The sequence below is a fragment of the Delphinus delphis genome, chromosome 11 (assembly GCF_949987515.2).
Source record: "Delphinus delphis chromosome 11, mDelDel1.2, whole genome shotgun sequence".
NCBI classification, from domain to species: Eukaryota; Metazoa; Chordata; class Mammalia; order Artiodactyla; family Delphinidae; genus Delphinus; species Delphinus delphis.
This window is the reverse complement of record NC_082693.1, coordinates 18,253,277-18,366,671: the sequence shown is the minus strand read 5'-3', so window position 1 is coordinate 18,366,671 and position 113,395 is coordinate 18,253,277. Positions and strand designations below refer to the sequence as shown.

Sequence of the window (113,395 nt, the reverse complement as noted above, 5' to 3'; positions counted from 1 at the left end):
ATTCCTATCTTATATTTTATTTTGGTTTCTCAATCTTGAGTACTTTATCGTCAGGTCTTCATTGGTAAACCCCTTCCCTATGACAGTACAATGTGTACTCAATTTTGGAGCATAGAAAATACATGTGCTTGTTTTGGACCTGTAGTTTGGATATATAATTGACAGCTTTGTGCTTTGGTGTTTCAAAAATTTTAAGGCTATAATGAGGAGTCACATTTACAATATATTTACATCAATATATTCTCTACAATGAATATGCTCCCTTAATTAAATCATGATACTGGAAAAACACACACACAAACACACACATACACACAAAGAGGTTTCTACTTTTTGGGGATCCAGCAGCAATATAAGTAAGCTTGGGCTAGACCACTGAATAGTGAGAGACCATGCACTTCAAAAGAAAAGCCTGGCTGCCAGTGCTCCCTGCTAAGGCCCCAGACTTATAAGGGAAGTCGTCCTGGGTATTTCCATCCAGCTTAGCTCTTAGATGCATGAACGACTTCAGCTGGCACTATATGAAACAGAGATAAGCCATTGCCACTGAGCCCTGCTCAAACTGCAGAATCATGAACAAATAAGTGATCGTTTTTAAAAGCCACTAAATTATTGGACTGATTTGTTATGCAACAATAAATAACTAAAACAGGGTGCCTAAGAACATTTTTGGGGATGGTGGAACACATTTAGGGAAACAATGGTTTAATAATTAGGGATTCAAATATGTTGAATTTGAGATCAGAGTGGGATATATAAACAGAAATGTTCTGCTGTCAAATTTATAACACCTTAAAGGAGAATAAAAGAGGATTATGTATTTATAAAATAATTTAAGTACTGATTGATTTAATAACGATTTACTGGTATCTATTATGTTCCAGGCATTCTGCTAGGGGTTGAAAGACAATGTAAATGTTTCAAGATGTCTTAAGTTAACTTAGCCAGTTAGCAATTTTGAGAATATTTTTGTATGTATTTGTAGCTCTCTCTCCATTCCCAACAGCCTTGATATCAGTAGTATCTTACAAGAAAGATAAGCCATAGGCCAAATTCTGACAGATGTACTAAGATTTATTAGAATATCATTTTAATTTATATAAAAATTATGGCCCTTCCATGATGAGAAAGCAGAATTCTATTTAAGAAACGCATATTAAAGTGATGAAGGAAAGCAAAATTACAGTATTAATATTTTCATGGTAGGTTTGAGAATAAGTTGTTTGTCATTGGTATATTTTAATGTTTTGTGTTTTGCTGCTTTGAGGAGTATGGCGTATTTAATATTTTATAGATTATCTTTATGATTCCAATATAAAAATTTCATTGATTTATGTTTGCAGTTTCAAGTTGAAAGGCATAAGACAAAGTTATTAGGCTTTATAAATAGCATTATAACTTTTAAAATAACTTAAGATTCAATATAAATATATACACATATTTAATTTTCTAGATTTAGGAGTTATTTACGTACTTGGGGAGTTTTGCCGATCAGACAATTGAACTATTTAACTAAAACTATAAATGTGACCAAATATTAATCAAAAGCCTCTTAAAAGTAATTGTTAAATTTTTTCAGATTTATAAATTACTAACTTGGTAAGTGAAATTAAAAGCTTAAGAACAAATAAACTGACGGGCTTCCCTGGTGGCGCAGTGGTTGGGAGTCCTCCTGCCGATGCAAGAGACAGGGCTTCGTGCCCCTCCGCGGAGCGGCTAGGCCCGTGAGCCATTGCCGCTGAGCCTGAGCGTCCGGAGCCTGTGCTCCGCAACAGGACAGGCCACAACAGTGAGAGGCCCGCGTACCGCAAAAACAAACAAACAAACAAACAAGAACAAATAAGCTTTTTAACTTATAACTTTAATAAATCAAACATTAATTTTAATTTTAATAACCTCAACTAATCTTTTGGAGTCATTGCCAAGGACACCAAAATATTCTCATTGGCATAATGCAGATCGAGAGTTCATCAATGTTAGGTGCAGTCTTTGTTGAAAAGGAATAAATGCTACCATGTATGTGTGTTCTTTCGCTTTGTTTTTCTATTTGTTTAACGGCTAAAATTTACATTTCTAAAATTTAGTTTGAATGTTTAAGTATTTCAAGTAATAAACTGCTAAGAAAGAGATTTTTCTTTTCTTTTCTTGAGTACTACAACGTGAGGAGCCGAATTGTTTAAAAATGGCCCAGAGAACTCACTGCAGTTTTCCCAGACAAAAAGCAGCTATCTCCCAGGGGGCGGGGCTGCCGTTGACCTCAGGTATCCATCAGCTGGTGGCTTCTTCTACCTAGCAGGAGGGTTACAATTTTCCATGGGTCGAAAGATCTCCAGAAAGGGCTGGATCTAGGATTTGTGGGGCCTGAAGTTTACAGTCTCCTTTTGATAACTTTCATTTTTATTTCCCCAATAAATCTTACTCTTTAACCATATCATGTGACACTGTGGAATTCACTTTGACCCGCTTCTTAAGTTCTGCTGTTTGTGTGCTGACTCAGTGCTATTACTTTACATCTCTTTCACATGCAGCAATGGAAGAAATTAATTTGAAATTTTATCCTGCTCAAATACAAAGGAAGTGTAAGATGCAGCACTGCAGTCACAATTACGTGCAAGTGGAATGTGAGAAAGCTTAGAAAGACACTTAAAATAATTAAATTATAAAGTGTCATTCCTATGAGCAAATTACAACAGATGTGAAAAATGTTTTAGGAATAAAAGAGGATATTGCTGTAAATTATGTGTTTTTGCACTATACAACCCTTTTTCATCTATGCGGTTAACGTACCTTTTTTAGTAAATACAAGATCTTCAAGAGAAAACCTATCTTGAAAGAAAAAAACCTATCTTCAAGAAAAAAACATCTAAGAATATGAGCTTTGGTTTCTACACATGCTCCCGAGTGATAAGTAGTTTTACAAAGAAGACTCTAGAGGTTGGGGTTTTGGTCCTGGCTCTGCTCTGCCTTTTTCCTGCCATGTGACTTCACTTGAGATCCCAGGTAAAGCAGAGATCATACAGCTTACTCTGCCAACCTGACAAAGTTATTTTGTCGTTTAGCCAAGTGGACGTGAAAGGATCTTTAAAGTTCAGAAGAGAGGTGCTATTGTACCCATGGCTTAGTCATTGCTCCATAATCATGAGCACACAGCCTGCCCCGTGCCTGGAATACACTGCGTATTGGAAGGGCACTTCCCCTTTAAGTCCATGTTCAAGAGCTATCACTTCCTAGAGCTTTCTTGTGGGTGTTCAACTTCATCTGAAGTCTTCTTTAGTCTGAAAGCATTTACTGATCATCGGATTATTTAGCTCATACTTTTTGTTATTTCCTTGAATTATTGTATATGTATTTTTTAATTTGGCCACGCTGTGTGGCTTGTGGAATCTTAGTTCCCCCACTAGGGATTGAACTCACACCCTCGGCAGTGAAAGTGCGGAGTCCTAACCACTGGACCGCCAGGGAATTCCCAATTGTATTTTTCTAATGGAGTGTAAGGTCACGTATTGAAGGTAGGAAGCGTATAATATTCAACTTCACAGGCTGAGCGGATGTCTACTTATTTTTTGCTAGGCAATGTGGCGATTCTAAGGTGAACATTCTTCCTCTTTCTAGGAGTATCATAATGTAGTAGTAGAGATGAGACATTTTGCTTATTAAATATTCATATTTATTACCACTGAACACTATAAAATCATTAACATCTAGACGGTATCCGAAGCCCTAGGAATAAAGGAGCTTGATCTGAAAAGATTTTAGAGAGAAGAGAGCCTAGGGGAGAGAGCCTCAGAGATTCAATATCTAAGACATCAGGAGAGGATACTGAGAGTCCAGGGAAGGCTGTGTGCCTAAAACTGCTCTTTCAAAAAGTCTATTTTTAAAAAACGAACACCGAAAAAAAAAATTACTCAGTGTCATAAGTCATGAGGGAAATACAAATTAAAACCACAGTAAGACACCGCTCCCCATCCACTAGAGTGGTTAATTAATTTATTTATTTTTGGCTGCGTTGGGTCTTCGTTGCTGCCCACGGGCTTTCTCTAGTTGCAGTGAGTGGGGGCTACTCTTCGTTGTGGTGCCCGGGCTTCTCACTGCAGTGGCTCCTCTTGTTGCAGAGCACAGGTTCTAGTCTCGCAGGCTTCAGTAGTTGTGGCTTGCAGGCTCTAGAGAGCAGACTCAGTAGTGGTGGAGCACGGGTTTAGCTGCTCTGCGGCATGTGGGATCTTCCAGGACCAGGGATCAAGCCTGTGTCCCTTGCATTGGCAGGCGGATTCTTAACCACTGCGCCACCAGGGGAGTCCCTTTCATGTGGTTTTAATTTGTATTTCCCTAGTGATTAATGATATTGAACTTCTTTTCACGGACTTATTTGACACCTTCAGGTCTTGTGAAGTATGCGTTTGCATACAATTATGAATATTAGTATACAAAACGAATTTTTCCTCCACAGATTTCTTAGTTTGTTAGGATTATTGTTTTTACCGTGATACTGTGATTCATCAGTAGTTTGTATTTGAATAAACTTTGCAAAAATTAAGTTTCAATGCTGATATCTTTAAATGGAATTTACAGTAACCTTCACAATCATGTTAGACGTTTAGATGTTTTACCTTTGACAGAATGACTCTCAAAAACTTAATTTTGATTGCATGAATTGTATTAAAAATTATTGAAATGAACTGATTTTTTAATTTGAAGCATCTGATAACACTGACATAAAAACAGGCACCATTTAACTATTTGCAAAGCTCTTATTCTGCTAATGGAGCCAACGCATTAACAGCTCTTGCTCCACTTTTCATAAGAGCACAAGAAAACGTTCAATAAAAAAATGAGTGAAATTAATGGAAACAGTCGTTTGACCTAATGCATCACAAAGTGATATGTTAATGGGTTTTCTACACCTGCACATGTGAAATTTTTGGTCTTTGGGCATAGTCTTTTTAAAATAAGTACTTACTTTTCAAGTATGCACCAATGCTCCTTCCAATGATTTGTGTCTTCTGGATTTTTAGCAGTCATTTAGTAGTTATTACTGTTGTCCCCATGGTAGATATAAATAGTGGCAAATATATTGTGCAAGTAACACTTCTATCATCAATGTTCTTAAGAAATGGAAACACAGTACTTAATTTTTCATTAAACATGCATGTTATGGGTTGAATTGTATTGTTTTCCTGAAAATTCATATATGTTGACATCCTAATTCCCCACATGACTGTGTTGGAGATAGGGCCTTTATGGAGCTATAAGATCATGAGATCAATGAGATCATAAGGGTGGGGCTCTGATTCAATAGGATTAGTGTCCTCATAAGAAGAAATGCCAGAGAGCATGCTTACTTTCTCTTCAACATGTGAGGACACAATGAGAAGGTAGCTGTCACCAAAGAGCTCTCACCAGAACCCACTTATGTTGGCACCCTGATCTTGGACTTCTAGTCTCCAGAATTGTGAAAAAAATAAATTTCTGTTAAGTTACCCCGTCTATAGTATTTTGTTAAGATTTCCCAAGCTAATACAGATAGGAGGACACTAGAAGGTTTTGAGACAAGGAGTGACGTAATCTGACCTTTTATAGAGACAATTCTGGCTGCTATGTTGAGAAAACCTAGACAACCATAGGTAGCTAAGGGAAGAAACAGGAAGACCAGTTAGAAATGTGGTGGAATAATATACATGAGATATGATGGTGGCTTGAACCACTTGGATAGTAGCTAGCAGATGGTGAGAAATGGTAAGAATCTGGTTTCTGAAGTTACAAAGTGTGCTGACAAATTAAATGTGATGTACAAAAGAAAGAGGGTATCGAGAATGGCTCAAAAATTTTTTGCCTGAGCAAGTGGACATATGATGAGAACAACTAATGAGATAGGGAAGAATGCAAGCAGTAATTTAGGCGAAGACTTACTAGTAAGATCAGGAATTCTATCTGAGAATGTTAAGTTTGAAATACCTATACACATCCAATCTGCAAGAGAATGATTCAGGCTGTAGATATAAATTTAGGAGTTGTGAGCACTTAAATAATTTTTAAAGTCATGATGTAACATAGAAGAACAAATCTGACTCCATATTGAATCTATTGCTTGAGTTCTAACCCTTGTGCTCTGTTACCTGTGCTTATCATGCTGGCTCTGCACCTTTTGTAAAAGAATGTTGCCTATAGCCTGAAATATGCAGGAGAGCCTATCCTTAAGGCTCTGACCTTGAAAAGTTCTGACCTTGAAAAGTATAACAATTTTCCATATAGATACAGAAAGTTGCAGAACAGAGAATAACGTTTGTCTTGTTGGAGTTTTGTAAGAACGTTGTGACCAGACCTATGTGGACAACTGCAAAAACAAAGGATTCTGGCACCAAGAAGTTTGCAACAACCAGCCACGCTTTTTCCTGTTTTAGTATAAAAGAAGCCTGAATTCTAACTCGAGTAAGATGATTCTTTGGGACATTAATCTTTTTGGTTTGCTGGCTTTCTGAAAAAAATCGCTATTCCTTGTCCCAGCAACTAGTCTCTCAATTTATTGGCCTATTGTGTGGCAAGCAGTATGAGCTTAGACTTGGTAACCCTTCAACCAAAACAACATAATTCCAAAGGATTGAGTAAGAAGCAGAAATCAGCATCCAGCTGGCTCCTATTAAGCTAGACAAACTAGACCAGGAATGGGCAAACTTTTTCTATAAAAGTCCAGATAGTTAATATTTTAGGATTTGCAGGCCATATGGTCTCTGTCACAAAAATGCAACTCTTCCATTGTAGCGGGAAAGCTGCCATAAACAGTATGAAAGTGAATGAGCATGGCTATGTTCCAATAAATTTGTATTTACAAAAATAGGCAGTGGGCTGAATTTGGCTTGTAGGACATAGTTTGTGGACTTCTGGACCTCTAAAATGGACAGTAAAGAGATTTTCAAAAGTGTAAAACAATGTCAGTTTTTTCACTAATTTCTTTTGAAGAATACAGTTTTGTTTCATTTTTCTTTCATTAAAAACATGCCCTTGTACACTGCTGATGGGAATGTAAACTGGTGCAGTCACTATGGAAAACAGTATGATGTGATCCAGCAATACCACTTCTGGGTATTTATCTGAAGAAACTGAAAACATTAACTTGAAGGCCATATGTACCACCATGTTCATTGCCACATTATCTATAATAGCCTAGACAAGGAAACAACCTAAGTGTCCATTGACGGATAAATGAATAATGAAGATGTGATACACACACACACACACACACGCACACACACACACACACACACACACACACACACACACAGTGGAATATCATTCAGCCATAAAAAAGGAGAAAATCTTGCCAATATGAATGGCCCTTGAGGGCATTATGTTAAGTGAAATAAGTCAGGTAAAGAAAGACAAATGCTATATAATCTCACATATATGTGGAATCTTAAAAAAAAAATGAGCTCATAGATACAGAGAATAGATTGATGGTTGCCAGAGACAGGGGGTGGAGGTTGGTGAAATGAGTGAAGGGGGAAAGGTACAAACCTCTAGTCATAAAATACATGTCATGGGGATGTAACGTATAGCATGGCAACTGTATTTAATAATACAGTATTGCATATGTCAAAGTTGCTAAGGCAGTAGATTCTTAAAAGTTCTTATCAGGCTTCCCTGGTGGCGCAGTGGTTGAGAGTCCGCCTGCCGATGCAGGGGATGCAGGTTCGTGCCCTGGTCCGGGAAGATCCCATATGCTGTGGAGTGGCTGGGCCCGTGAGCCATGGCCGCTGAGCCTGCATGTCTGGAGCCCGTGCTCCGCGACGAGAGAGACCACAACAGTGAGAGGCCCGCGTACTGCAGAAAAAAAAAAAAAAAAAAAGTTCTTATCACGAGAAAAATTTTTTGTAACTATGTGAGGTTACATACCTAGTAACTAGACTTATTGTGGTGATCGTTTTGCAATATATGCAAATATTAAATGATTATGTTGTACACCTGAAACTAATATATGTCAATTATATCTCAATAAAAAGAAATTTTTTTAAGGGAATTCCTTTATTTTTTATTTATTTATTTTTGGCTGTGTTGGGTCTTCGTTTCTGTGCAAGGGCTTTCTCTAGTTGCGACAAGCGGGGGCCACTCTTCATCGCGGTGCGCGGGCCTCTCACTATCGCGGCCTCTCTTGTTGTGGAGCACAGGCTCCAGACGCGCAGGCTCAGTAGTTGTGGCTCACGGGCCTAGTTGCTCCGCGGCATGTGGGATCTTCCCAGACCAGGGCTCGAACCTGTGTCCCCTGCATTGGCAGGCAGATTCTCAACCACTGCAGCACCAGGGAGACCCAATAAAAGTTTTAGTAAAAATAATTTTTAAGTATTTATGTTAACATGTAATGGGTTTTTAATTATCATTGTAAATGAATTAATAGATTTTCTAAGTCTCAACTTTAATTTTTAAGGGAGTAAATATTAATAGATATAAGCCACATAACCAAAATCTCTTTGAGGTTCTCAATAATTTTGAAGAGTATAAAGGGAGTGCACAATGTTGGATGAAAGTACTGCTTTAGAAGTTGGGGACTTGAGTAGGAACCAGAAAATGGGACCAAAGAGGACCAGCTCATGAGGAAAGAGGAAAACCAGAAATGTGATGTCCTGGAAGCCAAGTGAAGAAATTGTTTTTCGGAGGGGGTGAGGGTAATTGTGCCAAATGATTGTCAAAATTCTAATGATAAGGACACAATAGACAAGAAATTGTGGAGCTTCAAGGGAAAGGAGGGCCAATTATTTGTGGTAGAACACTGAAGAAGAAGAAGGTGATGGCATCCAGAGCACTGGTTGAAGAATTTGCCTTAAATGAGTGAAAAGTCCCCACTTCTACAGAAACAAGAGGTAGTAAATGAAGGATGAGGGCAACTCCTGGCAAATTTGTAGATGCAGGAGCAGGAAACTGAAGGAGTGCCAATCGAAGGGCTTCTATTTTCACCGAGAGGTTAGAAGTGAGACATCTGTTAGGATGAGGGTGTGATGTGTTTGGAGGCTTAGAGAGTGGAAAAAGTGAAAGGTGAGAAGATAGCTGACTAGAGAAATGAGAAGGCTAAGCAGGTAATGTTGAATTTCCATGTGGGGTTAGAGATATGAATGTATCATCTAATTCACCAATTGATGTAATTGATGGATTTTCTCTAGCAAATATTTAACAGCTCAGGTGTTGGGACAGAGAAGACAGACAACAGAATGGCTGGACCAGTGATAGGTAAACTTTTTCTGTAAAGAGCCTGATAGTACATATTTTAGGAGTTTGGGTCATATGGTCTCCATCACAGCTATTCAGCTCTGTCTTTGTATTGTGAAATCTGTCATAGACAATATGTAAATGAATGAGCATTGTTGTGTTCCAATAAAACTATTTACGGACACTAAAATTTGAATTTAATATATATTTTTTGTATTTATTTATTTAAATCAGTATTTTTTTAATTAAGTAATTTTTTCTTTTGGTCACATCATGTGGCATGTGGGATCTTAGTTCTCTGACCAGGGATTGAACCTGCACCCCCTGCAGTGGAAGCACAGAGTCTTAACCACTGGACCACCAGTGAAGTCCCTAAATTAGTTTTTATATATTGCAAACTATTATTCTTCTTTTGATTTTTTTCAACTGCTTTAAACTGTACAAGTAAATATTAGCTTGTGGGCCATACAAAACCAGGCAACGAGTGGATTTGGTCTGTAGGGGCCAGAGTTTGTGAGCCCCTACACTAGACAATGTGACAGATTAGGAAAAGTTGCACCCTTGAAGAAGAACTGTCCCAGAACTTTGAGTAGTGCTAGGATTGGCTTCCATTTGTAGGGTGCACTTGTACAGTACACAAATGCACCTATGTATGTGATGGTGCTCACGGAGTTAGAGTCTATCCAATGACATGACAACAGGAAACAAAGCATAGGAATTAAGGATATCAGCACAACAATGGCTGAAGTGATGTGTCACTGCAGTGTAAGCTGAATAGGAGTGGAAGTGAAGGTGGAAAGGGGCTGATAGACACCCAGGCAAGTGAGTCAAGGGCCCTTAAGTCTTGATAAGCCCAAGGAACTGATGTAGTAGGAATGGTGAAAGGAAGAGTTGGAAGGAAGATGAAAGTCCTAGAGTGGTGTGTTTGAGTTCAAGATTTTAGAGTGAAAGGTTTTCAGATAATAACAAGATGTATGTGGCTCATCCAGGGGTCAAAGTCTGTGATGAGAAAGAAGGAATAAACAAGTTGTCAATAAGTGAATGTACAAACAAAGGTTAGAGTTTGCTACAGCTGATAACATGAACCATAAAGGAATAGTGAGGGTGAAAGTGTAATGATCTGAAATGATTCAGAGCCAGAGAGAAATCCATCAGTTGCTCTATCGTAGGCCTGATAGTCCCTGACCATCTCCCTTCCAAAAATTAGCTCCCAGATTTTTGTTCCAGCATCCCAAGGAATTAAGTCCTTCAAGACCCATTTCTTTCCTCCCCAAGAATCTGTCTGGCAGAAAAACAGCAGTGAAGAAACTTAGAGGCTAAAAGGTGAGGGAGTGGGAAAGCTGGGTAACATGTTTTGCTTCATTATATTCATATATTTCAATTACTAGCGGTGCTCCAGCTGAAAGTATCAGAGGCTTCTTAAACTAAGTATATGCCCAAACAGAATTTAATTTTCTCCTTGACACAGTCTCCCAGCTCCCCCTACCTAAAATTTGCCTCCCTTGAGTATACTCTATTAGTGAAAGACATCACCAACCCTCCCCTGCCACAGCTCCTTTCTTGGTTCTCCTTAATCCCCAACTGTGTTGAGATCCATTGCTGCTCTTCTGCTTTAGGCTCTCATCATCTCTTACCTGGATGATGACAACATCCTTTCAATGATCTCCCTAATAACTCTGCCTTTATTTAAAATTTTCATATATTGTTCATCATGGATTTTTTGCACTGTTTTTGATTTTTGAAAATATTGCATTAAAATATTGATCTTGTTGACTGAGTTTTTGGGGGCCTCCTTAAATGGTGCACACAAAGGAAGGGCTTCACTCACTTCACCCTTGTCCCAGCCCTACTTAATATCTCTGTTCTTGTCTCCCACAATCTGTTTTCCATTTAGCGAGGGCAGCCAACTTAAATACATATGTAATCATGTCACATTTCTACTTAAAGTTCTTCAAGGGATTCCTCTCAGGCTAATTCGACAAGACCTCAATAAGCTCAGTCTTTTTCCAATTCCCACTTACTATTTTAGCCTCTTTTCTAGATTTCCTCCTCCTTTTCTCATCATCACGATGGCTAACATCATGTCTCAGTACAGAATGAACAAGTTGTTCTTAAAGCTTTCCATGTATTATCTCACTCTATATAATGAGGTAGGGTAAATACTTTTACATTATATTATTTATTTATATATTATATTGTACCCAAAGACACTGAGCTATAAACTTCCACACCTCCCTTCCTCTAGGTTTTTTTAAGCCTTTTCCACATGTTTCCACTGCATGGAAGGCTCTCCAATCTCCTTTTATGGTTACTTCCTGTGGTAGACTAAATAACGGCCTCCCAAAGACATCCACAGCCCAACCCCCAGAACCTGTTACTTGACATGGCAAAAGACACTCTGAGGGGCTTCTCTGGTGGTGCAGTGGTTAAGAATCTGCCTGACAATACAGGGGACACGGGTCCAAGCCCTGGTCCGGGAAGATCCCACATGCCGTGGAGCAACTAAGCCCATGTGCCACAACTACTGAGCCTGCGCTCTAGAGTCCACAAGCCACAACTACTGAGCCCACGTGCCACAACTACTGAAGCCCACGCACCCAGAGCCCGTGCTCTGTGACAAGACAAGCCACTGCAATGAGAAGCCCACGCACCACAACAAAGAGTAGGCCCCACTCGCCACAACTAGAGAACGCCTGCACACAGCAAGAGAGCCAATGCAGCCAAAAATAAATAAATAAATAAAAGAAAGAAGAAAAGAAAAGACACTCTGAGGATGTGACTATATTAAGAATTTTGAGGTAGGGAAATTATCCTGGATTATCTTGGTGGCTCCAATGGAATCACAAAGGCCCTTACAAGAAGGAGGCAGGAGGATCAGAGTGGGAGAGAATGTGACATAGAAGTAGAGGTTAAAGTGATGCCATTGCTAGAAGGGGGACATAAGCCAAACAATGCAGGTGGGCTACAGATGTAGGAAAAGACAAGGAACCAATTCTCCCCTAGAGCATCCAGAAGGAATACAGCCCTGCTGACACCTTGACCTTGGACCTCCAATGTCCAGAACTGCAAGATAATAAAATCATGGGTTTTTAAAACTGAGATGTAATTGACATAGAACATTGTATTAGTTTCAGGTGTACAATAAAGAAGATTGGTATATTTATACAATGGACTATTATTCAGCCATTAAAAAGAATGAAATAATGCCATTTGTAAAAACGTGGATGCATCTAGAGATTATCATATTAAGTGAAGCAAGTCAGAAAGAGAAAGACAAATATCATATGATACTACTTGTATGTGGAATCTAAAAAAAGTGATACAAATGAAATTATATACAAAACACAAATAGACCCACAGACATAGAAAACAAACTTATGGTTACCAAAGGGGAAAGTAGGGGAGGGATAAATTAGGAATTTGGGATTAACAAAAACACACTACTATATGTAAAATAGATAACCAACAAGGACCTACTGTAGAGCACAGGGAATTCCACTCAATATTTTGTAATAACCTTTAAAGGAAAAGGATCCGAAAAATAATAGACATATATGTATAACTGAACCATTTTGCTGTACACCAAAAACTAACACAACATTGTAAATCAACTATACTCCAGTAAAAAAAAAAATATATATATATATATATATATATAATGATTCAATATTTGTATATAATGCAAAATGATCACCACAGTAAGTCTAGTTAACATCCATCACCACATGTTACAATCTTTTTTCCTGTGATGAGAACTTTTAAGATTTACTTTCTTAACAATTTCTAAATGTGCAATACAGTATCATTAACTATTGTTGCCATGCTGTACAAATGTGTGTTGTTTTAAGGTACTAAGTTTGTGGCAACTTGTTACAGCAGCAATAGGAAACACTTCCACAGGGAAGCCTTTTTTGATGCCCCCAAACTGAGTTAGATGTTCCTCCTCAATGTTCTCTCCCCTCCCTGGCCTTGCCTTTCTTGTAGTACTTGCCTTGCTGCCTTGCATTTCTGGGCTAGGAGTATAGAGGAGCAAGCCTTGCTATCCACAAATGTCTCTTTGGCATGAAAACAATCAAGGCCCACAAGACTCAGGAAGAAACTTTGACCTTCCCACAACTGCCTAAAAGAATTAGATAGAGAACCTGTTTCAGGAAGGAAGCCAACGTCATAGATAACTATAGTATGAGCTATTTGTGTAGACAGAGAGGAACGTAGCAAAGTCTGTTAAAATTTCTCTCTGGGTCTCATTGTCTCTGCATGATCCAGCAAACATTTGTTTACCAAACATTTGCTTTTCCATCTCTGTGTAAATTGCCTTCCTCCACTTTGAGGTCCCAAACCACTCCCCACAACATCTTCTTTTGTCTTTAGCTGAAGATGACATTTCAGGTGAGGGTTTCAGCTATTTGGGTGGGTTACTCTGTTTTCCTGGGTTTCACCCTCATATACATGTTATTAAACTTTTGTTTGATTTTTCTCCTATTAATCTGTCTCATGTGAATTTAATTCTTGGACCAGCCAGAAGAACCTAGAAGAGTAGAGGAAAATTTTCTTCCTGCCCCACAGGGGACCATCTCTAACTCTAGACTGTAAATTCCTTCAAAAGAGATCATGCCACTCCTTTGTATCCCCAGAGCCTAACTTACATATACACAACTGCAGTTCAAGAGATTTGTTGAGTGAATGAATGAATGTGACTTCTCAATCAAAGAGGGCTGAGATTACGTGTCAACTGAAATAAAAACACACACCACTGGATAAACAACAAGGTTCTACTGTATAGCACAGGGAACTACGTTCAATATCCTGTGATAAAACATAATGGAAAAGGATATGGAATATATGTATGTATATATGTATGTATATGCATATATGTATAACTGAATCACTTTGCTGTACAGCAGAAATTAACACAACATTGTAAATCAACTATACTTCAAGAAAATAAAATAAAATAAAACATAAAAATTGTGAGTTAAGGGCTCCCCTGGTGGCGCAGTGGTTGAGAGTCCGCCTGCCGATGCAGGGGACACGGGTTTGTGCCCTGGTCTGGGAAGATCCCATATGCCGTGGAGCAGCTGGGCCCGTGAGCCATGGCCGCTAAGCCTGCGTGTCCGGAGCCTGTGCTCCGCAACGGGAGAGGCCACAACAGTGAGAGGCCCGCGTACCGCAAAAAAATAAAATAAAATAAAGTATAAAATTGTGAGTTAAGCTTTATTTGGGGAACTTACTGAAGACAATAGCCTGGGAGACAGCCTCTCAGATAGCTAAAGTGAAGCAAAGTGTTCTTTACCCAAAGTGAAGAACCTGATAAGAGCTCAATGAGAGATGAGCAAAAGCTCTATCTATATAGGCTCTTCCTCAGCTCATGTCAGCTGAGTTTCTAGATTTCACAGAGTGGGTAAATTATCTATTCATGCTTTGGAATTTGTGCATTGTTTAGAAGATTAGAAATCCAAAGATTTCCCAAAGTTTCCTTTATATTATGCAGAGAACCAGAATTTTTAAGCAAAACCGTTGTGACTTTTGTGACCACACAATAGAGAACAATATAATAAAAAGTGTAAAGCACCCAAAGAGCAAGGTACCTATTTTCTCCTAGATACTGTTTCTGTGGTTTCAGTTACCATCACCATGTGATGAGCCCAAAAATGTATTCTTCTCTGTGGATAGGCTACACTCTAGGCGAGAAGAGAAGAGAGCTGAAATGAGCCTTTGATTCAGTTAATTATGATTGCTACTGTAAAAAGTATTTAAAAGAACTATTAAGTTTTAGCTTGTTACTTAATGAAACATCTAAACAAAAGCATCATATTCTGACATGACATCTCTAACTTACTTATTTAATTTGACCCCAAGCAAAAATTTTCCAGGCAAGTTCCAGATGCTGTTCACCAGCTATTTTCTCCTCACATCTTCCTTATTAAATCCTCATGCCTCATTACTCCAAGCCTGTAATAATTGAGGTCATTGACGAAGATGTCCTCACTCTGCTAATCCCCACTTATTTTTTCCCAAATTACTAATCTTCAGGGAATATCTCAAACCATGATTTCTATTTCTGAGTCAGAAAAACAAAAAGTGGAGAAAGATGTGGATGACAAAGACTCTTGGAACATTAGACTTTAACATGGGCCATGTGACAATCTCTCCTTTACCTGGAAAGAGATAGATTTGATACACTGTCATTGGAAATTCAAGGTGCCCCAAAGCTAGGATTATTTTATTCTCAATACATAACTTTTAAAAACTAAAACAAGATCTAGGGAAAGAGTATGAAGGATGTTTTTGTCTTTGTATCTTTCTCTTTGTTATGAGAATTTTTGTGTACATGTGTTGAGGAGGGGGAAATTTCCCCCTCTAGCCTTTTTGCATTCTTGTGGCGGGACTAATAATAAAATTGACACAAGACTGATGAATAGGAGAAAAGGAAACAAAATTTAATTCATGCATATGGTGGACCCATAGAAATGGGACCTAAGAAGTGACCAAAGGAGACAGCTTTTATATATTTTAGACAAAGAAACAATAAATTTGTGAGGAATTGACTGGACAAAGAAACTTAGGTTTGGGGTGCCCAATTAGGAATCTAACCAGAATTTGGGCTGGGGGTAGTAAATTAAAGACGTTGCCAGGTTTGTTTATACAGGCTTCTCAGCCCCAATTCCCTGTCTCTGGTGATAAGGGTGTCCTTCTGCCTCCGGATGAAAAGAGGGCACCTTTCACATGAGCCATTTATTACCTGCTTTCAAGGAGACAGAGAGGAGGGTCAGAGTGGCCCTATTGCATTGGCTGTTTCATAAGTAGCTTTAATTCAAAATAATCAATGTGCCATTGAGGTACATTTTGGGGCGGCCTACTCTGAACCCCAACACATGTAATGCTTCAGTTAAAAGAAGCCGACCTTTCAAGGCCCTAAATATAAAAAAATAAAATGTTTTAATTTGGTGTCACTTTAGGCATCAAGGTCACTTTACAAGGAAAGAGGCAACTAGGTCATGACAATGGGTCCTGACCATAGATGGACTTTTCAAACTTTGGAGACAATTAAGGCAAGAAATGTCAGCAGCAGGTAGCTTTTGGCCTACTGGAATTCTGCCTGAGACTACCACGCTAGAGCTAATCTAACCCGCCATAGGATGGCAGGCCATCTCAGGAGACCTGAGACCTGTCGCAAAACTGTCCGTCTTGTAAGGCCGCATTCCCCCCTGGCCAACCTATATGCAGCTACATGAGTGGGCCCAGCAAAACTGACAGAGGAGCCATCCAACCAGCCCCCAGAACTGGCATAAGGAATCCTTGCTTTTAAGTCACCAAGTTTTGGGGTGGTCAAAACAGATTGGAACAGTTGAGGAAGACATCATGAAACTCAGCTAAAAAGGAACAACAGGCCCCAAATGGAGTCATTTATGCGAAGCCCACATCACCAAACCAAGACTTAATACCTAACCTAATTGCTATCTCAACCCCCTCAGAACGTGACCTTTAATGAGTCAACCTGGAATTGCCTGTCAGCACTAATCGAGGTAATTTGCCCAATAGGTACTTTCTTTCCCCTTAGGAAGGTGACCCTGCCTGAAACTGCATTCTTTGTGAATAATTTTCTGTTTCTGTCCCCCTTTTTGCCTTTAATAACCTTTCCTTTTCTGTAACTCAAGGGAGCTCCTATCTATTTGCTAGGTGGGTGCTACCTGATTACGAACTGTTTAATAAAGCCAATTTGAGCCTTAAATTGACTCCATTGAATTTTTGTTGTTTAACAACATGTACAAAACCAAACTCAATTTTCTCGACTTTCAGAGTCCACTTTTTCTAGTAATAGTGCCTTCATTTCTATTCCATTGTGTCTTGAAACAGAGGCATACTTTTTCCTTCGTTTTCTTTATTTCCGTCTCTAATGTAGAGTGTGTAAGTCTCATTAATTCTTCCTTAATAATTTCCTTCTCCGTTTTCCCTTCTTTTAACACTGTTGCCATGTTTATGTTAATTTAATAACTAAAGCATAACAATGATTCTTTGTTTTTGATCTTTAGCAGTTCAGTTTATCCTGAATCCTCATGGAGCTCTCACTGTAATAAAATATTGCTCTAATTATGCTTCTTTCCTCCAAAAAATCCTTAACTGGCTTCCTTTGCTGACACAACACTGTTCTTACTCCTTCGCTTTATTGATTGAACCACCTCCCTCCCAATTCTGGTTGCCATGTGTAGTCCTGAGCATAACCTATCTTTCTTCCAAGCTATCACTTTTCTCCAAAACCCCCAATTTCGGCCCAATAACAGTAGTTATTATTTCTACACTATTCCATAAGCATTCTTTCTTCAATACTTTTGCTCTTCCCTGACCATTCTCAGATTCTTTTTTAACTCCTTTAATATTTTGTCCAAACCGTGCAATTAACACCCACTATATAGGCATTTATTATAGTTACAGTTTTCATATGTAATATATGTTCTAACCACACACCTAAACCACAAACTTCTGGAGATCAAGGTGCATACCTCAGACCTTGTATAAGGATAAAGTGTTGTCAGAATAAAGAGTGATCAGTAAAGAGTAACTGATACTGAAGGAAGCAGTCAGATTTGGGTAGGTGGGCAGAGAAAGGGCATTTGAGAGGAACAAGAGGAGCAAGAGAAAATGCACCGCTTGTTCCAGAGACTGGAAATATGATATCAAATAAAGGGTCAAGTTAATTCCTTAACAACAACAACAAAAGCAGGGCTCAGCTGTTCTTCTTCCCCTTGCTTACTTTTCTCCAAGGCACAAGGGTGGTCATTTTTGCCTCAGGACTTTTACACTTGTTGTGGAAAATATAATCACCAAAATAGAATTTTAAAATTACTTTGTTGTTTGCAAGAGCCGTGTTACAGGAAGGAAAGAGGGGGAGGGTTCACGAACTGTAGGCAAATTACCACCGTACCCCAGTTCCTTAACATACAAAATTACAGGATCTATTTTATCCAACTCCCCCGCCCCCGCCATCCTCCAGGGTTGCCTTGTGGTTAGCAGCGGGGAAATGCCTCCTACACCCAGCAGGGTGGCGGAAGGGAGGGTCCTGTAGTCAAAAGTTCCTGAGAGCTCTTTAAAATGGGCGCTGTTTGCATACATTTGAGGGTATTTTTAGTTTTTAATTTTTAAAAATTTTTAAATTTTTTGGCCATGCTGCGCAGCATGAGGGATCCTAGTTCCCCAACCGGGGATCGAACTCATGCCCCCTGCAGTGGAAGGGCAGAGTCCTAACCGCTGGACCTCCAGGGAAGTCTCTATCTGCATGTATTCGAGAGGGTCACACAGCTGGTCCAGTAAAACACTCAGGAACCACCATTTACACAAGCCCTTAACTTCTCTAACAACTGATACGAAGTGCTGTAACCATTCAACAAACTCATTTATTCGACAAATATTCTCTGAGTACTAGAGAATAGTTGAGATAAACACTGTTCTAGAGGAAACATGCCTCACAATTAACAATATACAAAAATCATGTACACAGAAGTTTTATGAAAGAGTAGGGAAATATATATACCATGAGAATACTGATCAAAAGAAAACTGGTCTAGCAATATTAATATAAATGAAATACACTTTCATACAAGAAAATATTACTAGCAGTTCACTTGTAATGTTGAAATGATCATGAGGAAGACATCACAATTTTGTTTCTGTATCCTCTGAATAACAGCCTCAATACATATAAAGCAAAAAAGTTGACCGAACTGTAATGGAAAATAAATAAATCCACATTCTTAATAGATTATTGTGGAGAAGCTAATTTCTTTACCATCCCTTCTCTCCCTAAATCTTTGCATTGCGTATTCCTCTCCTTTTTTCCTGATATTATCTTCTTAGAGAGCTAGTTTCAAGTTATTCTATTTAAAATAATGCCTCCCTATTATTCTTTTTTTTTCATTAAATTATTCTGTAATTTAGACAGTAAATATGGTCTATTTTTGCTTCTTTCCAATAGAATACATTTGATCACATTTTTTTTAATACGGCAGGTTCTTAATAGTCATGAATTTTATCCACATCAGTATATACATGTCAATCCCAATCGCCCAATTCATCACACCACCACCACCAGCCCCCGCTGCTTTCCCCCTTGGTGTCCATACGTTTGTTCTCTGCATCTTTGCCTCAATTTCTGCCCTGCAAAGCAGTTCATCTGTACCATTTTTCTAGGTTCCACATATATGCATTAATATTTGTTTGGTAATCAGATATTTGCCCCACCATGAAGGTAAATCTTTCAGATAGAAAAGTTACCTCTGGTAATAGCTCTCTTTCTGGGCCAAGCCGCCTATCTAAATTCTTTTAGACAGTTAAGAGAGAGAGAAAAGTTTTTCTTGAATCTGCTGGGTCTTGATTGCCTTCAGCTCAAAATAATCCATATATGCAGAGGGACATATTTTGGGGTGGTGTATTCTGCTTCCCTTCACTCCAAAATACAAAGAGTTAAAATAGCTATGACACTGTTATTATGCCTAATAAACATGATAATATTATCAAATTTCCGGTCAAAGTTAAAATTTTCCTGATTGTTTCAGAAATGTTCTTGCAGTTGATTTGTTAACATAAGGATCCAATTAAGATTCATACACTACATTTGGTAGAATTGCTTCTTAAATCATTTAAAGTATGTAATATTTTGTCACTTTTTTTTTTTTTAAACAGTGTGTTTGTTGGAGAAATTGTTCTATAGACTTGCCCTTAATTTCGGATTTTCCTGATTGCAGCCCCATGATGTTATTTAACATGTTCCTTTGTCCCCTGCATTTTCTGTAAAACTGGTAATTAGGTATAGAGATTTGATCAGATTCAGGTTCAATTTCTTTTGGCAGTAATACTTCATAGGTGTTGTACACATCCTATGGTATCAAATCAGGAGACATATAAGCCTAATTTTCTCTCCTTTTGTGATGTCAGGAGCCATTGATCACCATTGCATAAATCCAAGATTTCATTAGGGTTTGCAGTCTGGTAATATATTTGTTGTTGTTTTTTAACTTTTTAAAATTGAAGTATAGTTGATGTAAAATACTGTATGTTACATGTGTACAATATAATGATTCACAATTTTTAAAGTTATACTCCATTTATAGTTATTATAAAATATTGGCTATATCCCCCATGTTGTGGAATATATCCTTGTAGATTACCTTATACCTAGTAGTGTGTACCTCTTAATCCCCTACCCTTATATCGTTCTTCCTTTCTATCCTCTCCCCACTGGTAACCACCAGTTTGTTCTCTATATCTGTGAGTTTGCTTCTTTTTGGTTATATTCACTAGTTTGTTGTATTTTTTAGATTCCACATATAAGAGATATCATACAGCATTTGTCTTTCTCTGTCTGACTTATTTCACTTAGCGCAATGCCCTCCAAGTCCATCCATGTTGCTGCGAATGACAAAATTTCATTCTTTTTATGGCTGCGTAGTTTTCCATTGTGTATGTGTATACACACACACACACACACACACACACACACACACACACACACATGTCTTCTTTATCCATGCATCTTTTGGACACTTAGATTGCTTCCATATCTTGGCAATTGTAAATATTGTTATGAACATTGGGGTGCATGTATCTTTTCAAATTAGAGTTTTTGTTTTTTTCTGGTATATACCCAAGAGTGGAATTGCTGGGTCATATTGACAGTTCAATTTTTAGTTTTTTGAGAAACCTCTATACTGTTTTCCACAGTGGCTATACCAGTTTATTGATACATTCCCACCAACAGTGTACAAAGCTTCCCTTTCTCCACTACCTCATCTACATTTGTTATTTGTGTTCTATTTGTTCATACACATTCTGACAGGTGTGAGGTTATATCTCATTGTGGTTTTTTTTAAATTGAAATATAGTTGATTTACAATGTTGTATTAGTTTCTGGTGTTCAGCAAAGTGATTCATATATAGTTTATATATATATATAAACTATAATGGAAAAGATATATACATATAAAGAATATATATATATTCTTTTCCATTATAGTTTATTACAAGACATTGAATATAGTTCCCTGTGCTATACAGTGCAGACTGGTAATATTTTAATATTACTATTCCATCTTCAATTATGAACTGGAATACATCTATATAGAGAAACTTTCCCTTATAAACTATTCCCTCAGGTTATCCTGAGGTGCAATTCTTCTAGGAAAGGCAAGATAAATGCTTCATTCATTCTTTGTTTAGTTTCTGTCTTCAGAATAATGTGTTGGTTTCCTAGCATTCTCCAAAGGGAACGAGGCTTTTTATTCTATTGTTGTAAATATCACTATGACTTTTACAAATTTTAAATGTTCCAATAAAAGTATACATACATTGATGTGGTCCAAGAATAAATGTATGTATATTACACACATGTATACAACACCAATATTACTACTAACAATTTGATCACAGAAAACAGATTAAGATTTCTTTGCAGTTATTTTTGTCCTTAGGATACTTCCCAGTGGGGATACACAGATAAATTCCTATGTTGTAAAGACATTTGGAATAATTTTTTTCTATGTGATTAATCTGTCATTTTTCTACATAATTAGGTTTACTTATTTTATTTCAATTATTTTTTAAATTTTACTTTGCTTTAAACTTACATATTTGCAAAGTCTATGCTACAAAACAAGGTACCTTTTTGAAAAGATTAGCTTCTTTCCTATCTCACACACCCTGTCTTCTCTATCCCCTCATGGCTACCCATTTTTATTAGTTTTCATTTATTCTTCATTTAAAAATAATATATGTGAATACATTTCTCTATATTATTATTCCTCCCCTTCCTTAGATAAAAGATACCTGGTGTTTTTTTTTTTCCTAAACACATTTGTTTTCTAAACATGCTTGTTTTTCATGCTTAGCCAGTATATCCTGGTAATTACTCCACAGTAGTATACAGATACTGTCTTTATTCATTTTACAGTTGTGTACTATTTAAATATGCAAAATAACATAGTAGTTTATTCAGCCTGTCTTTTCATGATGGGCATATATGTTGTTCTTAGTCGTTTGCTGTTACAAAGAGTGCTATCATTTATAGTCTTGTGCATTCAACTTTCTGTGTTTTTGTTAGTGTTTCTTTGGTATAGGTTTCTGGAAGTGAGAGTTTTGGGTCAACACAAATGCATTTGTACTTGTCCTGAATATCACCACGTTCTCCTCCATGTCGGTTACGTAATTTTGCATTCCCACCAGCAATGTATGGTAATATCTGTTTCCCCACAGCCTTGCCAACGGAGTATGTTGTCAAGCTTGTGGGTTTTTCTCCATCTGATATGCAAGAAATGGCAACTCATAACGGTATTAATTTGCATCTTTTTTTTAAATTATGAGCAGCTTTCTATATGGTCAAGGATCATGTGATTTTTTTGTGAACCATCTGTTTATATTTCTTAACCATTTTTCAAAAGCTCTTTTAGATGTTCTTTATACATCAGGGGTAGTGCTCCTTTGTGATACAAGTTCCAACTATTATTATGTGAGGAACATGTACGATTTTTCCTTTTCCATACAGCTATTCAGTTATCCCAACATCAGTCATTAAGAAATGGAACATGGCATTGTTTTGCAGCTGAAAGGGGACCAATGTAGTTGGAATAGGTCAGTGGGAGAGTCATGAAAATAAAGCTAATAAAGTCGGTACGGGGTAGATTATATAAAATTTTACAGTACAGATTAGAAATTTTCAATTTTATCTTGGTAGCAGTAGATAGACACTGCTGTGGGGGTGTTTGAGCAAGCTACCCTTGGCTGGGGGTGGTGGCAGTGGATCAATTTCTTTACCCAAGTTGAAGGCAAGACAAGCCACAGAGGTTAAGTAGTAGCAAAGGTCCCGAGGTATGTAGCTGAATTTATACTTGGAATATTTATTCAAATCCCAACATATTTAGTATTAAAAGACATGTAGTTGACTTTTCTTGTTCCAATATGGTTCCCATAGGTATTGCTAAAATTTCAACTGGCCGCATCTGAATTGCAGTAGCTGTCTGCATGGATGGTCCCTGTAATGTGTGAAGCTACTCCCTCCTGTGGGAAGCAACTCAACCTACAGCAGGTCTAGAAATCCCTTATGCAACTGTCTGGAACAGAGTGCATAGGCATCGTATCACAGTGGGCTGTACAGGGATACTAGCCATAGATTCGGCTCACTTCTGTTCTTCCCATCAATTGCAGGAATTACTAACTGCCCCACCTGTTAGCACCCCTCCTCTAAATAGTCCACAGTGAGTTCAGCTTGGAAGCTGAATCTTGCTCAAGACACATTTAGTAAATATATATCTATAGATTTACTTTTTTTTTTTTTTTTGCGGTACGCGGGCCTCTCACTGTTGTGGCCTCTCCCGTTACGGAGCACAGGCTCCGGACGCGCAGGCTCAGCGCCCATGGCTCACGGGCCCAGCCGCTCCGCGGCATGTGGGATCTTCCCGGACCGGCGAACGAACCGGCGTCCCCTGCATCGGCAGGCGGACTCTCAACCACTGCACCACCAGGGAAGCCCTAGCTTTACTTTTTAAGGTACATTGTATACATTATTGGACAGCCCCTCTAACAAAATGAAAATATTGGAAGTTAACAAAGGGGGTGGGAAATTATGTATCAGTGTAATCCAGTCATTGTTACATAGCAGCGGTCCCCAACAATTTGGCACCAGGGACCGGTTTCGTGGAAGACAGCTTTTCCACGGACAGGGGGTGGTGGGGTGGGATGGTTCAGGCTGTAATGTGAGCGATGGGGAGCGATGGGCAGTGGCAGATGAAGCTTCTCTCGCTGGCCTGACGCTCACCTCCCGCTGTGTGGCCGGGTTCCTAACAGACCTCGGACTGGTACCGGTCTGCAGCCCGGGGGTTGCGGACGCCTGGCCTATAGGATCCTAAAAACTCTCTTAGTGCCACCTAACTGGCAAAGGAAAAAATAACGTAAATACAGTGTTGAGTTAAAACTTTTAAGGGTCAGGTTTATAACTTGTAATGAACTGAGGTGAATTGGGATCTATTTCAGTTCGTATATGCTGAAATGAAACAATTCATTTGAAAAACAATCCCCTTGAAATGGAACAGTCTAGCACTAGGTGATAGGGTTAACACAGGTGGAGCATCATGGTTTGACTTGAAACAAACCCAGCAAGGCAAAAATTAAATAAAAAACCCACTTCTGACTGAGGCCCTTCTCTTTAAGTTCTGAACATTCTTACTTTCTTATGAAGAAAAGGGTCTGACAAGAATAAAGGGGCGTCACCTGGTCTTTGGCAAAAAATTCCCCTAAAATAGAGTGATGCAAATATATTCACTATTTAAAAACATCACTTTGGCTGCTTCACGGTGAATGGATTAGAGGAAAGCAAGAGTGGAAGTGGGGATACCAGTCATCCAGGTGATAAACAATGGAGGAAAGTAGATGGATTTGAGAGATGTTTAGGAGTTATAAACCATGGGACTTTGTTTGTCAACGGTAAGGAAGAGGAAGAGTCAAAGGGAATCGTCAACTGTGGCTAGACTTTTCCAGATAGACCTTAAGTACACATAAATGGAAAATCTCTCAGCTTTGCAGTACAGACACTAATAAAGGGAGCTTGTCCTGGTGCTGGCACGATAAGAAAGTCAAGGCCTTTAGCCGCTTTTTACACTTGCGTGACATGGCTCACTGAGTGCATTGTTGGTTACTGACACAAAGCAGTGGGTTCCGCTTTAATAATCTAACGATCTGGAGCACATCTTACTCAATGTGGTGAGGATGCCCACCATCCACTGGGCTTGGCTTTATGAGATTCAAGGAAACCGATGGGAAGATGAGCCTACCTAGCCGCCTATTTGGCTCATTTTTATCCTTCATGCGGCTGATTTGCTGCTTTAGAAATGAATCAATGCAAAAGTAACTGAACCGAGTTCAAGTTGTCATTTGTATCTACCCTCAATCTTAAACCAGTGAGTCTCTGGCTTGAGCACTTGACTAGGCATCTGGTTGCGCTACTGTTTGAGATGGGGGCCACAGTGGAGGAGAACTGGGCCTTTTATTTTGCTGCTGTTGTTGTAACTGCTGTTGCTGCAGCTGTGTGAGAGGTAAAGAAAATAAATTCCGTTTTGGATATGTTGACTTTAAGGTTGCTTTGATATTCCAAATGGAAATAGGAACTAGGCAGTTGTATATATGGGTCCAGATCCCAGAAGAAAGTTGTGGGCTAAAGATAAAAAAGTGAGAACCCTGGGCTTCCCTGGTGGCGCAGTGGTTGAGGGTCCGCTTGCCTATGCAGGGGACACAGGTTCGTGCCCCGGTCGGTCTGGGAGGATCCCACATGCCGCGGAGCGGCTGGGCCCGTGAGCCATGGCTGCAGAGCCTGCGCGTCCGGAGCCTGTGCTCCGCAACGGGAGACACCACAACAGGGAGAGGCCCGCGTACCGCAAAAAAAAAAAAAAAAAAAAAAAAAGTGAGAATCCTTAGCCAAACAGATAGAAATGGAAATTATGAACATGAATGAGATCGCCTAGGGAGAGAATATAGTTAGAAGAGGAGCAAGAACGGGACTCTGAGAGAAACACGTTATTTGTCAAGGACAGAGAGCGGGCTGAGAAGACAGATGTATATAGCAGAATAGGGAAGAGAAGCTTGGGAGACTGTTTCAAGGGGAACGTGATCAACTGTCCAATGCTATTGAGAGTCCTGTAAAATGCAAACTGTCCACTGGATTTAGAGAGCAAAGTTTATTGATGGGCTTAAGCGAAAGCTGTTTTGGTATAGTGGTGGTAGCTAAAGCCAGATAGAAATAGTTTTAGGAATGCCTGGGACGTGAGGAGAGTACACCAAATATAGACAACCCTTGAGAAGCTTAACTTTGAGGGGATGGAGAGAGATTAACAGATTTTAGGAAGCCAGGAAAGAAGAGAGAGCAAAGTAGTAATAGTATATGTGCTAAATGTTACGTAAATTTAATTCCACAAACATTTGTTGATCACATGAGGGGCACTGAGAATTGCAAGATGAGAGAGTAGAAAGCAGTCCTTCCCCTCAAGGTGCTCAAAGTTGAATAGGGGAGAGACAGCTAAATAATTATGTATAAGGACAGTGCAGTAACACATGTGCTAGACACAGTGGTAGCATAGTATGTTTATTACGAAGGAGAACAGGGAAGACATTTGAAGTCACGTTTAAACTGAGTTATGAATTCTTAATTGTTTTCTCGGATGACTATGAGAAAGGTATCCCAGGCAGAGAGAAAAGCATCATTTACCGGAAAACTGCATACAGCCTTTAAAGAATATGGGTTCTTGGAATGGCATTGTCTAGATATAAAACCTGTCTCCAAAATTACCAGCTCTGTGACTTTGGGTAATGACCATACCTTTGCCAAGCCTCAACATCCTCATCTGTAAAATGAAAGCTGATAATTCCTATGTCAGATTTTTCGGGAGGCATAAAAGCTGAGATGCACTGAATTCAGCAGCTGGTACACAGTAGATATTCAATATACATTAGCTCTTGTTATTACTGTAGGATTTAAAATGCAAAAAGTCTGGCAAGGTATGAAGCTAAAGAAGGTAATCAGGAACCAGATCATGATGGATTTGTCAGGAAATTCAGCATTGTTCCCAGCACTAATGAAAAGAAACTGGTGCAATTATTAGAAGACAAACTGAAGTCAGGCTTAATTCTACCAAAAAAAAAAAAAAAATCTTCAGGAAGCATCTTAATTATAATCTCCTGTTGATGAAGCCTAAGGCAACAGCTATGTACAAGTACCTCTCAGGCTACTAATTAGGAGGCTGAACTGCTAACCTCTAACTGTGCAATTTGCAATTTTTTTTTTTTACATTACAACATCTTGTAACACAATGTATTATTTTTCATTAAGATTGTTGCTAAACTTCAGTTTTCTAATTCTTCTCTTTATATTTTTTGGTATCTAAAATGAAAAACTGGTAGTATGGCAACGCTTTGATTTCAGTAAAAAAGCTCTTTCACCTCTACCACCAAAACAAAACAAAAGACACTAGGATTAGCTGATCGTGTACTATAGGTGACCTTGAGAGTATGATAAGGGCATTTTTTTTTTTTTTTTCCTGTGGTACGCGGGCCTCTCACTGTTGCGGCCTCTCCCATTGCGGAGCACAGGCTCCGGATGCGCAGGCTCAGCGGCCATGGCTCACAGGCCCAGCCGCTCCGTGGCATGTGGGATCTTCCCGGACCGGGGCACGAACACGCGTCCCCTGCATCGGCAGGCGGACTCTCAACCACTGCGCCACCAGGGAAGCCCTGGTAAGGGCATTTTTAAGTGTAGGGTTAGACGCCATAAAAAAACTGCAGGTAGATCTAAGGAAATTTGCATTGGAACTGTGGTCTCTATCCTTTTGTCATAGTTTGGATGGATAAAGGTTTCCCTAGTCCAAAAAGTCAGTGGTTTCTCTTTTAGATTTTTATTTTGAGGTAGTTCAACTTCTCACTTACGTAAGCAATATTCCTTCTGTAAAAGAATTTTTTGCTTTGAAAAGATAATTCTGGGTCACCACTGCCTAGAGTACTTAATTTAACCCACTGAGTAATTTTTTTTAATTTTTATTTATTTTTTTATTATTTTTATTTTTCCTTTCTGCAGTACGCGGGCTTCTCACTGTTGCGGCCTCTCCCGTTGCGGAGGACAGGCTCCAGATGCGCAGGCTCAGCGGCCATGGCTCACCGGCCCAGCCGCTCCGCGGCATGTGGGATCTTCCCGGACCGGGGCACGAACACGCGTCCCCTGCATCGGCAGGCGGACTCTCAACCACTGTGCCACCAGGGAAGCCCTATTATTATTATTTTTTAAACAAATCCATTTATTTATTTTTGGCTATGTTGGGTCTTTGTTACTGTGCACGGGCTTTCTCCAGTTGCAGTGAGTGGGGGCTATTCCTCGCTGCGGTGTGTGGGCTTCTCATTGCGGTGGCTTCTCTTGTTATGGGGCACGGGATCTAGGCACATGGGCTCAGTAGTTGTGGCTCGTGGGCTCTAGAGAGCAGGCTCAGTAGTTGTGGCGCATGGGCTTAGTTGCTCCGCAGCATGTGGGATCCTCCCGGACCAGGGCTTGAACCCGTGTCCCCTGCATTGGCAGGCGGATTCTTAACCACTGTGCCACCAGGGAAGCCCTTTTTTTTTTTTTTAATTGAGGTAAGATTGGTATGTAACATTACATTAATTTCAGGTGTACGACATAATGATTTGATATATGTATACACCACAAAGTGATTAACACAGTAATTCTAGTTACCATCCATACAATTGACCACTTTCACCCATTTTGCCCACCCCCAACTGTCTTCTCCTCTGGTAACCACCAATCTTTTCTCTGTATCTATTAGTTTAGTTTCGTTTTGTCTGTTCATTTGTTTTCTTCTTTAGATTCCACATGTAAGTGAAATCATATGGTATTTGTCTTTCTCTGACTTACATCACTTATCATGATACCCTCAAGTTCCATCCATGTTGTCACAAATGCCAAGATTTCCTTGTTTTTTTTATGGCTAAGTAGTATTCCACTGTATATACATACACATCTTCTTTATCCGTTCACCTATCAAGGGACACTTAGGTTGCTTCCATATCTTGGCTATTTTGTAAAATGTTGCAATTCAAATGCATACATCTTTTCAAATTAGTGTTTTTGTGTTCAGCAAATACCAACAAATGGAAGAGCTGGACCATATAGTAGTTCTATTTTTAATTTTTTGAGGAACCTCCATAATGTTTTCCATAGTGGCTGCACCAATTTACATTCCCACCAACGATGTACAAGTGTTCTCTTTTCTCCACATCCTTTCCAACACTTGTTAAATTTTGTCTTTTTGATAGTAGTCATCCTGATGGGTGTGAGTTGCTATCTCATTGCAGTTTCGATTTGCATTTCCATGATAATTAGTGGTGCTGAACACCTTTTCATGTGCCTGTTGGCCATCTGTATGTCTTCCCTAGAAAAATGTCTATTTAGATCCTCAGCTCATTTTAAAATCAGATTGTTTGATTTTTTTTGCTATTTAGTTGTTTGAATTCTTTATACATTTTAGGTATTAGCCCCTTATCAGATATATGATTTGTATTCCCATTCAGTAAGTTGTCTTTTAATTTTGTTGATGGTTTCCTTTGCTATGCAGAAGCTTTTAAGTTTGATGTAGTCCCACTTATTTTTGCTTTGGTTACCTTTGCTTTCGGAGTCAATCCAAAATTTCAATGCCAAGACCTATGTCAAGGATCTTACTGCCTATGTTTTCTTCTAGGAGTTTTATGGTTTCAGGTCTTACATTCAAGTCTTTAATCCATTTTGAGTTAATTTTTGCCTATGGTATAAGATAGTAGTCTAGTTTCATTCTTTTGATGTAGCTGTCCAGTTTCCCACTGTATATTCTTGGCTCTCTTGTTGTTAGTTAATTGACCATATATTTGTGGGTCTATTTCTGGGCTCCCTATTCTGTTCCACTTATCTGTGTGCCTATTTTTATGACAATATCATACTGTTTTGATACTATAGCTTTGCAGTATAGTTTGAAATCATGGACTGTGATACCTCCAGTTTTGTTCTTCTTTCTCAGGATTGCTTTGGCCATTTGTGGTCGTTTGTGGTTTCATACAAATTTTAGTATTGTTTGTTCTAGTCGTCGAAAAATGGCATTGTAATTTTCGATAGGGATTTCATTGAATCGGTAGAATGCTTTGGGTAATATGGACATTTCAACAATATTAATTCTTCCAATCCAGGAGCATGGAATATTTTTCAGTATTTTGTGTCTTATTTCTTTCACCAATGTCTTATAGTTTTCAGTATACAAATCTTTCACCTTGTATTAATTTATTCCTAGGTATTTTATTCTTTTGGATACAATTATAAATGGGATTATTTTCTTAATTTCTCCTTCTGATAGTTGGTTATGAGTTTAAAGAAAGCAACAGGTTTCTATACATTGATTTTGTATCCTGCAACTATAGTGAATTCATTTATTAATTCTAACTATTTTTCCATGGAGTCTTTCTTTATACAGTATTATGTCAGTTACAGTTTTACTTCTTTCCTTCCAATTTGGATGCCTTTATTTTTAAAGTTAAAAATATCATCCTGATATCTTCATTTGGGAATTTTCCACTCCTGATGAATCCAGTGGTATAATCTTTTTACTGGAATGGTTAGTGCTGATTTTAGTATTTGATATGGCACGTATTGTTATTTCTACTTTTGATGCGTGGTATGGAGTGATTTGTGTTACCTCTTGCGTATGTGTGTTTCAACTTCCCTAATTTTTTTCTGATGGTCTGAGCTTATAAATTAGGCCTCATTTTAGCATGTTTATGTATATATACAATTGGGTCGATTCTTCAAGATGTTTAATCAAGCTTATCTGGTCCAATTAGTCGAACACAATTTCCTATGATAGGAGGTCCTGAACTACTGCCAACATTGTACGTCTTACTTTAGGTTTGCAGATGTTTAATAACCACACTGAGATGATCTAAGAGTGCAGGGCAATTTCTTTCAAGCAGTGGCTTTGGATTTCGAAATTTTTTGGGTTTTTTTCCCCCAAAGATCTACGTTAACATCTGTCACCCAGTACACGTGTGTATGACTGAATAAACAGTGTTACTGCAGAATACTTACTCGACTATCCAAGATGTTCCTGAAATTTTTCACTTTGTTTCAGATACAAGAAAAACTGTACCCTTTCCAGGTGGAAACCAGTTAAGCTGATTTCACGAACTACTAGTGGGTTGTAAAAGGCAGACTGAAATCGCTCCTCTAGTAGTCTCCGCTGCTTAACTTCTGTCCCAGCCTTTTGGAAATGCATTGCAGAAGTTACCTAGCCGCAGCTGCGGTTCATTCCCAGAGGGTGGACAGGTTTTCTTCCTGGGAAGCAGCAAGGCGCCAAACTACAGCCCCAGAGTCGGTGGATGATGCGGGGCTCGACCCGTTTCCCTGCCTACCAGCTTCCTCGAAGTCCGTCCCGCCTCCTTTATCTGCTCTCCGCGAATTTAGTGCCTCCCAGGAGAAGTGGGCCGAGCGCCGAGCGATCGATGCCTCCTCCCCGCCCTGGGAGCCGCCATTTTGGGGGGAGGAGAAACACTCGTATGGGCGGCTGCGGGTCAATGGGATGTTGACTGGCTTCTGCTTCTCTTGCCAGCGCTGTGGAGCCGGGGCAGAAGCCTCCACCGGGGTCGCTCCTCCGGCTGCCTCTCCGGAATGAGGCCTCAGTTCCCGCGCAGGACGGCTCCCTTTTTCTTCCGAGAGTAAGTGGCGGCGCGGCGCGCCCCCGCGCGCCCTCCGCTGTCAGTTACCCCGCGCGCCCCCGTCCCTCCCCCGCCCCGCTGGGCGCTCGGCTCAGACTCGCTTGTTTATTTCTGCAGGAGCCCAAGGAGAGGCCGAAGCCGAGACGATGCCTGGGAAGCTGAAGGTGAAAATCGTGGCCGGGCGCCATTTGCCGGTGATGGACCGAGCTAGTGACCTGACTGATGCCTTCGTGGAGGTTGGTGCGAGGTCCTGCCCCTCCAAACACAGGGAGCGCCGAGCCCTGTGAAGGATCTTAGTCACCTCGCCCGCAGCCTCTCAGCCTATTCCCCTGTCGACCGCCCTGCTGGGTGCAGTGCTTGTACAGCCCTCCCTGGAGGGCTGCCTGCCGAGACTGCAGCCCATGTGATAGGAGCACTGCTCGCAGGCGTCCGCGGCGCGCTGTGCCGCGCGGGGAGGCTGTTACTGCTCTGCCTGCAGGTTGACCCTGATGTCAGGACTCATAACAGGCCACCTGCCAGTCAGGACATCCCAAGGTGTGACCACGCGGCCACTGAAACACACACATACACACACACACACACACACACACACACACACACACACACACACACACCCTTCGTTGGCGGGGGGAGGGTAGCTAGCTTTTAATGCTAGAGTGATGGAGATGTTTAAAAAAAAAAATTGTCATGATGAGCCAGAGCATTAGAACGATAATCATTTGGGCTATTAATGTTTGGAGTTGATAGATGCGTGATAATATACAGCCTGATTCAATATCAATATAAAATATTGTTGATGTTCCCTAAAGATTCTCTGACCTAATCAGACATTGCCATGGCAGTACTCAAGCTCAACTTCATTTTTATGTGAGAAACAGTTACTGGGTGTGTTATTGGGCCAGATGATAGGTAATGGGGATACACAGATTGCCAAAGCCTAGTCTTTGCTTTCCGGTATCTCAGAGACTGACCCACACAGTTTAGGTTAATAAATAATAGCTAATACGTATTGAATCTCATTATTGCCAGGTCTGTGCTAAGTTTTTTTCAATTCTTAGTCCTTATAACAGTCCTGCTCTTGTATTATTTTCCCATATTGTAATTGAAGTACCTGAAAGACACAAGTTTTTTGTTTGTTTGTTTGAATATCACATGGACTTTTGTTTCCAAGCAATATATACATGTAATCAATTAAAACATATCTGAAAGGAACCATGAAACCTGAGAACTGCTATGGGGACTTGCTGGTACATAGGAGCCTAGCAAATTCAGGAAACAAGGGAAAATGTTCTGAGATAACATTTGCGTCGTCAATCTCTATTGACTGTTTTTACAATTAAAAATATTTTATAACTTAAAAAAAACTCTAGGAACAGTAAATAATTTGCCCAAGGTGCCTTAACCTTGTAAATCTCCAAAGCCTAGTGGTTTGTTAATACACGGTGCAAACACTGCCTCTCCAGACAAGATGATGAGTGTTTCTGTAGACTGTGGAAACTTAATTCTGTCTCTGAAGGTTTAGGGAGGCTTCCTAAAAAAAGTGACATTTGAACTGGGCCTTGTAGGGTACCCAGGATTTTACCAGGCAGAGGGAACATCAGAGGCACAGAGTGGCATACATGGTGTGTTAGGAAACCATCTTAGTTTGGGATGTGTCTGAAGTCAAAGCGGATGTGTGCGTAGTGGAGGTTGTGAGGGATAAGGCTGGGAATGTAGGTTGGCACCAGCGCCCTTTTCTGTGTTTTTTGTAAATAGAGGGTAAACGGGGGAAGTTCTTCAAGCAGAAATGAAGTAAGATCATGTTTGGATTAGGTTGTTTCTTTGTAGGATGACTTGAATGGTGATGTTATCGATGGACTGGATAGATGAGAGATGAGGCAAGATCAGTTAAGAAGGTGGTAAAATTACCCAGACAATATGTGCACGTTTAGAATGGCAATGGGAATGGATTAAAGGGGAAAGATTTGAGGGACATTTCTTAGGTAAAATTCTCAGGGCTTGGTAACAAATGGCTTTTGCTGGTGAGGGAGGGGTTGGATTAAAGGGTGACTCATTAATTCCTTCTTTCAACAAATAGTTACTGAGTGTCTGCTCTTTGCCAAGCCCCATGCTAGTCACCGATCTAGCTGATGCATGTGTGATGGTGAAGAAAATAGACTTGGTTCCTGTTTTTATGGAGTGTATATTTTGGTGGGAGAGCCAGACATTAAAAAGTAAAGAAAGAGTACATTTATTTATTTATTTATTTATTGGCTGTGTTGGGTATTCGTTGTTGCGCGCGGACTTTTTCTAGTTGTGGCGAGCCGGGGCTACTCTTCATCGTGGTGCATGGTCTTCTCATTGCAGTGGCTTCTCTTGTTGCGGAGCACGGGCTCCACGGAGCGCAGGCTTCACTATCAGTAGTTATGGCTTGTGGGCTCTATAGAGCGCAGGCTCAGCAGTTGTGGCGCACGGGCTTAGTTGCTCCACAACACCTGGGATCTTCCTGGACCAGGGATCGAACGTGTTTCCCCTGCATTGGCAGGCAGATTCTTAATCACTGCGCCACCAGGGAAGTCCCAAGAGTACATTTATAATTACAAGTTGTGATGCGTGCCATGAAAGAAAACGATAGAGAATCTCAGGAACTTTAGGTTGAATTATCAGGGGAGGCCTCCGAGGAAGTGCCAGTTAGGCAGAGACCTGTGGACGAGAAGGAGCTAGCTGCTCAGAGTGTGCTTGTGTGTGTATGTGTGTGTGTGTGTGTGTGTGTGTCTGTCTGTCTGTCTGTCTGTCTGTGTAGGGGAGGGGCCGGGCAAAAGAGGCTGGAGGATAGGAGAGTCTCAGCAGAGGGAAGATCCTGAGGGTTTGCTTTGTTTTAAGAAGTGAAGGAAGATGTGTGTGCTGGCATGTAGTAAGTGAAGGGGAGAGTGCTGTAAGGTAACGTTGGAGAGTTAATCAGGGAGCCAGTTGTGTAGGATCCTAGAGGCCATGACTGAAGGTTGGATTTTATTTTCAGTTCAGAGGGAAGCACTTGTTGAGATGAGCACTGTTGTTGCTGCTTGCAGAATGAACTGCAGAGGGGAAAGAGCTGAAGCAGGCACCTAGTTAGGAGATTCCATTATAGTTCAAAAAAGAGGCAGTGAGGGTCAAGGTGATGGTTTTGCTAGTAGAATGGATGGATTCCAGATACGCTTTGAAGATAGACAGTAGGGGATTTGTTGGTAGACTGGAGTAGGGATCAGGGAAAGGGAGACTGAAAGGTGATTCCTAGCTTTCTGGAGTCACTGGGGCAATTTTCTCACTCTCCATAGAGTTGAGAGAGATTGAGTGGGTTGAGAATCAACTTCCATTTGGGCATGTTAAATTTGAGATGTCTTTGGTTCCTTTAATTGGAGTTGTCAAGGAGAAAGTTGGATTTGTGAGTGTGGTGTTTCGAAGAGAGGTATGAGTTAAAAATAAGTGCACACAGGCCAGTGCTTCTCAGCTTTGTGAGACCCGGTCCTGCCTTTATATGGCAGGTATTTTGAAATCTTCCCTTTACTATCTTGGCATGATATCTATAGCTAATATAACCTATCTATGCCCACAGTTTAAAAATATCAATATAATGCTCTAACTGTAATATGATAGAGAAGTAAAAGTATTTTTTAATGTGTTTCAATATGGAAGTGCTTGTTAATGACCACGAAAGACATGAAGTAATCAGGTTGCGCCCATGATATTTACTGAGCCTCTGTATATATCAGATACTATACTGGCTGTTGTGCAGCATGCTGGGGATAGAGCAGTGAGCAAAATGAAAGTTTCTGTAGTCACGGAACTTAGGTTCTAGTGGAGGAAGGAGTTAATCAAAAAAATAGTTAAGTAAGAGATAAAGTATGCTAGATGGTGAGAAGCTCCCCATGTGGAGAAAATAAAGCAGAATTCAGGATAGGAAGTACCTCCCCTCCCTGTAAAATCACGTGAACATGACTGCTCCTCTCTCAGAGTGAGACAGTTGTGTAGTTTTGGCATCTCGGATGGGCCTTCACTGCCATTGGTTATCTGATTTCCCAAAATACACTATAGTCAGCTCATGGGAAAAAAAGAGAGTTGTCCATTAATTTTCACAGTGGTTGCATTTCTTGACAGTTAATGTGTATTAAAACCCATCATAATATTCTATCTATAAACCTGAGTTAGGGTCTAGGTAGGTTTTTCACCCATGTGGCTATCTGGTGTGGATATTTGAAAGTCATGACATGAGACAAGTCTTCATTGTTGGGGACTGTCTCTTGAATTGCAGGACACCTAGCATCTCTGGTCTTCCTTACTAAATACTATTATTATTCGTCCCAAAAACGAAATTTTTGAAATTTAGAAATTATTCGTCCCTAAATTTGTAAAGTTTCTTTAGAAGTTGGTTCTGTCCCTTTTGCGAACCATTGACTTAGGGGAGAGAAGAGGGAGCGAGAAGACGGATGGATCCTTGAATGAACATGACATTAAGAATTTATTAGAGGTAGAGGACTAGGGGAAGGAAACTGAGATTGTTAGCCAGTGGGTGGGAGAAAAATCCAGAAAGTAATGTCTCAGAAGGCAAGAGAGGAAGTTTCTAGAAAGAGGAAATCCTCAACTGTCAAATGGCACTGAGAGGTCAAGTAAGGGGACAGAGAAATCACTGGATTGGACAACATAAGGATGTTAAGGGTCCTGGCTTGAGGAGTGTCAAGGACGGAAGCCCATACTGTAGTGATTTAGAGGGTTAAAGTACATGGGAGTAAGGAAGTAGGAGAGGCGTGAATAGGCAATTGTTTCAGGAAATATGGCTGTGAAGGGAGAGAAGAAATAGTGTGTTATTTGGGGGGGAGTATGCAGTTTTTAGTACTTAAAAAAAAATAAGGTGGAAGATATTAGAACATATTTGTGTGCTAATAGGAATAATCCAGCAGAAAGGGAAAGATTAATGCATGAAAAAGGGGATAATGAAGGATTACAATATAATAAAGGGATAAATTTTGTGATATGGGATAAAGGGATAAATATGTGATAAATAAAGGGATAAAATAAAAAATAAAGGGATAAAAAATAAAGGGATAAATTATGTGATATGAAAGATTTCTGTCTTTGTGCTGGGCTTGAAAGATGGTGCCATTTCCATAGGCAGAGAGGAAAAGGGGGCATTTTTTGGATGAAGAGGATAAATGATAAAAGCAAAAGGAGGGAATATAGCACATGTAATTGAAGGGAGGGTTCTTGTTAAATAGAAGTGGGAAGTAAAATTTGGCTGGGTAGAGAGGATGCGGATTACTAAGTGGTCTGAAAACGATGGGGAGAAGTCTGTACAGCAGATGCTCTCTTAACCAGTTTCTATTAACTGCCTCATTACAGTGCCCAGTGCTCTGCATTTCTGCCATAAACACATTCTTGAATACCCCATACCGTTAGATTATACTCCAGTGTGCCTGCTTCTCCCATCAGTTGGCTGATATGCTTTACCAAGAGGCAGTTGCGTTTATTCCCTAACCTATTTATGCCAGCACTATTTGTTATTGTTATTTATTTAAATGTTATACAAATCAGTGAAATAAGTGGGATAATGAAGTTGATAATGCTGTGTAAAGCATTATGGATACAGTTGCTAAAAATTGCTCTTGAATTAGATGAAGATTGTAAAAAATCTAGGATTCTCTATCCATAGTTATTTTACCAGTGATTTTAAGTTTTACCACATTTTAAAGAAACCCAGACTGACAAACACAGATGATATGTTATGAGAGACTGGCAAACACAGATGATATGTTTTGGTTTATGCAAAAAAGATGACACAGAACTGTCAACGGTGGACCCTTACTCAAAGAAGAGGCTTCAGTCTTACGATAAAAGATAGAGGAATGAATATTTATTTATATGTTTTATTTGAAAATGTTTACTGTTTGTATCATTTTTAATGATTATCTGATCTAACCAGATTATTTGATTGACTAATCAGATATTGGTCCTGATTGCGTTGGGGTTGAGGGAATTTCTACTATATATGATGTGAGGAGTTTAGGAAGCCAGTGAAGACCAAGTAGTACTTAAGGATGATTATTGTGGGAATCTCCAGGATGAACAGGATGGGATTCTGTACCAGGGGAGTATTAATCAAAATATATCCCAATATTAATGTGCATGTTACAAACTGTTCCGCTAAACTACATTATCATTTTGTGTTTATCCAGGAGCCTTTGAGGGAACAGGGAGAGGAAAGGAAATTAATATTTAATGAGCATTTTCTACCAGACATTTTGCTAAGTCTCTACATACATTATCCTGTTTAATGCTCACAGCAACTCCCCTTTTCAGAGGAGGAAGCAGCTTTAAATAACAGGTTAAATAACTTTCTCAAGGTAATTTAGCTAATGAGTGGGGAAAGAGAAAGCGTTTACCTTACTAGGGAATCTTGTTAAAATCCCTGATGTTCTTTAACTAAATTGTAAGACATTCATTTAATTGCTGAGTAATAAAATCTCCTTCGAATTAAATAAGGCCAAATGAACTCTGATTCTTCTTTAGTAGACGGGGAATCACCACAATGTTGGCAAAACATACACTCTAGCCTTTTTCTTCTTCTAAAATCTTGTCTTTTGCTTGTTTGTTTAGTATAGTGTGGGGACTATCAGATTTTTACTATATCTAGAATGGACAGTTTACCAAAAAAAAAAAAAATCACAGTATAGCACTACATTATAATGGGACAAAACTGAAGAGGGCTCTGAAATCATAGCTTAAGAAATGATATGCTGTTTTTGGCAGTTGAGCCAAACTCCTTAAGTACATTTGGCTTTTGAATGGTTTTGAATGCTTTTATGAATCCTAACGACATTTTACTTCAAATAAAGCAGTTTTTAGGTAAATTAAACAGTAAGTATTTCTTTGATATTTTGAATATTGAAATGTAATGAAAGCTAGATAAGTAAGATTTCTTAAGTATGAGCAGATTTCTTCCCAGGTTTCTTTTTCCTTGTTTCATTTCTTTAACATTTGTGATTTAAAAGTAAAAAAAAAAAAAATTGTGCAGGTAATACATTTGGCCCTTCGTATCCCTGGGTTCCACTTCCTCGGATTCAACCAACTGCAGGTAGGAAATATTTGGAAAAAAATTCCAGAAAGTTCCAAAAAGCAAAACTGGAATTTGTTGTGTGTGATTGCTGTTTACATAGTATTCACATGGTATTTACAACTATTTACATAGCATTTACATTGTGTTAGGTACTAAAGAGATGATTTAAAGTGTATGGGAGGTTGTGCATAGGTTATGTGCAGGTACTGTGCCATTTTATATGAGGGACTTGAGCATCCACAGATTTGGGTATCTGTGGGATGGGGGGATGGGTGGGAGGAGTCCTGGAACCAATACCCGTGGGTACTGAGGGATGACCGTACATGAATAGCTCCTGTTAGAAGAGATTCAAATACTCAAGTAAAACTTGAAAGCCCCTTACTTCTTACTTACAACACTATACTGTGTTGTCTACACCCTTATCAGTCCCTTCAGAGATAATTGCTGTCACTTCTTTGGCATGTATTCATCTACTCCTTCTCCTTGGCTTTAAAAACAAAAACAAAAACTTTTACATATCATATTTTTAAAAACAAATGTAATCATACTTTTTATATTCTACTACTTGGTTTTTTCAGTTATTATGCCATTGACATCATCCCCTGACAGTACATGTAATCAACTCCATTCTTTAGTAGGGAGCATGTGATTTATTTAGTCATTTTCTTGTTGTCACTAGGTTTTTGTATATCTTTTGGGAAGGGGCCATATGTGAAAGTACTTCAGGAGAAATTCCCTGCAGTGAATCCAGAATTTTATAACTGAATCAAAACAGTTTTTGCCATTTGAATTTTATTTTAATTTTTGATGTTTTTGAATTTTAAATAATCCATTTAAAAAATAGGTAATATATGTGCGTGGCTCAAAATCCAAAATGTACAGAATGAGTCAGCCTCTCATGGCCTTTCCTTTAACCGATCTGTCTTGTTTCGTTTAGTGGCCACTGTTAACATTTGTTGTATATCCTTCCAGAAACAATCTGTGCATATATAGGCACATATCATATGCCTTATAACATTTTGCCATTTTTTTTCCTCCACAAAGAATGCCGTACACACTGCTCTGCAGTAGAGGGATGTATCTTGGACATTGTTCCATACTAGTGCACGGAGAACTGCTTCTGTCTTCTGTATAGCACTGCATTGTGTGGCTTTCCCATTCTTAATTTAGCCAGTTCCTGATTGATGGACTTCTAGGTTATTTCCAATCTTTTGCTACTATAATGCTGCTTATATATGTCATTGTGCACCTATGTATGAATTTAAAGGGTACAGGCATTTAAAATTTTGATAAGTGTTGTCAGACTGCACTTTGTGAAGATTGTTCTAATTTGCATTCACAGCAACAGAGTATGAGAGTGCCTCATTCACACTGTGTTTTCAAACTTTTTGATCTTTGCCAACCTGGGTAGTAAAAATGTCGGTTTAGTTTGATTTCTCTTAGTATGAATGAGGTTTTCAGCTCTTGATATACTTAAAAGACATCTATATTTCCATTTCTTTGAATTTCCTTTTTTTGGTTGGTTTGTTGATCTTTTTCTTATTGCTTTGTAGGAACTTGTTAGAAATTGAAGAAATTAGCTGTTTGTGACATATTTGGCAAATCCTTTTTCTCACTTTCTTATTTATCTTTGACTTTATCATATTCCTTACCATGCAAGAACTCATTATTTTTAGGTAATTTCTTAAACCTTTTCAACCCTCTGACCAAACTGCCTAGGTACCAAATGGTTGGTATCATTCCTTGATAATTCAAATTGCATGATAAAATAACTAGAAAAATGTATGGAAGATAATAACTATAGGTTTGGGTATTTTGCTTTTAGAACATTTTCTGGACTGATTAAACATTAATATCTACAAGTATTATAATACCAATAGTAGGGTTGTAGGTCAAGAAGGAAAGGAGATTTCATAGATTATCTGATTAAACCAGCATTTCCTAAGTATCTACAACATGCAAAACTCTTTACTGGGTATCGGGATAAACCTTTAATGAATTTTGAGGTTAGAAAAGATACTTAATGGTGATAACTGATAGAATTAGGGAAGAGCTTAGAGAGATCAAGTTTAGGAAAGGTGAAACAATCTAGGAAGTAGTTTCTTAACTGTTTTGCTCTTAAGCTTCCTGACCGCTTCTCAAGTCCAGCCTGAGGTTTCACAATCTCCATTCTTTCTTAGAAGCAAGTCCCAGGGATTTAGCCTCCTTTCTGCCTTCTTCCTTTTCTTCTTATTTACTTTTGCATTTTGATTTAGTATCTGCCAAGACTGGCTATGAAACAGGGTAGTCTCCCCATTCCAACCCCTTTTATTGTCCCTGAAGATAGAAACATAAAACCCTTAATGACCATAGTTTATTGCTGATCACTGTGTATGCACAGGTAAGGATTTAAAAAGTAACAAATACTGAGGAAGTGAGAAAATATGAGGATATGTTACTAAGTTCTTATAATAATGGGCTGTAGTTCTGGATTCCCTTGATGAGATGGTAAGAGTCAGTTGTCCTTTCTACCTTCTGATTGTATTTTGCTGGTCCTCCACCCTTAAGACTTTCCCCTTTTGTCTGAGCTCCTGTTTAGTGAAGACCATGTGATTACTTTCTCCACACTGACATAATGGTCTGATTTTAATTTCCCTGTAGAGCTAGTCAGGCAGAACAGTGGGTGATCCCGTGTTCCAGGTGTAGTCTATAAACTTGCCTGGACCCATCCATACTTTCTTGCCTTTTGTCTCAGGGGATAGTTGTCTTTTATCCCCTTCATGGTTAATCCTCCTATTGTTTAGCTGATGTTAAATTTTAATTTTATTCACATTTTTAATATTTTTATTTGAACTGTTCTTACTTGTTTTTAGGTAAAATTTGGTAATACCACCTTTAAAACAGATGTGTATCTCAAGTCCCTCAACCCTCAGTGGAACTCAGAATGGTTTAAATTTGAGGTAAGTTTTTAAATGTCAGCATTTTTGCGGTGACCCTTTTTTCGCAGGAATGATTGGACTACGTTTTATTTCAGGTATAGTAGTTTTCCTACACCATAAAAATATTTCCTAAGAATATTGAGTTTTCAAAAAATTATGTTACAGTTCAGAAAATATCATATATGAATAGGAGAACCCAGATTAAAAAGGTATTATATTATTATATAGTAATTTTCTCTGGATTTTAGCGTATACCAAAAATCACTTAAGAATAATGTACACATTAAACATCTTTTTGAATTGTGATAAAAATACGTATCATAAATATTGCCATTTTAGCCATTTTTAAGTGTACAGTACAGTAGCATTAATTGCATTCACATACATACAATGTTGTGCAACCATCACCACTATTTCCAAAATTTTTTCATCACTCCAAAGAGAAAATACGCATTCAGCAATGACTCCCCATGCCCTCCTCTCTCCAGCCCCTCGTAACCTCTAATCTACTTTCTGACTCTGAATTTGCCTATATAAGCATTTCATATAAGTAGAATCATAAGTATTTGTCCTCTTGTGTATGGCGTCTTTCACTTAGCATAATGTTTTCAAGGTTCATCCGTGTTGTGTAGCATGTATCAGAATTTCATTCCTTTTTATGGCTGAATAATAGTCCATTGTATGAATATGCCATATTTTGTTTATCCTCTATCTGTTGATGCACACTTGGGTTTGTTTCTGCCTTTTGGCTATGGTGAATAATGCTGCAGTGAACTTTGGTGTACCAGTATCTGTTTGACTTCCTGTCTTCAGTTCTTTTGGGTCTATACCTAGAAGTGGAATGGCTGAGTCACGCGGTAATTTCTGTGTTAAGCTTTTTAAGGAACTGCCAAACTTTTCCACAGTGGTTGCATCATCTTACATTCCTACCAGCATGTGTGAGAGTTTTGGTTTTTCCATATCCTTGTCAATACTTGTTATTTTATTTTATTTTATTTTTAAAATGTAAGCCATCCTAGTAGGTCTGAAGTGGTATTCACAGTATAATTTTAATGTGTATTTTTATTATGAATGAGGTGAGTTTGCTTTCCTATGGCTAAGGACCATCTGCATTCTTTTAGTTTGAACTGTCTCATATTTAAACCACCTGAAGAAGGTATTTAGGTTTCGGAGGTTGACTTCACCAGACTTGATGACCAGTTTAATACAAAGAATGTAGATGTGAGGTGTTATCTAATTGGTTTTGATTTGCATTTCCCTAATGACTAATCTCTCTACCTTTGCTTAGAGATAAATCTATAAGATTTCTTTTCCTGGAAATAAGTAATCTTTTACATTTGGTATATGTATACATTTATGGTAATGAAGATTTTTAAATTATAAGATTTAATTTTTAAGATATACTTTTTTAGGTGGATGATGAAGATTTACAAGATGAACCTCTCCAGATCACAGTTCTTGACCATGATACATATAGTGCAAATGATGCCATTGGTAAAGTGTACATTGACATTGATCCTTTACTCTACAGTGAGGCTGCAACAGTCATCTCAGGATGGTTTCCAATTTATGATACCATTCATGGTAAGCAATACATTTTAAGAAAATAAGTCACAGTCTTTTAATTTATCCTTAAAGACTTTTGTGTTGTGCCTGGTATTTTTAAAATACATATCTTCAAAAGATGTCTTCTCTTTTAATAGACATGTGGTAGTCTGTATTGTTGGTAGAATTGTAACTTTTCTGACCATAATTTGAAATAATGCCTGCTAAATTTGTACAATATAGTAAGCAAATGTATCATGTGAAAATCATCTAATATTGCTACTCTGTTTCTAAAACACATTTTAAAATGAATAATCTTGAAACTTTTCTACTTAAAAATTCTTGAAAGGAAAAAAATTCTTCAAAGGCTTTTTGTTGCCTAAAGCAAAGTTCTCAAAGTATGGTCTTGGGACATCTGTGGGTCCATGAGATACTTTCACAGGCTCTGTGAAGTGAGATGAGAACTGTTTTCAGGATAATACTTATATGACATTTGCCATTTTTAGTCTCACTTTCTTACAAGTTGTACAATGGAGTTTTCAGAGGTTTTATGATGTATGATGTTACCACACATTGAATGTAGAGCAGAAATTAGAATCTAACTATTTCATTAAGCTACACACTATAGAGATTGGCAAAAATGTAATGTAATGCCACTCTTATCACTAAAATTTCTTTTGTTTTTCAGAATAGTTATTTTTATAAAAGTGTTTATTTTGACATAAATCGATTTACTGCTACTTTAAATGAAGTAATAAGTAAATATTTGTCTAAATTCTCAATTTAAATTTATAATATGGTAAATACTGAAGGTTTTGACCTGCATAGACAAAGATTCTTTGAGATCTTCAGTAATTTTTGAGATTGTAGAAGGGTCCTGCAATCAAAAAGTCTGAGAACCACTAGCCTAAAAATATGTCATCTCTTTAAAATGGCAGAGGGACCATTATGGGCATAAGGAACTGGCAGATGCTTCTGCCTACAGTCTTGCATTTTTCTGTCTATTTTACATTTTTGACCTGGCAATTACATTGATAGTAGTTTATTATAAGAAGATAAGATGTTTGATGAGATTTATGTGTATTGTAACATTCATATTCTATATTATTCATTGATGTTTAAAATGGTAAAATAAATTGGAGAACAGGATTTACTTAAATAAATTAGAGCATCTATAGAATGAAAATAATTAGGAAACAAAGTTAGCATTGCTGTTATGATTGATACATTATTTTTAAATCATTATTTGCCTGATTATTTAATTATACTTTATTTTCTTAAGGTAGAAACTTGTTTTTCCTTTTGAAATTATAGGTATCCGTGGGGAAATCAATGTAGTTGTCAAAGTAGACCTCTTCAATGATTTAAATCGATTTAGGCAGTCGTCATGTGGAATCAAATTCTTTTGCAGTAAGTAAATATATTTTATTACTCATTTGACAGGAAATTTAATAATTGTTAAATATGAGAAATCAAATTAATGTTTCAGAAGTCTAATGGAAAACGTATTATACCTTGGTCTTAATGCCAGAGAGAAAATTGTGAATTTTTCAGAAGTAATTACTGTAGCTCTGGGAACTGTTTATCTGATTTTAAAGTAAATGATATCTAATTTTTCACAAGTTCATAGAAAGTTTTTTTAGAAAAATCCAGTGGGGCATGTGTGTGCATGCGGTCATCATGACAGTGACACTGTGGCCCACAGGGAGGCTGCCTCTGGCTGTTCCCCACATCCTCCCTTCTCTAGTCTCTGTGCCAGCCTCTGCCCACAAGAGTGTGATTAGAAGGAATCACATTAATCATTGCTGGTTACAGTCACTTAACTCCAGTAGAAAGGGTAACAGGTGAAGATTTTTGGATCTTTTTCAGAATTTTTAAAGAAGAATCCATATATTAATGAGACAGTATTTACATAAACCTTATGTTTAGTGATATTGAGTCTGAGGTGGAGAATTAATTGTTAAAGCACTACATAAGATTACAGCTCTGAAATACTTAAGAATGACTGGAAACAAGATTGAAAATAAAGGTGGAATGTTTTTTCCTGCAATGCAGCAATTTAATTCATCCTTAGAGAAATCAGATATGGGAATGCGAAGTGTGCATTTGTAGGTGAGCTGTGCATTTGCTACAGTCCTAACTCAAAAGCCAACAATTAAGGGAATAAACCCAAACGGACCTATACAGAAAGAGTCCACAATTCATTCAGGCCACGTGTTGAAAGAAAATCACTGCATTGTTAAACTAGGTATGTGTCTGCATAATATAAAACATTGTGATATGAAACAGATGATACGCTGTATCTGAACAGTAGCCTATGCTACTTTGATGTCAGCGGGTTGTCAGAGGTTAGCGACAACATAGGGGGAGAGGACTTGTCACACTTTCTCAGCCAATGAAAACAAATCCCATTAATGTCTACATTTGGGAAACAAATTTGATGAGGCTACACGTGTGGCATATTCAGACTTAATTCAAATGGGCTCTTCAAAACCAGGCCATACAGACGTGGAGCCATTTGTGGTGGATGGACGTGTATATCTTGCAGAAGTCTCAAATGGCTTTAAAAAGCAGAATTATTTAAAAAGCATAATTACTGGACGCTAATTTATAGAGAAGATTGCAAGCTAATCATCTAACGTAGATTTTACTCTTGTACCAGTAGGTCAACAAAGGTTAAAATAATTTTCATGTATTTGTCTTACTTTATAAAGGTTAATATTTTATTGCCCATTACAGTTCTTTCAAAAGTTAGAACAAATTACTTTTGTCAAATGTGTAAAAGATCTGACTATAATTAAGCTTTGAATAACTGTCAAAAAAAGAAAAAGCCAGTGGCATTTTATGCTGGTATAGGATGCTGAAAGATAGGAGTGGAGCACTAGAGGCGGCACTGTGGTACTATCCATGGTGACATAAGCATCTACAGGTATGGAGCCCTGCGGATGCCATGAAATATGGGTCACAATTAAACAGATCTGGGCAATTCATAGCCAGCCTGGACTAATAGGGTTGAAAACTCCTATGTAGTGGAGTTAGTTTCAAGGCATGCATATAGTTTGGTATAGATGTTCTCACATTCTCCCCTTTTTAATAAATCCTGTGACGTTTGTTGTTCTATGTATTGAATGAGTCTATTAAGTAGTATAGTGACTACTGAACCAATTGGCCTTATAACCATGGATTATTAGAAACTACAGGCCTGTATGACTTCTCAGATTATGTCAGAAAGGTAATGGCTTGATTTTTAAGGCTGCAGTATGTGGTGTGCAGAACTTTTTCAAAGGGCTTCCAATGATTAGAGTGTTTTGGTATTCATTATCTGCTTTCTGATTTTTTATATAATATCAGCTAGCTCACTTTAATTTTGACTTTTTTACACTTCGTATTGAATGCTATTTAAGATGGTCTGTAGCTATTTTCTAAATTATAAAAATACAGTTTATATCTTACTGTGCTTACTTGAGAAAGGCAAGAGGCCTCATGAAGGAAAATGATTATTTCTAAGAATAAAATGGAACTTAGAAGACTGTTTGATTGAAAGTATTATTATGATTGCATTGAGGTTATCACAGTAAAAGATGTTCTTGTACTATGTATCCAAAAGGTAAGAACTTAGTTGTACATTTTTAAAAAGTTAAATTTAGCCTTGTGATAAAGAGAAGCATAATAGATAATTTTTTTTAACAGCGACATCTATTCCAAAGTGCTATAGAGCTGTAATAATTCATGGATTTGTAGAAGAACTTGTGGTCAACGAAGACCCAGAATATCAATGGATTGATCGAATTCGCACACCAAGGGCATCAAACGAGGCCAGACAGAGACTCATTTCTTTAATGTCAGGTATTTAAAAAAAAAAAAAAAAAAAACTTCATGGCTGATTGACTTAATCCTCCAAAATTCTTCACTTCCTTTTGACATGCTACTAAAACTTTACAATGAAGACTATGAATTGTTAACTGACTGATTCCCTATCCCTGGCCCCGTCCTCCTGAACACATGTGCATTGCCATCTTATAACAAGACAAAATCTGAATCAGAAGCTTATAGTTACTTCTTAACTAGGTAGTAAAAGGAAATTGGGCTTATGAAGTGGCATGGTAGAAAATGCCCTGAACAAGGAGTAGGAAACTGAGTTCTAGTTTTCCTCCTTGGAGTGTTTATTTGTTGTCAGAGCTTAGGTAATCTCTCTAAGGTGTTTCGTTTAAATGTTGCCTTTTCATAGTCCTTTTCTGACAACTTGTACCTCCTTTTACCCCTACTCCCCCGCCACTCTTACCCCATTACTTTTCTTTATTTTCCTTTGAAGAACTTATTTCCATCTAAAGTTTGTATTTATTATGTACATATGTGTGAGTGTATATATACACTCACGCATACATACATACACACACACACACTCACACAGATATATCACATAATAAATACGTTATATTTAATAAGTACAAATGTTTATAATAAATTTATGTATTTAAATAGAAAATAGAAATATATTTATACTTATATTAACATGTTAATTATATTTAATATTTATAAATACATACAAATGTTATATTTAACATAATGTTACACTTAATATATTAAATAATCTATGATTTTCTGGACTCTTTCCTATTACCACCATGTCCAGCTTTGTATTATGCAACATGCAGATAAGAGGCCGACTGTGTTTTCTTCCTTTTTTCGTAGGTGAACTGCAGAGGAAGATTGGCTTGAAAGTACTTGAAATGAGAGGAAATGCAGTTGTTGGGTACTTACAGTGCTTTGATCTGGAAGGCGAATCTGGGTTAGTGGTACGAGCCATAGGAACAGCGTGTACACTGGATAAATTAAGTAGCCCAGCAGCATTCCTTCCTGCATGTAATTCCCCATCCAAAGAAATGAAGGAGTAAGTATGAATCGATGAATTGTTCTTATGGAGCTTTTTATCTTTTGTCTACATATTTTCATTTGATTTGAAAAATTTTTTTTTTTTTTTTTTTTTTTTTGTGGTACGCGGGCCTCTCACTGTTGTGGCCTCTCCCGCTGTGGAGCACAGGCTCCGGACGCGCAGGCTCAGCGGCCATGGCTTATGGGCCCAGCCGCTCTGCGGCATGTGGGATCTTCCCAGACCAGGGCACGAACCTGTGTCCCCTGCATCGGCAGGCAGACTCTCAACCACTGTGCCACCAGGGAAGCCCTGATTTGAAACATTTTAGTAGAGTTGTTCAACATACATTTTTTCCTGCAGCAGTTTTCTTATCAGAGATGACTATCAAAATTTGAAGCTTAAAACTATTTAGATATTCCTAATATTTTATTTATACTGTCATGAAATTCAAATTAAGTAATATAAAATTAAACTTGTTCCACATCTTTAGACACTGTATATCTAAAGCTTATGCATTCTGAAGAATTTTACTTGTTGTCTGGGGAATGCTTAATACCCTATATCTGATAATCCAATTATGCCTATCATTAGCAACATAGTATAGAAAGCAGGAAAGATTGACCTGTGCAGGGGTCTCAAACTCCAGTGTCTACAGAGGCCAAGTAGTTTATATAAATAAAATAATTGGGTATAATGGAGAATACTGGGGACTGCATAAAGCAGATGTTGGCAGACTTTTTCTGTAAAAGGCCAGATAGTTAATATTTCAAGCACTGGCCATACAGTTTTTATGTTTGTTTACCCCAAAAAAAAAAAAAGGAGTTTGCCAATCTTGATCTAAAGGAATTTAAACTCTTACATTTTTTAAAAAAAGTATTTGTGATCCAACAGAACATTTCTTTTGGCTCCATTTGGCTAATGTGTCATCGTTTGTGCCTAAGGCAGAGATTCTCAACATGGTGTTGGTGGTGCTATCAACAAAGAATGCTTGAAATGAAAATTTTCTGTCGTAATGCTTGGGATGAGCAGGATGATTCTATTGGGGACCAGAAATGCTGACTGTCCCACACAGCTAGGGACAACTCTGTACAACAAAGACTTGTTCCATACTAAATGCCAATGGTACTTCCATTGAGAACCATTGCTCTAGAGATTCTTCTAGATCAAGGGTCAACAAACTTCTTTGGTAAATTACCGGAATGGAAATAGCAAGGACTCAACTCTGCAGATGTTGCATGAAAGCAGCCGTCAATAGTATGCAAATAAATGAGTGTGTCTTTGTTCCAATAAAACTTAATTATTTTCGAATCAGATGGCAGGATGGATTTTGGCCTGTACTGTATATAGTGTGCCGACCTCTGTCTTTTATCATCAGGAGGTCAGAGTTCTTCTGTAGTCAGAAAACCCAAAATGTTTCCCAGTTCAGCAGTAGTCAAGAGAGGTTGCCTAGAAAGCAATCACAATTTTTTTTTTCAAACAGTCTATGTAAAAGTGAGATTCTTTATCAACTTTTTCTTGTTTAATTGTTCCTTTCTGCTGGCCTTTAGTTATTTGGGTTAAATTTTAGTCACAAGAGGGAGCACAGTATTACATATATTTTCTAATTTTATTTGGAAATATATTGATAAGTGAAATGTTTTAAATGATTTATTGAGTGAATTTGCTTTATCTTCCATTTAAAATCTGTCTTAAAAAAGATATGAACTGCCTTCTGCTACAGGTAAAGTCAGATTGCAGGTATAACTTTTTGAGGGATTTAGGGTTTTTTTCTCTTTCCGTAGCAAATTTAAGTAAAGAGCTGGGTCCCTCTTCCTTCTGCCACCCTCCAGCTTTATCTGTACTGCCTGAAGGGGCCTGGCCTTTGCAATTGTGATGTCTGAAGTTTTCCTCTTTTCACTGAATTACTTAGTGGAAAGAAAGCTGCAGTACCTGTTGGTGCCTTAAAGTGACATATGGATGGTAGGGGAATACATTTCGCCTTCATTCAGGAAGGCGAACATTAATGTAAATCTGAGCTTGTCTAAGTTTTCTTTTTCTAATTTTGTTGTAGCCATTTGCCTTAAATTGTCAGCTATTCACTCCATGAAGAATTTAAGTGGCTTCATTAAGATTTCCTAATGGCATATTACTGCATAAGTCATGTTATTTAAAAAAACAAAAACAAAACCTCAGGCTGCTTTATTTCAACCAGCTTCTTTGTATTTTTGTTAATGAATCAGTTTGGGCACTAGTTTAAAATTGTTTTATGAGTCACCTGATTATAATTATTTTGGTTTTTAATTTTAACATTGTTGATTCTAGACAGGGATTTGATAAGGTAGTTTGGATTATGTTCCTGCCTGAATAGATTTAATGTTAGAAATACCACTAGGGTATTCTTGTAAGGCAACCTTTCATGCAAGGAGATTGATAAGAATTAGGACTCAAAGAATACATTATGGTGATGCTCTCTCCATTGTACTTGGATTTTAATTTGATGTCATAATTTGAACACTTAATGATGTTCATTTTATTTTACTTTTATTAATGGTGTGTTCTGCTCCATCAGTTTGTGTTTTCCTTTTAGATATTTAGTGTATTATGGAGTATAAAGCTCTTTGGTGTTTCCTAGCTGAACTATCTTGATGGTAGAAAGTGCATTTAAATATGGTTTATTGATTCTCTAATTTAAAAAAAAAGTACTTTCTAGGAGACATTAGTCATAGTTTCTCCTCTGTACGGCACCAATTCTTAGACTTTTTAACTCCACTAGCCACTTACTTCAACAGAGAAAGAAAAAACAAAAATAAAACCTCACCCAGTTGCTTGTGTAGAAATTAGTCACCAGTGAGATATTTGATTTTTACCAGTTAAACACTTTAAAAAATTAAATTAGCAACAAAAGCAGAAACATTTGTCCTATAGTAAAAGCAGTGATATTTTCAGAAAGTAGATGGTCTTTAAAAGACCATTATTGCCAGTTAACGAAAACTCATGTTTGGATCTTGATAAATTGTGATTATTGGGAATGTTCACAGGACAGCGGAAAAGGAAAAAAGGCCAGGAAAAGTTGGGCTCTCGATTACTTTTAATTTGAATTCTAAAAAGTGGGAGTATGGTAGTTTTTCAGAGTGTAGTGACTTAATTCATTTCCCCTCATTGTGCATAAGGGAAGGCATTGCACAATGAAATAGTTGCTAATATGAAGTCTAGGATTCTTAATTATATAATATACCTTTTTTTCCCCATCCACTATAACTATGCTCTTTCGGCTAAATTTCTTTGTGAAAATTTAAGTGCCATAGATGTATGTTTCTGGTCTAAGTGTATCTGGTCTAAGTATCCTTTACATGTGCATAGATGTGATCTATTGCAGGATGTTAGTTGATATCTTACACAATTTCAATTTAGAATGTAGTTTAACTAAATTCTGTTTAAGTTTAATAAGCTATTCTGTTTGAAAGCTACACAAAAGTCATTATATTGCTTAATAAATTTTTTTTTTTTAAAGCGGTGTCCCTATGCTTTGTTTTGTTCCCAGTGTAACCTGGTTTTAAGCTATATACTTGGGGTGCTGAAATATGGAATAATTGGATCTATTTATATTAATTCAATTCACTCATTTCTCTTTATGCTGTCATTTTCATCTTCTTATATAACTCTGTCTTGATATGCTAGACAGAAACAGTTCTGTTAGTTAAACTTCCTTTGTAGAAAAATATATCAGCAGTTATTCATATCTCAGTTTCAAAGTAGTGTAAGAACATCATATTTGGCTTTTCATTTTTATGTGTGTTTTCTTCCTGAAATATTGTTTAGTAAGCTCTGTGGTGATCAAAATAATAGCAAACATTTTAAAGTAACTGAAAATCCAAATTTTAATCTTTTTCTTATTTAATTCCACTGGCAGTTCTGCTTGCTATTTTTCTTATTCACATTCCTAATTTATTAATCTGATTCTTTGTAACTATTTCTTAACAAATTAATATTTAGCTCTTCTTTTTTATCTCAACTTGTTTTGTGCATGCTAGGGATTAAAAAATAATTCCTGTCCCCTAACTACAAGCTCCTTTGAAATTATTTTAACATAACTTTGCTATCTCTTGTATGTATTGTTTTCTTTTCTTCCACTTTGACCACAAATTCCCTCAGGTCTCCGCTGGTTCATCCTCCAAGCCATGGATGCCGCTCGACTCACAACAGCCCAATTCATACTGCTACTGGCTCACGACTTACTCAGAACTTCTCTGTGTCTGTTCCCACTCTCATCTATACTGGTACGAGACTGCTCAGACTCCAGAGCTGGGGAAGCAGGCCACGGGCAGAGTGGCTGCAGAGGGCAGGCAGGCAGGTAGCGTAGGCAGGTACCACAAGTCTTTGCTTCCTCCTTTTCTCACTCGTAGTCCAGTGGCACTGAAGAAATCCTGTATTTAGCCGCCGCAGAGGCTCTAACTACATGGAAGTGAAAGTGTTCTTCCAGCTTCCAAAGTCTCTTCCATAGATCCTCTAAGAACCCTATCTTGTATATGTATACTGTGAGTTTTTAGGAGAATCCTCCAGTATGTATTTTTGCCATTATTTCTGCATTTGGTTAGAAATAAAATTGATGATTGGACTCTAAGTGACATAGCTGCCAAAGCTTCTGATTTGCTTATTTTCTTTATATACAAAACTTGTAACAGTAGGGTCTGTTTCATTCTGTGGAAGAGAGCTGTTGGAAAACAGGTAAGCGACTCTTCTGCATAAAATGCAATGTTTCTGTGTAGCCTATATTCATTTTCCACTCTGCTGTGTTTTTAGCTGTGGCACTCTTGATGCTATAGGATAAGGAAACATGTTTTTCTTTTCAAGATATCTGTGTGTGCAAATATAAAAAATATTGTGAATATTTACACACACCATTTGCAGTCATCATTTTTTCTTTCGTAACTTAAAAAAGCATTGTTTGTTTGAAAATATTTTTATTCATGTATTTATTCTTTTTGTTTATTTCTTCTTTTAATGTTTTTTTACCCCCTTAGTCTGCCATTTCATGCTGTTTTGCTTTTTTACTTGGCTTATTAACTGTTTCAAGGCAGATAATTACTTATCTGGAGAATGATGAATGGTTAAACAGCAATTGGATGTCTTTGGCCTCATACCCAGCTCCACACTTAAGAAATGACTGCTGGCCCTGCCCCAATACTTCCCTGGTGTTTAGATCATGCTGCCTCCGTCAAGTCCTTTGGCACATGATTACTTAATATTTCTCCACCTTCTTCTGGCAGGATTCCCTTCAATGAAGATCCCAATCCCAATACTCACTCATCAGGACCCTCAACCCCTCTGAAAAACCAAACTTATTCCTTTTCACCTTCCAAGTCCTACAGTCGACAGTCCTCTTCTTCTGATACAGATTTGAGTTTGACACCCAAAACTGGTAAGGCACTTCCACTCACTTTTTCTCTTTTTTTTCCAAATATGTTTATGTTCCTTATTAGCTTTCCATCCAAGCCTTTCTTCCTGTTTTTGGCATTTAAGTTAAAAGATAATGTGAATACTGATCATTTTCAGTTACTACAATTAAAATGTGAAAATTTTGTGTAGTTCAGAAGTTATCTTGCTCAGAGAGCGACATTTTGTTGATTTAATCATAGTGTAGATAAGAAGGCCAGAATTTATTTTTGCATGTAGTCATTTTCCATTTCATGCTCAAATTAAGAGGAATAACATCGTAAAGCATTTGGATAGAAAGTAACACTAGTAGCTTGCAATCCAATTCCTCATGCAGTATAAGCATTTTTGAATTCATTGTTTCTATTTTGGAATTTAATTCTAAGATTTTATTAAGAAAAAATCTTACAACTGATTTGGTTATTTTGGAGTACATGTATCTATTTACTAGCTTATTATTTAAAATATTTGGTTTTGCTAGTCTTACTCTCTAGGTTAGAAAATAGCATTTTTGCTTTACTTATTCTTGCATATTTGCCAGGGTATGAAATTTATAATTTTTCCCTCTCCTATTTGTATTTTGTTAATCTCTGAGTTTTTGTGAATATGTTTTATGATAAAAACTGATTAAAAAAATCAAATTAACTTCTTACTCCTTAAAATAGAATTAGCTTATTTAAGTCATTGAATTATTCTTCTTAAGAAAAATAAAAAATAAATAAAACATTTAAAAGTTAATAGTTTGCAATTTTTGCAAATAGCATTTTTGTCTGGGAGTTTCCTTGCCAGATTGATGAAAACATTTTGCCTAGTTTATTTGCATTATTTTTAATTTATCATCTTTAATAACTTTATTTTTGTGTTAGACAAGAGATTTAGAAAATGACCCCAGATTTTACGAAAACAATGAAAAGAACCAGCACTACTTCCAAAGTAAAGAAAGGGCATTTTTAAAAATCCTATAGACATAATATCTATTTTTATAAATGTAGTCACAAAATGTAAAGAAGATAATTATTAACACCTAATTCTTTGAAAATAACTGCTTTATTTTTACATGTATAATTATAAATAACAACTTAAAATAATGTGATATTTGATAGTAATGGATGCTTTGGAATATGGCATCTTCACCATATTTGTGTCATAAAAACTGAACCATTGAAATTGTAGTGAAGTGGGTTTTTTGTTTTGTTTTGTTTTTAAATAAAGGCTGAGGTTCTGGCCTTGAAATTCATAACAATGAAAACAATTAAGACCTAGGATAGCATTTGAAGAGTAAGTTTTCTTAAACATATTTTTGAGGCTTTGTCCACTGGTTGTTTATTTGTGTATTCCAGGTCACTTTTCAGTATTTCTTACCTTCCTTTTTTTTGCCATACTACAGACACATTTTTGAAAGTATTTCCTTGGTCTTTCTGTTTCTTTTTTTTCATTCACCAGAAAAGCCAAGTCTAAAGAAGATTGTGAAGTAATAAATTAACTGAAAGAGACTTCTCTTCCCTTAGCTTTCTAGTAGGCAATCAATTGTACTATCAATGAAAACTTTTTTGCATTTTATTTTCTAGCTCCAAATTTTTAGTTTTTAAAAATTAACTTACAAAAGAGCTATTATTCTCATGTATTTCTACATTTATAAGCTGTCGCTAAATTAATCATTTTGTTTTACTATAACTATTCAATACCTCAATCGCATATTTATAGGATATTAACAATTTTTAGTTGTTTGGCCTTATCATGGGTCCCAAAAATATCTTCGAATACTCCTGAGGAGCATTGCTATTTCTCATGGAGATTTAAAGTGGCAAAATTATGAATGTTCTGAAGTTCCTAGAGCTGTAGTTCAGCATGTATTTCATGATAGATTAGTTGTTTATGATTGATTTATTATAGGTAAATTGGAGAGCCAAAAAAATAGAATAAAGTTAATAAAACTTAGACTGAGAAAGTTGTTTTTCTGTTTGTAGTTAAAGCTATCACCCACCTTCAGATGGGTCTTCAGATGGGTTTTTAAAAAATTTCATATTGATTTAAATATTTTTATAGAGTCTAATTTTTGACATTTTACAAGGTTTTATTTTCATTTTTTTTTCAAGTATTCAACGAGTAGGAGTGGAATTTTAGAATTCTAGTGTTAGGATATTGATGTGACACCTGACTCAAGCCAGTTTTTACTTTTTTTGGTCAGGCTTTTTGCCATGTATGTTTTTTGTGATCCAGAGGGTATTTCTTTGGCTCTTAGGTACTCAAATCTTTGTAAATATAAACAGTACTGTGATAGGATTTGCATATTTAAAATTTTAGAGGAAAAAGAAAATCATTAATGTACATCTCAAAGATGGACAGAAAGAAGTTAATATATTATTTATTTAAACTTAATGGCGACTATCTGCCTAATGTGGTAGCAAGTGTTGATTTTTTTTGAATGGGTATTCAATTAAAATACTCATAAGTGGTATGTTTTAGTTAATAACATTTGAAGAACTATACTTTTACCACTTTGAATAAGTTTTTATATTTGAGACAACAAATTTCTGGCTTTAAAAAATGTGGTACATTTTAGCTTTACACAGCCTTAAGCAAAAAATGGCAGGAAAGTCAGCTAAAAGTAATTAGAATGGCATAAAATCCTATGTTAGTGATTTAAAATTTTTTAATGAGTGCAGAGTTTGTAAAGGTTTTGTTGAATTTTAGACTCTGCCTTTTATTTACATTATGTTGAATAGATGATCTTGCTGATGACTTCATATGCTTACTTGATTTGTGTATGCATTTTACAGTTCATTTCTACTGTTACGTTTTGCTTCATCATTGCTTTCCTTATCCTGCATTTTCTGGTCATCTTCTGAATCTGCAACTTTTCTCTGCTACTTTCCTCCACAGCACCTTACCCACAGGGGGCTAGGATTTACCTGTGTCCCAGCTCCCCCTCTCTCTCTTGTGGTTCCCTTCATCTTAAAAAGTCCTGTCTTCTCCTCTCGGAATCTAGCCTTCCCCCTCATCCTTCTAGCCTTGTCAGCCCAGTTCTGAGGAAAAGTGTTTCTTTCAGTGAAGAGCTGTTCCTGGCTGCTTCTGGTAGGATCATATTATGTCAGCTTTTTAATCCCTTTATTTTAAATCATCTTTGAAAAAAATTAATTATTTCATACCATATAGAAGTATTGGGTATTTTACACAGCATGTACTCTTATTTTTCTTATTGGCAGACAGTTTAATGGTTAGAATTATTATGAGGACATGATTGAGGATTACTTGATGGATAATTATGAATATTCTGCTAAAAGAATTTTATGTATTAAAAATTATATGTCTAAGGACACGTAGATCTGCATATTTCCAATAATTTTTAGATTCTCATTACCAGAGTTTCTGTTTTAGATGCTTTACTTTCTTTCCCTTCACACCAACTCCATTCATGTTGGACCTATACCATCATGTTGCTAAACCATATAGTTACATTAGTAAATTATTCTGTTTGAATCAGTTTAAGTCTCATTTTGGTGATATTCTTTCATTATCCATTTTTTTTCTGTCCATTGCATTAATTTTCAAGTTATTCTGCTCTATTTTCTGATATTTCATTTATCTCTACAAAATTACGTTTTATTTTATGGTTTTCAATATGCTTCATATAAAAATCTTAGTTTCATTTCTGTGTTTAGTATTGTATAGTCTCTAAAAATTACATTTAGGTTACTACAAGAAAAATACATTTCTTTTTTATTTTTAAAGAACAGAATGGGACTATACACATGCTAACTTTTGTTTCCTTATCCAAGAACAGCTAAAAATGTAAAAGTAAATTAGTTCCTTTTTTAAGTCATCGTACATAGTAAATCTGCCTGCATGTATCTTCAGTTTTAAAAGGTGGGACTAAACTATAAACTCTAGTTTGTAGAGTACTGGCTTCTCACCTGTCCCCTGCTTTCTATAATTCTTTGACCATAATTGGTCTATTAGTATTATCAAAAGAATAAACTAAGATAGGGAAAGAAATTTAAAATTAAGCCTTTAAAAAAATACATCTAAGAGCTTGGGAAATGTAATTCTTTCATCCATGACTGTGTACATTTGTGAGGTGTCTATTATATGCCTCTGGTTTTTTAAAAAAACTCTTTACGTTAATTTTTGCAAACGAGTGTTGAAAACTATGATATGACTATTAATACTGTTTTGTCATGAATGTTATGTTTAGGAATGGGAAATTATCAGAAAATAGATGTGACTATATTTCAGAATTGCCTGAAATTATTCATGCTCTTTAGAGAATTTTAGAATATTTTAGATAAGCCCAATTAGTGCTTTTTCTCTCTATATATTTACTTTTAAAGAAACATTTAATTTTCTCTTATTTCTTTTAGTACTCTTAAATTGTTAGCATGGTATAAATAATTGGTATTATATTGATTATTTTTTATTAGAAGATTCAACTTTTAAAATTGAATATTATATAAAAATTTATCACCTTAATATAATTTTATAAATGATTTTTAGAACAAATTAAGTCCAAAGCTTGCTGTGATCAGTAGGACTTTGGCATCTTGCTTCTAAAGAAAACTTTGTGAATAAAAAAAGTAAAATATGTGCTTAGTTGCCATCACAAATACTTTAAACTTTCTTTATACTTTATACTTTCTTTTTAACAGATTTTGACTCATGATATTTATGAAGGTGAATGCAATTAAACTGTCTGTTTCTCTAGTTGTTTTTTGGTTGTTATTTATGTACTGATGTTCTGTAGGAATGGGAAGTGGTAGTGCTGGAAAAGAAGGGGGGCCCTTTAAAGCTCTATTAAGACAACAGACTCAGTCAGCATTGGAACAGAGGGTAAGAGTCACTCAACATTCTTTATTCTTACACTGTTAATATGATTTTATTATCATGCTTCCATGTACTTATAACTTATTTTTATAATTTTATAATAAGTTTATTTTATAAACTTATTTTTATAAACTAGTTTTGGTCATGTATCTATAATACTGTAATTTCAATCCAAAATATATTTAAGGTATCAGAGTAATTCATTTATGAATAATTACTTTTAATTTGGAATAATTCTATAAATATTTTTGTTTTGTCTTCCAATATTATATTAGAAATAATCTATTTGGAAATATCCATTGAATGATGAAATCATTTCTGATTTTACATTAAAGTTATAGTATGTAAAAGAAAATAGATAATTTTCTAGAAAAAATTTTATTGATGTTATATTAAAAATAATTCTTTAGTATATTAATATATTTATTTTCTGAGATGATTTTTATCACTGGCCAATGTCCTTGGGGTTAAGAAATGCAGATTCCATATTTCTACAGATTAACATAGATAATGTGGTTGTTCAGTATGTGAATGCATCACTTTTAATTACTATAAATTTGTTTTATTAAATATGTTGTATGGAACAATGAATAGTTAAAGTTTTGGGATGATTTTCTCTTTTTATTTTTTTGTATAAACGTCATTGCTAAGGGAGGATCACCTCATAGGTTCTGTAGGAGGCGGGTATGTTTCTGAACCTGTGTGAGAACCTATTTCATGTATCGGTAGCTTTTGTAGTTTGAATCTTGATCATTTAAATTTTATTTAAGCTGTTAACAAATGTTGCCAGCTTTTTTTCTTTTCATAATGCAAAGTTTTCTTTTTTTAATTTAATAGCACTATGAGGCTCATTTTTTTTTTCCACTTAACTAATACAGTGCATGATTTTATATGTCATGTCAGTTATTTTAAGGCACAGTTCCATAGCTTTCATTATGTCTGATTTGGAAGTTATAAGCGTTTACAGAATTTTCTTTTACATGTTCCATTTTATACTAGCATTAAATTAAAATAAAAGAAACATAGTGAATGGCTGTAAAAGGGTGTATTTTATAAACCAAAGGTATTTCTTTTCTAGAGGTTGAAGAGTGTTTTTCAGATCCTATTATTATAAACAGTACAATAAGTAATTTTTTTAGACTTTCTTTCCTAGTGCTGAAAGTATCTGTGTACGCACTGTTTGCCTTTTAGACGAGGCTCCAGAGAACAGAGCTGAACAAACAGAGCGATGGGACTTTAGCAATACCTAGTTCTTTGCCTTATGCTCTGTCAGGCAGCAGTTGCCTTTCAGCTACTCTCACATCTGGCAGGCATACCAACCAGGCCATCAAGTAGCCCACCTAAACATTCAGACTGTGCATTGAAACCAAACATAGACTAACAACATGGGGAAGAAGGTCAAATAAAGGTGTGTGTCACTTACAGTTTTTAGGCCAGAGAGCTCTTACCGCCTCCCTACTCCCAGTTTTACACTCTCTCGAGTCCTGTACACTAGCAATATTTCCTGTAATCTAATTACCATTCTAGAATTCACAGGAACAGAAAAACTTGAGTTGCCTTGACGTTTGCTATAATGAGATTTTGCTTGTATGTTAAGCCCATGACTTTACTCTCTGTACTAAGAAGTTTGAAGAGCACCTAGCTTTAAAACAAAAAAAAATACTAATCAATGAAAATTGTTTTGGATTTAGTTTGGATAATATTTATGTTTTCAAATATGCTTTCAAAAATTCTTAAAATTTTGGACACATTAACATATTGGGCATACATTACTAGATAATCCTCGTGGCATTAACAGCAAAGGTATGGAGAGCTACAGTTTTCATTTACAACTTTATAAAGCCTCAATTGGCAATATATTTACATTACCGAACCTTGCAGTGGCAGTTACTTGAATTTGTGAGCCTCCCTCTCTACCCTGCGTACGTAATAATAGAAAAAGCATTATCTTGTTTGGCTTTCCCATTTACCTGTGGTTGCCATTAGTATGGGAAAAATATGTACAGAAGTATGAAGAATTCTCCCTGTATGTGTACAGATATGCCTTAACTCTGCCAAGTTGAACACTCGATCAAATTGAACACATGATCTACTTACCATTTTATATATTCATTTTAAAATACTCATTTCTACCCCTTGCTACCTTTAATAAACTATATGGCTTTTTTTTCTTATGGAAAAGAGAAGCTTTATTTGTCCATCATTTTTTTATTTTATGAGTTATTCAAGTAGCAGTTCTCAAAAATAAAAGTGTTATTATTTTTTTTCTCTCACAAAAGCATTAAAAAATAAGTTGACAAGATCTTGGTAACAGGTATCAGATTACTGGAAGATGAGAAATAGAGATAAAACTTTTATTTAGATTTAGGTTCTGCCTATGAACTGTTTGCTGTAAAGCAAATAGATTTATTTTTTCAATATGATTTTTTTTCACTTGTAAGAAAAATGAAGTTACTTTTTAGATTCCGGGATGTATATTCTTCTTCAATAAAGAAACCTAATTGACTTAGTTTAACCTAGTATTTCCCAAATATATTTTACCATGGAGTCTTCCATTTAAAGAAAGAAACTTTCTTTAACTTTGGGAAACTTAGATATAAAGCAAAGTCTTTTGACAAATTATCATTTTAGAAGTGGGGATAAAATTATATAATAAATCATAGTAGGAACCTGGCATGGAGTTTTATATCTAGAAAGTTTACTCTGGTGTCTTGAGATAATAAAAAGAATCTCTGATTTCAAAAAAAATTGCTTAAATATCTTCTAAGAAAAATCCTATTTAAATCTTAAAAAAAAAAATCCATTTTGTTCTCAGAATTTTCAACTAGCCTGTCTTTGAGCACATGCTGTTAAATGATTTATGCTGCATGTACTTGGCTTATGTCAAAGTATCAACATATGAAGTCTTATCTAGGCTCCACAGGGCAAGATTTTTTTTAAAATGTATGTATGTATGTATGTATGTATTTATTTATTTATGGCTGTGTTGGGTCTTCGTTGCTGCACATGGGCTTTCTCTAGTTGCAGTGAGCAGGGGCTACTCTTTTTTTTTAAAAAATATTTATTGTTGTATAATTGATTTACAACGTTGTATTAGTTTCTGCTGTACAGCAAATTGAATCAGTTATCCATATACCTATATCCACTCTTAGATTCTTTTCCCATATAAGCCATTACAGAGTATTGAGTAGAGTTCCCTGTGCTATACAGTAGGTCCTTATTAGTTATCTAATTTATATACAGTAGTGTGTATCTGTCAATCCCAATCTCCCAATTTAAACCTCCCCCCTCCCTTACCGCCCGGTAAACCATAAGTTTATTTTATACATCTGTAACTCTATTTCGGTTTTGTAGATAAGATCATTTGTAGCCTTTTTTTAGATTCCATGTATAAGCAATATCATATGATATTTGCCTTTCTCTGTCTGACTTACTTCACCCGGTATAACAATCTCTAGGTCCATCCATGTTGCTGCAAATGGCATTATTTTGTTCTTTTCTATGGTGGAGTAATATTTCATTGTATATATATACCACATCTTCTTTATCCATTCCTCTATCAATGGACATTTAGGTCGCTTCCATGTCTTGGCTATTGTAAATACCACTGCAATTACCACTGGGTTGCATGTAGCTTTTCGAATTATGGTTTTCTCTGGGTATATGCCCAGGAGTGGGATTGCTGGATCATATGGTACTTCTATATTTAGTTTTTTAAGGAACCTCCATACTATTCTCCATAGTAGCTGTATCAGTTTGCATTCCCACCAACAGTGCAAGAGGGTTCCCTTTTCCCCACACCTTCTCCAGCATTTATTGTTTGTAGATTTTTTGATGATGGTCATTCTGACCTGTGTGAGGTGACACCTCATTATAGTTTTGATTTGCATTTCTCTAATAACTAGTGATGTTGAGCATCTTTTCATGTGCTTTTTAACCATCTGTATGTCTTCTTTGGAGAAATGTCTATTTAGATCTTCCACCCATTTTTTCATTGGGTTTTTTGTTTTTGTTTTTTTAATATTGAGCTGCATGAGCTGTTTGTATATTTTGGAGGTTAATCCCTTGTCGGTTGCTTCATTTGCAAATATTTTCTCCCATTCTGAGGGCTGTCTTTTCGTTTTGTTTATGGTTTCCTTTGCTCTGCAAAAGCTTTTAAGTTTCATTAGGTCCCATTTGTTTATTTTTGTTTTTATTTCCATTTCTCAAGGAGGTGGATCGAAAAAGATCTTGCTGTGATTTATGTCATAGCGTATTATGCCTACGTTTTCCTCTAAGAGTTGTATAGTATCCAGCCTTACATTTAGGTCTTTAATCCATTTTGAGTTTATTTTTGTGTATGGTGTTAGAGAATGTTCTAATTTCCTTCTTTTGCATGTAGGTATCCGGTTTTCCCAGCATCACTTATTGAAGAGACTGAGGGGCTACTCTTGGTTGCGGTGTGTGGGCTTCTTATTGTGGTGGCTTCTCTTGTTGTGGAGCACGGGCTCTAGGCGCGCGGGCTTCAGTAGTTGTGGCACGCAGGCTTAGTAGTTGTGGCTCGCGGGCTCTAGAGCACAGGCTCAGTAGTTGTGGCACAGGGGCTTAGTTGCTCTGTGGCATGTGGGATCTTCCCGGACCAGGGCTCGAACCCGTGTCCCTTGCATTGGCAGGCGGATTCTTAACCACCAGGATATTTTTAATATAAGGGCTTTCCAGAGAAAATGTCTTCTGTAGTCCCTGGCATTCCCATCTGGACATTGAAAGCAGGGTGTGCTTGGGCTGATCTTAAGGAGGCTGTCCTTTTCAGTGAAAGAGAACCTATAGATTCATCAGGTATAGTAACGGACTAGAGATTAAGATCAATTCTTTAACTCAGTGTTTTAACCAGAAATGGCAAGAAGCCAGGTGATAAAGTCTGTGGTTCAGAGAGAACCTAAGCCCTCTTCATCTCAGTTTTTGACCTGAAACACGGAGATGATAGTACCTCTGTCTCAGGGTGTGGGAAAGATTGTGAAGCATAGTTTTAAGCTACTGTGCGTAGGACTGGCACGCTGTAAGTGCTCCATAGTAGTCATTGGTGATGGTAGTGGGAGGATAAGTATTTAACAGCCAGCTGAGATACTGGCAGTAGCTCTTCTGAGAGAATTGTCTGAAGATGCTAGTTTGGGTTGATTAACGATGTCATTTTAATTGTAGGTTAAATTTTGTGTGTTAAACTGAGGGAGTGTGCTGGATGAACTGGGGACAGTTAGGACAGAGTTTAAGTTGGTAGCGTGGGTCTCCGCCTCTTTGGGCAGCCATTCCCCTACATTTTCTGCTGTGACCGGCTCTAGAGTGATGCTTTCCCTCCTGTCCCTTTATCCCATCTTCTGAAATCTGGGGAGAAGAGTCAAAGAATCCTGAATAGAGAAATCATTTAGGTTCATTTTTTTCATACTTATCTGAAATCTTATATGCAGATGGTTTCCAGCATGGAATTTACCTAATTTATTTCTCAATTTTTGGTGGAAGTACTGTTTTCCATTTAGCTTACAAAATTTTCATTTTCAATGTCTCTTACCCAGAATATTTAAAATGTTAGCTATCAAGATTAAGTGTAAAGTGTTTTTTTATACTTGGCCACAGTAGTTTGAGGAAATTTAAAAACTTCCGTATTCTTAAAATTGAAAAACCTTAGAGATCTAACTTATTAGGTAAAATACTAAAGTTTCCAGTAACATAAGCTTACCTGTACATTCCTCATTTAAAACTTATATTTTAAAAAATTTAGATGGAAATAAGGAGCTATCTCGACTAACCATTTTATAATACTTCTAAGTAAAATTCTCCTCCCGTCATCTCCCTTCTCTTCCTTTTCCTCTTCCTATCAGCTGGGCCAAACCTGTCCACTTCCATTGCCTGTTTTTTTTACTCCTTTCTGTATAGCCTAGGTTTTTCTTGCCCTTGTTAAAGATTACTTTTAAATTCGAATGAATTTATTTCTAAATATGTATGTGTGTGTATGTACACACACACATGCACACACATATTTTTTAATACTGTATCTCATGAGTTATTGAGGTGTGCAGGACTGTTTGCCTCTGTGGTAAATGGCTCCAAGTTGCTATGCTGTGTGAATTATGCTTTGGTCAGTTCGTATTCTCCATGCTTTAAGCAGACAATCAGTAATCTTGCTGTTTTTAATGTGCCTGCTTCTAGTAATATTCTTTATCTCCCAGCTTTTATTTGCTGCATTTAATCTGCTGTGGGTCCAGAAAAAAAGATACCAATAGATTTTAGAATATGTTCCTAACATTATACATTTATAATTACCATATATCATCATATGAATATGGTCTGTGGGGATCTCTTATGAATGAAGTACCTGAAGTTTAGTACTTGGAACTAACAGTTCTTTTGACTGTTGAGGGCCCTGTTTTGCTTATTTTCCAGTTCTCAGTTATGTTCTGAATAGCTGAGGCTACTGGTAAGTGACTTCTGGTTAAGTGAGCTACATTAATCTTGCAGCTAGACAGGTTGGATGTTAAGTTTCCCATACTTGCATCCAATTTGTACCACGCGAGAGGCTTCTGTATTTGGGCAACCACAGGAACTCCCCTTTCTTTCTGGGTGTTGTTTCAATGAATTTCCTTTCTCTGCTTTGCCATTTCTCTCTTGCATGCTTCTCTTTGTCTCTAAATTGACAAGTTTGATATCCTTGAGAGAGAAGGGGAGAATAAAGCCTAAAAGAACTTGTAGAATTTTATTGCCCGCCTTACTGTCATCTGCATACCTCTCCCCTTTCTTAATACGCATTTATGTTTTTACATTTTTTTCCTGCTGCCCCCATATTAATAGAGAAAATTATCTCACACAATGATTCTCTGCCCACCTGAACTTGACATTGGCTCTTCTCTTCATCTTTCTATGTAGCTCTTAACCTGATCTGCTCATCTCTGTCTCCTCCTCCCTGAGTCCCACATTCTTTTCCATCTCCTGCCCCAGACCTTCAGTCTTTACTGGTAGCCCGGGATAGGGTATGTGTGTTGAGGGATAGTCTACGCCCACTGAGAAGTAGATGTGGGGTAGTGGGGCAGGCAGATTCCCCCCCCCCCCCCCCGCCCTCCTGTCTCATTGCCACCTTGCATCAGAATAGGAGATTGCGAGGAAGGAAGAGTGTGTTCAAATACCTTTTTTTTTGGGCCATGCCGTGTGGCTTGTGGGATCTTAGTTCCCCGACGAGGGATTGAACCTGGGCTCTCAGCAGTGAGAGCGAGGAGTCCCACCCACTGGGCCACCACGGAAGCCCCCTGTTCAAATATCTTAATTTGGAACTCTGAGAACGTTTTTTTTCTCATTTAGAATTGATAAAAAGAGTGTTCGGACTTTGTATAACATGTGGGAAAATGGATTTAGAGCTCTAACATCCAAGAAAACTTTTAATTACAAAGCATCTGTAATGCATAATTGGTAGCCTTTTGTAAGGGGTAAATTCATTTCCTTATGGCAAGCTTTTTAATAAGCACATTTTTTGTACTTCACACATGGTCAGTTGTTTTCTTCCCCCGTTCTTTCTACTAGGAATTTCCATTTTTTACCTTGACGGCGTTTCCTCCTGGATTCCTCGTGCATGTCGGGGGAGTTGTTAGTGCACGCTCTGTGAAGCTTTTGGATCGTATCCACAATCCTGGTATGTTCTTTAGAAGTTTGTTTTCGATGTTTCATTTACTTACATTGTGATTATTAACATTGATTTTTATAATTTTTTAAGCCAAATCTATCCAGAAAGAAGAATGACAAAGAAAGTATGAACTGACGCACGTTGCTCTAAAATATTTGCAGTAATCTTAATTAAAAATAATTAAACTAAGTATATATTTTAGTTACGTTTGTATACAGAACAAATCTTGATTCATCTTTGGCCAAGGTGTATCACTTTGAGGGAATCCTTAAGTCACTTTTGAGTCAGCTATTATTTTCTTTGACCCATGCAGATAACAAATTTTACAATTTGATCATTGTGGCCATTAGCTTAAGATGTTAATTCTTGTCACTAGCAATAATTCTTTATGGATTTTGAGTAATTTCCTTATTCATAAAAGAAGTATTGTTTTAAAATGTAATTGTAAACATTGTGTAGAGTACCTTAAGAGTTTAAAAAAGGCAACTATTCTCTTTGGGTCCTTGGTTTCTTTTATGTAGCTATTTGTTCCATATAAGTGAACAAGAAAAAATGACAGCTCACTTCTTTAAAACACGGGGTCTTGATTATAAAAGAGAAGAGGCATGGAAGTCCTAGTAATTTCAAGCCCTTGGACTAAAAATGCTTTGATGATTTTTCTAAACCTAAAATAAGCATGATAAGTATGGTAGGAACTTTCCTATGGACTCTGTTCTCACATCTCTCATTGACTAGATGCCCAATAACTTGCTCAAATCACTTATTATTTTGATGACATACCTTAAACCTGAAGTTATATTAATATTCTTACTTGGCACATATCAGATATGTTTTTGAAAATTTTAAATTGTCACTTCCAGTAACCTCTTCCTGGGGCTTGTACCGACAGCTATATAAAAGAGAAAAATGCTTTGAAATTATTGTATGCAAAACACAAATAGTGATTTTGAGGATACAGAGCATTACCATTCTTTTAGATTTTTAAGAAATTTAATCTGTGTCCTATGGTTTGATGTCATTTGAGTTAAGCAGAATGGAATTTTTCTAGACCCTGAACAGGATTTCAGAAAAGCAAGACTAGCTAGGATTATTTAACTCTAAAGCTGAGCAAATACATCTTTTAAGCACAAGTCTTCTCTTTTTCTTCTCTGGTTTATTTTTTTTTCCCTGTTCCTTACTTTTTGAGTCAATCTGAGATCTTATCTTCATGTAGTATTTGCGTATTCTGCAGTAATTAAAAGGCATGTTTAGACTGAGGCCAGTTTACTGGATTGAGACCTTGAGGACTATGCCAAGTTTCATATCTATGTGTTTAGGAACTTGAATTATTTGGAAAGTGCAAGGAAATACTGAGTTAATACTTGACATTAACTGGGTGACCCAAGGCCAAGTTACCTGTGTTTCTGTGGACCCTTGACTCAAATATTTTGATAGACGGCACCCACCCATGGATCTAATAGCTCCAAAAATTCAGGAATATATTCAGTTGTTGGTGATGTCTTCTGTTTATTGAAAACATTTTGATGTCATCATTGCTTCCACATACTCTGAGTAAGCTGTAGAGTCTGGGAGAACAAATGAAGGTTACTTAACTAAGTTTAAGTAGAGAGCCATATTTTACATGGCATTACTTAAAAACAACAACAACTGCTTTTGGGGGTTTTCCATACTTGCCAGTTTATTCTAGCTGTGTAAGAAATGTAAGAATCCAGACCCAGGGAAGAAAACACAAATCCTTCCTTATTACAGAATATATTTTGTGTATTGTAACTACAGCTCATCCATTCTCTTCCTTTCCTTCTCAATCAGAATATTTTTTCAATTCACATGGAGAAATTCTCAGTTACTAATGTTTTATTTCCCAGAAGATTGTGGGCATATACATATAAATACTTTAATGTTATGTAAGTTGTATTTCAGTTTTGTTTTATTTTCAGTTAAACACAAATCAATTACATAGTCTAATGGTTGAGTTATTATATTATTTTGATACAGTTATCACATTCTTTGCATTGTGTTTTTTGTATGTGTATTATGCATTAAAAAGGAACATTTGCTTAACATTTTCTTAATCTCCAGGCCCCTTAAATAATTATTTATGAAAAAAATTTTAATTTTGAAAAGAGCTGAATGTTAAAACTCAGTTAGCATCTACCATAATGATGATGTATTAATTTTATGACACTGAGTTACTCTGCCGAGAGAAAATTATGATGACTGAGGTGCATGTGCTAATGTTAAAAGTGCTGTATTGGACTCTCAGATGAATCTTGCAGCTATTTTTTGACTAGTGAATATGGGAAATTTTCTTTTCACACTGAGTGTAAAAGGAAAAGTCTTATTTTAAAATCACAACCACCTACTACATGGGTTGTTATTTTGGAGTTATTTCTTTTAGAACTTCCTCTTTTTAAATATTAAGCAAACAGGGTCATACAATAAGGGAAAGAGTGGGGTGGTTTTGAAAAGGTAATTATCTTTAATTAGACTTTAGTTAATGTTAGATTATGATAGCATGTTCCTTCTTCTCTATCTATTTCTACTTCTTATTAACTCTGCTGTCTGTGTCTTTCTAGTTCCTGTCAAGTGGTGTTGTCAATTGTGTTCTTATTTGTAGTGTTTTTTGTTTTTTTCTTACTATTCTGCACCTAAAACTGATCTACTAATTTGCTGTTTTGAACTCAGCCTTTGTCGGAATTATGGGTAACACAAGATCTTACAAACTGCTAGACTGGAATAGTTTCAATTCAGGTATTTTAATGGTCATTCAGTACTACATATGCTGACAAAAATTATGGCAGCTCAGTGAAGTTTTTAGAAATGTTCTAGATTAAATAGGCTTAATGTCAATTCAGTTATACAGATACATTTTGCAATACATATGTGATAACTTTTGTAATCTCCATGGAAATGGCAAACAAAAATGTGTTAACTCAAATGAATTAATCAAAACCATAGAAATACCATAAATTATGAATGACTTCTGTTAGGTGATTAACTTTCAGAATGATAACTTTAAATTATATTTATTACATTTTGGACAGTTTTTTCATATCAGGTAAATGACACTGGCATTAGCTTTGTGATTAAGGAAATATTAATTGTTAAATGTATAAGTATTAAATGACTAGTTTAATAATCGTAAAGTATATTTAAACTTCAATTGAGATTTGATTATAATATATTTAGTGTTCTAGAAATATTATAAAAGTATAGCTTAGCATTTTTATTTATAATTCTAGAGTGTTCCAAAATTTGGTAAGTAAGAGCAGATTTTGGGGGGATTAACAGCTTTCATAAGCTTTCCTCCTTCCCCTTCGACATGAGAATATATTTTTTCTTTTTAAGTAATTTTACATATGAATATAGTTTGTAGCTTTTAAAGAAACTAAACTAAGATAGCTTTACAGCTGATGATGTGGTTTAGAGTCAAAGGCAATTTTTCTTTTTGTTAAAAGCATGTTCTGTTAATATAAATATCTACATTTTTATGTTATTTCTATTTTAGATTTAAATTAAATACTAGAGCCATTTTGATTTAGTATCAGAAACTGGTATTTTCCTATAGAACTTTTTCAGTTAATTGCGTCAGAAAGTACATCTATTTACAGAAAAATAAAAACAGAAACACCAGGAGGCTTAGCATTTGAGATAATATCCCATAATCTTTTCAGTATTGTAAACTTTTTTTGTTCTTAGGAGTCCAGGATGTAAGTTCTGATGTAAGTAGTGCATGTTTGACTATGAAGTAACTCATGTTCATCATGTAGATTTACCTAAAGTCAGTCTAGTACACAATCTGATCAAGTCCAACCTTTGCAGATTTAGACCGACATCAATTGGTAAATCTTTGGGGAAATTACCTCTATTTCCTATCCAAGTTTTTGCCAGCATGTTATCACATTGATTAGAATTAATCATTTGTAATGTCATGCTTTATACTTAATTTTTAGTGAGAAATTAAAAATACCCTGCTGGATTCATTTAATAAAAATAAGAATATATATTTAAAACATAGGCAGATTAGGGTAGTGGGCAGAGAAAAAGGCTAATTACATAAGTACAGGACATTGAGGGCATAAATCATTAATAATTTAAGGAGCCTGAAACCTTGTGAGGGCAAATATGTTTAGAATGAGAGATGTATTAAATGATAGAACAGTTTTGGAAAAGGTGGAAAAGGCGAAAGTTAAATCTTGTAGACATAATAAAGACTTTGTCCCATGTAAGCAGAATTACAGAATCTGGCGAGGAAAAACATGGTTGAGGAAGCAGTATATCTTGCCATCATTTAAAATAAAGTCCAGTAGTAAGTATAAGAAAGAAAAGGTGGATATGTTACAGCGTATTAAAAGATGACGCTTTTAGTTTAATGCGCTCATAGTTGTATGCTTTTGATTGAGGTGTTAGAATCGTTTGATTCCAATAGTTGGCACATATTCAGAAACCAGGTTTTTTTGGATACTAGTTTCAGAAAAATAACTTGATAATTCTGAAAAAAAAGTGATTTATTTGGTAAATATATTCAAATCATTTATATATTTTTCTCCATCATTAGGGAATATTTAGCCACTCCTGTCCTGTATTACCATAGAAAATCAAGAATTGACCACATCAGTAAGAAAAGTAGTTGTTGATACAGTTTCTATTAATGCTAGAAACTCTTCATCAATATTGTATTTTCAGGACCCTCTGAATACCAGGTGTTAGATGCCTTCCAAGAGAAAAGAGAAGGGAACACATGGTAGTCAAACATACTTACTAATTATTAGACATTCCTATTTCAGAAACATTAAAATGTGGGAAAATATAGGAGAACATTTTATATCACACAATAGTATTTCATGAAATACGATATATCATGCACACATTTATTAGAATTTTATTTTTTGCCATACAGTTCACTAGATAATAGGTGTGCAAAGGTGCCAGTCCTCCTATTTTCAGAAAGCTCATATTCTGGGAGGATAGAAGAATATGTAAATGGATTACTGTGTGTTATGGAGTGATACAAGATACAGAGTTAAAGAGGAAGGCAGGATTAACGCTGTGTGGCAGGGAAGCTTATAGAGGTGGTAATTCTTGAGCTCAGTGTTGGATGGTATATGGGAGATTCACGCAGATTTATATTTCAGACAGTGTATTTGGAGCCATGTTAATACATTCTGTGAATGTAGTTCTGAAACTTCAAGCATGTGCAAAACAATATCCTAGCCATTACTCATTCGATGATGTTTATTACATAGCTACTTCATACTTATTTTAAGTTTTTTGCCATTAATTTAGAATGTCTTTGTTAGTTTACCTTTTTTTTCCTGCCCCCTTTTCTCCTGCTTTGTTGTCTTAGTTTGTGTTAACTACAAGTGATAGAAAATATTTTTATAGAGCAGGAAGAAGGGAATTCAGTATCTGAGAATTTATTTAAAAATTATTACCTTTTCTTACCTTGTTTCTTATTTTTTTGGCCTGGTAACAGACTTTGAGAAAGACAAGATGAATCTTGCTGCTAGGAAGGAGGATGTAACATTTGCGGATCTGTATGTGACATGCCAGGAGCAGGAGGTGCATAGGAATAAGACAGGGTAGCCCATGACCACATTTGCATTAAATCATTGACTAGAGGTTGGAGAATGGATTTAAAAGCAGCAAGACTAGAGACAGGGAGCCCAGTTAGTAGACTGCAGTGGTACTGGCCAGATAAGTGACCTAGGATTTGGTGGTAATAGGAGAGCTAAAGGTTTATAGTACACTTACTATGTACTACATACTCTTCTAAGTGCTTTATGGTAGTAGATCATTTAATCCTCAAAACACAACCCTGACATAGGCATTATTCCTATTTTGTAGATGAGCAATATGAAATGTAGCAGTTTCCCCAAAGTAAAATAGAAAGTGACTGAGCCAGAGTTTCAACCTTACTACTTTGGCTTCAGGACTTAAACTCGTAACCATAAATTTACGAACTATTTATAATGTAAAATCCACAGGACTTGGTGATTAGTAGGATGTGGTGAGTAAAACAGGCTCTTGGCAACTTTCAGCTGAGAGAGAAAGATAGATTATGGTTATTCCACATGTCTACAAGTCTGACATCCCAGGGGGCATGTGGAAACTCAAGTCTATTTGAAAGTTCAGTTGTAAACTTTTAAGAGTAAATTTTCATAGCCCGAGCTTATTGTTTCTCAGATGGCTATGATCTTTTTTTTTCTTCTGAGTTTACCACTAAAATTATTTCTGAATAGCTCACACATACATGTTTCTTAATTAGTAATAGTCTCAGTGAGTTGAGTAAAATTTGTTATTTTTTCTTGTGTAGGATGCCTGTCAGCTTAGATAATTTTTTCAGGAAGTGACAAGAGGAAATATAAAGTAGTTATATAATGTGGTTTGAAATAGCTTATAAACTTAGACAATATTTTTAAGAGTGTTTTTAAGTCCTGAGTTAGTAAAACAAGGTGTTTGAAAACTAACTTTTGTTTCTGAGAATATTCTAAAAAGTTTTTTTTTTTTTAAGTTTTAGACAGATTGTAGATTTTAAGACATTAGGCTGAATATTTTCTCAATCTTATAGTAAATGAACTTTGGCTAGTGATAATGCAAGCTCTAGATTAGTGGTCTGAATTCAGAAAATATTACTCTTTTTTGTTAGTTTTTAGAACTGTAGTTGTTTAGAAATTTCACTTTATTTTGGGGGCAAAAATTAGTAGTTAAAACCTAAGAAATGTATAGTTACTGCTTTAAAAATATTTAATTTTAACAAAATATGAGTCAGCTGATATATAAGGAAATATTTATAGAATATACATAGCAGTCTGATCATGCAAATATTTCTTCAGTGGTTGTTTGTGGAGTGCCCACCATGTCTTGAGCACAATGCTGGGGATTGGGAACACCAGTGTTCATCCAGTGTAAATCCTCATCCTTTTTACATACCTGGTCGAGGCTTTTTGTTATACTATTTTGCTCTGTGAGTGTGTGTGTGTGTGTATGTGTTAGTTAAATGGAGATAGGCTTTCTTGGAACTTGAATTCTGCTGATAATCTCAGCAATTATTATTTTTCTATGTCTGAGAGACACTCAAGAGCAGCTGTGCAAACTAAGCCTAAAGTAGTTAAGCAGCTTTTGGTTTTCAGTATTTTAATAAGGTTTTCAGGAAATAGATATATAGAGTTCAAGAAGGCATAAATATAGCATGCGTGACATGTGAGCTTTTCTTTATAATGTGACATATAACTGTAATACATAATTTTCCCTCTATACATAGTGTAACGATATTCATTACTTTTCATTCTTTACTGTTAAAAAAAAAAGTCAGATGGGTAATCTCCTTAAGTGTGAAATTTCACTCTTTTCATATATATGTATATGTAAAGTGTAACTGGATATTCTGTTACATTATTTTAATGTAACATGTAAATGTAATATATCATTCTCTCTCTGTATAAAATAATGTAACTGGCTGCCAGTTACATTATGTATAAAGAGTGAAATTTCACAATCAAGGAGTAGATTACATATTTGACTTTTTTTTTTTTTTTACAAATAGTAAAGACTCCAGTTTGATCCAACATGGATTGTATCCCAGCCACCATCCTAACATTCTAAATTACTATGTCTTGAAGTTTTCTCTGACTTGCACATCACTTCTTCTATAATGAGACTCTTCTTTTTAGTCTTTACTGAATCACCATCCAGTTTAAGGCTGTATACTCCCTTGAACCTGAACTCTCTAATTTCTATTTCATTAGGGGAAATATGTCTTCTTCAAAAGGTTGTTTTGGGTTGGAATATTAATTTCAGGTATTTGAGAATGTAGCTTTTTGTGCTGTCCATTAACAAGATACACTATCATTGTACTGAAAATCCTACCTAACACTTCATCTTTCTTGCTTATTTAAAAATTAGATTGAGTAACTATCCATTTCCTATTTTTCTTTCAACTAGATTAAAAGATTCCCAAGGACAGAGTTATTCTCTTCTAGAGCTATATAAAAATAGAACTAAATTGAACACTTTAGGTAGTCAGCGTTTCTTAGTTGCAAGTGTGTAATTGCCTAAAATCTCAAAGGGATTCAGTTTTATAAAAGCATGTTATGTTGAGTTGTTCATTTCTTTACTTTTTGAGGTGTAAACTATTACTGTCATTTTAGGAATCTTTACCAGTGTCACCTGTACTTCAAAAACAAGATAAAATGCTAAAACGATGGCAAGATATCAAGCTATGGCCATGCTCTAGACAAGTAACAGTAGTAAAGTGAATTGACTGTGGTGTCAACCCAGGCACGAAGACATTACCCCTAAAAAAGGCATCAGTGAGGTCTAGAGCTCAGTTCATGCCTACGATTAAAAGGATATAGTAAAAGATTTGTGTATTAGCAATGAAGAGTTTTGACCCTTAGAAGAAAAACATAAAATAGTATGAAATATAGTTTGTATAAATATATAACTTTTAATATCTCCTAAAATGATAATCTTTTTATAATTATAAGTAATTCTATAGATTATTAGGAGGAGCATGGTATTTAAAGTGAAAATTTTTTTTCTTGACATCTCTGAAATGTTTATTTGCAACCCTCGCATCTCAGCTGTATATCCTTCAAGTGACCAGATTGTATACAGTTTCATATATGGCATGTATAGTTGCCAGCAAATTTTTAAGCCGGACTCTTTGTTTTGCCTTTTATATTAGTATGGTAACTCCTTAGTTTTTACTTTTGTAGGGTGAGTAAAACACTTCAAATTCACTAGTGTGTTTCCTGTAAGAAATGTAATTAGCTGTTTCTAAGCTTTAAAAATTCCATTAATAGGGATTAAATACTATGATATTTCTGAATTTTCAGTGGTAATAAGTTAGGCAACTATGATATTTCTGAATTTTCAGTGGTAATAAGTTAGGCTGAGTTATGATTACTACTTGAATTTTCTCTGGCTCATCTCTGGCATTAAGTATAAAATAGGCTTTGAAGATAAATTTAACTTTTCTGTAATATTAAATAAATTGATTTATCCTAATTTTATCTTAATTAACCCCTAAATTTAATAGCCAAAAAGTTCCTTTGACTTCTTGCTTACAGTTGTAGGTAATTATTGTTAATCCAATTACTAGTTTGTGATTAAGTGCTCCCTACTGTATGCTTGCCTTGCTTTCACCTAGAACCTAGGGCCATTACTTTCTGTAACCATTTCAGTGAGCTGCCATAGTTTTCAGTCTGTACTGTCACCTGATCCAAGCATGCGCCAAAACATCCACTGTTTCTGGCTCTTGTCTGCTGAATCTGCTTTGCAAAACCCTTCGTTCTTTGAGCTTTTGCTTTAGCCAAAAACCAAATTTAAGAAATTCTTTGGAGTGTGGACATATGCCATTTGCTTCCTTAGCCCCCCTGTTATGTAACTCTTTAGCTTTTATTAAGCTTGTAAATACTTTATTAAGTACAACAGTGGCATCCCCATGTGTAATTGTGTGGCTCATGTGTCAAAAATAAAGGCTGCTTGTGAACTTGTCAGAAGAGAATGAATGCTCTACTTGCGCTGCATTCAGCATTTTTTCTTGTTTTTTTTTTTTTTTTTTTAATCAGCCACTTATTCCTTCATAGTGTTTGGTTTAATTATCTGATTATTTTATGTATTATACCAAGGTAAGTCTGATGTAAAAAAACTTTGTATTCTCTGTGGTTACATGTATCTCATAGTAATTATTATTACATATTTTTCCATTTAGGCATGCTGGCCTTTCTAAATAAATAGATCTTGAACTTAAAATAAGTAACTTCCTCCATTTTTCATTAATGTAAACAACAGTATTGTGGATTACTTCCTGTAAAATTCATTTTTAAAACAGAAAAGCTACCATGTATTACTTGCAGCAAGATGTAGGCAAACCTAATGTGAGAAATCTAAAAATGTAGTGTACGATTACTTGGTTTAGCAAGTAGTATTGTAAACTACTGGGATGAGGTAAAAAGTAAATAGCATGTTCTACTATTAAATTTTAGAAAAGTTAGACTTTTTGTTTTACGTAGTTTTTCAGGAAAATAATTATTTTCTAAACTGAGATATATTTCTCTTATTTGTGATATCTATTTTCAAAGAATCATAAGTACTTTGATAGATTGAGCAACTACTTGAATAATAGTTCATCTTAATGATGTAAAATTTCCCTATTAGGAAAGGATGATGTTAAATAGATATCCAAATTGGTCTGAAAACATGTATGTCCTAAAAAGAATGGATTTGAAAGTGTATTTGTGCTGTTGACGTCTACATGTCAGTTAGGAATATGAAGAAGTTCTTTAACATAGTAGTGTATGTGCAAAATAGGGCCGCCTAATTGTCTCACACATTTCTTAATTCATAATATTGATTGCTAACACCATATTGTAGTAGTTTCTGTTTCTTTTCCTTCTTTATTTTATCTCGTACTCTGATCTTTTCCTAAGTTTCCTGGAGTTTGCCTTTCTTTCTTTTCTTCTGAAAGAAAGTTTTAAGGTAGCTCTGTATTGGATCCAAAACTTTAAATCAAGAACTGGCTGGCATCATTTGTAGTTCTGGCTTTTATCTCCTCATTTCTCCCCTTTGCTGATCTCCTCCCTGCGGGGGAGATCATAGGAATGTGAGCTATACCAAGCCTTTTAACCTTTCTTTACTTTGCTGTCTTCAGTATTTCACTAGTGAGTATGATTCTACTTATTCTACTTATTTTGAAAAACGTATTTGAAAACTGCATAAGTACTGAAATTCAAAAAGAAGGCTTTTGGATTGTTTGATTTCCAGTCTTAATAGTGCCTTTTATGTGGAAAATTTACAGTAAGAACTTAGCATATTATTTAGAGTTGTTTTTTCTATTCCAAATTGTTCCCAAACGGAAGTGCCACAAAGAGAAACAAATTAGGATATGCTGATTATAGACCGTTTCTTTTTTAAACATCTTTGCACTTAAAAAGTTACTATATATGCAGCTGCTGTTCATCAGTAGTTTGCAGCTAAATGCAAGTGATGAGGAAGTATGTGTGACAGATGCTCCATCTATAATGCTCCATTACAAGCAATATTGGACTCCTTATGGTAATAAAATGCAATTCTGTGATTCTAAAGCATTTTCTTAATGACAGAGCCACTTATGGAGTTACAGTGTTCTATCTGAAATTTGTCCTTATGAACATTAACCAGATTCTTTGTATTAATCTTTTAAATGTATTTGCTTTCCTTATTTTGCATTGGCCAGTCCCTTTATTTCTTGCCACTTTGCTTCAGGACCCACATCTCTTTAGAAGAGTGGCTACAGATGGCTTTCTGCTTTTTCACATTGACAAATCTTTGCCTTGGAAAGAACCCAGAATATAGCGCATTATAAAAAATAGGTACCAGGAAATGAAATCAGAATTTAAGTTAAATTTATGGATATAACTCATAAGGTATCCACTCAGGGAGGTGAGACATAGGATGTCCTTTTAGGTTAAGATTGGAATCTGGAAGCTCTGGGTCTACCTTTCAAGTTGTATCTAATAAAATACATCCCTGTAGGTGTCCCTTAAAGTAATAGAGCAAATAGAACTAGGTGGTTTATCTTCTAGCAATCGAGTTTAAAATGTTAAACTTTTTGAGAAGTAGCATTAAATTAAAATGTTAATAAGCTTTTTGAGAAGTAGCATTTTAAAGATGTGAAGTTTTAAAAACTGTTGTAGAATAGTACTTCTTTGCCTTCCAGAGTATGCTTATTTTAACCATTTCTTGTTCAAATAGACAACGTGCTATTGAGTAGTGAACTGATTTAAAATTTATTTTTCAGATGAACCAGAAACTCGAGATGCGTGGTGGGCAGAAATCAGACAAGAAATAAAATCACATGCCAAAGCATTAGGCTGTCATGCTGTAGTGGGCTACAGTGAATCAACTAGCATCTGGTAAATGAAAACAACTTGATTTTCTAGATGCTGTAAGTTACAGATTGTCATCTGAAAGGGGGAAAGCTTTATGCAGATACAGGGAAAAGAAGAATAGTGGAGTGGTCCAGGAGCATGGGCTTTTTTAGAGTATATCACACCGAGGTTCATATGCCAGATTTGCTACTTAATTAATGTGAAACTTTGGGAAGGTTACTCTACTCCTGTGAGCCTCAGTTTGTACACTGAAGTGGAGATGATAACTGCCTATCAGTTAAGGTTATTGAGGGATTAAATGAGAACATAATACTGGCACATAGCAAGTATTAACTCTAGGCCTACTTTACTCCAGTTTGTGACTCCACTAACTCCTTCCTCTGGGATTTTGGAACCCTTGATCTATTGTAAATGAACTTGCCATGTGTCTTTAAAGTTCATTGTAAACTCTTTCTGCCTTTTTTTTTTACTAACTGTAACTTAACTTTCTCCTGCCAACAAATCATCCTTTCTAACTCTACCCAGTTAGGAGGGGACTTCCATACTCCTAGTTCTCAATCCACTTTTCTCCTACCTTTCATTTGGATAGCCTCTCCTCCTTAACATCCATGACATTCCACAGTTTAGAATTTTCTACCTCCAAAACTTTCTTCTGCCTTGTTCATTACTGCTTGGCCAATCTCCTCCAGTTAAACAAGGTTATCTCCCTTCTAACAGCCTGGCATTGTACTTTCTCATTCTCAAATCCTCTATCCCCACGTGACTTTCAGCCTTATTTTGGACCTTATTGTCGCTTGAAACTGCTTCTCTTTAAAAATTTGAAACCATAGGGCTTCCCTGGTGGTGCAGTGGTTGAGAATCTGCCTGCCAATGCAGGGGACACGGGTTCGAGCCCTGGTCTGGGAAGACCCCACGTGCCGCGGAGCAACTGGGCCCGTGAGCCACAACTACTGAGCCTGCGCGACTGGAGCCTGTGCTCCACAACAAGAAAGGCCGCGACAGTGAGAGGCCCGCGCACCGCGATGAAGAGTGGCCCCCCCTTGCCACAACTGGAGAAAGCCCTCGCACAGAAATGAAGACCCAACACAGCAAAAATAAATTAATTAATTAATAAACTCCTACCCCCAACATCTTCAAAAAACAAACAAACAAAAAACAAAAAAAAAATTGAAACCATAAAATTGCCCTCTTGGATCACAACTTAATATTTTTCCACCCATCCCATTTGCTCATTTACACCTAGTTTGTTTTGACCCTTATCCTAACCAAGAGTTTTCCCAGTTCCTTACATAGGTTCTGACTTTACTTGCTATCTGCCATCCTTGAACCCTACTTTCCACTCGTTCAGAAGTTTGTATTGGATATCGTCTAGAAACTGTGTGACCTTCTGCTGTCTTATTTTTCCACCTTGTGTTGGATAATTCTCACTGCCAGCTATTACATGGATAACTCTCTTGTGGTGGTGGCGATCATTTTTGTTGGAGAAAAAATGATTAGACTGTAGTAAATGAGGATGTTACAGAGCCATGCTATTTCATCTTCTGAGGACCCTTTCTTTTCCTTTGCAGACCACGTATTATACCCTTGAACTGCTGTATTCCTATAGTAGCTGTTCTACTTTTGTTAAACGACTAACTTTGTTATGCTTATCCTGCCTTACTCCCCAGGTAGTCTTGCTTATTCATGGATTTCGTGTCATGCACTCTCCGGTCTTAGGGATATGGTTTTAAAAGACATAGTTCTTGCCATCAGATTCACATTCTCCTGGAGAATTATGACAAGTATAATATATTTTATGATAGAGACATCCTAGGATGCTTTAGGATCTCAGAAGGCTGGAGGTTAGAAGTAGGATTGGAAGAAAGTGTTAAGGAAGTAACTGAAGCTTGAACTGAATCTTGGGAGATGAGCATGAGTTATATCAGTGAAGAGAAAAGGCATAGGGAGGGTTTTCAAGGCGAAAAGACTAGCATGTGGAGAAGGCCAGAGGTGTAGATCAGTGGCTGGAGATAAATCGCAGTTGCAGGAGTCTATAGAAATGAGTTCAATTAATTTACTTAGAAGTTTGCATTCACCTGATACAAATTTCTCTTTTCCCTCTAGACCTCAAAATGTCTTTGTCTTTAAATCCTATCTTTACTAGTTTTTTCTGTTCTAACCCATCCTACTTACTATTATTGGATTCAGTTCCCTGAGATGCATACCTTGAAATGCACACCTGCTCTTGTAGCTCCTTGATTTGGCGCCTTCTGTGGCTCCCCGTTACTTTTTCTGACGTTCTCAGTGCCCACTTAAACATTGTAAGCCTGGCCTCTTACAGACCATTTCTTTTATATCCTTTCTTCTGGTCCATTTACTCTTTGTTTCCAGCATTTCGTCCCTAGACTGCTACTTTTCTCACTAGCTTTGGGTGATCTCATTCAATAATTATGTTGATTGTTTAATTTTTTTGGCTTTCAAGCTGGGTGGTATGTAATCAAGAGTTTCAAAGAATTCTTTTGAAAATCAGTTTTTATCATACATATAATGATGTACCAAAAGCTCTGTTTAGTTTATTTTGTATTTGTTTCAGATATCTTTTTATTATTAAGTTTGAATTAAGCTATAACAATATAGATATTTACATAGTTGTGCCTTTAGAATAATTTTAATACAATTCAGTATACATTTAAAGAGTATTTTAATACAGTTTGATGGGTTATTGCTGGATATTTTGAAACATTCCAGTCTTTATCAGCTTTACCATGTTTTAAAGGAGTCACACTGCTATATTAGAAATAAAGTGCCTTTCCATGGAAAAATAAAAAAATAAAAAACAAAATAAAGGAATCAGTTGTCATTAATATTATGCTTTATCTTTTACAATTTTTAAATAAGAAAGAATTCTTATCCTTTCCATTTTAACAACATTATTTCTGTTTTCGATTCTAGGTTTAGGAGGTAATCCTGTGATACTAATATTTAGTAGAGTCTAACTTTAAATTTAAATTGTCACCCTTGTATCACTTTGATAGTTAACATTTTCCAAAGTTAGATTCCCTGAAAATGTTAACTTGTTTATGTTTTTTTCTTTTGTAGTGAAGAGGTCTGTATTTTATCTGCATCCGGCACAGCAGCTGTACTGAACCCTAGATTTCTGCAGGATGGCACCGTGGAGGGCTGTTTGGAACAGAGGTTGTCATGACAGCCTGGCTTATTTTCCTTAAGGGCAGAGAAGGGAGAGGTTGACTTTCTTCCTCTCAGAGCTGGGCTAGTCCTTCTCTATGAGGGTGGGTTATAGGTGTGCAATTTTGAAATCAGGACCAGGCACTTTACTGATTTTTACTTAATCCATAGCAACAAGGAAGTGTTGGGTTCTGCACTGTATGACACATCACTATTTCTATTATCTTGATAAATTACACATATGATTACCAATCGAAGGATTTCAAGTATACATTTTTTTGTTTGCTACAGTGTAGAAATAATTTATTTTATTTGAGTTGTCTCTTCCTTTCCTTTTCCTTTCTCTTACCTCCAAAACAGGAAAAGGTCATGAAACAATTTTCATAAAATTCTTAATTTACAAAACAATCAAAATACTATGTTATCCGAAAATTATGTATAAAAGCTTCAATTATGTTATAAAAGCTTCATGAAATATAACTTTAATATATGTGAAAGAGAAAGCAAAAATGAAAGCATTAGGTAAAATGAGATTACTTTTTGGTTTATTTGATTATTGGTCCCTTTAATCTGTTAGCTTCCATAAATGTCATAAGTATTTTCCATAAAACGATGAAGTTATCAAATATATGTACAAAAAACTATTAGTTTGGTACCAGAGTTTGCCCAAATAATATAAATTTTAAATACCCCTTGCTCTACACTATGCATATTTATTTTCCCCCGGTATTAATGTATTAGTGTATATTAAGGAAAAAAGCAAAAAAAATTCTGTATGTGATCAAATTTAGAATAAATTTGCAAGTCTCTGTATAGCAAAGAAAGATATGCTAGCTCTGATAGGCACACAGAAGACCTTGGTCAGTTTCTTCTTTTGTCAGTATTAAAAATGGGTTTTGACCATAATATATTTCTGAGCATTAAAAGTCATGGTAAATAGGAAAGTGGAGGTGGGACATTTTGAAGTATATTGAACAATTGGAATATTCCTTTGAGAAAACTGACTTTGCCAGTGAGTTGTCCCAGTCCTGTCATATAGTTCTCACCTGTGTCAATAGATTCCATTCTTCACTAGATAGAAGCCTAATTAAACAAACAACCTTTCCCATCCAGCTTGGTTGTTTCGGTATTGTGGCTTGGATGGACACAGTGAGCTCTCTTGAATGGCAGACTGATGCAACAGATACCATCCCTACTTGTAAAAGAGGAAAATGTCTTTTTCTTTCTGCTATGAAATTACTAGTGCTTACTAGAGAAAATTTGAAAAATGTAGGAGAGTAGAAGGAAGAAAAAAATTCCCTAGGGTATGAGTATTCAAAGATAATGCCTTTTGTACATTTCATATTTCAAATGCTTTCATAAATTTTAGCACTTTTATTTTTTATGCCTTATGATGTTACACCACTTATGTTCAAATTTCTGTGAGGTGTTTAGTTAAAAATTGCCCCAGTTTTCATCTTTCTGTGTCCCCTTGTAACACATGGGCTTTGGATTCAAATAAACTGGCATAAGAATCTGAGGTCTGCTACTTAGTACTTAGTGTGACTGAGCAAGTTACTTAATATCTCAGCTTCGTTTCAGGCCAAGTGGAACTAGTTTTTGTTGCCCTCTGTTGGGTGTGAGTATTTAGCTATAGTTTTCTTACTTAATCTTCAAAAAAACCCAAAAAAGACCCTTTCTAGGTAGATATTGTTGTTACACTTTTATAGAGGAGGCTCTGAGAGGTTAAATGACTTGCTCAGAGTCACACGGCTCTGCCCAGATCTGTCTGATTCCCCTGTTACTTCAAATAGGCGAGAATGCCATCTCAACAATAAAAGAATAATATCTGGGAGAAACTTAATTTGATTTAGAGGGTTATTGTGAAAATTCAGTAAAATAATGTATACAAAGAATACAGAAAGTCTGACTCTTGGTAGGTGTTGTATGAGTTTTCTTTTCCCTTTTTAGTGTGTCTACTTGCCAAATTTCAACATTTAAAGGGTTGCTTTAGATGAAAGGGATTTGAGAGCCCACATCTTACCAGAGCCATAGAAGATGTGGCTGTGTGAAAGCTGGGATTTCTCCATGGAGCTTCCCTCTGTTTCCCTTCCTGTTCTCCTCATTTCCTCATATTTAATGACTGAATAAATACTTAATCATTCTAAAATGATTTCATAAACAGCACAATACAACAGACATTTTACAGTGAATGGAGAGGTTGTGGGTTGTTCATTTGTGCTTTATGTATGATGGATATTCATTTCTGAAACACAGGTGTTTTGGTTTCGCAGAAATGCTAAAACAGACATCATAAATTAGAAACTTTAGAGTATGCCTAGCTTTAACTTACATTTTTTCCTCTTAAAGAGATTTGTTTTTAACCATAGAATTTTTTCAAATTTTTAGGTTGGTTAAAAAGTTTTTTTTCTTAGGAATTATTTTGTGATTTTATTTGTGTTATCTTTGTCACACAGTAGAAAAATGTCACGCTTATTTGTTTTTATGTTGTATCCCAAAGGAAAAACCATTGGAATAATAGTGGTTTTTGTCAGGTGATAAGTCATCAAACATAAGAATTGATGCAAAATGACTCTACTTGTTGTATAAGCCTCTTCTTTCATAGCACAGTGCATGGTTCTGATTTCCTGGTCATTTCTTATCAGTCATAGTGGTACTTAACTATGGTCGAAGTTGTGGTGTAGTTTGTATACAAGTACTGGATATGTAATGTATGTTTTTGAAAAAATGCATAGAATTCTCAAGAATAACTTTTTTTTTCTTAATGTATTCTTAATAGGCTAGAAGAAAATTTGCCTGCAGGCTGTGGATTTTGCCATATACCGTATGATGAACTGAATATGCCATTTCCAGCTCATCTCACATATTGCTATAACTGCAGGAAACAAAAAGTTCCCGATGTTCTCTTTACAACTATAGACCTCCCAATGGATGCAGCAGTTATTGGAAAAGGTTGTCTTATTCAAGCAAGGTATGTTTGTGAAGACGGTATTTGGGGTCCTTGAAGGAGTATAGGGTCTGGAGTCAAATAGACGTATTTTCAAATATCTGCTCCTTCCTACCTGTGTGATCCTGTGCAGGCTTGGCAATTCTATCTGAACCTCTTATTTTACTCTATGGAAAATATGGAGGAAAAATATCCTCTTTATGAAACTCAGATAAGTTTATATGCAAAAGCAGTTTTAAACATTTAAATTCTGTACAAATGTGTATTATTATGAGGATTATTAATTAACCTGTTGCAGGCTGGGGGTGTGACTCAGTATGCTTTAATGACATTAAATATCTAATACATTGTGGAAATTGACTTTTTCATCTTTTTAAGAACAGTGCTATGTGGTGTTTCCTTTACAACTTCAGTTAGCTGTTAAGAATTCCATTTAAAGTGTACTGGAATAGGAAATGCTAAATTGTGGTTGGCACACAGGAAACAGCTGCAGCTATCTAGGTCACCAACAACTGCCAGGCTACCAAATCCATTGAGCATTTCTGTCCTCATTTTACTTAACATCTCAGCAATAATCACACACTTGATCATTTTCTCCTTCTTGAAACTTTTGACTTCACAATGCCACACCTCCTCCTTTTTCCTACCTTTATGTATAGTCTTCAGACTCCTTGTTGATTCCTCCTCATTTCTTGTTCCTTGAGAGCTGTGAGTTTGGACCCCCTTTCAAAGCTTTCTCCCTAGTTGAACTTGTCAACCCCTATAAGTCTGTATGCTGTCTGTAAGTCTAGGACTCCCAAATTTATAGCTCTAGTCCAGAACTTTCTTCTGAGTTTCAGACCCATATACTTTCCTGTCTGCTTTACACATCATTTTCTTAGGCATCTCATACTTGTTCCAAATTGAACTGCTGATTTTCTCCATTTCCTTCTTTGGTCTTTTCTGTTTTCATAAGTGATACTTGCTGTATCCAGTTCTTCCAGATATGGTATTCTACCTCCCCATATCAAAGTTATTACAAAGGCATGTTACATCTTCTAAAGTATGTTTCTAATCCATTTACTTTTGCTTTCATTCCCTGTTGCATCTTAGACCTTCCATTTAGGATTGTTTTTCTTTTGCTTGAGTTATCTCCTTGAGTATTTTTTTTTGGTATTTGCTGGTGGTGAACTATTTTTACATGTCTGAAAATGAATCTCTTTTATCTTTAAAAGATATTTTGGGCTGGCAGTTATTTTCTTTAAGCACACTGAAGATACCCTTCCACTGCCTTCTGGCTTTCATTGCGACTGTTGAGAAATAACCTATTAGACTAAATGTTGTTCCTTTGAACTATGTCTATTTTTTCCCCTCAGGCTGTGTGTGAGCCATTTTATTTGTCTTTGGTTTCTGCAGTTTCCCTATGAAGTGTTAGGTGTGGAGTTCTCTTTATCCTAATTGTTATACCTTGGGCTTCTTGAATCTGTAGATTGGTGTCTTTCATGAATTAAAAAAAAATTTTAGATTAGTTCTGTGTTTCATCTGTTCTCTCTTCTTGATACTCCAATTAAAAGTATTTTAGACTTTCTCACTGCCTCCTCTATGTCTGTTATTTTCTTGTCTTATGTTTTTAAATCATTTTGTTTCTTTATGTTATATTTTGGATGTTTTCTTATTTATCTTTCAATTCTTTAATTTTCTCTTCGGCTGTCTTTAATATGCTATTACACCTAATAATTGTGTTTTTAAATTTTTGATAATCTATTTTTATTCCCAGAAGTTTTATTTTGTTCTTTTTCAAATATATACTATAGTCTTTGATTGATTCTGTAACTGATGATTTTAATATCTAAAATCTTTTTTTTCTGTTGTTTCTGCTGGTTATTGTTCATTGTGTTTTACTCGCTTTGACTCACAGAAAGTTGCAAAAATTGTACAGAGTCCTGTGTACCCTTCAATGAGCTTCCCCCATTGGTGACATCTCATGCAACTGTAGTATAGTATCAACTAGGAAATTGACATTGTTATAATACTGTTAACTATGCTACAGACCTTATTCAGTTTTACACTTCTTTAAACTTGCATTCATTTATGTATTTGTATATATATGTGTAGGTCTATGCAGTTTCATCCCACAAATAGATTTGTGTAAACCACCACCGCAGTCAAGATACAGAACTGTCCCACCACCGCAAAAGAATTTCCTTATGCTGCCTCCTTAAGTTTGTACCCGGCATTGCTCCTTGCCCTGGTCCTGTGATGCTTTTAGGAAGATTTTTAAAGATATAGTTTATTCAGTTTTTTTTTTTTTTTTTTTTTCTGTTTTAGGTAAGAGGGGATTAGTCTTCATCAGCAGTTCTCAGAGTGTGGTACCTAGACCAATAGCATCACCATCTTTGGGGGACCGTATAGAAATGCAAATTCTCAGGTCACGTGCCAGACCTGTTGAATCGGAAACTCTGGGGATGGTAATTGTTTTTTAACAAGCCCTCCAGGTGGTTCTGATGCAAGGCAGAGTTTGAGAACTATTGGCCTAAATAGCCTGGCTTGCCAGTTTGGGGATCTTTCCTTCATCTTCACAGCTACCTGTTTTAGTCCAAGCTCTCATTGTCTCTTACCTAAATTTAAGCCTTTTGTCTGCCATCCCCACATCAGTTCTCTTATCTTTACTCCATTCTCTGTGTAGCAGTATAAACGATGTCCTAAAATATACTTTGGATTGTGTTACTATGTAAAACCTATGTGGGGGTTCCCATTGCTGGCAGAATAAAATCAAACGTCTCACCATGACCCGAAGCCCCTAACATGCTCATGCCCATGCTTAACTGCACCCTCATCTGTGCTGCCCTCACCCTTGCTCACTTCACTTGACCTACAGTGGTCTCCTTTTGTTTCTTCTAATATGCCAGCTCCATTCCGTCATTGTCTTTTTCCAGCACTCTCAACTCCATCGTGCTTTTAAGATCCCAGTTCAGGTGTCATCTCTGCTGTGAGGCCTTATGTCGAGTTACTCTCACTTTTCTTCACCTGGTTTATTTTCTGCACAGACTGGATTCTTAAGCATTATCTGTGGTTGCCTTGTTTCTTTGTTTATTCCTACTCCCCTCCCTTCTGCCCCCACTGGAATATAAGCATGAACAGGGACTTTGTGTTTTATTCACTGATCAGTGCTCACCACCTAGAACAGTGCCTGGCACATGGTGTACACTCAAGTAGGCTTTGTATTCTTTTAATGAGTAAATTAAGTTTTTTCCTTTGCTATCCACCCATTATATGATCACAGGGAGTTATGAAACCTAAGATGCAAAATTATATTCTCTAGTGATTTTGATCAGTATTTATTTCATTTCTAGAGATTTTGAGATTTTTTTCCTTTTTATTCAAATAGGACTTTTAGCAAAAGTATGTACAGTGAAAAAAGTGACAGAAAAGATTATTGATAAAACTTAAGAAGTCCGTTTGAAACAAGTAAATGTTTTATCAAGCACACTTTTAGAAACTTTAAAAAAATTGGACATTTCTTAAGATTGTACCAAGAACACTCTCCACTGACTAAATTATTTTCCTTAACAGGTTGTGTCGCTTAAAAAAGAAGGCACAAGCAGAAGCAAATGCCACAGCTATCAGTAATCTGTTGCCATTTATGGAATATGAAGTGCATACTCAGCTAATGAATAAACTAAAACTCAAAGGAATGAACGCTTTATTTGGACTGAGAATTCAGATCTCAGTGGGTGAAAATATGTTGATGGGCTTAGCGGTGAGTTTCGATGTTTTGTTTTTGTTTTGTGATTCCTATAGTTGTAGATTCTGTTTTATGTGATTCAAAGAGTCTCCTAAAAAGACTTATCTAAAGATCTGGCATTAAGACTTTTAAGGCTTTAGGGACATTATAAGAAGTAAAAAAAAGCCTAGTGATAGGCTTTCAAATGTTTTTATATTTATAAGATTATTATTTGAAATTAAATTAATAAACTATTATATAAATTTATTTATATTTTATACTATTATTATATTTTTGTATTCTGATCATAATTCCTATGGTCAGATTTCTAAGAATTGCCAGGTATAGCTTGTTTTGTAAGTTGGCCACCACTGTTCTGAACTTTATTATTGTTTGTGCATTGCTAAAACAGGGTTTCTCCTTCTTGGCACTATTGACATTTGGGGCTGGATAACTCCGTTATATGGAGCTGTCTTGTTCATTGTAGGATGTTTAGCAGCATCCCTGACCTCTGTCCACTAGATGCTAACAGCTTCCCCACAGCGTGACAACCAAAACTGTCCCCAGACGTTACCAGATGTCCTTTGGGGGACAAAATCACTCCTGAGCGGGGAGGACCACTGTGCCAAAATAATCTTTCGTTTTAATGGAGAAAATCAGTACATGAGAGACATGTGCACCAGTGCTCAGCAGTGGATTGTGCAATAAAATACGTGTGTTTCTGAAGTGCTAATAAATTGTGAGGCAGTGAAAAGCTCTTTATCTCACCTTCATGTTCACCTTGGCTTATTAGAAAATAAGTTCTGACTAGAAAGTTATCAGTGGGGAAAGTGAGAACTGCCTTTTTAAGTAGCCAGAGAACTAGATACCTGCAAAATATTTATGGAAATTCTCTCATATTCTCCACACTTTGCCAGCCAGAATTTTTGTCTATGTCACCAGTACTTTTCAAATTGGAATTCTCTGTCATCTTTCTGAGACATGCATAGAAATTTAATTTTAAGAAATTTATGGGGGACTTCCGTGGTGCTTCAGTGGGTAAGACTCCGCACTCCCAATGCACAGGGCCCAGGTTTGATCCCTGGTTGGGGAACTAGATGCCACATGCCACAACTAAGAAGTCAGCATGCCGCAAGGAAGACCCAGTGCAGCCGAAATAAATAAATAAATTTATGGAATTTGGTTTCTTTTTCTCAGTATGCATTTGTAGATAAAATGCTAAATTGTTTCCTGCTTCATCTTTCTATAAAAGCAAATATGCAAATTTATGTATGTAGGGGATAATTGTGTGTTGATGATTAATTAGGAAATCTCACTTTTTTAACAAGATGAATTTGCAGTGATTAATAAAGGTAATCTGATTCATATTAAAATACTTGATATTTAGATTAACTTGGGGAAAAGAGTGTTAGTTATAATTCACCCATCTAAAAACTAACAAGCTTAGCGAGGGCATAACGTAAATGTGTAGTCAGGCTGAATACAGAACTGTAGCTAGTGGTGGGTGTCTTGGGAACTAAGAGCTTGGTTTAGATTCAGAAGTTTAAAGAACATTGTGCCGATTGTAGCAAACACTTTTGCTACAGGAAACTAGTTTGTGACCCTGGTATAATTCTTCAATGCCTGCCTCGAATACTGCCTTTTCTGATTCTTACTAACCTTTTCTTCTTGATCACTAGTGGCACTCGTTATAACCGTTTGAGCTTTTGATCTTTGTGCTGTTTTAGCCTGTGCAGTTAAATCTCAAGGTCCTCCTGAGCTACTAAATCTCAAGTAGCCTCCATGATAGCTAATCTCCAACGAGTGCCTCCTGGGTGTCTGGCACTGGGCTGCTCCAGAAAGAACGTAATATTATCTTCACTTTATAAGACGAGGAAGCGGATGCTGTGATAGGTTGAGACTTGTCCAAAGTGATATGGTTACATGTACCGGAACTCAGTTTCAAACCCAGGCCTGTCTAGTTCCGGAGTTTGTGTTCTCAGCCATTCTGGGCTGTTGCCTCATTAGTGAATTCAGTTAAGCAAGTGTTAGAGATGGGGCACTATGGCGCAGAAGGCGTTCTGAGCTTGAGCATCAGAGACTGGGTGGTGAGTGCAGTCATGGACACATGAACAACCCAGGAGAAAGAGCTTCTGGGGATCAGTTTCATCTGGTGCACAGACTTCATCATAGAGTACTATAACGTTTCTAGGAAAGACTTTTACAAAATTGGCAATTGTGTAATAACAATAACAACAACAACAACTCTAACAATTCAAAATATGCAAATATCCAGAGTTAAAAGAATTGTCTTCTCTTTTCTCCATTCTACTCCTTTGATGTTAACAATTTGATGTTTGTACTTTTATACATTTTTTTTTTGCTTTGCTTTCCTTACAGAAGCATATTTAAACATATATGTACATAGGGGTGTGTGTGTGTGTGTGTGTGTGTGTGTGTGTGTGTGTGTGTGTGTGTTTTATCTTGTCTTGTATTTCCCCTAATAGTTTTTCAGTACTAATGGCATGTAGTACTGTTACAAAGTCACAATTTAGTAGTTATTTAATTAAATATTTAAAATAAGTCTGTATCAAGTTTCCTCTCTTGGTGATTATGGAGGCAGGATGGTATAGTGAAAAGTTCTTGGTATTTGGAGTCGGAAACAGATTCAAGTCTCTTCCCCACATTTATTGACAGTGTGATCTTGATTAAGTTTCCTGTCCTTTCTGAACTCAGTTTCTTTACTTGCTTTGCATGTTTCCCTTTTACTTTTGCCACTTTAAATGTAAGCTACTCATTCATGAAAAATTTACTTTTCAACAACTTTCAATCATATTTTTTTTTTTTTTTTTTTTTGCGGTACGCGGGCCTCTCACTGTTGTGGCCTCTCCCGTTGCGGAGCACAGGCTCCGGACGCGCAGGCTCAGCGGCCATGGCTCACGGGCCCAGCCGCTCCGCGGCATGTGGGATCTTCCCGGACTGGGGCACGAACCCGTATCCCCTGCATCGGCAGGCGGACTCTCAACCACTGCGCCACCAGGGAAGCCCTTCATATTTTTATAACCTGTTTTTTTCAGTGCAGATTTTTACAATCATAACAAAAAACTTTAAAGTCCAGTTGGGTATGTAGTGAAAAGTAAATCATCCTTTTACTGCTGTCCCTGACCTACCCAGAGTTCTTGCTGAAGTAACCAACCCCTGTTACCAGTTCTGATTTTCTGTGCCCTTCCACATATGTCCTATGCAAGCACTGATGCTAATTATCTTTTTCCTTCAGGGCAAGGACCACATTCCTGAATATGAAAACTTAAGGACTATTATTCTTTAGATATTTTTTTCTGATTATTTCCCCATTATTTTTACCAGTCAGCCACAGGTGTGTATTTAGCAGCTTTACCAACGCCTGGCGGTATTCAGATTGCTGGGAAGACTCCTAATGATGGCTCATACGAGCAGCATATATCTCATATGCAGAAGAAGATAAATGACACGATTGCTAAGAATAAAGAATTATATGAAATCAATCCTCCGGTAAGTGAAATAAATCTCCACTGTGAATATGTAAGTTGCTATTTAGATTTTAGTACATTTTTAGGTTCTCTTAAAGATTTTTCTGCCACTGTCTAGATTTGCTCTCCTCATTGCTCATTCTTTCACCTCCCTTTACATCCATGCTCAAATGTCTTATTTTTTAGGGAGGCTGACTTTGACCACCCTATTTAAAAAATTAACTCTCCTGTCAATTTTTGGTACTTCCTATCCTCCTTCTGTTTCATTGTTTTCTGTTGCTCTTACCTCTATGTGTCTTTGTGTGTGAAATATGTTTTTGATTTTTGTCTACTGCTTGCTACTCCCAATAGAATGGAGCTCCATCAGGGCTGTATTCCTAATGGCTAGACCAGTTCTTCCTGGTAGTAGCCTCCTGATAAATACTTGTTGATGCCTAAAGAAATGGCCTAAAATGTTCTTTTTTAGTAAAAAGAAAGATTGCTTATCTGTGGTAAAAATGTTCAAGAATACAGAGTCTTTTCTTTCTCATTTTGTAGTCACTGTAATAGGTACCCTGTCAGATTTATCTAGGGCAGGTTAATGTGAAGTGTAAGTAAGATAAATGGATGCGAAGGTGCTGCAGAGGTAGCTGTGTTATGAAACTGTGTGGTTGCAGTCTTATGCAAGGTATGCCCTAGCAATGAACATTGAAAACATTTTTGAAAAACCTTTTTTAAAATAATCCTTTTTTTTTTTTAAAGATAGTTCTGTTACACCAACAACAGGCTGTGTCTTTTACATTTGTGCTTACATACCCACATTCTCTTGATATTCCTGTGGCCAGCAGTTATTTAGAACCTCTGATTAACTGTGATCTTTGGCTAAAAAAATGGGTGAAGGCTTACTAACCCATATAAGATTGTAGCCTACACTGACCTCAAAAAGATCATTATTGTAACTATCAAAGTTTATTTAGCTAAATAAGTTGCATAGCAAATACATGTATAATAAATATGTGTATTATATAAATATACACATACATAGATACATATATCATATTCCACATTTTACTATGTGAGGCTTTGAAAAATTACCACTGCATAAGATATGAAAGATTAGAATCTTATTTGGGTACATAAATCGTTAATTCTTTATAGATTATTAGGACTTTTAAATGCTGAGTAGAAAATACCTTCTGAGCTGGAAGGACCGCCAATTCCCTACTAATTGTAGTGTCCTCTTTTTACACTAGATGTCAGTGTTGCCTTGCTGTGTCTGTGACAGTTTCTGGATTAGTGTATGAAGGTTGCTATTATCAATTAAAGGAAATAGCTATGTACTCTATAAAAGGTTAATTAGTCATAAAGGTTATAATTAAATATGGACTATGAATACATTTTACGTACTCCCCTCCCCCCCGGTAGTTTTCTGTTAATATAAAAATGTAAAACCAGACTGAAGCATACAAATATCAAATCATTATGTTGAACACCTGAAACTAATATGTTACATGTCAGTTGTACCTCAATAAAAAAAAAAGACTGCAGTTTACAAAAAAAACCCAAAACAGAAAAAGACAGTCATATGATGTAAAGCAATTATATTTCTTTTAGGAGATATGTGAAGAGATTATAGGATCACCCATTCCAGAACCTAGACAACGCTCAAGACTTTTGAGATCTCAATCAGAAAGCTCTGATGAAGTTACAGAATTGGACCTTTCACATGGGAAAAAAGATGCATTTGTTTTGGAGGTATTATTGCATTGGACTAATTTCTTAAAGTTTTTGGAAGATAAGATATATATTTTTACAGTCAGGTCCTAAATTGGTGTGATATTTTTGTATCATTACAACTGTGAAAAATATCAAAAGAATATTTTATTATAGAAATTACAGCAAACTTGGTAACATATCTTTTGTTTAACAAAAGTTAAAAAAGAGTTTTGGAAAATTAGTTTTGGAAAAATTAGTGTTTGGGTTGAAATATAATTAAAATATTAAACTTTTGGAGCTTTTTTTGTAAACTTGGATTAATTTCAATAAGAAGTTTCTCTTCTTTCACTTACTATAATTATTACCTGCTTTATATGTCATAACATGTTACTATAATTATAACATTTTTACATGTAACACAATAATATAAGCACTGTGAATTCCGAGTGTAGTGTTTTTTTTACTGAATTCAGAGGGTGTAATTGAACTTTCATTGTAAAAACACATCCAGAATGAACTAACTTTCTTGGAGAATAAATGACATGAAAGGTTTATGGAGCCTGTGCCCTCACAGATCTTCTTCCCATGCACTCCCCTGTAGAATGGTTAGCTTTGAAAGGATAGACGATCTTCCTTTGATATTGAAGGAAAGGAAAATAAATGAGGGTACTTAGAAATGTTTTCTGGTAAGGTGCCAGTTGAGAGAAAAAATCATATGCCTGGATCTCAGTAAAGCAGGAAGGTGACAGTAGAATTGTATTGGGATGGGATTGGAGGTTTGAAGAGTCTAGAATAGTGCCCTTGAATGTGATCAGGATGTCAGCTGTGGGAGATGCTCAAGGCTTAACTGAGGTGAGACTGTTACCTTGTAGGAAACTCAAACCATATGAATTTGTGCCTCTTTCTCATAATCTCTACAGTCTGAGAATGGAGAAAAAAAATGGAGGTTGGTAAAAGGTTAAGGAGTAAAAAGTTCCAGGGTAAAGTTTAGAGCAGTTAGTTGTACTCAAAGTGCCCTGTGATGGTGGCATCAGCAACAGCTGGGAGCTTGTAAGAAATGCAAACTCTGGTGCCCCTACTTCAGACCTAGTAAATGAAAATTTCAAAGTGGGGCCCAGGAATCTGCTTAGCAAACCCTCCAGATGAGGGTTACTTTCACTTTGATCCAGAGCATTTTTCATGTTTTCTGATCCAGGGATCCTGGCTAAGTAGAGAACAGAAGTGCTTGGAATATGGGCAGAAGAGGGCAAGGTGTAGAGAGATGGGGGTTATAGTTGATGCTGGAGATCTGAGTGTAGAATGTTTTGGGGAATACCACAATCGAGTTATGGCCTTGACTGTGAATGGCTAAAGCAAAGTGGAAGTGAAAGTGGTTCTTGACATCTCGGGTGTAAGTCAGGACTTAGATCCCCAATGTACAGATGAATGTCAATATATGTCCAGTTGGATATGTTCATTACTTATAATTCACAACAGAAGATTGTGATGTAGGAAAAATGGAGTTTGTACTTATTCTTTTAAGACATGCCTTTAAATTTACCCCTATGTAATTTTATTTTAAAGCAGTTCTGTATTTAGTCAAAAGATTTTTTTAAATTGCACTTTATTAATTTAAACAAATAGAGATAATGATTGCTTGTTATCTTTGTAAATCTTTTGGAACATGCCCTCATAAAGACTTGAGAAAAGGCTTGATTTTTAAAAAACTCAATATACTTTATGATGTATAATATTTCATTTAGAAGTATTTATAATTATTGTGGAAAAATTTATAGATACTACAAAAATTTTTTCAAGTTTTATATTTTAACTTAGGGAAAAATGGCCCTACTTTTCCTTGACTCTTATGTTTTCTATTTAATAAATAATAAAAGCGATTTTTAAAAATTTGAAACAATTATATATTTACTACTTACGTGATAGGTTCAATCTTTCATTTTCAGATCGATGACACAGATGCTATGGAAGATGTACATTCTCTACTCACTGATGTTCCGCCTCCTTCAGGTGAACAGAGAAAAATTACCTGGAGATGAGACTAGTTTTGCATATCAGTATTTCAGTTCATAATTATTATAGCACTAACTTTATTTTAACAGCTTTATCAGTGTTACTTTTTGTCACGTTCTTTGCTGCTCCAAGATTGAAAACATCGTTTAAAAATATTTACATTAGAACTTAGGTGAACTGATTTTTAATCTTTTTGTTTATGCATTACAAAAAAAAACATGGTAATTTATTAACATGGTCTAAAGTTTCCCAGAAGTATAGAGTTTTAGAAAAAAAAGAATGAATGGATCTTAGTTAGAACTTCATGTAATAATTGAAAAATGTTATTCTTTTTTTTTTAATTAATTAATTTATTATTCATATTTGGCTGCATTGGGTCTTCGTTGCTGCATGCGGCTTTCTCTAGTTGCAGCGAGTGGGGGCTACTCGTCGTTGCAGTGCGTGGGGTTCTCATTGCGGTGGCTTCTCTTGTTGCGGAGCTCAGGCTCTAGGCACGTGGGCTACAGTAGTTGTGGCACATGGGCTCAGTAGTTGTGTCTCGCGGGCTCTAGAGTGCAGGCTCAGTAGTTGTGGTGCACGGGCTTAGTTGCTCCACAGCATGTAGGATCTTCCCAGACCAGGGCTTGAACCCGTGTCCCCTGCATTGGCAGGCAGACTCTTAACCACTGTGTCATCAGGGAAGCCCCGAAAAATGTTGTTCTTTAATACAAAAATAAATGAAATGTTATCATATGTTTTCCCTATAATTTATTTTGACAGGCTTTTATAGCTGTAATACAGAAATTATGCCTGGTATAAATAATTGGACATCCGAAATACAGGTAAACCTTTTATTCTTTATTTTAAGCAAATATAGCATATATGATTTTAGCAAGTTTTTTCTTAATATATGTTTTCTTTTCGGCCTCTTTACTGCAGTTAAAATCTTATCTTTTAAAAAAATACCACAGTAGTTATGATTGTTTATTTTCTGTTACAGTATTTAGTTCAAAATAATGAAATGACATGCCATTATATCTCCCCATATTTAGATGTTCACATCAGTAAGAGTAATCCGATTAAGCAGCCTTAATCTAACTAATCAAGCCCTCAATAAGAATTTTAATGATCTCTGTGAAAACTTGCTCAAGGTAGGAACCTTTTGACTAACTATACTTTAGCTAAAACTCCTCAGGATCATGAAATTAAAGAAGAAAAGTATTTATATTGTCTGGAATACCTTACACAGTTGCAGGCCGAATTATTTTTATTTACTTATCAGTCTTAACCTGCCATCAAGTAAAATGCTAAAGATGTCCTCTCCATCTTAATATGCCACACTATAAAAGGAATATATTTTAAGTTATTTCATAGCGTTAAACTTCATAAAAATCTATATTTGTAAATTTAAAAAACGCCTTATTTTTTTATGACGTAGAAATGATTAAATCTTCTTGTCTGCTTAGATATTAAAAATGTATTCTTAATGAAAGAATAGGCGAAACAGAAGTGTTTTACTCTACTCAACTTTATTTGCCATAGTATAATGTACATTAAAAGATCAGTTTTTATAAATTTTTAAATTAAAAGAAATATTACTAATATTTTCTTTTGTGTAGAGCCTGTATTTTAAACTACGGTCTATGATCCCCTGCTGCCTTTGCCATGTAAATTTTACAGTATCTCTCCCTGAAGATGAATTAATTCAGGTAACTAAGGTTCAGTCTGTTATTAAAGAAGATTTCTAACTTTAGTCTGTTTTAATATTATACATTTGCCATAATTAAAGAAGTATAAGCTGCTTTACTTCAAAATATTTTTAAACGTACTAGTATGAGGCAGACCTTGTCTGTCTGTTTCACTTTTGTGCACTCTAGTTATCTGAAGGTGTACTCATATGTATGTTCCAGCGTATGTACACTAGGTGTGCTTCTGTACGACTTCTCTAGACCCCATCTTTCAGAGAAGGTTTTTGAGCTCTTTCTGGAATACCTACGTTTAGGTATACATGTTGGGCTTAGTTGTAGTCGAATGTCTGAGCTTATGTGCAGTTCTGGTTGAGAATCTTAACCAGGAAAGGCAAATTAGCCAGTTTGTATAAGTTGTTCCATGGTACTGAAAAAGAATTATAAGAAGCTTTTTTGGGGAATGATTGTTTTGCTAATCATATTGTTTCTGTGATTCTAGGTTACAGTCACAGCAGTTGCAATAACTTTTGACAAAAATCAGGCTTTACAGACCACAAAAACACATGCTGAGAAGTCATTGCAAAGAGGTAAACCTGTGGTAGATGGGAGCATAGTTCATGTTTGTCTGTGTTATAATTCAGTGATAAAATATAGAGGATAGGTAGAATAAATAAATGACGTGTTTCTTGACAAGATACTGTCACTTTTTCTGTTTTCTTTATCAAGATAACTGTGTGGATAAGCATATGGCTGATGATATTTTTCACACATGAATAGGTGGTTGGCTGCTATTTACATAGAAAATGCTGCTGTTTTTTAGAGTTAGCTTATAACATTAGTTCTGCAGTAATTTAGAGGCTCCTATCCTAGGAGCTCTGGGGAGGTCCTCAAGGCATCTGAGAACCAACTGATGTAGCAAGCACCATGGATTTTTCTCAGGAAAGGTCCCATAGTGTTCAGCAGATTCTCAGAGTTGTTCTTTATCCAGTAAAATTTAGGAAGTACCATGCTTAATATATTCCAAAGAAATGCAAAATCTTAGAAACCATTTGTGTGTTCTGAAAAAAGAGAAGAGGGAAATAGTATACTTTCTAAAGTTTAATGACTTACTGGCTAAATAAATATTCATGATTAATCTAAAAATTTTTAAGTTGAATATATCCTACATCTATAGCATTGAATTAATGTCAGATGTATTAAATGATTATGCGTTCAGATATTTATCAAAAAATATAGATAATAACTGGTTTAAGTGTCATAGAACTAGTATAGTACAAAAAGTAGGATAATAATCATCATTAGTGAGTGCTTATTCTTTGCCAGGCACTGTGCTAAGAGATTTATATACATTACCCTTTCTAAATCTCACAACAGCCCCACCAGAGAAGATAGCAACCACTCTCAGTGTCCGCAGGTGAAGGACCCCCATGGAAGAAAGCAAGGACAAACCAACCAGAATTAACTGAGTTGGGGGGGAAATTATATGTTATCCCAGAGTAATTTTTAAAAAATTAATAAGAGATCATTACTAATTAACTTGTGTTTTTCCTGCCTCTCAAGCCTCTACAGATAATGAAGAACTTCTGCAGTTTCCCCTCGAACTCTGTTCAGATTCACTTCCTTCTCATCCTTTTCCACCGGCTAAAGGTTGGTTAAGTAAGGGAAATGCAAGCACAAATACCAGTTTCTAGATCCTTTCTCTTGCTTCTTCACTGTAGGTAATCTTAACTTAATTTTGAGATGGAGATTTATTCTTCATTTCCTCATTGTATGTTTCTTCATGTTCATAAAGGGGAGAGAGTAATGTTCCTTTTATTTTAATTTCTCAAGTAATCTCATCATGACTTATTAAGGTAATTTTTTGTGTGATATTCCATTCTTGTAACTCAAATGTATTAAAGTTTTATTTTCAGAGATTTGGATTTCCCAAAGTAACTATTCACATATGGTATATTTTGATATTTATATTATATCTGGTAAATTTTTTTCTAGCAACACTAACCTTCTGCAAAAATTTTTAGATTTTCATAGACAAACAGAATACTTATTTTCTTCAGAAGCTATGTGGAGAGGTTTTGGGTGGAGGTTAGTACAAGTGAGAAAGGGATGAGCTTTCTGTCTTTTGGGTGTCTTGGTTATATTTGAGGAACATTTTTTCAAATGCAAAATGATTGTCCCTTAATTCACTAGCAGTAGATCTACTTAGATCTGTACAATCTTTGGAGAAAAGTGGGAGGTGGTTTTTTCCATTTCTCTTCTGATTTCAGCGTAATTTTTATTATAAAAATTTCAGAATTACTGTACCTTATCTTGTAGCATTACATACACAATAAATGTAGTTTGTGTTTTTTCCTAAGTTTTTTATTCTTAGAAATGATGCTTTTGTTATTTAAAACCAAATTGGCATTTCTAATTTTTCTGTTTTATAATACAAGTGACATTATTTTATGGTTTCTACTTATCAGTTACTTTATCTGATACCGTATTAGTTATAATACAACATAGTTTTATATTCACATTGCCTATGTCAATAGAGTCTTTACTAAATCAGTGCAACGCCTGTGTAGATAAATAGATCTTGTCTCATATTTTGAAGCTGAAAAGAAGCTACTTTCAGATTCTGAACTTTCTAACATGGTAACTGTGGTTCTTTTTCCTTTTTGTCTAAATTAAAATTCTAATTTAGAACTCCATAGAGAATTTCTTGAAAGAATAGAGAGGAAAAATCAAATCCAAAGACAATCTGAGTTCAGATTTATAACTTAAACATAGCTTTCAGAACAAAAAGCAGAACAATCTAGAATCTTCCTTGAACTGACTAGATAGGATTTTTTTTTAAACACGTATTTTCTACAGAAACTTATATTTAACACAGGGTTAGTTCCAAACCACTTTTAGGTATCACTTCATTTATCCTTACCCAGCAGTGGTGGCGAGGGGGAAACCAAAACCAAAAACCCAGTCAGCAACGACGAAATGGTTTGATCAATTGCTAACCTATACAAATATTTATTTGTGGATTTGGGGTCCCTGTTAGCCCAACTTTACCATGTTGTTAATAGCTACTGAATTCTGCAGAAGATTAGATTTAAACTCTGTATATTGGCCATATCTATATTGATAACTTACAATTTCTGCAATAGCTTTCAAAATATCATCACATCTAATGCTAATATATATAAAACTTTAATACTAAGTGCTTAACTATAAAACCTTTGTGCCTTTCCTTGAATGTTACATTTTAAAATCATCAATGAACACTAAAAAGTTTATCTGTTTACTTTTTTTAAAGTCATGTAAATTGTGGTTTACGTTGCATCCTTATGTATTGTCTTTGCGTCCTCATGTCTCGCCAGGAGAACATGGGCTATGATGTATATATTAGAAAAAGTTATCTCGAAGTGTTTTGGAAAATTTGAGGATAGGATGGGTTTTGAAAAGGTCTGAAAAGTGTAATAATAGAGTGTTATATCATGAAAGTAGTAATTGAACATTGTAACATGAAGGAAGGCTTTGAATAGAGAAGAGAAATATCTGGGAAAAGTTAAGCTTAGCAGTTTAGAGGAAATAGGTGGGAGAGAGAAAGGTGAGGGTGAGGAATAAATGCTCAGAGAACTTCTCTACTTTCTTATCTGCAACCACAAGAGGTTTAAAAGTTAACTACTAATACTGATAAGTAAATAAATATATAGTTTTTATAGTTTTGTTAGGTTAGTTAGCTAAGCTGATCGAGATTTATCTTTTTTAATTCTGAAAACTTTGAATACTAATTTATTTTTCATGTTCTTATCACAAATGGGATAATTTATTAAAATTTTTTATTTTCTTTTATGTTGACAGAGTAGTCTCAAGAGCTATGCACAGTCTGTTTATTAACACTTCCATCTTTTCACTTGTAGATAAACCTTTCCTTATCTTTTTGTGTTATTGAAAATGAGTGAGTATTATGTGACGAAAAGATGCTTCAATAACATGTTTCCTAATTGACAGTGTAGAGTAAGCTTGGGCCTGAATTGTCCATCCATGCTTAATTTTTTTTCCTTCCATCTTTTGTTATATTTGTTACATATTTTGTTTCTCAAGGTAACAGAATAGTTTGATGTATGTCTCAAATTTGTGGTTGATTTGGTGTTACCTTGATAGTTACCATGATTTTTCCGATTTGAAATATTAAAACATGCTGAGCCTAAGTAATTTCTTAAAGGACATTATCATGTGAAGGTCATCAAAATTCTTTGATGAATACTATGAGGAACAGAGATGATGTGGCATCACTATAAATTCCTTTTTTTAATGAAACTGTGTTAAGAAAAAAGATGACTATAGCAAATTTTTTATACCACTTTCATAATGTTTTTTCCTCCTCATTAATATCTACATGTCAGCTTTCTGAATATCTGTCACTTCACTCTGGAATGGTTTTTTAAGAGGCTTTAAAAATGATATATATTTTTATGAAATGAAAATGAAAAAAGATGGAGCAAATATAGTAAAAATAGGGAATCTGAGTGAATGTAATCTGGGTGAAAATTTTTTAAAAATCAAGATATTTCTCATGAACTGTAATTAATCTTAAAAATTTTATGCATGTAATTTTTATAAAAGGTTGGCATGTTACTTTAGATACATGTCTAAAGACCTGAATCTTGAGATATTTGAAACCATATTGAGGGACTTAAGAACTTATATTAGACAAAAGTGTTTGAATTATATACCACTATAAATAGATCTCAAATACTTTATAAACCTAATCTATAATAGGATAATTGCTTTCATTAAAATTCTGAGAGTTTAAGGCTATAAAAGGGTTTAATTAAGTCAGTTTTAGTGTTTATATACTATTGGATAAAACTGTATAGAGGAAAAGTTTTTTATATCACCCTTGTTTCTGTGTCCATTTTGCTTTATGCTGGGGTGGTATCCTCATGTTCAGTGGCATTAGCTATAGCCTGGGAGAAGTTCTTTTTTCACTGAGCAGTTGCTGATGAATAAGACAAATATAGGTCAAATTCTGGATTTCAGTAAAAAAGAAAACAAGTTTGCTTACACCCTCAATATATTATACTCCATAATTAGGTATCCACATTTGAAGCTTTTTTCTTTATTTTTATGGTCGGCTATCAGAATTACTTTTTGTTAAACCAAATTTGATTTTAAAAGATAGTTTAATTTTTTAAACTTAAATGACTTGCCTCACATTATTTTAACTTGTAATTAGAAATATAAATCTATAAGACCTACAAAAGTTAGCTTTTCCTTCTTCCTGCCAACTAATGGTTCTGAATTCTTACAAGTATATATAATTCTCTATGCTAACTAAAAATGTTTTTATGTATTAAGAGTTCATTCCATGTCTGTTTTCTCTCTTATTTTTTTAAGATATATTTTGTCATTGTGACCAAATGGTAGCAACTATGAAAAATGCTAAAGTTCTTCATGTTATCCGTGGCCACAGCAGTGAGTGAGGGCTCCTGAAAGGAGAAAAATGCTGAGGGGAAGGAGAATGAGAGGAAAACAGAAACTAAAGAGTGGAAAATGTGAAAACATCATCCAAGAAGTGGGAAGGAGAGAAAGAGTTGATGGAGAAGTAGAGATAAGGAATCTTAGCTTTTCCAAGAGCTTGAGGGCAGTGAAATCCAGAGTCAGAGGAAGAGGGAGTGAAAAGCAAAGAAAATTGAATTGGGTTATTGACCCAAAACAAGGATTATTTGGAAAAAAGGATACAAAGGATGGGAGTGAGAGGAAGAGTGAATGATGGGGATTGAAGAAGAAAAGCAAGTGAGTTAGAATGTTGCACACCCGGGGTTGGAAGCTTTAATGACTCAAATAGGGCAGCTAATGTCTTTTGTCATCTACTGTATGTATTACCTGTGTAGCTATGTAGTTGAATTTTTTTTTTTTTACTAGTGAAATATCCAGATCGAAGCAATTTGTGTCTTTCTATATGCCTTAGTAATTTTTAACTATAATATGGCAATTTCATTATCAATCCACCAGTATTTAAAGACCATTATGGACCAGATTTATACTGAATGTTTATGTACATCATTTGTTTAACTCAGTCATTAAGCCAGATTTTATAGTTATAAGACATAGCTGATCAATGCATTATAGATTGATGGAAGTGCTTAAAGGGACATAAAACCAAATTTTGATCATAATAATTTAAAACTAAGAATGGTTAAACAGGATAATAAAACATACAGTTTAGAGACTCCAGATTGCATATATTTTAATCTGCCAGAGAACCTTTTCAGAATTTGCAGGAGGTTTTTCAAATTTTGTAATTTTCTTAGGGTGACTGGAAAAGATTATCTCAAATACTTTTTAGTTATTCAAAGCAAAGGTGATCTGTAAATTTTAATGGTAGAAAGTAAGTTGTTAGAAGAGTAGTCAGTGTAAAACTCTATCATAGCTAACCCATACCTTTGTCATTGGTTATTTAGGATAATGGAAGCATCTCAAACTTTGGAAGCACTGGCAGGTGTATAATTGAGGGAGGAGGAATTCTTGCCACATTTTTTTTTCTGTTTTTCATCTATATGCTTATTTCCACTAAACTGCTTTAATCTAGGTTAATCCCCCTCCCCACTCCGCTAAGGCCTGTTAAAAATTGCTCAAGTGTAGTAAGAAAATAGTCAATCTGCGTGTTCTGTTTGCCTCAGTAACTTTCTAGGGTTGTTTTCTGAGGGATAGCGGGATTATCAGTAACTGGTGACTTCTTAAAAAAGCAAAATTGTATTCAATGGGAAAGGAAATGCTAAGAGAAGTGGGCTGCTGGGTGGCTTGATGTAGACTGTCTTTGCAGCTACAGTGGGGCCTCTCATACGAAGTATTTGTGTCAAACTCTTCCCCAGAGATGTGCAAATAGCCAGAACTGGGTGCCAGCTCCTCAACAAAGCCCAAAGGACTTTTAATAAGATATTTACCCCTGAGTATGAAATATGTTGTCTTTTTAAGTATTGGCTTAGAGATTGCATACGTATTTATTTATTCTTAAGCAGAATTACTGCTTTGTCAGTGAGCCAGACAGCTAATATCTGCAGTTCCTTCTCTTGTGAAAAGCCTGTTATTACCTGGGAAGCCAAACTGTAATTGGAAGGAGCAGAGTGACCGAGAGTCTGAGGTCATTAGATATTTGAGGTGTTCAGACCAGTCCGAGGTGCTGACGTCCAGCTGCTGCCAGGACCAGCTCCTCTTGGGCCTTTTCTCTGAGAGAAAACATGAGCATCCTGGCAAGCATGTTAGGAGATGAACCTGCTCTCCTTCAGTGAGGTCAAAAATCTTGTCGCTCAGCCATGTCTCTAATTTAAAAGTTTTGTTCTTCTAAAATTTTAATTCAAACACATTCATATTTGAGGGCAGGGAATAAATATTTTCCCTCACTTGTTTCTCCTCTTCCCTACCTTTCGTAAAATTTTTTTTGGAAAAGTAGTAAGTGTACTAAGTGTACATGGTGAAAAATTCAAATACTACAAAAAAAATCACATTGTCCAAAATAAAGCTTCCTTCTCCCTTCGTTTTCCTTCGCAAGAGGAAGGTACTCTTTAACAGGTTATTGTCTGTCTTTACAAGGATACTCTATCCTTTTTTTAAAACACAAATATTCTACAGATCATTGTATACCTTTGTTTTTTTCCACCTGGCATATTTAGAGATGGGAACCGATACCGTCTACATGTTTAAGCTCTTTTCATGGGTACTTGCCATTAAATTATATACAGTTGCTACTAGAGAATTCCGTATTACCAAGATAATATCAAGGTATAGAAGACAATTTTAGTAATTTTCACTTTTTCTTTTAGTTTCCTTCCCATCCGCACATTTTAAAAACTTTAACAGAATACCTAATGCCGACTATATTTTCTGTGTCTATACTTACCGAGGCTATATATACTGCACAGGACATACGAGAGCTCTGGGACCCTCCTGGGATGTATGAGCCTGGGGTGGGCTATCTACTGTCCCAGCTTCTGCACTGGGTCTGTTTCCAGGCTGAGCTGTCCCTAGAGATCTGGTAAGCCTCTGAATGCCAGTTCTGTTCTGGTCTTCCTCCTGTAGGTCCCATCGCTTCCTGGGCTTCCATTGCCCCTCAGGATGCTGAATCAGGAGGATACTCCCTCTAGAACTACAGTCTGAGGGCATGATGGTCAGGGCGCGTCCAGCGTGCGCTCCTCATAGCCATTGTATGGACCTCACCTAGTGATCCCTTTTATCGGACAGTTCTGTATTGTAAGAGGATTGTCAGCCACTGTACACTCTCCAGTATAGCTTGTGGTCATTGCCTTAAAAACTGGGGGGTGGGGTGGGTGCGGGAGATACTTCCATTGCACCCAATCAACAGAAACATTCTATAAATCCAGTTTTTGAAAAGTATAACTTTTGCTAATTTAAGAATATTACCAGAAGGTCAACACATTAAGCAGAGACAAAAATACATATATTTACTTAGTTTATAATTTAAAAAAAGACTGGCTGACCCAAATTATTCTTAGTGTCTTTATGTGTTATTTCTATCTTGGCCACACTATATTCTCAGGTCTGAAATTCTTTGAAACAAAAATTCAAATAATGCCATTGTGGATAGAGCCTGAACATTAGAAATGGATTATGAAGTTTTCTTTCTTTTATAGTACTGTTTAAATTTGTACAATGACTTAAATATCTATAGTAAAAATAGAAACTATCAGGGAGAATGCAGGATGCTGCTTTCATGAGCCTACTGTAAAGGGGATTCTAGTTTGGGATTCTACTTTGGGATTCCTAGTTATTTCCGTGGAGAGCGGTCACCTTTTAGTTCCACAAAGTCTTGATAGCTCCAGAAGGAGCTGCTGAAAGCAAAGGCCTTGAATGAAGGGGTTGGTGGTGAGGGGGCAGGTCGGGCTGAGGTTTGTGTTTATCTGTGAGAAATAGGTCATTGCCTTGTCTGTAATTTTTAATCTTACTGGCTCTTCCGCCACAAACATTTCCCTTCTGTTTTTCATTTCAGATTTTCTTCCCAGTAGGTTGACCCTTTTCTCTGTTCAGTTTTCTCACATCCCGCTTCCATCCCACTAACATTTGTTACTGTGTTGATATTTTGTGTGTAGAGTTTCTGAAACCTTTTTTGTGTTATACTAACAAGTAATCTTTCTTGGCATGGTATTTATTAATGAAGCTAGTTTTCATATATCAATAGAAACTGTGTTTTAAACCTAAATACTTCTATTTGGTTTACTTTTATAATGAAGCCATAAAGATTCCCTCCTATTCGTCTGGCTTTTAGAGAGTATTAACCAAGAGCAAAGAAGAGATACTTGCTTATACTTAGCACCCAAGCTAATGTTGTTCATATTGTCTTATTAGAACACCTGGAGAGTGCAAGTTCTAACTCAGGTATACCAGCTGCACAGAGAGGTGAGTTTGTCTAATCAAGCAAATAGTCTCCAAAGGTGTGAAATTCTAGTGTGGTGATTCATGAGTGTACAGACATCAGAGAAATGCACTGGACGATGGAATAGACACCAAAATGTGGCTTTATTGTAGTTAGAATGTGTCTTACAAAATAGTAATTAAACAAATATTTACATTTTTAGCATGTTAATAGTGTCCCACTTTCTAAAACTAAAGCTTTAGCTTTTTAACATTGTTTTTTAGCTCAGCAGTAGTAAAAGTTATTCTTTTTAAAATGAGAACTTGTTAGGCTCACACTTGCCCCTCACCCCATGTTATCAGAAGCTTTGTCGCCAAAATCAGACATGGAAATAGAATATTGACAAAAATGACCCTTTGGCTTTCTTGTTACTATTGGTAGAAAGAAGGTATTTTAATAAAAGATAAGTTAACTAGTGATTTTTTTTCATGTATTCTTCACCGTTTGATTCTCATTATTTTTATTTTTGATTTCAGGGTAAAATTAGGGCAAGGAATTATTCACAAAGTTCTGATTGTAAATTAAAGCCCTGAATATAAACAGCTAAAACAGTGTGAAGTAAAAAGAATGGGAAATGAAGTTAGTTAAAACACAGCGTATGGTCCTTTCCCTGATCTCTCTGTTAGACCCGCTTCCATTCCCCCTAAGAGACCACACAGCTGTGACATCACCAAAGATGCTCAGCCAGCCAAGAACTTGGTTTTGGACAAATCAGTGTCTAAAGCTTGACTCTTTACTATCTCTCTTACCTGACTTGAAAAGGACCACTTTTTCCCCTAAGTTACGGTTAAATTACGTCATCGGAAGGAGTGTTATGACGAGTAAGAGACGTCATCCATATTTTTTCTTTGTTTTTTCTTTTGTTTTCTGTCTGTGTTTTCAGCAACGTCAGTTGATTACAGTTCCTTTGCAGACAGATGCAGCAGCTGGATAGAGCTCATTAAACTGAAAGCTCAGACCATAAGGCGTGGATCAATTAAGACAAGTAGGCGGATGTTTCTACCATGTTACAATCTGAGAAGCATATCCTTGATTTCCCAGTGGTGAAGGCTAGACCTGACTACTCAGTAATAACATTGCCAATCAATCATGTATTGGAGTGTGAAAGCTGCAGACTCTAAAGGTCATTTAGCAAAAGCTATTGAAGGGCCTTTAGATTTTTTTAACTTTAACTGTAGGGTTGTGTTTTTAGTATTTTATTTTTGTGAAGGTATTCTTGAAAGTATATAGATATTATATCATCTAGTGTAAGGAAATGATGAGCTCTCTTATTGAAGAGACACTCTTCCAGGACCCAAGGTACTAGGTAGTGTACGGTATTTGTCAGTTTACTAAGAGCGATATCCAGAGTGATAAAAGAATGAGGTATTTCCAGAGAGAAAGTGGTCAACTCTTATCTCACTGCTAGACTCAGGATCAGTACTTACATGTTCTTTATCTATACTCCATGTGTTTTGGTAGACTTTGAGGCATTTGAGTGAAAGATTTTACATTAAAGGGAAGAACTGTGTTTTAGGGAGAAGATCACAAGATATGGAACCAGCCAGATATGGTTTTGAATCCTAGTAGTGCCATTTTAATAGCTGTGTGACCTTGGGCAAGTTATTTAAGTTTTGTGAGCCTCAGTTTCCTCACGTGTAAAATGGAGATAACACCTACGTTGCTGGGTTGTTGTAAGGATTATATATATACATATATGTGTGTGTGTGTATATATATGTATATATGTCTGGTTTATAGTAGTTATTGGATAAGTGGTAGCTATTATTTGTTATTTCATGAACAAACAACTTTTAGACAGCCAAGGTCATTTGTTGAATTTTTTAAATTATTATGAGTTTGATCGAGAAGGTTTGGAAAAGAAACCTACTACAACTAGTTAAGATATGGTTTATCTACAAGTTGACAATGATGAAGTCGTCTGAAAAAAAGATGGAAAAAGCTGCACTGGGAAATGTAACAACTTTCACACTCTCCTTGTAATAATTTGTTCCTACAGCAGATAATTTTTAATGCTCTACCGCTTTTTCTTCACTTTATAACGATCATTGTGTGTGTAGCTCCACCTCATCAACATTTTCTTTTGCAGGAATGCCATTTTTCTTCCAAAAGATTCATTCCAGCATTTCCTCTTATGTTTTCCTTTCTCTCTCTATTTTTAATTGCATGCAGTGCATGATAATTTCTTTTCTTTCATGACATGGCTTAGCCTCACAGACAGCTGAATGTTGTCACCACTTATTTGGAAACCTTAGGGAATAATTGAGTCACCAGCATATGATCTTGATGCTTTCTCTTCTTTCTCCAATTTTAGCTGTGACAGTCGAAAAAGCAAGTCCAGTGGGTGAAGGAAATTTCCGGAATCGTTCTTCTCCACCTTGTGCAAATTCTACAGTTGGCGTGGTTAAGATGACACCTCTTTCCTTCATTCCTGGAGCAAAAATAACGAAATATCTTGGGATAATTAACATGTTTTTTATTCGGGAAACCACTTCTCTTCGTGAGGTAATTTTATAGTTGTTATTTAATTGTTTTTGTGCGTTTTCTGTGGTTGAAGATATTAGTATCAAAACCAAACAAGTTTCAAATTGGTTGTTTATTTGCCAGAAGTAACACACAAACACACACACACACACACACACACTTTTTTTCATAACCTGTCTGGATTGTCTCTAGCAGCTAGTATTATCACAAGAGTTGTGTTGTGTTTAATCCCATTTGTTATTAGAAACTCCAGGTCCTTATCATGTGGTAACTAAAACAAATAAATGTATCCGCGTTTGATTAGAGGTTTAAAACAGCCCTGAAAGAACAGCTTAGTCTTCTCAGTAGGTATTTGCCTGAGATATATTTAAATAGCAATTTTTAAGGGTTTACATTTAGAAATAGTAAGGGACTGTATCATGGAGAGATGTCTTGGGGATTGTTTATGTCATTTAGCTCTATCGTTTTCTTCCTCTGAAAAAAACTGAGGCCGCTTGTTTTTTTCCCCTCTCGCCGTCAGTGTGTAAAAATGTTCAAGTTCTTACCTCACACTGGCTGGGTATCGTTAAACTTTAATTTTTTTTTTAAGTAACAGCAGTTCTAATCTTCTACTTGATGTAGTCAAAGTTAAGAATCAGAGTCAGCCTATTATATTTTGCATTACAGAGGAATTTAAACTCAAGAAAAGATTATATTTCTATTTGTCTTATGTTTTGGAGCAGGACTGCTAAGCAAATTACTGTGAATGGGGAAATTTTTTAATTATTTAGGTGTGAAACCCAATAAACTCTTCAAAATTTACTTCAGCGGTAGTTTGTATTTTTAAAAAGTGTGTTCATTATAAACATGACTTAACTATGCTTTTTCCCCATTGCTTCATTAGCAGTGTTTCTATACTTTCTTGGAAATAACAGCTTGCTTATTAATTTTTGATATCATGCTCACCCTCCTGCACCTAGCACAGTGCCTGGTGCAGAGTAAACATAAGTTGTTTTTGTGTAAGTGAGGGAGTGACTTCTGACAGATTAACTAATTAGATAGATGTTTCCTTTAAGATAAATTACTTTTAAAATCATATTCTAATTGTGTTGAGATGGGAAAGAAACTATCTTAAGATGCTCTCAAAAACCTTTTAGTGTAGAATTAAAATAGGAGACACTTTTATTAAGTTTGACAAAGAAATTTGGGTGTGAGAAGCTGGCATAGATTGGTGAATTGACCTTTTCCGGTTGCTCTTACTAGCACATGGATATTGTACTATTGAATCCATAAAATTTTATTTCCTAAGTGCCTTCTCTACTGCTTAAGCAACCATACCCCAAAATGTTACTTCACAGTAGATTTCCTTTCAACGGAGATTTGTAATATTAACTGTATGGTATAATATCCCAAGTTTATTCATTGCTTGGTGAATTATTTGCTTACAATTATATAATCTTTTAAAAATTACCCCTCTGTAGTCTCTGTTACTCTGCTATCAGAATTTCTTGATTTGAGATGGAGGAGGGAAACTGATAAAAGTAAAAGAAAAAGCTGTCCCGGGTGATGATTGAGTCAGAGGCAGGCTGACACAACTCAACTTAATTCCTTAATTACAAAGAGAGATACCTGTACAAAACTTTATGTAGCATCCTGTGACTTTTCAGAAAGACGTGACCCGGACGAATGGTTCTTCTAACAGTGTATTGAATTTTGTCCTTAACCTCCAGTTTAAAGTTGGAAATTTCTTCCTAGACTATAAATAACATCCAGTAAAATTTGTGGAAAACTTAGGTTGAGAAGCATTTTAAGCTCTCATTAGGCTTTGGTTTCTGTTTTGTTTGTTTTTGAACACTGAAAAAGTTCCCCAAACTATTGGATTTAATTCCCTAACTAATATGTACGGACCACTTAGTACGTGCATCTGTTGAAGTAGGTGTTAGCGTATGTAGTTGTGAGCACAGCAGAGTCAGTTCCCGACCTGATGGGATTTAGTCTAGTGGAACTCGGGCATGGTGGACAGTAAATAAATAATCATGTGATTAACAGGTAACTCCTAGTAATAGTAAGTCACGTAAAGAAATAAAACAGGGCCTGTCAGAGAATATAATGGGAGAACTTAATTTAGATCTGATAAGGAAGGTTTCTCTGAGGAAGTCACATGTAAACCAGGACCTGAAGAATTGAGTAAAAGTTACCCTGGTGGAAAATTGGGTGTGGAACCTTCATGTGCAATGACCCCGAGGCAGGAAAAGATGTCACACCTTTGAGAAACTGAAAAAGACAAGTGCGACTGGAACCTGGTTCATTTTCAGAATAGGAGATATGGATAGCAGAGAAGTCTCATTGTTTTTATTTACCATCAATTTATTTGAATGATGATGGGAACGACTTGATAGAGGGAGGTGCTGAAGATGGAGGGACAGTTAGAACTCTTGCTCTGCCATCTGTCCACTAGCTCTGTGGTCCTGGCTCGTCATGGGCACATCACAGATTCTCTGAGCTTCAGTTTCATCATCTGTAAAATGAAGATAGTAATCCCTGTCGTAGACATGTGCTCAGTAAAGGTTTGTTTGTTCATTCATGCAACAAATCCCCATTATGGAGGGAATTAAAATGATCGTCCGTTATATTAAGATCACTTAAGATGTTTTAGTATGTATTCTTTGATGTTTTATGTACATTAGTTTACACATGTATCCAGTTTGGTTTTTTGCGCGTCATCATTTAGGAAGGAGGTGTCAGTGGTTTTCTCCATGCTTTTATTGCTGAAGTGTTTGCGATGGTGAGAGCTCACGTGGCTGCACTGGGAGGGAATGCTGTTGTCTCCTACATAATGAAACAGTGTGTCTTCATGGAGAATCCAAATAAAAACCAGGTGAGATGGGGTTAAAAACCTCTGATGGCGGGAACCTGTGAATGTATCCCATGGCCTGTTCACCTCCCACCTTCCCCCGAAAAAGAGAATTGCTCTTCAAAGCTCTTTGACTCTAGAGGCTTAAAACATGTTTTAATGAATATGTTGGTAACCATGGTCCTGCATAGGTCAGATGCTGTTTTCACATCCCCAGTGACTAGTTATTATTCTTAAATACCTCTGGAAGTTTTGCTCCTAAATTACTGTTTCCTCCACCTTCTTGGTGGGTCGTTGGGATCCAGTGATGGCTAACGGAGGACAGTTAAAAGACGCCCTCTGGTTTGGAATGTGATGCTGTCCAGTTCTAATCGCCCTGCTGGTGAAGAGTACATCATGATGGGGCCACACTGTTTATTTCTAATAAGTAATATAATTCTGTTAATGGGGACAAGGGAATGTTGCTTAGGTTAAATCTTAGAATAAATTTCTTTTATCAGTTTTTTAATAACTCACTTACAATTGTTAAAAATCCCTTTAAAAAATTAAATAACTGTATTAATGAGTTTGTTTGTTTCCTGTGAATTGCCTTCTTATCCTTTGCTCATTTTTCTCTTGAAAAGAGCTGCTTCTTCAGCTCTACGGCACTGCCCCCAGGGTAGCCAGAAGCATATGAGCGTGTTGTTGAGTTTGTGACTGAACATGTCCTGTTGTTCTTATAGGCACAGTGTCTTATAAACGTAAGTGGTGATGCAGTGGTTTTTGTTCGTGAATCTGAATTAGAAGTGGTGTCAACTCAGCAACCTGCTGCCACCTGCCAGCCCTCATGTACTGGAGGAGAAGTTACAACCTGAAGTCAGTTAGAAAGAATGAGCTTCACTAAATGACATTCATGGGTCTCCTTTGTTTTGTCATTCATTTATCTTACTAGATGTAAAAAATGGACTTGAGAGAATTGAGGAAGAATTGATACATTATGAGTATATTCGATTTGTCTGGGATCACTTGGAGGCCTGAGAATGTTCAAATCTTGACATTTTAGTTTGGCCAGCCTAGACGGACAGGCCCAGTGGAGCCTTGACCGCACCTCCCCCCCAGGAAGTTCAGATAAACTTCTCTGAGAACTGTAGTAAAGAGGGAAGTTATGTATAATTTATGTTGATTTTAATAAAATCATAATCTAGAAAATGAAATGGTAAGATTATAAGGAAATTAGGATAGCTCTCCTAGTGTAATTTAGAGAAACTAAGCAAGAAATGAACAAATTGTTAATGAGTAAGTCGTCTGATTCAAGGAATGTATGGGGAAAATGGAGAAAAGTTTTCAGAAAACTACGTGGGTTTCTTAGTATGTTATTTTGATGAGGAATTTGGTAACAACTGAAAGGGAAAATTGCTTCAGCCATCTTTGAAAAAGAAGTTAAAATTCTGCAACTGGTATCCATAATATGTCCTAACTACTGGAAAAGAAAAGTAATTAATCAGAGCCAGTGTCCTTCCATTGGAAGTTTAAATAAGGAAGGAGGAAAAACATTACTATATAACTTCGTTTCTAGCCAAGTTTCAATTTGTGTTTAATTTGTCTGGAAGAGGCTTGGCTTCAACTGGGAAGAAAAGGCCAGTGAATTTTGTTGAAGTAGTTAAAATATAATTGATCTAGAAGGAACATAAAATTATTTTCTAATAAAGTCATACTGCACTCCCACCAAATAAACAGAATTTTAGTAATATCTTAGGGATTTTTGATGGTGAGTTAGACCGTATTTGGCATAGAGTTTGGAAATGTAACTTGAATGTAAATATGCTGCAGAATGTTGAATATATGGATAGAAATACTTTTTTTGTCAATGCCAAATACCTATTACAAGTGAACCTTTAAAAGTACATTCCTCCTTTGCACAACAAAATTTCTTTATAAAACTCATGATTTTGCTCTTCCAGGATAACAACTGCCCTAAAGATTAGGAGTCATTTCCTTGTTATCACAGGTGTCAATATTTTTCTGTACTTTGTTTATAATTTTATTTTTTAAATAAAAAATTTATAAACTGGAATATTCCTAAATCTCTTTTTTTTGCCTCTTTGATATAGTACTGTCAGTGGTCAGAAATCACTTTCCATCTGATCATCTCCGTTCATTTCTTTAGTCAACAGTCATCTGTTGTGCGTATACTATATGCAAGGCCCTGTTCTTAATTTGCGGGAAAAAATACATATGTAATTGTGCTACTCTCATTGCCTTTGGTAGGAAACCTACAATATTAAGTGAGAAAATGTGTGTAGCTTGGGATGAAGGTAGCTTCCCCAAGGAAATGATACTTAAGCTCAGTCTAGAAAAATAGGCAGGTCCCTGGAATTGACTGACTTGTTCATAGTTTTGTTTATCCATCCATCCATCCA

At 36.2% G+C, this 113,395-nt stretch overlaps 1 protein-coding gene and 1 pseudogene across 9 annotated transcripts; both read left to right on the top strand.

Moving 5' to 3' along the window:
* The first annotated feature begins 31,267 nt into the window (after positions 1 to 31,267).
* Positions 31,268 to 113,043, top strand: C2CD5 (C2 calcium dependent domain containing 5). Of its 9 annotated transcripts, XM_060024431.1 has the most exons (28): positions 31,268 to 31,440; positions 31,558 to 31,676; positions 41,359 to 41,445; positions 42,837 to 43,008; positions 44,284 to 44,379; positions 46,660 to 46,815; positions 47,662 to 47,860; positions 53,089 to 53,240; positions 56,138 to 56,329; positions 57,996 to 58,081; positions 65,618 to 65,726; positions 77,503 to 77,617; positions 80,672 to 80,767; positions 83,538 to 83,729; positions 87,258 to 87,444; positions 90,754 to 90,918; positions 92,490 to 92,630; positions 94,535 to 94,598; positions 95,361 to 95,422; positions 95,633 to 95,731; positions 96,200 to 96,289; positions 96,768 to 96,855; positions 97,829 to 97,915; positions 105,614 to 105,664; positions 106,564 to 106,665; positions 107,994 to 108,184; positions 110,874 to 111,020; positions 111,719 to 113,043. In XM_060024431.1, the coding sequence occupies exons 2-28, from the start codon at positions 31,587 to 31,589 to the stop codon at positions 111,848 to 111,850; spliced, it is 3,348 nt and encodes a 1,115-aa protein (XP_059880414.1). In that variant the 5' UTR covers positions 31,268 to 31,440; positions 31,558 to 31,586; the 3' UTR covers positions 111,851 to 113,043. The 9 variants fall into 9 exon arrangements, 8 of the variants coding, with proteins under 8 accessions (XP_059880414.1, XP_059880410.1, XP_059880409.1 ...); XR_009521163.1 differs by lacking the exon at positions 56,138 to 56,329 and having other exon boundaries at positions 110,917 to 111,020; positions 111,719 to 111,852; XM_060024427.1 differs by lacking the exon at positions 56,138 to 56,329 and having other exon boundaries at positions 106,594 to 106,665.
* On the top strand, positions 44,450 to 45,576 carry LOC132434195 (leucine-rich repeat-containing protein 34-like; annotated as a pseudogene).
* Positions 113,044 to 113,395: the final 352 nt, after the last annotated feature.

What these genes read in the sequence shown, in the direction of transcription:
- C2CD5 (XM_060024431.1), top strand. Translation starts at nt 31,587, where the DNA reads ATGCCTGGGAAGCTGAAGGTGAAAATCGTGGCCGGGCGCCATTTGCCG. An exon ending in CTGAAGATGAATTAATTCAG is followed by an intron (nt 96,290 to 96,767) that starts GTAACTAAGGTT and finishes CTGTGATTCTAG; the next exon opens with GTTACAGTCACAGCAGTTGC. An exon ending in AGAATCCAAATAAAAACCAG is followed by an intron (nt 111,021 to 111,718) that starts GTGAGATGGGGT and finishes TTGTTCTTATAG; the next exon opens with GCACAGTGTCTTATAAACGT.